Here is a 138,532-nt window from a genome sequence, read left to right as displayed (position 1 = left end):
AGGCATTACAAATTTTTTTGGTTGTATTTTCAGTTTTCCTAGTGTTTTAATGAGTACTATTACCTTGACTCCATGGTTAATATTAATAAGGCTAACAAAAATGTTTTACTGAAATAAAATTAATAGGCTTTATTTGATTATTAAATTATAATATATGGTAATTATAATTTTAAGAATGTTTTAATGTGAGTAATAACATTATTGCAGATCTTATTTGCCTCATTTCTTTGTCTCTCATTTAGCTATTTTTAATTAGAGTCATACTACAAGGAATTTTCACAGCATGATTTTTGCACTCTTAAAATATAGAAGTATAGGGACTTCACTGGTGGTGCCGTGGTTAAGAATCTGCCTGCCAATGCAGGGGACACGGGTTTGATCCCTGGTCCAGGAAGATCCCACATGCTGCGGAGCAACTAAGCCCCTGAGCCACAACTACTGAGCCTGCGCTCTAGAGCCCGCGAGCCACAACTACTGAGCCTGTGCGCCACAACTACTGAAGCCTGTGCACCTGGAGCCCATGTTCCACCACAAGAGAAGCCACCGCAAGAGAAGCCCGTGCACCACAACGAAGAGTAGTCCTCACTTGCTGCAACTAGAGAAAGCCCGCACGCAGCAACGAAGACCCAACACAGCCAAAAATAAATAAATTTATTAAAAAATATATATATAGAAGTACATGTACTACCTGTAGTTTGTTCTTCTATCTTTGGCCTTCTTAATGTAAATTTATTTGCGGTGAGGAGGATTAGGGGAAAAAAGCAGATATAACTGCAATATCACACCTCAGTAAAAAAAGGACTAATCTTCTGGGAGAGAATGGATACATGTATGTGTATGGCTGAGTGGCTTTGCTGTGCATCTGAAATTATCACAACATTGTTAATCGGATATACTCCAATATAAAATGAAAAGTTAAATAAAAAAGGATGAATCTCTCCCTTTAAACATCAGAATGTAAGTTCATTGAAGTGAGGTCATAGGGATGAATTTGAATATCACCTAATTAGTAGCAAACATAAATTATTTACAAGATTCTGGTTTGTGTTATTAATCACAAAGCACATTCCTTGTACAAATTATTTTTTATACTATTGTAGATAACATCTTCTGAAATATTATTTTTAAGTTGTGTGTTGTAGGAACTTAGACTATAATTAATATTTGTAAACTGTTTTTCATATCCAGCAAATGTGCTAAATTCTCCTACCAAAAGCTTTGGGTTTTCTATGCACACAATCATGTCATCTGTTAATCATGACCATCTCTCATTTTCTAATTCCTATGCCCCAGGAGTGGAATTAAAGATTCCCCTTGGTACTTTTTCAGGTTCTGAAGAGGCAGCAATGTTCCTGCATCTGTGGGAGCTTACATTCTAGTTGATGAAACAAGAGAGAAACACATGAGAAAGTGTCAGATGGGGCTGAACAGAAAACCTGGGAGAGTGCTGTGGTCGAGAGTGGCTACCTCCGATTGGGCCTCAGGGAAGACTGGCCAGAGGAGGTGACTTCGAGTAGCAATCTACTATACAGCAACTGTGGACCATGCTGAGTTCAGGAGGAAGGACATTCACGGCAGAGCACAGCCTGGGCAAAGGGTCTAAATATTGGTAATCAATTCTGAGTGTTCGTTGGACGGAACGAAATCCTGTGGCTGGAGTGTGGCTGGCAAGGGGCAAGTGGGATATGGTGAGGTCAGAGGGTTGGCTGGCCAGGGTGAGGAACTGGTTTTTACTCATGATGTTGTTGGAGGACAAATTGGATGTTTTTCTACAAAGAAGTGACACAATCTGTTTTATAATAAACAACTGAATAGGTAAATAAACAAGATACTTTCAGACCACGACACAAACTCTTTAACAAATAAATAAACAAGATACTTACAGAGGAGGATGACACAAACCTTTTAATGAGTAAATTTGTAAACGAACAAGATGCCTTTGGAGTATCACCCACTTCCAGTGCGTTAATAGACTACTCCCATAACATCTTGGGTGAGTCTTTCTCTCCCTCTTTTTTTTTTTACTTTATTGAAGTATAGTTGATTTACAATGTTGTCTTAATTTCTTCTGTACAGAAAAGTGACTCAGTTATCCATCTTGTTGTTTATCCATCCTATGCATAATAGTTTGCCTCTGCTAATCCCAACTCGAATTCCTTCCCTCCCCTAACCCCCCTTCCCCTTGGCAACCACAAGTCTGTTCTCTATATCTGTGAGTCTGTTTTTGTTTCAAAGATATGTTGATTTGTATCATATTTTAGATTCCACATATAAGTGATATCATATGGTGTTTGTCTTGCTCTTTCTGATTTACTTCGCTTAGTATGATCATCTCTAGGTCCATCCATGTTGCTGCGAATGGCATTATTTCATTCTTTTTGATGGCTAATAATCCATTTTATCAATATATATGTACCACATCTTCTTTATCCATTCATCTGTCAATGGACATTTAGGTTGTTTCCATGTCTTGGCTGTTGTAAATAGTGCTGCTATGAACATAAGAGTGCATGTATCTTTTCAAATTATAGTTTTGTCTCGGTATATGCCCAGGAGTGGGATTGCTGGATCATAAGGAAACTCTATTTTTAGTGTTTTTTTTTCTCTGCTTCTTCCCCGCCCCCGGCCCCCCCCTTAGCTTCCTTTCTCAGATCTCTGCTTTGTTTACAGATGTAACTTCTCAACACAGGGTGCCATCCTTCTGTCTTTCCTCCTATAGGACGACATTCTGTGCAAGATATATACTTTTAAAATAAGGACTCTTGCCATGACTCTCACTCATCAAATCCTTATGATACCTATGAGATTTTTATTTGTTTATCTATTTTACTGTGGAAAAATTTTCATTTCTCTTGCTTTACTAGCTACATTGTATTTAGCTAATAAAAGAAGGTAGAAAAGAGAGGAGGATGGGTGGGGTCATGATAGGGAAGGTTGAGTATTCCAGGAGAGCAAAGAGCTTAGTTTGAAGGCTTGGTTTGGTACATTTAGAGAAGGGGAGAGGCAGGGAGTTGGATGGGCAAGGAAAGTGGCCTAAGAAGAGATTGGAGAGGCAAGCAGGCACCAGAGCATAAGGGACCTAGCAGGTCATGGAAAGGGTTTGGATTTTGTTTCAAGAGAAAATGGATTTGTTGAGAGGGTAGGTGTACAAAAGACCACATATTCTTATTTGTGGAGAGTAAAATGAAGCAGTGTATTTAATCAAAGAAGAAATATGTAGCCCCAAATTTTCATCTAGAAAAAAAATACTTTTTTTCTATCCTGGTATTTAATCAGTTGGTCTCCAATTAATTACCTTACTTTAGAGTCATTATTTAAAGGAAAGTGGTGTTAAAACTTCGACTCAGGGTTTGCTATGCCATTCTCCAGCCAAAGGACATGCTGGGGAAAAAAGTTGTGAGTAAACTCAGGAAGAAACTGGAGGCCATTAAGACATATGCAGAGCTGCAACCCAGAAAGATGCTATGGGTGGAAAGAGGCTGGCAACCCAAACCCAAATTCCTAAGCAGGCACAGCCAGTATCCCACGGGTCTGAGGGAAGAGTCTCTGAAGTTTACAATTCAGTGCTGCATAGGAATAGGGTGGGTCGACTGAGCCTCAGCCAGGGTGAGAGAAACGAAGCAGCAGCCAGCCCTTAGGACAGCATTGTCCAATGTAAATATAACACAAGGCATATGTGTAATTAAAACTTTTCTAACAGCCACATTAAAAAATAAAAAGAAGAAATGGGAAATTAAATTTAGTAATGTATTTAATTTAACCCACTGTATCCAAAATAGGATCATCTCAACATACAATCAATACAATAAGATATTTTACACTTTTTCTCCTATGGAGTCTTCCAAATCCAGCGTATTTATTTCAATTTGCACTAGCCATGTTTCAAGTGCTCAATAGCTATGATATGGCCTGAAGAGCTAGGGGCTGTGTTGGGTTTTCCCCATCACATTGTGGTTTGCAACAGAGGTAGCTAGTCAGAAAAAAAAAAAAAGCCACTTCTAGACTATGTTCATCAGACAAATCTCCAGATCATGACTATTGTGGAGCTGTAGGCTACTTCAGCCATTAAACATCCCAGATAGGATGCAGATTTGACCTTGTTCTAGAAGCTTTGGTCTGATATCAGTCAAGTTGAGGGCAAATATGAAAGGACGACATCAAACCAAGCATCCCTGAGTCTTACTAGACTTCTAATCAAAATTCATTCCACTAATTTGATTACATTGAAAAATGTAAGCTTCAATGAGTAAAGACTCATATATTTATAATAATTCATTCCCATAATAAATGAGCACTCTCAATTTGTTTTTGTAGTATCTAACCTTTGCAAATTGCCTTTGAATTGAGTTCATCTGTATTACAAGAGAACCACACTATCATGAGCTGGGGAAAGGTCATTAGTAATACCTGCCAAATGCACATTATCTCTTGCCTTAGCTTTCTTTTTTCTTCATTTTCCTGTTTTAGTTATTTATAAGAATTTACAAACCTTTAGATTAAGTACTTAAGGACTTTAATCCCCTTCAGGGGTCAAACAGTAGGACAAAAACCCTTGAATGTGGGCCAGACACTTAGAGAAAATAGAGTTCCTGGTGTACCTGTCCACCTCACATCTCTCAACAGGCCACCTCTAATCTGATATCTTCAAGACAAACAGCCAAGCCCTCAAGTTATTATAATAAATCTCATTTTTAAATTCATTTACAAGCAAATATTTCAAACTTCCTTGTGGGAAATCACTAGAATTCTATTTGCACCTTCCTTCTTTCTCCTGAGCAAGTGTAACAGAGGACAAACCTGACTCCATACTGGATCTATTCCTTTAGCTCCTACCCTTGTGCTCTTCTGCCTGTGCTTAGTCATTCTGGCTCTGTACCTTTTGTAAGAGAATGTTGCCTATAGGCTGAAATATACACTTTAGCCCATTCTCAAGGCTCTAACCTTTAAAGGTATAACACTTTTCCATTCATATAGAGATAAGAATTTTCAGAATGGAGAGTAACATTTGTCTCGTTGGAAGTTTATAGAAACATTGTGACCAGACCTACCTGGACAGCTGCAAGAACAAAGGATTCTGGCACCATACAGAAGTCTGCAACGACCAGCCACACCCCTTCCCCTTTTAGTAAAAAAAAGCCTGAATTCTAAGTCAGGTAAGATGGTTCTTTGGGACACTAGTCCACCATCTTCTTGGTCTGCTGGCTTTCCAAATAAAGTCACTATTCCTTTACCCAACAACTTGTCTCTCAATTTATTGGCTTGTCATGCAGCAAGCAGTGAGAGCTTGGACTTGGTAACACAAGGAAACCAAAGAACTCAATGTAGCAATTCTTTTGTGCGCGAGGTTTATTCCAAAGCTCAGCTATTCCTTGGAGATGCTCATCTGAATTCAGCATTCCTTACCAATTGGAAGTGAAACAAACATGCAAATACTCTTCACAGGACTACTATCACATTAATCCTAAAAGTAATATCTTTCTGTGCTGGGAGGGTTTGACATCTGGATATATATTTTAGGAGGTATGGATTCAGTGCCAAGAGAACATGTCTGAAACTTCTAGCATAAGCACTATTCTTCCCTTTAATTAAAATAGTAACTAATGCTTATAGAAGGCTTACCATGCGCCAAGCCCTGTTCTAAGCCCTTTTGTATATATTAAGTCTAATTTTCAAGCAACTCTATGAGGTAGTGAGGAAAAAACAAAAAATATATATATATCGGTCTCTGCCCCAAATTCCTGGCACGGAGCTTCTAAAACCCGTGTAATTTCTTAAGTAATAAGAGCACTAGGAGAATCTTTTGTTCTAATGAGGCAACTCTGTGTGAGCTCCTAGATGACTCCTGGATGGGGACCAGTCACCAGAAAGACCAAACCATGAATGGAAGCTTGGACTTTTCAGCCCCCTTCCCTCCCACTTCTCTAGGGAGGGGAGAAGGGCTAGAAATAGACTTAATAATTGATGATGCCAGGCCTCCCTGGTAGCACAGTGGTTGAGACTCCGCCTGCCAGTGCAGGGGACACGGGTTCGATCCCTGGTCCAGGAAGATCCCACATGCCACAGAGCAGCTAAGCCCGTGAGCCACAACTACTGAGCCTGCGTTCTAGAGCCCACAAGCCACAACTACTGAGCCTGTGTGCCACAACTACTGAAGCCCATGCACCTAGAGCCTGTGCTCTGCAACAAGAGAAGCCACCACAATGAGAAGCCCACACACCGCATTGAAGAGTAGCCCTAGCTTGCCGCAACTAGAGAAAACCTGCGTGCAGCAGCAAAAACCCAGTGTAGCCGGAAATAATAAATAAAATAAATAACTTAAAAATATATAATTGATGATGTATATGGGAGGAAGCCTCTACAGTTGGAAAATATATCTATGTTCTGGGAGGGTAATGCACCCCAACTCCAGAGGGACAGAAGCGCCTACGCTCAGCGCCCTCCCAGACCTCACCCTATGTATCTCTTCATCTGATTGTTCATCTGTATCCTTTATCATATCCTTTCATAAATTGGTAAATGTGTTTTCCTGAGTTCTGTGAGCTGCTTTAGCAAATAATTGAATCCAAAGGGCAGGAAATCATGGGAACCTCTGATTTGTAGCCAAGTTGGACAGAAGTTGTGGGTAACCTGGGGACTTACTACTTGTGATTGGCATCTGAAGTAGGGCGGGAGCAATCTTCTGGCATTGAGCCCTTAACCTGTGGGATCTGACACTATCTCCAGGTAGCTGGTTCCAGAACTGAATTAAAGTGTAGGTCACCCAGCTGGTGTCACAGAATTTCCTGGTATGGGAAAAAAAAAACCCCACACATCTGGTGACCAGAAGTGTCAGAATTATTGTGAGTGTGATAGTAGTATGAGAAAGAAGGAGAAACACAGGAGGAAAGACTAAGTCTTTCAAACACAGAGAGATGTTATTATTTTCATTGTTCTGAGAAATAAAGTACAAAATGTATCCAACTGTTAAATCCAAGAGGCACACACATGGTTGTGTCTGTATGTCTATATATTTTAAATATTTCATAATCAAATAAAATTTAAAGTTTTTTAAAAGCTCAAAATGATATAAAATGCCTAGCACAAACCCTGGGCATTCAGAAAACATTCCCCATCCCTTCTACACCTCCCAGACCTCCACAGCACCTTCCACGAAACCTCAGGCTTATTCCATCCCCCATATGTCACCACCTGTCCTGATCATTATTTTTTTGCCATTTAAAATTTTTTTTAATTGAAATACATTTGATTTACAATGTTCTCTTAGTTTCAGATATACAGCAAAATGATTCACTTATACATGCATACATATATATATTCTTTTGTTACATTCTCTTCCATTATAGGTTATTACAAGATATTGACTATAGTTCCCTGTGCTATACTATTTCTACCTGTGACCAGACATGCCCCTTATTACTAAATGGTCAAGCATTGGCTGGAATTAGCCATCAGTAGGGTGCTGTGGTCTTTCCAGTATCTGTACCTTAAGTTCTTGAGGGTATTGGTTGGGGACATTTGGTGAAAGCCCAAATGCTATTATTTAAAAATCAGATAAGCACAGCCATGTTCATGACAGCATTATTCACAATAACCAAAGAATGAAAACAACCCATGTGTCCACCGACAGATGAATGGTAAACAAAACATGGTACATACAAACAATGGAATATTAGTCAGCCTTAAGAAAGAAGGAAATTCTGACACATGCTACAATATGGATGAAACTTGAGGCCATTAAGCTGAGTGAAACAAGCTGTTCACAAAAGGACAAACATTGCATGATTCCACTTATATGAGGTCCCCAGAGGAGTCAGATTCATAGAGACAGAGGGTAGATGGTGTTTACTGGGGGCTGGGAGGAGGAAATCGGTAGTTACTGTTTAATGGATACAGAGTTTCAGTTTTGCAAAATGAAGCGTGCTAGAGATGGAATGTGGTTGCCCAGCAATGTGAATATACTTAATGCCACTGAACTGCACACATAAAAATGGTCAAGATGATAAATTTTATGTTATGTGTATTTTGCCACAATTAAAAAGAAAAAACAATCAGATGAGCAAGCAAGCTGAAACCCAGAGATGGTTGCTACAAAAACCAGTTCTAATGTATTTCTTGGCTTATTTTTCTTGGCTTTGTTTCTTGTTATTATTCATGCTCACATTTGTGGTATTAATTTTTTAAAAAATTTTGTCATTAAAGGTAATTTCATCCATAATCCCACAGGCATCCCTAAAGCTCACCAGTTTTAAATTTTTCTGTGGGTTGTGGGTTTCTTTTGGTGCATTTTAATTTTTTGTTTAACATTGAAATATGATAGTTTGCATTCTGTTTCCAAAACAAGTTCTCCATATATTAATTTACAATGTTGACTTATGCTTTATATGTTAGTATTAATTTTTAGGGGCCTGAGGACATTTTATTGAACTAATATGCCATCCTTTGTTGATCTATTTATTTCTGGAGGAATAGTTTTAGTTGTTTCTTGTTTTATTTGCTCTTGTAATTCCAAATCATGACTATTATCATTTTATATGTTTTCATTAAATTTTAAAATGGAATGGGCTTTATAACTTAGAGATTATTCATTTTTGACCTCATCTGAACAGAATCAAGGTGGTCATGATCCTCAATTTATGACATATCCTAAGTCTATACACGGATATTTAACTTCTTAAAATTTGATTTCTTCTTTCATTTATGATACCCAGTCTCACTTCTCCTTCCTCTTCTCATGTATCTAACATACACACTTCCATCATTTTATTTACATGTATACAGAGTAGGTTTCGTGTTTTGAAAAACCTACTTAAGTAGCATTGTGCTTTTAACCTCATTTGGTTCCTTACTTTTTCACTCAACGTTGTATTTTTGAGATTTAACCATGTGGCTAAACACAAAGCCAGTTAATTCCTTCTAACCTTTGCATAGAATTCTATTTTATTGATAGTTCACGTTTAGATGGACGTCACTATGTCTAACTCCTTGCTACTGAAAGCTATGCTTTTCCCAGCTCACAGGTTTAGATCTCCCTTTGCACTTGTGAGGAAGTTTTTGTGGCAGGTACTTGCACGCAGGCCTGGGATTGCTAAATCCCAGGGCACCTGCAGCCACAGTTTCAAGAATACTGGAGGCTGTTCTCCAATGGTTCTGTGTGCAGGTGTCAGACACCAGCGGTGTCTGAGGGCTCTTACTCTCCAACATCCTCTTCAGAGCTTGGTGTTCTGAAGTCTCAAATTATTGACAAACTAAGGACTGTAAAATTCTATCTGGTTTTGTTTTAATTTGCTTTTCCCTGATAATTAGAGAAGTGAGGCATCTCTCTGATTAGTTCTTATGTGAATTACCTATTAATATTCTTCACCCTTTCAAAAAAATTTTAGGTGTCCTATTCCTTTCTTACTGACTTACAGGAACTTCTTCTATATTGTAGAAGTGCTGAGGCTGGCTTAATTCCTTTCCAGTCCTCTTAGAAATAGGCTAATTAGACCACAATCAGTCTATGTCCAGATATGTCGACCCAGAGGTTAGATATAGTTCCCAGAACACCAATTTGCTTTGACAACTCTGGTTGGATTCTGCATAACTCTCAAGGCTTGGTCTGTCTCTACAGTCACAATTCAAAGGTCCTACTAATGATGCCTGAGATGAGGAAAGCCTCTTTCTCAGTAGCTCCGGCAAAAATCTAGGGCCGAGCTCTCATTAACTTATGCTGTACTTTTAACTTTTCCTGACCAGGGACTAGAATATTCTGATTGACCAGGTTTTGAAAGAGATTCCTATGTGGCATGTCACTAAGTGGCGAAGAGACACTTCCTTCTTGTGTAGAATACAATTCTGCAGCAATACATAAATAAATAAGTACATGTATATTATGAAGATGTATATATTCTTATTCTAATATAAAGAGATTTCCTATCTATCCCCCATCCCATTAATTAAATATATATTAAATTTGATCCAAGGCCTTTTGGCATCTATAAGGATGATAATTTGATTTATATTCCCATCTTAATTTATTAAAATGCCAAATATATTCTTTTATTTCCTAAGATGAAGTTTACTGGTATTGCTCCTCTGAATTCTGCTTACTCCTCAGGTATTGTTATTTTAATGCGATGCTAAAGCCTATTTTTGAATACAGGTCATTTACTATTTTTGCTTTGAGGTTCATGAGTGAATGACTCCCTAATTTTCTTTTTTCTGAGTGTGCTCTTTCTGTCAGATGTTAGTATTATGGTTTATGACAAGAATTTGGAAGATTCTCACTTTCTCACTCCTCACCATTTGCTGGAGTAGTTTAAATAGCATTGGAGTTACTATTGCTTAACATTTTAATAGACTTCAGCTGTGAAATTACCTGGCACTCCTATAGTCAGGTTCATTTTTTAAAAATTTAGTTTTAGGATTTTTCCTCACCTGTATTAATTTAAGTTTGTTTTTTGGATTATACAAAACATTAACATAGAACAAAAATCAAAACTTCTTTTTTTGGCTACTCCACGTGGCATGCAAGATCTTAGTTCCCCAACCAGGGATCGAACCTGTACCCCCTGCATTGGGAGAGCAGAGTCTTAACCCACTGGACCACCAGGGAAGTCCCCAGGCTATTTAAACAGATATATTCTGAGGATGTTCATTCCCATCCACCTCTTCCCACCCACTCTCAGCAGCTTCTGGTTAATCCTTATGCAAAAGTAAGCACACATATATATAGTAGGTTCTTATTTCTCCTTTTTTCCTATGCAAATGGTGTATATTTTGTATCCTGTTTTTTTCTTTTTCAGTCTTAACAACGCATCATTAAAATTACTCCATATCAATTCATAGAGATTTCTCTTATCTTTTTTTTAAACATCAGCATATTTTTTTCATAGAGTGGATGACCATTAATTATTTATTCAGTCTCCTAGGTATGAGATTTAGGTTCTTTCCATTACTTTGCTATTACAAATAATACCACAATGAATAATATTGTGATTTTTTTCTCTGTGATATTGAAGGTATATATATTCAGGGTAAATTCCTATAAATAGGATGCCTGGTATTACAAGCCTTTGAAAAAAAAGGTGAATTCTTAGGTTTCAGTATTTAAGAGTTTGATACATGTTACTTCTACATCTAGATTGTTCTTAGGTGATTTAGGGCTTCTTTTTTGTTCGTTTGCTTACCTAATGTATCATGATCTGAAAGATGTTTTATTAGTCTCCTTTTGCTGATGTGCCTTTATTTCTCCTAGTGTTTCCTGTAGATTTTTCTCTGCATTTTGGACCCAATGTCATTTGGTGCACAGATAGGTATAACTGTAAGATCTGCCTTGAGGACTGTATCCCTCGTCATTGTAAAGCACTTTTCTTGACTCATTTAACGTGTTTGTGTCTGAATTCCACCTTGTCTGATGTTGTGACCATGACTCTTGCTTCCCATTGTCTGCATTTGTGTGTATGGACCTTTGTCCCTTCTTTGATTTTCAACTGTTCTTAGTTGAGTCTTCACTTACACACATCATTCTGTTGGACTCTGCTTAGAATTCCAGCTAAGGGCTTTTCTTTACATAGATAGATGTGTACCTTGTTACAAGTTTGATATGGCAAATACATTTTATCTTAGTTACAGTGTCATTCAATTGTTTAACACTTCCTTTGTTTTAGTGCATTTCACTAGGTGTAACTGTGTTTGTGTGGGGGGCACATTCATGTGCACACATATTCTAGAAATTTGGAATATTTGTACACAGTTTTTAGGAATTACTTTAACTATAATTTTTTGTAATATACTTAATAGTTTAAATCCTCATTTTTGACTAACTTCCCGTTATGATAAAGTTAGCTGATTCCACTTCCTCCTTTCTCCTCTTTCTTCCTTCTACCATCTGATTTTTTTTTTAAACTTTTTATTAGGAAAAAGTTGTTCCCCGTGTATGCATCACCCAGCTCCAAAAATAATAATTAAATCTCATTTCACCTATACCTCACTCATTTCTCCTCTCCTGTGTTAATTTAAAGCAAATTCAATTCATATCTTTTTTTCCTGCAAACACTTCAGTATGTATTTCTAAAAGACAAGAATTTAAAATATTTAAACAAGTATCATTGTTATACCTAAAATAAAAAGGCAGGAGTAAATGATGTAGCAGAACTAGAAGTGGCCTCACCCAAGAAGGGAAGGGATTAGGTTAAGATTGAGCTAACCATTTGGTCAGCATTAAATTTTCCAGTTATATCATAAATGATACAAAAATTTTAACTCAGGATTCAAATAAATCCACATATTTTTATGGGTTGCTGTATATTTTAAGTCTCTTTTAATCTATAGGCTCTCAGCTCCTTCATCTCTCTCTCTCTCTCTCTCTCTCTCTCTCTGTCTCCCCATCTCTCTTGCAATTTGATTTTTGAAGACCCTGGACCATTTGTCTTGTAGAGTGTTCCGCAGTTTGGATTTTGCAGATTGCTTCCTAGTGTCATAGTTCAACATGTTCCTCTGGTATCTATATTTCTATAGATAAAAAAAAATTGGTAGTTCACCTAGGATATTGATCATATTCAGATTCTTATTTTGGAGGAGATGTTGGTGGTGGCAAGACTACTTTATAGGTGGTAGCATGCATTGTCTTCCATGAAGAGATGTGTAATAGCTGAGTGTCTCTTTTTAAGATGGTCGAAGTTGGGGACTTCCCTGGTGGTCCAGTGGTTAAGAACCTGCCTTCCAATGCAGGGGACATGGATTCAATCCCTGGTCAGGGAGCTAAAATCCCACATGTCACCGGGCAACTACCGAGCCCACGTGCCACAACTAGAGAGAAGCCCATGCGCCACAACGAAAGATCCCGTGTGCCACAACTAAGACCTGACTAAGCCAAAAATAAAAATAAATAAATAAATACATAAATAAATATTAAAAAAAAAAGATGGTCAAAGTTGTTGATATCCAATGCTTAGACCTATTAATTCACTGGGGGTTGTAAAATAATATGCTAATTTTCTTCTGCATTTATTACCTGGAATACTTCTATAATAATTTATTGTTTGGTTACATAAAGATGGTGGCACAGTTTGTATCAGAAAGAGGATAAATGCTTGACTCATTCCCTTTATTTACTAAATCTTAAGGGAACACTGGGAATAATTGCTTTAGAATATTACATAATCACTCATTTGAATTGAAAGTACAGTAGTTTGACCTTATAGATTTTATCAGATTAATCCTAAGGATACATACACAGACAACTATAAAGAAACAAATGTTTCAATAATCATTTCATTAGTCTTACTATCGTGTATATATAATATATATTATTGGGATAGAGCAAATTAATATGTTAATGTTTTCAGGAAACAAAACTTTCAGAGAGAAAATAGCTACAAATATAAAATCAAACAAAAACTCTGAAATGGGAATATTAGCTTGAGCTTATGATATATTTTCTTCTATATTTTAAAAATAGAAACTATGCAAAGCTGTTACTGAGTCCAAGCTCGTACTGCTCACTGCATGAGAGGCCAATAAATCAAGAGACAAATTGTTGGGGCCAGGAATAGTGACTTTATATGGAAAGCCAGCAGACCAAGAAGGTGGTGGACTAGTGTCCCAAAGAACCATCTTACCTGAGTTAGAATTCAGGCTTCTTTTATACTAAAAGGGGAGGGGGTGTGGCTGGTTGTTGCAGACTTCTTGGTGCTGGAATCCTTTGTTCTTGCAGCTGTCCAGGTAGGTCTGGTCACAATGTTCCTATAAGCTTCCAACAAGACAAATGTTACTCTGTGTTCTGCAACTTTTATCCCTGTATGAATGGAAAAGTGTTATACTTTTAAAGGTTAGAGCCTTGAGACTGGGCTATTTCAAGGTGTAGGCAACATTCTCTTACAAAAGGTACAGAGCTCCATGACTAAGCACATTCAGCAGAGCACAGGGGTTAGAGCTAAGGGAGTAGATCCAATATGGAGTCAGGTTTGTTCTTCTCTGTTACAGAGCCTAGTACACATAAGCACCCTGACCTCCTAGATTATGATTTCTAATGTTATTTCTCACTAACAGGACTCAGGGGTCCTTAGAGATATGACTAATTCCAGATCTGGATTAGATGAACTTGGGCATCTTTTTATAATGAAAAGCAAGGAAGCTATCAAAGGTTATTGGGGATATGTCAGAAGAATTCAAAAGCCAGCTTGAAGGGGTTCTTACTTGCCAAAAATCAGATGATTTGAGTGTAAAAACAAAACAAAATAAAACAAAACATCCTGAAACGATTGAAACGCATCAAATATATGAGAATTCATGAGTTCATGATAATACTCCCCTCCTCACTAAAAAAAAACAAAAACAAACAAACAACAACAAAAAAAACAAACAAAAAACAACCCAGCTCATTGACATTGGTCTCCTTTGGAAGATGCTGAGGAATCAATTGATAATTCAAAAATCAAAATTCTAAATAAGTGAGAACAATCAAACTACTTCCTACATTTTCTTTATGAAATACACCTCAGATAAGCAAATATTTGATAATGAAAAGCTCTACGTTCTACATAATAGATAAAATTGATAAATAAACAAAGGAAATAAGGTGAAATTTAGAGTACTACAATTTTGCAGTTCCTTAAAAAAATTGGTTGTAAGCAAACAATGATCAGTGACTGCTAAAACAACTAATTTTAATCTGATTAATCTTAACAAAAAAAGAAATCATCAGACATTTTGTACCTTAATGTGATACAATAGGAAATTCACAACTTCACTTGTGAAGCATTCTTGCAAAAACAATGATTAAACCCCTAAAGATAACTACTAGTTTACAAAAAACATAAGAGGGAGAGAGATGTGTTAAATGACATCATGGGGATACTATCAGCAAAACTCAGACTATAAGAAATTCTACTGGACAAAAAAAAATGAAAGCCAGATGGACAGAAACAAAGAAAGAAGGAAGGAAGGAAAGAAGGAAGGGAGGAAGGAAAAGGGAGAACCTATAAAACTTTCTGAGATGATGAAAATATTCTCTATATCTGTGCTGTCCAGTTAGGTAACTACTAGACACATTAGAATCAAACACTTGAAGTACAGCTAATGAGACCGAGGAGCTGATTTTAAATATTGTTTAATTTATAAACAATTTATTAAATTTAAATGGCCACATGTGGCTAAGGGCTACCACATTGGACAGCCTAGCAAAAACTAAAGAATAAGAGATAAATCAACTAAATGCAATGTACGGAGTTTACTTGAATCCTGAAATAAACAAACCAATAAGATGTTCCAAGTATAAAAAACAATTAGGAACTATTTGGGAAATTTGAAACCTGAAAGGATATTTATATTAAGAAATTCTTGTTGGGCTTCCCTGGTGGCACAGTGGTTAAGAAACCATCTGCCAATGCAGGGGACACGGGTTTGAGCCCTGGTCTGGGAAGATCTCACATGCCGGAGAGCACCTAAGCCCGTGGGCCACAACTACTGAGCCTGCACTCTAGAGCCTGTGAGCCACAACTACTGAAGCCTGTGAGGCACAGCTACTGAACCTAGAACCCGTGCTCTGCAACAAGAGAAGCCACCGCAATGAGAAGCCAGCACACTGCAAGGAAGAGTAGCCCCCGCTCGCAGCAACTAGAGAAAGCCTGCATGAAGCAATGAAGACCCAACACTGCCAAAAATAAAAATAAATAAATTTTTAAAAAGTAGTTCCTTTACTAAATTCACCCCAAGTTACCCAGCTTGAAGGTATCATCTGTTTCCTGATGAAACCCTTCCCAACCCTGCGTGGAGCAATGAAGACCCAATGCAGCCAAAAATAAAAATAATAAATAAATAAATTCTTGTTAATTTTTAAAAATTAGGTTAAAATATTATGCTTATTTTTTGAGTCCATATCTTTTAGGGAAACAAAATGAAGTATTTATGGATAAACCATTATTATATATGTGATTTGCTTCAAGTGATCTAATGGTGATGGAAGGGACAGTGTGTGTGTGTGTGTGTGTGTGTGTGTGAATGAGGGGCCAAGATTTGATGTGTACTGATAATTGATGAAGCTGGTAGTATTTGTTTCCTATGGCTGCTGCAATAAGTTACCAGAAACTTGGCTTCAAGCAGCACACATTGATTCTTCTACACTGTAATTAGTTCCAGAAATCGGAAGTCCCAATAGTTTCACTGAGCTGAAATCAAGTGTTTGCAGGGCATGCTTCCTCTAGAGATTCTAGGGGAGAATCCCTTTCTTTCTTTGCCTTTTCCAGTGTTTTATTGTGCATTTTTTTTTTTTTTTTTTTTGCGGTACGCGGGCCTCTCACTGTCGTGGCCTCTCCCGTTGCGGAGCACAGGCTCCGGACGCGCAGGCTCAGCGGCCATGGCTCACGGGCCCAGCCGCTCCGCGGCACGTGGGATCTTCCCGGACCGGGGCACGAACCCGCGTCCCCTGCATCGGCAGGCGGACTCGCAACCACTGCGCCACCAGGGAAGCCCTTTTCCAGTGTTTTGAGTGGCATTTCTTTTATTCCTTGGTTCAGATCCTACTCCTCCATCTTCAAAGCCAGAAGCATAGCATCTGCTTCTCTCGGCTTCCATCCCAGGGTCTTCTTCTCCTTTGTCTGAAATCAAATCTCCCTCTTCCTCCCTATTCTAAGGATGTTTGTGATTATACAATAGGGCTTACCTGGATAATCCAGGATAGCCATTCCATCTCAATATCCTTAATTTAATCACATCTGAAAAGAGCCTTTTCTCATATAAAGAAACATTAATGGCTTCCATGGATTAAGGAGCTTGGTGTCTTTGGGGGCTATTATTCGGCCTACCAGACTGCATGATGGGATTTTTAAAAAGTATCTATCTATCTATCTATCTATCTATCTGTCTATCTATCGTCTATCTATCTATTTTGGCTTCGCTGGGTCTTAGTTGTGGCACATGGGATCTTCGTTGCTGCATGCAGGATCTTTAGTTGCGGCATGCAAACTCTTAATTGCGGCATGTGGGATCTAGTTCCCGAACAGGGATCGAACCCAGGCCCCCTGCATTGGGAGCATGGAGTCTTAGCCACTGGACCGCCAGGGAAGCCCCCACGTCGGAATTTGTTATCCTAGTCTCTGTACTGTAGTACAGGTTGGAAAAATCTCAAATAAAAAATCAAAAAAACCAATTTGTCCGATATGTATGCATAGCAGTTTGTACAACATCACTGATTTAGATGGGATCTCAGGACTCATAACCCAAATCTTTTTTTTTTTTTGTGGTACGCGGGCCTCTCACTGTTGTGGCCTTTCCCGTTGCAGAGCGCAGGCTCAGCGGCCATGGCTCACGGGCCCAGCCGCTCCGCGGCACGTGGGATCTTCCCGGGCCGGGGCACTAACCCGCGTCCCCTGCATCGGCCGGCGGACTCGCAACCACTGCGCCACCAGGGAAGCCCTAACCCAAATCTTTGTTCTGACAAATTGTGCTGCCACTCGCTTATGGAACCACAAACAAATCACAGGCCTTGGGGACTAAAAAGACAGGCCTAAAAGACTGTTTTCTTTTTGCAGAGCTATTTTGTTCATGGTAACTTCTATAAACCTGGAGCCCAATGTTTCTAATGACTGAAGAGGAGATCGTTGCCAGTATAGACATATTACTGACTGTTACCTGGGTTACATTTGCCAAGAGACTGGAGGCCCTCTGCTTACATGGATTTTATGTACACAGCCAACCAGTGGAGTAAGTTTTAGGGTTTCCTTTCTGTGATTGTTCGTGTTGCTGCTGTTATTCTCTCTCTCTTTCATGCAATTTAAACTCTTAATATGCTCATCTTTTAGGAAGCTGAATAGATGAAAATTCAAATTATAAAAGAGAAAAACTGTAGGTAGGGAATGGGGTTACGGTGGTTTTCTTTTTTTGTTTTTAATTAATTAATTAATTAATTAATTTTTTTGGCTGTGTTGGGTCTTCGTTTCTGTGCGAGGGCTTTCTCTAGTTGCGGCGAGTGGGGGCCACTCTTCATCGCGGTGCACGGGCCTCTCACTGTCCCGGCCTCTCTTGTTGTGGAGCACAGGCTCTAGACGCGCAGGCTCAGTAGTTGTAGCATGAGGTCTCAGTAGTTGTGGCTTGCGGGCTCTAGAGCGCAGGCTCAGTAGTTCTGGCGCACGGGCTTATTTGCTCCGCGGCATGTGGGATCTTCCCGGACCGGGGCTCGAACCTGTGTCCCCTGCGTCGGCAGGCGGATTCTCAACCACTGCGTCACCAGGGAAGCCCCCCTCGGGTGGTTTTGTTGATAAAAAGATTCACATGAAATTTCTTCTGAATAAAATGTACTCTCCATGTACTATAACTATCTGTTGAAATTTTAGATTTTCCTGAACACATTTAAGCAAAATGATATACCTGTTAATTTTTGTCCTCCTCCAATGGAGTTTTAAACTGTGAAAATTATTATCTCCATGGAAGCAAGGGTGACCCTTTTGTTAAAACAGCTCATCAGTGGTAACCAATGTCCCACAAGATTCAGCCTGCAGTGGCAGAGCAAGAAGCAAGAATATGAGGCCTATTTTTGCTCCCTGAGTTTTTGTTTTTGTCACTTGAAAGATATATCTTTAGCTTACTTGCTTATAATTATAAACTGTTCATTGCAAGAAGTCAAGCAAATAGAATGGAATTTTAAAAGTGCCTCCACAGGTAACGAAAAAATCCAATGTAGTGTCAAAGTCTTTTATTCCCATTTAAATAAGAAGTACGGATTGCTTTTTACAACCCTGAGAATGTGATTCGTGCCACTGAAGTGATAACTTTATTATATGAGGCATAATTCTTAGGACCATTTATCACAACAGACCAATAATTACTTAAGTTTCCACCAACCTCCTCCTAGCTGTGACTCAACAAAAGTGATATTGGATTCTAAGTCACTTAGCTTTGGGTGCTGAGGTAACATTCCAGTATAGGGGAGGAAAATGTTCTTTTTTCCTTCTACCCTCCTGGGTTCTGCAACTGGGTCCTGCAACATTAGACTGACAAAAGATAGATTAGTAAGAGAACAGTATAGAGAAGTTTATTAGCGTGTGCACTGTGCATACACATGGACATACCAAGAGATGAGTGACTCAAAGCAATTGTTAAAACTTAGGCGTATATAACATCTTAACACAAAAACAATACATTTTTAGAGACGTGACAAGAAAAAAAAAAGGACTCTGAGTTTCTAGAGTGACATGGTAACTCCACAGCTGTCTGGGACCCAGTCCACTTCCAGTTTTCTGATCTGACCAATAGCATGAGGACCTCATTTCATGATCTGGGATATAGCCCTGCCATCCATTTTCCAAGCCACACAAAAGGAGGGCAAATAGACTTGTATCAACTGTCTTTTAAGGACATTTCTTGGAAGCCTGCACACAGTATTTCCAGTTACAGTCTCTTAGCTTGACCGTAATCAGTAAGTCCACGTTTGCCTGCACGGGTGACTAGGATATGGATTGCATATTCTGGGCAGCTCTGTCCGCAGCTTAAATGTAGGGGTTTTATTACCTAAAGATGATAGAGAGCATGGATATTAGTGGAAAATTAACAAGTTCTGTGATGACTTCCCAGCAGTGAAATTCCTGAGCCAAGCTATATTTTTTGCCTTTTAAAGCCCTTGTTATATGAGGACAGATTGCTTCCAGAAAGGTCCTACCACTCAATACTTCCACATATGGCACAAGAGAAAGCCTGCTTTGTCACATCCATAGTTTTCTTTTGACTGAAGAAACTTAGATTCTAATACAGTTTTGTCTGATGTAGCAGGCAAATCAGAAAGAATGAAAGATAGCATCAAGTACCATTAATTTTGAGTTCTTAATTCCTCGGAAAGAGTTCAATCACTGATAATTTAGCCCTTTCAAAAATGGGCTATTCTCTGAGTCAGGGTGGTAATTTGATGGCTATGGTTCAGTTCAGCGTATGAGAAAATGTCACCATATGGATGAGACAGGCACTTGAAATCCTTCACAGTGGTGACAAGAGGAAGTGATATAATGAAAATGAGACTTCAAAAATGATACTGATTATTGCTAGTTCCTGCATTTATGTCTCGCTGTCATCCAGATTATCCTAATTAAATTTTCAAGTTGGGGCTGGTATCAACATGCTCTTAAAAATACGCATTTTTACTTTAGAATCAAGCTGATCTTAGGCAGCTTATTGGTCTGTTTTGTTTTCATAAACAGAGTGTGTTTGTTCTTTATTTCTAGAAATCTGAGCACTTCCAGCCTTTACTGCCTTAGCAGCAGGAAAACAGCAGCAGACATTGTCAATAGCCAAATGGTAGTAGCAGAGGACAGGAAACTCACCAACAATACCTGGGTGGCATTTGGCGGTTCTTTCCAGGTTCCTCTGCAGTGTGGTTGAGAATAAAACATCCCGACCTGTTTGCTGCAGCCTTGGACAGCAGCACACAGCTCCAAGCACAAGTTAATTTTTATAGTGGGTGTGCACTTAATAACTGTACAAAGTCTCTGGAAATGAGCAAATTACCTTAACAAGTGGACCCTTAACAAGGGTCACCACAACTTGAGTTGGGTTTATATCCATCCCCACAAGATGCGTTCCGCAGAGAATCCGGATCTAGTTGTTATCTGTACTTGCAGATATGATTAGTTATATATAGCTTCTTGATGGGGGGAAATCATAAGAAAAGTCTCAGCTGTTGATTGGATAGTGAAAGAACCCAAGATTTAGCTATTTCCAAAGAAAGAAAAGAAAAGCTCTTATTTTTGGAGGAACGAAAAGTCCTTTTTCAAAGTTGCCTTCCAACCCTCCTTTCAACATCTGACTTGGTGATAAACCATTTATAATTAACATCCTTAGGATTTTCCCATGTGGATAAATACTCTTGATTGGCCATTTGGGCCTCTCCATACATGTTCCTGTTAAAATGAGTAAGGTATAAAAATTCTACTCAATTAAGTTTTTCTTGCCAAACAAAGCCAGATGGAACAACAAAAACAAACAAACAAACAAGCAAACAAACCCAGAGATACATTCTAGGTAAAATTCACTCTAATGTTTGAACTTTTTCAAGGTAAGTATTCAGTCACCATTCCAGTTTGAGTTTCCATTACTTTGATATAATCTTATTTGGTCCAATAACTCTGAAGGCTGAGGTATTTCTCTTCCTGCTTCTTTTAGAGAGTAAAGCCATGTTCCAGTTGACTAATAGATCAGGATTTGCGGAAAATGGTGAAGAAGTCTTTGTTTGCTAGTGATTTCTTGGCATCATGGAAAAGTCATTTAGTTTACAGTTTCTTAGACTTGCCATATTTTAAAAAAGAGAAAATTGTAAGCTTCAAAGAATTACAACCTTTAGATTAATACAATTAAACCATACTAAATGCACTGGCTTATGTTGTTATTATCATTATTTTACATTCTTAGAGTACGTTGAAGAAGTTCAGAGGTCTCTGGCCACTCATAACAGCAGATACCCAAAAGCGGAGAAAGAGGCTTCAAATATCATAGTGGAGATGCTGAAATATCTGAAAAATTTTACAAAGCTCACTCAAATTTCACGTGAGTGGACTGGTTAATGTGTAAGAGGATCTGTGCTAAAATAGTCTAGTTCTTACTTGAATTTCACACCATTAATGTCCTTTCCTTAAGTTACGTCTACTTATCTGGGAAAAAGGAAGGTTTTGAACAGTTTGATTCCTTTGGGATATTATGTGACATATTTTTATATTACATAAGAAAGGAGACTGGAACCACTGCGGATGATTGTAAATCTGGTGGGAGTGGTTATCAGAGGAACAAACAGTGAGCACAGCACATACGGGCTCACAAAAGACAGGAAAAGGTGGGTGTCCTCATTGAGGTCCTTAGGCAGCCAGGGGACACTACAAAACACTTATCCTGGAGAAGAGGGATCCACCAAAGAGGAGGGAATCCTGAGAATGAAGCTGGCCTTTGCCGTGAAGCAAACAATGGTGAGGTTTTCCATAGGATTTGGACCACTAAGATGTGATGTGGTATTGGAACATTTCAAGAACTGAACAAAAGTGTATTTTTATTTGGCTCCCCCCGCTCCCTGCATTGAGTAAGGAAGTCTTTGTTGGTCCAGATCTAGACTAGAGATTTCCATGGTAGTGGTGGAAATTCGCTTTTGAAAGTGGGAGAGTTCTCTGAGAAGTGAATTAGGGAAAAAGTAGATAATCTATAAATGAAGGATAAGAAATGATGGCATTTGTGTTGACCTTGAAGAATGGAAGAATAGTTGTGGTGCGAGATTGGACTCTATGGGTATCACATGATTTTATTCTTACTCTTAAGTACTCTTGGTGCTTGGGTTAGAGAAAAGAAGGGAGGTGGAAACCTCCTAAAGATGAACCATTTACAGGCCAGTTACTAAAGAAGAGTGAGGTGAAGCTCTGGAACTGTCAGAGGGCCTGCTGGGAGGAGTCGCAATCTTGCATGAATATCTCGTATTAATCATACCCACATTTACACGAACATCTCCTATTAATCATTCCTTTGGCTCTCAGCTGTTACATTCTGGTGATGATAAAATGGAGCAGCAGGGGGTGCCATCCCCTCAAATTTCCTTTCCTGGACTTTAAAGGTCACCTCAAAGTCTTTGTGCCTCTGCAGACAAGCCTAGACTAATTGTAAGTTCATAAAATAATTGAATTCTCTTGGGCTTACATTGCCTAGATGGGGTATTATCCTCATGAGATGGAGGAACTAACTTTCATCCGCACCTGCTCTGTTTTGCACTACGAGGCTCTACCCCGGGCAACTGGCTCTCAAGTGTCCACATTTGGCCACAAGGGGACAGGAGACGATCATGGGAATGGGTTAATAGAAATCCAATACCTTTCATGGAAACCATCTCAACATACACAGTCTGCCAATGGAAAGTCAAGATTTGTTTCCTTTAAATTGAAGTCATTTCGATTTTTATTACGTTTATAGATTTTTAAATGCCATTGAAGGAAAACGGTTTTCAGACTTTAACCCATCAACCATACTTTACCTTCAGACTGCAGGATTAAGGCAAGGCATACTTGCTACAACATATTCTAATATTCAGTTAACCTATTAGCAGATAATTTTTTCAAGGCTTTTCAGTTTGCTTCACATTCCTGTTCATGTTCTTCAAGTTCATCAGTCCCCTGTAGACATCTCCCGGGAGTCTTGGCTGGTTTGTGCAGGCTGGTCCCGGCAGTGGTGGCTGCATGAGCCCAGTCTTGCAGGGAAGGCACCGTCTGCAGCAGTCTTGAGCTTTGGTCAGCATGACTGCTCACACTAGGGAAACAGCTGCCGTGGCCCCATCTGCTTCCCTGCTCAGGCACTGAGACTCACGACCTCGCAGGTTCGGCAGATTCCCCTGACTCAGTGGTCCACCTGTGACCCCGGCTCCAAGAGCAGACCAGCAGGAGGGACCAGAACCGTCTGGGCTTCCAGAGTCCAAGCTCCCAAGTTAGGACCAACTCCCTCCCAATCCCTCCCTCCTCTGACCACCACTGGAGCTGGAATCTGATTCAAGCTTGGTTTACCCTTCAAAGCCCTCTAGGTAAAAAAGCAGTGGACGAGGGTTCAGGAGAGCTGGGCTCCAGGCCTGGCTATGCTTGTGTGCCTTAAACAAGGTGCCGGCCCTGGCCTCACACAGACTGAAGCCCTTTATGTGTCTGAATCTTTCTAGGGGTCTAAGTGGAACCTTCTTAGCTTTTCTCCTTCCTGTTTGTTGTTTTCCTCCAATGTCATTTCTGTTCTCTCCTTTCCCTGCTTTCTATTCTGCCAGGCTTTTCTCCCTTTTGGCTATAAAATATTCAAGAAATTCTTGATATACAGTAACAGTTAATTCTCAGCCCTGGATGAGGTTAGACTCTAGGATACTTTAAGAAGCACAGAGCTCTACCTGCCCCCTCCCACCACAGACCTGCTAGATTAGATATTGGTATTTCTGGAAAGCACATCAGGCCATTTTGGTGCATAGCTGGGGCTGAGAACTAGTGAAGGGAAGGAGTAGGTTCAAGAGGAATGTGGTCCTTGGAAAAGGAAGGCTTAACTATTAAGTAAATATAAGAAAGGACAGGTAAATTCACGAAGGAAGTAAAAGCTGGTAACAGGGAGAATTAAACCTCTTCTCCCCACTGAAGAAGACTGTCAGAGATATGTCTTTTTCTTTGATATCATTTTTTCTTTGATGTTGTTCTTTCTTTTCTTCCCTTCTCCTTCTAGAGGGAGAGGAGGGGTGGAATGAACATCAGGCTGGAGAAGACGAGCTGGGGAGGGCTGGAGGGACTCAGTTAAGATAGGAAGCTGAGGATTGCAGGCTTAACGACAAGGCCTGACACCACAGCTTGGCCCCTGGCACCCCAGGCTGGCAGCACAGCGGAGATTTTCGGTGGCCCAGCATCTATTTCACACCCTAGGAAGTATCACCAACTCATAGAAGTGCTTCTCAGAAACTCTCACTCCTTCTGGTATTGCAAAATCCTTTCCCTTAAAAACCTGCTCTTTCCTAAGGTCCCATCCTTCCAAAATAATCCCTCTTTCTTCTATCTCTAAAGAAAAACTTATTCACTGAGACCTAATTACTGCCAAGACATAAGAACCTTGGTTTGACAGGTAGTGATTAGTTAGGCTTGCCATCTAGGAGGTACCATGGGTATTGGTATATATAAATACCCCCAAACTTTAGCATCTTACTAGATGTAGATAAATTAACCTATTTTAAAACCTTGATTATATATTTATCATAAGCTAATGTGATAAAAAGATAAATACATACACACACATACACATATGTTTATTAATAAAATTAGTGAGCTGACTTGAGGGCAGGGTAGTTAAACTTCCTCAAGATGTGATATTTGAACTGCCCTCTGAAAAATGGGATCTATATAAAGAGGAGGACAGGCAGGCAGAGAACATTCCAGAGAAAGCAGCAAGGGCAAAAGCCCTGTAATAAAAGGAACTGGATGGAAGAAGCCAATGTGACTGGTGAGCAGAGAGCAAGGGGCAGGGAGGCATGCAATTAGGAAGGTTGACCTGGGCTGGATGTGGAATGGGAAGCCGTTGGCTGGTTTTAAGCAAGGAGGTTGAGGTGTCCTAAATGTACTTTCACTTTGAAAAGATAACTGTCTGCAGGGCGGAAATGGATCAGAGAGGAGTTGGAATGGAGGAGGGCAGATCAATGAGTAGAGTTTCACAGAGATTATGGCAGCTTGGATTAGAGTTTGCTCTAGAAACGATGAGAGGAAAATAGATTTTAGAAAGATTTAGGGGGTGAATATCAGTGATGAATTGGTTCTAAGGCATGAGAAATTATTATATGTCAAGTATAACCCTTGGGTTTCTGGCTTATATATCTGGAATGAATTTGTCCAGTTTTAGAGAAGAGTGAAACTTAATGAAACTTAAATTGGCCTTTGCTACTCCAGAGCACCATAAAGATTACAATGATGAGTAAAACTATGATGCAAATCTAGTAAGGTCACCGTACCCTAAAAGAAGACAACATTTGGAAGACTATAGTAAGTATTCCCCTGGCATGTACATATTTTAGAAATTAAGCAGTTAATAGGACATTCCAATTTTAGGTAGTTATAAATCAAAAGTGGGTAGAGACAGAGTTAAGTTTTAGGACCTAAGTAAGACACTTGAATTTGTAATCCAATTCTGATCTTTGATGAGTAAATGTTCCAAGCAAAATCACAGACCAAATACAAATGCCCAAAGCAAATTTGACTTATGAGCTGGAGTGTTCGGTATTACGAAAGTTTGTTTTTAACTTAGACGTATGGAATTGCTAAAGTCCCTCCTTGTGTTATCGGGACAGTTAATTTAATTTTAATTATGCCTAGGAAATAAGATTCTATCCTGTTTCAACTTTATCTGGGGAGGGATTGATGAGTGACATACTTTCTCACAGTGGGCTATGGTTGCAGATTTTGGTGTATCTCAGGTACATGGCAAGGCCATTTTTTTGTCCACTGAGGCCTAGATGTTTTTATACACCTTTGATTGAGTCCAAGTGAAATCAATTTCTGATTAATAGATTTGCCTCTGCATCTACAGGCAAGCTGCTTTTCTAGCAAATCTGCAGGCTCATGGCCTTTCTTACTATTGTTCAACTTCCTTCCTTCCCATACTGAACAATATTATATTCCTTAAACTGCTTACGCAAAGTGAAAGACTAGACTTTTTCTCACCAAGGCCTCTGATATAGTTACTATATAGTGAATATGCTAAGTCATTAATTCCTTTGGGTCTCAGTTTTCTTATCTGTAAAATGAAGATGTGTTATCTAATGTAACTGCCAATGATTCCGGGATTTTATCTATGCTTTCCTTCTACTCCTCAACTATTCCAAACTCTGTCTCTAGAATATGCAGACTTGAGTTATTGAAAAAAAATTTAATTATCTTCCAACAATTTGTGTTAAAATGCGCTTCCATAGAATCACAGAATAGCTAGAGTGTTAGTGTTCTGAATACTAGGCATTACAATTTATTAGCATAGAGTACTCCCTAATTGATCAAAATACTCACATGTAATATGTTTTAACATAGAGATTCCTGGATTTCTCCATAGACCTACTGAATCAGAATCTCTAGAGGAGCAGGAGTAGGAATCTACATTCTTCCTGCAATTAAATACACACAATATTCATTATGTAAGACTGTACTTTCTTAGCGTAAGTTGGTAAAAGGCTTGATCGTTTCAGTAACGTTTATCTCTAAAATGTATCATCACTTCTGCCTCTGGGTTTGTTCTCACGGCCTCCCTGTTCAAAATCTCTCTTTATTCATATTAAAAATCCAATCCACCCATCAAAATCTTGACTGAGTCTTACTTCCTGAGTAAGTAATAGCTCTGTGCTATTATTTGTGCCAGGCACTGTGCTAAGTATCACTTCTTAGCTTCTTAGTGATAAGAAGTATCACTTCTTACCACTTTTTATCCCCTTTGTACAGCTGAGAACGTGGACGCTTAGAGAAGTGAGGCAGCCTAACCATCAATCTGCAGGTAAGTGACAGACATGGGGTCTGAGCACGCTGTCTCACCAGGATGACATTTATCTGTCGCTCACTACATAGACCATTTTCCTTGTTCACTGCACACAGTACAGCTCCCAAGTATCTTAATTCCCCCAAAACATGCAGTATGAACCCCACAAATGAGCCCTTATTTATCGGTTTTGCTATTCTTTCCCATGGGTCTCCTATCTGCCCAACTAGACCTCAAATCCAGCAAAGGCAAGGGCCCTTTTCCATAGGCCCACAGAGGAGGCTCAACTAGTATTTGTCAATCGATTAGACATGGAGAAAACATGAGAATTGTGAAAATGTGCAAAATTGTTTTAATGTTTAACAGTAAAATAATATCAAGGAACAAAAGGAAGTATCAAATTCAGCTTTAATCTTTGTTCTAGAAATGTTTTTTATTTTCTATGTGAATTTAGGGGTGGGAAGGAGTTGCAATGGCGGAAATCTCAACTGAAAGAGAACCATTTCCAAAAACCATATTTAGGTTCTTGGAGAACTTGGCCCATGCCTCTGGGACCACTATACTCTCTCTATGGGACTGTGCTGACCCAGAAAATATGAACAGTTTGGCCTCGTAAAATCTTTTTTGGCTCAAATCAATTCCATTTTAGCAGAGTATTACAAGCTTCCTTATAGAATTTACACCCTGAAATGGCATACCCCTAATCTTCTAACGGAGACTTTGGGTAGATGAATTGGGTGACCTGATGCAGTCACGATTTTGAATTAGGTCATTTTATAAAATGGAGGAAGTAGAGTGTGTTTTTCTTGTCTTAGGAACAAAAACTTTTTTTCCACTTACTGGCAGAGTAAACGTGTGCAGTGCATTATTGGAAGACTCCTGCTAATGGTAAAGTATGCTCATCTTAACTGTTCTCTTTTGTCCTCTCCCTTTTCTTAGTATATCTTGTAATTTCCTTCAGTATACACATAGATTTCCAAAAAAAATTGTAATGCATATTACCAATTTTTCCACCCAATCATTTTGGAAATTTAAAAGCATTCAGGAAACTCTTTGTTCACATTGAATATTGCCTAAGTAAGTTGGGAAGGCTAGGATACTATTATTTTTATTATGGATTTAAAAATTAACTGGTAAATTTCTTTGAATTTTTACAGTGACTTAAATTGACAAAGTATCTTTTCTCCAAAAGGTAAAAATAGATTGTGAACTAATGTGGGATTTGAATATTACTAATTTCACTGTAAAGAGTTACAACTAGTGGCAGTAAACATGTTGCAAAGACAATAGTCTAAATTTCTTAAGTTCTTACAGAACTTTGGTTTGGGGGTTAGAAGTCATATGAAGCTGGAGATCTGTTCAAAGGTGTTACTCCAAATATAATTGAGGAAGCTTGTCTTGTCTCTCAAGCGTGGAAAACATATATTTAGTTAGATCCCATTAATTTTTCAAAATGTCGATCAGAAATCACATTTAATTTCTCAAAAGGCCCATCACTATACTCTTGAATTTTTATGTTGTTGTTACCGTCTATTGCCAGATGCTCTCTGGGGTCCTACAAGAGGAATGTAAACTCAAGGACTGGCTCCAGTACTTATTTGCTGCTGCCCTGCTTTAAGATTAGAGATTATACTTATTCTTTGAGTGCCTGTTATGCATAGGCATTGTTCGTGTTAAAGACTCCAAAATATTTTGGAATCATGAATTCACAGAGAATTATTGGAAGGGCCCCCAATTTTAATTTTATGTATATTTGATTTGGTATAATAAGTGATTTAAAAATTACCTATGTTCTGTCAGCCCAGAGTATGTACTTGAGTAGTCACCCTAGCAGGAGACACACGTATTTTCAAGATATTGTCATTGTTGAAAAAAAATTTTTTTTTTTAGATCTTATTTGAAGTTGCCCTACAGTCAATTTGAGCTCAGGGGGATAGAACTCACTGCTTTATGTCTCACATCAAAGTGGAGTTCTACAGCTTGATTACCCACTTTATTCACCTGGCTTGGAGCTAAGTACATTTTCATTGTTTTCAAAAATCATCCAAAGGACAAATTTTGTCACTCTTAAGGGTAGTCAAAAGAACAAGCATGGGGACTTCCCTGGTGGTACAATGGTTAAGAATCTGCCTGCCAATGCAGGGGACATGGGTTCAATCCCTGGTCTGGGAAGATCCCACTTTCCACGGAGCAACTAAGCTCGTGTGTCACAACTACTGAGCCCACACGCTGCAACGACTGAAGTGTTGCACGCCTAGAACCTGTGCTCTGCAACAAGAGAAGCCACTGCAATGAGAAGCCCACACACTGCAACGAAGAGTAGCCCCTGCTTGCTGCAGCTAGAGAAAGCCCGCACACAGAAACAAAAACCCAATGCAGCCTAAATAAATACATAAATAACTTAAAAAAAAAAAAAAAAGAGCAAGCATGTCTCTAAAGGAAATTCAAGAAAGTAGTTTCCGAAAGTGGCTGAGCACAGGTCTCAGATCAAGGATTCATCTTCCAAGGGAATTCTTTGAAAGAGACCGTGACCACTTGGTACTTTTTTTTGGAAGGCTGACACATTACTTTTTACTCATATGTCATGCACGTAATTTACTTTCAGTCATTTCTTAATCTAGACATATTCCTGCGAATAACTTTGAGAGATCTGTTTGATTTTTAAAAGCATCATACTGTGCCAACATCCTATGCTCTACAACGTGAAACATGGACTTTAGCTTCTATCTTTCTTTGAAAGTCAAGTTTTTGAGGTAGGTTACAATCCTACAAGCAGAAAGTAATCAATCCAAAGGCCCTAGTGAAATACGAACTCAGGAAAGTGAGCCCTTGGTAGGTGTCAGAATCATACTTTAATATGTCAAAATTAAGCTTTGACAAACTAGACTGGAGATGCACCACACAATTTAATTAGTGCAAAGGCTCTTAGGGATCATCTAATTACCACTCTGTCTTCTTTTAGATTAAATAAAAACTTGATGCCTAAAGGTTTACATGACTTTTCCAAGACCACAAAAGTAATTTCCAGTCCTCAGAACTCCTCATGCCTCAACCCTTTGGTAGAACACATTTGTTCTATCTAATCCATCCCAATAGCTCGTTTGCTCAGAGTGAATGATCTTCAACACGGTGTATTCATGAACACATGTACATTTCCTTAGCTGTCTCCTTGTATATAATTTCTCATTGTTTATAAAAATTAATATGTCTCACATATTTTAAAATCTATAGATTCCTTGATTTCTATGTAATGTGTATCCTTGGCTTTGCATTTCTGATATTACCTGTTCTATTAGTCAACTCAATTTCCTTCTATATCATAGACGGAGTAAAAGTTTTGTTCAAGGGTTTTGTATATGTGCAAGAATTTTGTTTCTTCAATGTCATCTGTTTAAACCAGATGAATTCCTTTTCATCCTTCATATTTCAGAATAAGTATCTCTTCACTGGGGAAGTCTCCTCTGATCTCTCAGACCAGGTGAGATGTACCAATTATTAAACTTTGACATTGGATACCTGCACTCCTCCCTTATTACTCTCAATACATCACAATGAATTATTCATGCCAGCCTTCCTCAGTAGACTCTGAGCTCCATGAAGACGGACACCTCTTCTAGCTTAGACCCTGACATTTCTGCAGCACATACCACGCACGCGGCACACACTTCTTCTGGGTAGGACTCTGAGTTGCAAGCTAGAGAAATGCAATTCACACCAAGTTATTCAAGAAAAAGGAATTGATGTGTCAGGTAACTAGGAAGTCTAGAAATAGAAATGGGTGGTTTCATCCTACCTACTACGTCTCTGCACTCAAACTTTGTCCTTTGGTTTTCCTTTTGTTGCTTTCACTCTCAGTCATGTTCTGCCTTTGTAGGGGCCAAGATGGCTCTGGTTATTCCAGCCTTATCTGCTCCTCAGTACCCCATGTCTTAGAAAGAGATCATTTCAGCAAATATCACAACTAGGGTTTTCACTGGTCTGCTTCGGTCACGGGCAATCCATGAGTCCACAACCATAGCTGAGGAGTGTGGCACTCTGACTGCCTTAGTTGGGGTCAGGAGACCTTCAGGAACCTTAGGAGCAGAGGCCAACCCTATCCATTCCACATGGATTCAGAGTAGGAAGAGAGTGGTTTCCAAAAAGAGAAAAGGGATTCTTGAATTACAAAAGGGTGAATGGGTGCTGAGCAAGTTGAAACGTTGATAACAATAAGAATATTAATATCTAATGCTTTATGTGAATTTACTAATTTAAGATCTCCACTAAAATGACATGAAAATTGTTGTTGAGGGAATAAATGAATGGAAACAAGGTTTCATGTCTGGAGCTTATGTTTCATGCTGGTGACGTATTGGTAATATTATGATTATTACTATTATTATCATTATTGCAATCATTGACTGCTAGGAACTTTGCAAACTAAATTACTGTACAGTTATAAGTACTTAAGAGATTAAAGAAATCTTTTATTAAAAAGTAATTTGAAGGCCAGCATCCCTGTAATTGTCTTGTGCCTTACGTGTTTAAAAAACTTTGTACGAAAAAAACCCACAAAACTGTACAAGTCTTTGCTTGCGTCGTGCAATTTGCATCTCATTTCTGGCTTTCATTTTCTGATTTTAGCCCAATTACCTGCTATCTCCCTGTGTTCTCTTAGGTAAGCTGGCCAAGTTTCTTTTTTAAAAATTTTATTTATTTATTTGTTTTGGCTGCATTGGGTCTTCGTTGCTGCATGCGTGCTTTCTCTAGTTGTGGTGAGCAAGGCTACTCTTCGTTGGGGTGGGCGGGCTTCTCATTGCGGTGGCTTCTCTTGTTGCAGAGCACGGGCTCTACTCGCACGGGCTTCAGTAGTTGTGGCACATGGGCTCAGTACTTGTGGCTTGTGGGCTCTAGAGTGCAGGCTCAGTAGTTGTGGTGCACGGGCCTAGTTGCTCCCTGACATATGGGATCTTCCCAGACCAGGGCTCAAACCTGTGTCCCTGCATTGGCAGGCAGATTCTTTTTTTTTTTTTTTTTTTTTTTTTGTGGTACGCGGGCCTCTCACTGTTGTGGCCTCTCCCATTGCGGGGCACAGGCTCCGGGCACAGGCTCAGTGGCCATGGCTCACGGGCCCAGCCGCTCTGCGGCATGTGGGACCTTCCCAGACCGGGGCACGAACCCGTGTCCCCTGCATCGGCAGGCGGATTCTCAACCACTGCGCCACCAGGGAAGCCCTGGCCAAGTTTCTTTTTGTAATTTTAATTTGTAATTTGGGTGTTTGCAGTCAACTTGGCTTCTTCTTGCTCCTTCTCTATTTATTTCATATACGACAGCTTCCAACCCCCATCCCGACACTTGAGGTTTTTCTATTGTTCCTTTGAGGAAACATTCAGCTTTACTAAATGACTTTTCTGTTTAAAGTCTGATCCAAAGAGATTTTGCTATTTTACTGAGCCTATTAATCTTGGCTTTCATTTTGTTATTAGTTTTCCTATTTTCATTTCCCCCATATTTTTCTCAAGTATTCTAAGTTCCACGCTAAGAACTTCCTGTTTTTCCACTGAGTTTTAACCTTCTGCAAGGAAATACAGTTTTTTAAAATTCTTAAGCTGGGTTTTTGAAATCCCTGAGATTATGCAAACTTCTGTGTGAGGGTACATAGACACAGTCTTCAGGCAAAAGCATCTAGTGCTCATCAGAGTTCAAGCTTATGACTCATGAATGTTTTAGAACTGTGGTCCCCTCGCCACAATACTGCTGACAATTTGTGAACTGATCTTTGGCTTCTCCCACAGAAGAATCTCTTCATGATCTCTTCATGACACAATCTCTTCATGATCGTGTCATGACTTTTGGCTCAATTCTGTATGTAGGCTGGGAACGTTATCAGTAAAAGGGAGCTCGGACTGCCAACAAACTTATCTTTTGTCCTGAGTCAGTGGCCCCCAAAGAACCAACTTCTCAGCAGGACACAGTCTTTGAAGACTTCCTTGCTACTTGGAGGTCCCCTGCAACATGCAGCCCCTCTCCTTCCACCATGCCTTAACCTGCCAGGTAGCATCCGCTCTCCCCTTTGGGAGACCAGTGACACCTAATATATATTGTCTTCCCCTTTCCTTTGCTCATGGAGAACTCTAGCTCTCTCTTAATTCTTAGACTGAAATACGTACATGTGTATTGAACTTGGATGTACAAAAGCCACATCAGCAGTGACCTTCTGTTCCTTCTTTATGTTCTTAATTTTTTTTTTTTTACAGAAATGATGTCATTATGTTTGGGTGATGCTCTATGTAAGAACAAGCATTTTCAGTCCCTATTGCATGTTTGCCAGGCTGTCAGCACTGAGACCCCTCTTCCTCCTTGACTATTTACCCACCCTGCTAGGCATCATTTGCTCTGGCTACCACTCTCAGAACAGATGGGCTTAGGCTTGGGATCTTTTCCCAAGGCTGGACTGAAGGGGAAAAATTGCCACAAAGTTTCCTTGCCATAGGAGTAAAACAAGCTAAGGTTCAAGCACAACAGACTACTTGTAAACACAAAGTTTTTAGGATTAGAGGTTCAGAGGCAGACAGGGAGTCAAAATGTTAGGGACAGGATATAATGGACCAGTAGCATTGAGATGTATGTCTAGGTTAGGCTGGATTAAAAGGTAAGAGGAAAGAATGACAAGGACTGTGATTCTTCCCTGTAATCTAAGCTTTCCCCTGCATTATAATTGCAGGGTTAGTGATCTGCTGTGTGTGTGTGTGTGGGTGTGTGTGTGTGTGTGTGTGTGTGTGTGGTGATGTATCGATAGCTAGGAATGGGATTAATATATGCATATTGTTGGCCAACATGATTGGGGAGGGCATCAAACATAACCTAATCTTTATTGATTAAATATTATGGAAACATATTCCTTAGAAAATGCATTTTTGCAATCTCAGTCCTTCAGAGATAACTACTGATAACAGCATGGAGTCTATTCTTCCAGATTCTTTCTATGCATGTATTAAAATAAATGTAATGTGCCTGTACCCACGCACATGTATTTCATAGAGAAATGCGACTATCCATAATCCAGTTCTGTAGCTTGTTTATTCAGTTACCAAGCATCTTAAGTACCATCATTTTAAAAATAAATCTTGAAAATAGAATGTATGAATATTGCCTGCTAACTGTACTGAAGAGAACTGGATCTGATTAGAGCTCAAAAGAAATACCGGGGAGAAATTGAAAAGACACTAATGACAAGTCTGGGACCACTTATTAGAATCAATTATTTCATTTTTTAAAAAGTAAAACTAATGTTGGTGCAGGATTAGAGATAATATGAGTTTGATAATTGCAGTGATTGCCAGCTGACAACTGATGAATCATGAAGTTGCCTTGGAGTCCACCTGTGCCACAGTCCCAAGGGGATTCCATTTTTATATTATTTTCAAGTATCTAACAGGGTTTGATTAGAGCAGAAATTAGTAGAGAGGCTGGAATAAATATTAAACTAAGAGCTGAAATTCTATTGAGTTCAACTGTACATGCTTAAAATTTTGCTCTTGTTGCCCTTGAAATCTATTCTTTAAAACCAGTTGTGATTATGAAAATATTCACATTCTATGATATTAATTTAACCGATGATTAAACTGGGGCCATTGTGGTCAAAAGTTGAGGCCATGTGGGTAGTAGAAATTACAGAATTGAAATCTCTATCTCCTATCTCCCAGCTAAGCTCTCTTTTTGGTTAAACATTTATTATTTTGAAAAAATTACAAATTCACAAAAAAAGTTGCAAAAATATTACAGAGAGAAGCTGTGTACCCATCAGCTAGCTTCCTTCCATGGTAACTAAAATCTTACATGACAACAATACATTATCAAAACCAGGAAATTGGCATTAGAACAATACAACTAAGTAGACTACAGATGTTACTTGTATTTCACCAACTTTTTAATGTATTCATTATTTTCTTGGGGTGTGTGTGTATATGACATTTTATTCCATGTATAGATTTTTATAGCCACCACAGCAATCAGTTACAGAACTGCTCTGCCACACTAGGGAGCTCCTAGTATTACCTCTTTATAGTCACACATTTCCCTCCTTCTTGAAACCCTAGAAACCCTGATCTATTCTCCATTTCTATAATTTTGTCATCTCTATAATTTTCCCTTTACACCATCCTTCACTACCTTGCAATCAATATTTTGGGGGGCAGGTCTTCTCTGAAATGCCCATCAGGTCCTTTTCAGTCTTTCCCCTTTTGAGGTGTATAGTTCTTTGATCTAATCGACCATAAAGGTCCCCAATTTTCAGTGGCTGTTACTGCAAGGAATAAAGCAAGATGTGTGTAATCTAATGCCAACAAGAACCTGACTCAGCTTGTTTCGCCAATATATTTCTGGAGATGTGGCAATTAACTACCCCCAGGGGGCTTAAACAACAGAAAACAATAGAAATTTACTGTCTCCTTGCCTAACTTCTGGTAGTTCCTTGGCTTATGCACCATAACTCCCATCTTCATATGGTGTTCTCCCTGTGGGTGTCTTCATGTCATCTTCCCCCTGTATGTGTTTCTGTGTCCAAATTTCCCCTTTTTATAAGGACACCAGTCATTTTGTACTAGGGTCCACTCTAATGACCTCCTTTTAACTTGATTAGTTCTGTAATGAGTTTATCTCCAAATAAGGGCACATTCTGAGGTACTGAAGGTTAAGACTTTCTTTGTGGGGCCACAATTCAACACATTACAACCAACATTCAAGAAACGTTCTCAGGATATTCTAGCAAATAGAATACAAGGAAAATAAATTAGACATAATAGTAGAAAAGTGAGGGACTATGGAAGAGAATACCTCCTAACTTTTAAGGTTCGTGACTTCTGAACCTTCAGGATTTGACCTGAAAGGAGATGCTCCAGATGAGTCTGGGGGTTGACACAGTAGCTTTGACTTGGACCATTAACTGTCACCACCCCCCCTCCAGTGGTGACTCTATAACTCCAGGAAGCCAGTGCTCTATTGCTCAGGTCTCTGTCCCAAATCTCAATGTAGACAAAGTGAACTCAGAGCAGACTTTACATATACGAAGGAAAGAAGAAGAGAAATAAATCCAGAAGCTTACATGTAAAAGGTTAAATGCAGCATATTTTTAAAAGAGTAACTTTCAGATCCTACCCAGTGGTGTCTCTCATAGCAGAAACAAAAACTTAGGTAGAGCCCTAAGTGGGCTGTACACAGGGGATCTTTGTTACTTGGACATGACCATGAAGGTGTCATGATGTCTCAGTGATAGCTTCCAAGTGACCTGCTCTGCACACTCTCTTAGAATGTTATTATGGACTGAATGTTTGTGTCTCCCCTCCCCTAAATTCATATGTTGAAGCTCTAACTCCCAATATGGCTGTATTTGGAGACAATGTCTCTAAGGAAGTAATTAAGGTTAAATGAGGTCATAAGGATGGAGCCCTGATCCAATAGGATTAGTACCATTATAAGAAGACACACCAGAGAGCTCTCTCCCTCTACCTCTCTCTCCCCAAGTATATGCACAGAAGAAAGATCACGTGAAGACCCAGAGAGAAGGTGGCCATCTGCAAGCCAGGAAGAGAGCTCTCACCAGAAACTGAATCTGCTGACACCTTGATTATGGACTCTTGGCCTCCAGAACTGTGAGAAAACAAATGTTGTTTAAGCCCAAAATTGAATTGATTATGGTAGCCCTAGCAGACTAATATAGATGTATACTCCTCAGCTCCAAAGGATTGGCACAATTTCTCCCGTTCTCATCTCCCAGCCTCTCTCCATCTGGAGATGCCATCTTCACAGCCCTCACCTGGAAACTGCTGCCCACATGGTGATACCCGCAGGGCAACATCTAAAATAGATCCCCTTCCTGAAGCTCAATTGTGTTCTATCTAAGCTCTTGTTTCTGTTACAAGACAGACACCTCTCTCCAGTTAATTTTGGAACTGACGTCACCCTTCCAATGAGTGGCCCCCTCCCAAGAAGGGGTCCAAGAAAATGAGAGTTCTTTACCTCTACAGTAAACATAAGTTCTAGGCAGCAATGCTTGAATGCCTAAAATAAAAATGGAAGACCTGGTTTTCCAATAAGATGACTCAGTTTTTTGCTTCTTTGTTTAAGTTAATTTGTTCTAAGTTAGAATAATTGTTGAACTACAGACTAATAGACCATAGACTTATAAATAGATGCCACATCTTTTGGAACATTATCTACAGGCAGTAGGCAATGAAGGCTGGAGAACTTTTAAAATGCTTTCTTCTCAAAACCGGTTTTGAATATGGGAGATTGCTCTCATATTTTCTGTTTTCTAACTTTGCATGTTTCTCTTTCACTAGATTTAAAATAAAGCAAAATATTAAATAATACCAAAAGTAAAACTATAAGTCTAAGCTAAATAATTTTGTAAAAAGTCACACTTCTAAAAGGCATTAATGGACGAGATGGCAAATAAAACTTACTGATCGTATTATCTATAATTTACTAACTTCCCATTTTTTTTTTTTTTTTTTTTTTGCGGTATGCGGGCCTCTCACTGCCGTGGCCTCCCCCGTCGCGGAGCACAGGCTCCGGACGCACAGGCCCAGCGGCCACGGCTCACGGGCCCAGCCGCTCCGCGGCATGCGGGATCCTCCCGGACCAGGGCACGAACCCGCGTCGCCTGCATCGGCAGGCGGACTCTCAACCACTGCGCCACCAGGGAAGCCCTAACTTCCCATTTTGACACAGGAACTATTCTAAGCATTTTATATGAATATGCTTATTTCATCATATAATCAGGGAATCTTATAAACCAGAGGTGGTAATGGAGAAATTTATAGGATTTTAGGAGTTTTACAGAAAAGTGGGTTTTGTATGGCAAAGTAAGTGGCTGAAAATATCACACAGATATAAAATTGGGGAAGAATAAAGACCTATAGCACATTTAGAGAATAACGTAAACTGATTTGAACAACTCTGAGATGAAGGAAATTTAATAGAAAATGTGAATATAAAGGTAACATCTTTAGCTCTTTTGATGTACTGGGTCTTGGAATAGAAATGGTTTTGAAATGGAAAACTTGTGAACTTTGATACAACTAGAAAAAATAACAGCTCTTTTGGGAGATTAGGGAAATAAAGGCTTTTTGAGGAATGCCAGAGATTAAGGGGCATGTCCCTGAGACTGGGATCCTTAACGGAGACTGCCTCACCCCACAGGTCACACTGTTCTAACTTAGCCTGGTGACCTGCCAGAGAAAGTAAGTGCAAGGACAGCTGTCTGATAGGACAAGCAGATGAATGTATTTTACAACTTGTATTCCCTTTTTAGAAAGCTTTATATTTTGAACTAATTATGGACTCAACAAGAAGTTGCAAAAAACGTAGAGAAGTCCCATGTTTCCTTCATCCAGCTTTGGCCAACGTTAGCATCTTACATAGGATGGTATTGTAGCAAAACCAGGAAATTGACATTGGCAGAATACAGTGAACTAGACAACAGTTCTCACTTGGATTTAACCCGTTTTATATGCACTTTTTTTTTTTGGATTGACATTTGCATGTTGAAAATACTCAATATGAATTCCTCAAATCTTCATAGGCAATGTCTCCAATACTTGACCTCTCTCCCTCCTTCCTTCCCTCATTCTCTCTCTCTCTTTTCCTCCCTGGCTTCCATTCTTCCATACTGAGAACCAATTTAATACCAGGCACTGTGCTCTGTGTTGGAAAGATTGGTGAAAGCAGACAGTCCTGGCTGGCCTCTCCTCCATTGCCCCCTCCCCCATCCTCATTCAGACCCTTACTGGGCTTTCTGATGAGTTTTCCAGCCTTCTGTCTCCCCCAACCTGCTCATTTCTATTCACAGCTCCAGATTAATCCTCCTAAAACAGTTCTTATCTCACTGCTTCCCTTGCTAAAGTACTAAAACTCTTCATCACCAACAGAATTAACTAGTGCAGTATGTGTTTAGTCGCCATTATGGAACCTACCCTCTAGGATAATTCTATAAAGTGCTTTTCTGGATCCTCCTTGCCTGTTTTTACCTTCTGCTACTCTAACACCTCTGGGATGACACCTCCTCCATGAAATTTCTCCTGATTGTTCCAAGCAGATGCAACTTCTCGTTTCTTTAAGTTCCCCACCCCCACTCCCTCAAGGATTTTGTTTGCAGTTGTATTTTGTTTATTTTCTCTACCTTGTTTGGTGTCACATGGGTACATTCCTGCTGCTAGATCGAACCCTCCTCCTTCAGGACAGAGACTTGGCATCATCCTTTTTCACTTTTTCATTAATGTCTAGAGAAGGAACATGGGTTTGAGGTCAACATGTTACTGAGTCCAGGCTCGTACTGCTCACCCCGTGACAGGCCAGTAAATCGAGAGACAAGTTGTTGGGCCGAGGAAAATGAGAGACTTTATTCAGAAAGCCAGCAGACCAAGAAGATGGTGGTCTAGTGTTCCGAAGAAACATCTTGCCTGGGTTTGGATGTTCGTTTTTTTTTATAGAACATGAGAGGGGGGAGGTGAAGAGGTAAATTAAAAAGGGTGATCAATTCGGAGGGGATGTGTTAATTTCTTCTTTTCTGCATCCATTCATAGGTGAGCCGGATCAGGATGTTTCCTGTGAGCTGAACAAAGGTATTTTAGTTTAATGCTCATTACCTGGGAGACAGGGTTCCCAGAGATGGGCCATTATGATACTTTAAGCTGTAGGCAACATCCCTTCATTATTAACTTGTAGCAAAAGCAATAGAATACAAAGGTTAAAGTAAAAGAAACATCCAATATGGAGTCAGATTTGTTCTTCCCTATTACAAAGATAGATCTTCACAACCCCCCTTTTTCTCAGCTTCTGCCACTTGTTATCTTTGTGACTTGTAGCAGGATGTGCTATGAGGTGGACGTTAGGAGCTCCAAGTCTCTTGGGGCTGATGTGCCTACGTCGTGGGGCATGCAGTGAAATAATGTACACGGGTGCCTCATACAGGGCCTGGCACAGGACATATTTGTAAACGTAAATCTTTAAGTATGGGGAGAAAATTATCTTTCTAAAAAAGAGAAAATAGGTTTTATAAATATGGCTGTCTTCCAATGAATTAGAGGTGCCTGTTTAATGATCTCTCCAAAACCCCTAAAACCAGTGTCAAGTTCGGAATCCCTTGCCAGTTAGAATCATTCTGAGAAAATTGCTGCCACTCACTCTTGACAACACATGCTGGAAATAACAAGGGTCAGGTTGAGTAGCTGAAGCTCCCAACTCCTTCTCACCCTAGACATCATTTTTAATGGTCTGAAATAGCAGAATCACTCAGATCCACTTCCTGCCCCCTCTCTCCTCCAAACACCTGGATATTTTAGTTGTGTGGAACCAGATGATGGCTACACTTCCCTACCTAACCTCTTTGGAAGTAACTGGTGGAGCCAATTCTTAATTGTTTCTAGTTCAAAGAACGACTTGGCTTATGATTTGCATATCTGCCACCTAATTTGCATATCATGCATAAATCTTTTATTACCCTGAAAAATTTAGTTGAATCTATACACATTTTAATCCCTTTAAGGGTATACAAGGCCCCCATGTTCTCAGAATTGAATGGATTCTTGGGGACACAGGCATTTCTTTGTGTTTTAAACTGTAAGGGTTAACTTAATGCCCACCTTCTTACTCAAAGGGCCAGGACTTGCTTACTTTGTAAGGAGCGTGCCAGGTCTCCAATTCGGCTGGCGGGAGCTCTCTGCAAAGATGACAATCATTCCAGGACTTGGAAGCCAAATATTATGTGGCTGGCCTCCAACGATCTGGAAAACAGTTTAGAGGTTACTTCTGAGGCTGATAAAGTTGTTCTGCCAAAAGGCCAAGATCATGCAATTTGACCTTTTGCGAACTTATGGGACTTATACCAAAATAAGTTTGCCTATAAATGAACATTCAAGGGCCTTGATCTTTTCTGTATTGTTAATGAATAATAATGATAATAATGAGATAATGATAAGAATAACAACTATTGCAAACCAAGGGCTCATCTTGTTCCAGACCTTATACTAAGTAGTTTATATTCTTTCTCCTGGAAATTCTCACAGTATCTCTCTGTTAGTCCCATTTTTATAAATGAGGAGCCCAAGCCTAAAAATCTTCAAATAACAAGGTAACTAAGGGGCTGAGTTAGGATTTAAACCTGAGTTTCTCTAAAAGCCATGTCTTAAACTGTCCTGATCGCATATTTACATTTTTTCAAAAACTTAAAATAAGGCTCCAAACCAATTAAATTATTTTGTCCTTACTTGCTTTCCTTTCTTTCAAAAACTAAATGTTTTCATGCTATTATGGGGGAAATATCAAATTTACTGAGCATCTCCTCTGAGTCAGGTACTGTGTTAAATGCTTGCTGTCACTTTATCTCATTTACTCCAAATAATCACAATTGTAAGTGGGCGTTGTTATCTCCATGCTTAAAGATATGAAAACAGATGATCAGAGGGGCCAAGTAAGCTGCTGGTGGTGACACAGCTGATATGAGGTAGAGCCAAGATGTGGGCTCTTTCTGCAGATAACAGCACAGTGGTGCCTTCCTGGAGGAAGTTTTAAAGGGGGCCCATGTGTCCATTAGAGTTCATACCTTACTCTTAACACTCCAGATTCTTTTCCTCAGCATTGATTGGCTTGGTGATTTTAATAAATCATCTCCAATAATTTCTTGGGATGTGCCTTGGAGCCAGGAAGCATGATCAAGAATAGACATTTCTCACTGATGCCTGATTTATATTTTTAAGTTTCCAAGATTATTGTTATTTATAAGAGGCTTTATTATACCTTTTGCTTCATGACTAAAATTTCATAACATTCTTAGAAATATGTGGGTTGATAACTACAAATTTGAAATCTTTACAGCATGAAATTTTCTTAGGTAAAAAGAAATCTAACTTTTATTCTCAAAAGAGACCAAAAATAGTTTGGGGGGAATTTTTATGCACCTTAAAAAATGGCAAGTAGTATGGAGTTCACATGGCTTTCTCTTTCCTGAACTAACAGATAGCTCTAGTGTGAAATTTAGCACATCCTTTGAACAGCCTGGTAGAAGTGAGGATATTTGTTAATTCCCTGATACCTAATAAGATGTCATGTATACATCTGACACTTGGCAAACTATGGATATTTAGGCTTTTGCTCTCACTCAAGCCAACATTGCTAATCCATGCCTTATAGCAATGGGGCTTCCGCTATACCAAATTTCCCAAAATACTACCATATAGGCTACATGGTGGGAGATGGTTCCTTCCTTCAATACCAGCGGCTAAAGGGGTTCAGCTCTACCAGAATTTCTCGAAGTGTGGCTCAAGGACAATTTAAATCAAAGTTACCTGGAATGTGTATTAAAATGCAGACTCCTTGGCCTCACCTTAGAATCTTTGCTGTGAGAGGGTCCCTCGGGTGGTTTTTATGCAGAGGGAAGTTTGAGACCTTATCTTCTATACTAATTACTCATGTCCATCCTCACCCCTCACCTTAATCCCACAAAGAGGAAAACTTTATTGCATGTGAGAAAACAGATTCATAAAGGATAATTACCTATTGTTTTCATCACATTTAGTTTCTCTGTAATCCTTTATGTGTTAATAGTCAGCTTCTGATTTTTCTCTGCAAGGGTAGCATTAGTGATGCTAAATGCACAATTAAACAAGTATAATTTGAGAAGTATAATTCAACCAACACATTTGACCTTCACCCACACTAAAGCTTTTATAGTTTTTAATAGGTAGCAAATTTGAAATATTGATTTATCATCCCTTTAAGGACATTCTTCTAATGCTGATTATCAACAAAAGTGTAAAATTTAGGCATTCAGATGAGAGAGAAAAAACAGGATGCTTTATGCATGTGTGTGTGTGTCCTGCCACAATGGTTTCAGTTAGGAATATCGCATTGGATGTATTTAATCGGGGAGGAACACAGTCTGTGTTCCTCTGTCCAGGGTAATTTTTTTTTCCTATGCTTCAAGTGCAGGAGATTGCTCTGGAACACTTTGTAATTTCTGAGACTCTTTCCCCTGGAGATAATAGGTGTTGACCTGAACACTTTCCTGCTGGATGAATCCAAATGATGGGCGTAGAGAGAATTATTAAGCCTGAAAGAGATAGAGAGCCTTTCCCAGCCTCCGTAGGGTGTAGCTGGCTCTACTTTTTTGCATTTGCTGGTGGAAATAGGGTGTAGTGTGATTGGAAGGCCAAGCCTTACTCTGCAGTTAAGCCTGCAGTTAATGTGAGGGTGAGTGGTCAACTTCTTCCGAAAGGAGGAGAGCTGAACTGCCGTTGTCAGAGCCGGCCATCCCCACAGAGCCCTGATTTACTGCTCAGCTGAACAGACACTACACTGCTTCCTAATGAAAACCCCAGGAGCGCCTTACTGTCCAGTCACTTCCTCACTTTGCTTCCTGAAAAACCCCAAAGCAAACAGAACCCAACAACCACCACCCGCCCCAGAACTCCAGAAATAGGTATCTCAGCACGTCATAAGAATGGAATACCCTTGCTAAAAGGGGTGTTTGGAATAAACTGTTCCACTTCCTAAATGGTATGCGGTTGCCAAAACATATTTGTCTTTCTTTCTAAGAATAACTGAAAAGGGGCTTTCATGACTTTTAACAAGTGAGGTGAGAAAAGTAGTACTTTTCTGCCCAAATCTCTTCTCAGGTAGACGATAGCATTTCAGTTGGTTATTCTTTTATGAAAGGGTGTCTATAAGTCAATAAGTTGGTCAGTCACAGAGTGTTAGAATGTCTCTCACTCTTCTATAAATACACACCAACCCACTTCCTGGGTCCCCCCTTGACTATTTTTTTATTAAGTTACTCACCTGTTCAAAACCTTTGCTTCCTTATTATTTATTCTCCTCAAATTTACAGTATTCCATAATCTAGCCACATTCTACAGTCAATAGTTATTTCCATGTTTTTCTTGTTGGATACTTCTCTTGATTAAATAATAATGATAATAATACTAAATATAATAACCATGCTACCTTTTATTGCATGCCTTTTGTTCAAAACCCTACTCTAAGGGCTGATTTCATTTAATTTCACAACTACCTTATGAGTTATTCTGATTAGCTGATTCTTACTGTCTCCATTGAACACGGAAGCAAAGTTGGGCTCAGCATGGTTAAGCAGCATGCCCAAGGTCACACACAAGGCCTGTCAGACCCGGCCTCTTAAACACTGCACATGCCCTGACACCACTTCTTCAACTGTGTTGCTCCTCTTGCCTAAAATGCACTCTTTTTCATCTCTATTTAAAATCTTACACAACTTTCCAGGCCCACCTCAATGCCTCCCTCCTTCAAGAAGCCTTTCCTGATGATTCTAGCTCTCATTGACCTCCCTCCACTCAGAATCCCCAGAATGGCTCATCACTGTCTTCACATTGTATGTGTCTTGTCTTCTTCAACCAGAACTCATAAGTTTTTTACCTCCCAGATGTTCTATTACTGTCCTGGCAACACAGTAGGTGCTCAATTAAAGATTTCTGATTTGTAAACCCTTCAAAACCAATTACTTACCTGAATGCCCAAAAAGGCCCTGCTAAAACAAGTATTTTTATGAGTTTTGAGCCATGCACAAGGGCACCTCGTTTCTTATGGACGCCCAACCCATTCAGATGAATTGATAGTTTTCGTGCATTGATCTCCAGGCAAGTCAGCAAAAAAGACTTGCACCTTATTTTAATAAAAGTGATCACTATAAATGCTTAAAATAATTTTGGGGTCTGAATTCAGTTTGGAGCCAAAAGCCATCTTTTATATATTTTTTATTTTATCTTATTGAACATATGTATATTTTTTAAAGGATAATAGAAATCTCAGTTGTGCAAGGAATACTGGGGTTTTGAGGTGGACATTGATATTCCTTGTGGAGTGACTAATGCCTCACTGGGTTCAACGTGTGATAGGTATGCAAAAGTTGTAACTATAAGTCTCCAAAAGGATAATGTGTCTTGCTTTTCTGCAAGTTACAATCAGTCCTTGGAATTCTTGTGTGACTCTTGGGATCAGCAAAATTTGGGAGCAGTTAAAATGTCATCTGGCAAAAATTTGAATTTTCCTTTTGGGTTGAGACATGTGATCATAGAAAACCAACAACATTCATTAAACACTGAAAATTGTAAGCCTGCAGTAAGCATCACGAGGAACTACAAAAGAATCAGCAAGTTAGAGTTTTATACAAGGGCAGTGTCTTAGTCAGCTCGGGCTGCTGTAACAAATACCATAGACTGGGTGACTTAACAGACATTTATTTCTTACGGTCTGGAGTCTGGGAAGTCCAAGATGAAGGTGCCTGCAGATTCGGTTCCTGGTGAGACCCTTCTTTCTTGCTTGCAGATGGCCACTTTCTGTGTCCTCACATGGCAAGAAGAGAGAGATTGAGTTATCCTGCCTCTTTCTCTTCTTATAAGGGCACTAATCCCATCATGGAGGCACTACCCTCATGATTCTATCTAAATCAAATTACCCCCCAAGCTCCAAATACCAGCACGTTGGGAATTCGGGCTTCAACGTATGAATCTAGAGGGCGACACGTTCAGTCTATCACAGGCAGGAAGAGAGAGTGAATGAGTTGAGGAGCTGGCCATACGCAAATTAAATCACTTTAATAAGAGAGGCAGAAATACCAAATGCTCAGGGTCTCAAGAAGCAGAATAAAGATCCCCCCTTAGCATTTTTCAACATCAATCAAGCATCATTCACACTGAGAAAATGCTTCACCCCATCTCAAATTTTATATAGAGCAATTCTCAAACCTCGTTCACCCTAGAATGACCTAGAGATTGAAAAATTTTTTTTAATTTAAAAAACAATGCTTGGGGCTTCCCTGGTGGCGCAGTGGTTGAGAATCCGCCTGCCGATGCAGGGGACACGGGTTCGTGCCCCGGTCCGGGAAGATCCCACATGCCGCGGAGCGGCTGGGCCCGTGAGCCGTGGCTGTTGAGCCTGCGCGTCCGGAGCCTGTGCTCTGCAATGGAAGAGGCCACAACAGTGAGAGGCCCGCATACCACACACACACACACACAAAAAAAAACCATCAATGCTTGAAGTCAGTAAACTGCACATTAAAAAACCCCCATTCATGATTCTGATGCCTAGTGAGTATGGAGACTCTCTTCTCTATAATTATCAGAATTTGGATGCTTTAGGAAGGCTTCTTCCCTGCTAACTTCTGACCTGTGCCACCAGGGTACCACTTTTGAGGACTTGGGATTAAACCTACTTCTAATGGAAAAGCTCACACAGCTTTTGGGTGTAAAGAGGCTCTGTAGTAAAAATCATAAACAGGGTTTCATGCTAATAGTTTCTTGAAGTATTTTATTCAAAGACATAATCAGAAGGATGTGAGAATGGGGCATACCATGAAAAGGGTCCAGGACTTCAGGTCAGGAGTTTGGAAGTGAAAATTGGTGTCAGTAGAAAGGATCAGAGTTAGTGTAGATGCGTGGTTTAAGTTTTAAAAAGGCTTCTTGGGAGAAATGAGTTTATAGCCCTAAGTTTCTATTTATCTTCCCAATATTTTATAAGCTTGATGAGGATTCAGATAGTGTTCATTTGTCTTAATATCTCCAACACTTATGACAATTCCTGACACAGAATAGTCAGTAGATAAATGTTGGGTGAAGTGACTCAGCCCCTGAAAAAAGACTGAGGTTCAATTCTGGATACAGACTTCTTTGATTTGACCACTCATATATAGCACATGTTTCTTTCACAGTCAAGGGTAATTTGACCATTCCCAAAACAACAGACCCCTGTTATAATGCAATTTATACTTTCACAGAATAGGAAATACTACCAGGTGTGCAGCAAAAATGGAAATAAAAAAATTCTATTTGTCCATCTGTTTTGAATTTTAGACAAGTCAAGATTTCTTGGATATATGAAGCAAGACAGATCACCTTTAGTCAACTTTATTCTCATTGGTTCATAATCCTTTGTTCATGTTTACTGAGTTGGTAGAGCAAGATATATTTCCTGACCTCAAGGATTGTCTACTGTAAACAGAAGCTAATAAATATGAAGGACTTTAAAAGTATTCTACTTAAAATTAGAGGAGGAGGATTATTTGCGTGTGACTATGTGCATGTACAGGTATTTGTATATGAAGATGCAAAGATATAACATGTAAAAATACCTTGGAGAGTAAAATCATGACACTTTTAGACTTGAAACCCATAGTTGCTCTTATCAAAGTCCTCAAACGCTCAGATTTCCTAAGGAAGAATGTGGCTATGACTTAGTCAAAGTCAAGGATATTAACTGAGCCATATATATATATATATTTTGCGGTACACGGGCCTCTCACTGTTGTGGCCTCTCCCATTGAGGAGCTCAGGCTCCGGACGCGCAGGCTCAGCGGCCATGGCTCACGGGCCCAGCCGCTCCGCGGCATGTGGGATCTTCCCAGACCGGGGCACGAACCCGCATCGGCAGGCGGACTCTCAACCACTGCGCCACCAGGGAAGCCCCGAGTCATGTTTTTTTAATGTGGTGTCTATAGTGAAGGCACTTGTATCGGGGCAAACAGCTGCTGCAACTTCACTTCTTTCTGTGTTTCTTCTACCATACTGGGGAGAAGGCCCATCCACTTCTTTCATCCTTTGTTTCCTTTGGGTATATTTTGTTCCTAGAATACGGGAGGAGGAATCTCACTTTTTCTTTGGCTCCCTTCTTCAGTCTTTCTTTGGGTTCTCAGATCCTCAGGCTTAGACAAACCTGGAATTGGTAGACTTGAGTAGGCTTTCCCTGCATTGGAGGCAGTGTCACACACTTGTCCCTGTGCTTACTTCCTCCTTGAAGCGACCAGCATGCTCTGCTCTGAGCTTTCTTCCCACCACAGCATCAACAGTCAAGATGCAAGCATGGGCTCCAACGCAAAGACAAAGAATAGGCTTTTCTGCTTTTCTTATTTAAAGATGGCTTGTAGGCAACAGCACCTCATGGCATCCATAGCCTTCCTCATGAATGTTCTAGGTTTGGTTTAGGGGCCAAGCACTCAGCTAGGAAAGTACTTTTTCTGGCCACATTCCTCCATGCTTAACTAGTCACCAGAGGCTCTCATAGGAGGAGTAGCTGGGCTAGGATAGAATGTGGGTATTCCTGGGACCTCTGCCCAAAGCCCAAAGCCCATTGTAATATATTTCTAACGTTCTCCAATCCATGAGAAAATCTAAGTTTTGAAACAGATGAATACCTTGTATTTAAGCCTAATACAGGTAGACATTATAAGGAAATATTGTGGACATTAATACATTAATATGATACATATTTACAAACAAAACCAAAAGTTCAATTTTCCTTGCATGTAAAATTTATTATTCTACCTTAACTTTAAAATAAAAGTACAGCTTGTTATTTCATCTTGCAAACATCTGGTATTTTACTTCTCTTAAATAGCATTATCCTGTCCAGATAGCTGTGCTTAAAATATATATCAAATAAGCTGAAATTTCTGTTATCAGTAATATTGAGAGGTATTCTGGGAACAAATATTAGGCCTGTTTTAATTAATTAATTAATTAATTTTAATGACAGAACAAAGATGGAAAAATAAGAAACGGCTTGTGGAAAGAAGCCAAGGTCATTAATGCAACTCAAAGGAGATTGTAGTAGGCTTCTTCTTGTAGTCACAGCATCAAAAAATGGTCATTTTTGATTCAGAAAGGGATTTCTGTCTTCTCTGTACTTACTCCACATTCAGGATCTTGTTTGTGGTCATTGGAAGCTGATTCTAGAGAACATGCATGAAGCTGAATTAGGAAGTGTATTATGTACACAGACCAAATGAAGACGCTCTTTTGCTGCGTCAACCAAAACAATGTCTATGTCGAGGAAATGATGTCAGCATATCAGAGAGATTTGCATTATAATTAGTTTCTTAGAAAAAGCTGAAAGATTAACTTTTCAATAATTCCACTTTTGGACTGAAGAAATCCTTTGAGTTATTTTAAGTAGTACTGATTCTTAGGGGTGGGGGGAACAAAAACAAAACAACCACCACAATCTTTAAGTATCCTTCTTATACTCTACAACTCTGCTTTCCAGAACCTACACTTTTTTCACTTTATTATTATTTTTAGAACAGTTTTGGCTTTACAATAAAATTGAGAGAGAGGTACAGAGATTTTCCACATAACCCCTGCTCCCAACATGCATGGCCTCCCCCATTATCAACATCATTCACCAAAATGGTACATTTTTTTTACCAAGGATGAACCTACATTGGCACATCATAATCACCCAAAGTCCATAGTTTACCTTAGGGTCCACTCTTGGTGTTGTATATTCTATGGTTTAGATATATGTATAATGATATATATACCTGTCATTATAATAACATTTATTTATTTATTTATTGCGGTACGCGGGCCTCTCACTGTTGTGGCCTCTCCCATTGCGGAGCACAGGCTCCGGACGCACAGGCTCAGCGGCCATGGCTCACGGGCCCAGCCGCTCCGCGGCATGTGGGATCCTCCCGGACCCGGGCATGAACCCGCGTCCCCTGCATCAGCATGCGGACTCTCAACCACTGCGCCACCAGGGAAGCCCGATAACATTTATTATAATAGTATTTTCACTGCCCTAAAAATCCTCTGTGGTCTGCCTGTTCATCTCTACTACCCCCATCCCTAGAAACCACTAATCCTTTTACTCACTCCATAGTTTCTTTTCCAGAATGTCATATAGTTGGAATCATGCAGCCTTTTTCACATTGGCTTCTTTCAGTAGTAATATGCATTTGAGTTTCTGCCATTATTTTTCATGACTTGATAGCTCATTTCTTTTTAGTGCTGAATAATACTCTTTTGTCTGGATGTGCCACAGTTTATTTATTTATTCACCCACTGAAAGACATCTTAGTTGCCTCTAAGTTTTGATGATTATGAATAAAGCTACTATAAACATCCTTGTAGGTTTCTGTGTGGATATAAGTTTTCACCTCCTTTGGGTAAATACCAAGGAGTGTGATTGATAGATTGTATAGTAAGAGTATGTATGGTTTTGAGAAACTGCCAAACTGTCTTCCAAAGTGTTTGTATCACTATGCATTCCTACTAGCAATGTAGGAGAGTTCCTGTTGCCAGGGTTTTGTGTTGTCAGCGTTCTGGATTTTGGCCATTTTAATAGGTGTGTAACAATATCTCATTGTTGTTTTAATTTTCATTTCCCCGATGACATATGATATGGAGCATCTTTCATATGCTTAGCTGCCATGTGTATATATAACCTTTGGTGAGGTATCTTTTAAGGGCTTCGGCCTACTTTTTAATCAGTTTATTTGTTTTCTTATTCTTGAGTTTTAAGAGTGTTCCTTGTATATTTTAGATAACAGTCTTTTATCAGATGTATCTTCTGCAAATATTTTCTCCCAGACTGTGGCTTGTCTTCTAATCTCTTAATGATGTCCATTGCAGAGCAGAAGTTTTTAATTTTAATGTAGTGTGGCTTATCAATTATTCGTTTCATGGATCATGAGTTTGGTGGTGTATCTAAAAAGAGATCACTATACCCAAGTTCATCTAGTTTTTCTCCTATGTTATTTTCTAAAAATTTTATAGTTTTGTGTTTTACACTTAGGTTTGTGATCCATTTTGAGTTAATTTTTGTGAAGGGTGTAAGGTCTGTGTTTAGGTTCTTTTTCTGCATGTATATGTCTAGTTGTTCCAGCACCATTTGTAGAAGAGACTATCTTTGCTCCATTGTATTGCCTTTTCTTCTTTGTCAAAGAAGAGTTGACTATATTTGTGTGGGTCTATTTCTGGGTTCTCTACTCTGTTATTGATCTCTTATTTGCCAATAACACCCTGTCTTGGTTACTGTAGCTTTATAGTAAGACTTGAAGTTAGGTAGTGTCAGTCCGCCAACTTTATTCTTGTCTTTTAACCTTGTGCTGACTATTCTGCGTCTTTTGCCTCTCCATATAAACTTTAGAATGAGTTTGTCAATATCCACAAAATAACTTGCTGGGATTTTGATTGGTATTGTACTGAATCTATAGATAAATTTGGAAAAACTAACACCTTGACAATATTGAATCTTCCTATCCACGAACATGGAATATCTCTTCATTTATTCCATTTAATTCTTCATTGATTTCATTCATCAGAGTTTTTCAGTTTTCTTCCTATAGATCTTGTACATATTTTGTTAGATTTATGCTTAAGTATTTTATTTATTTGGGAGCTAATGTAAATGATATTGTGTTTTTTATTTCGAATTCCACTGGTTCATTGGTATATAGGAAAGCAGTTGACATTTGTATATTATGCTTGTATCCTGTAGCCTTGCTTTAGTCACTTATTAGTTCTAGAGATTTTTGCCAGTTCTTTCAGACTTTCTACATAGATGATTATGTCATCTGTGAACAAAGACAGTATTATGTCTTCCTTCTCAATCTGTATATCTTTTGTATCTCTTGCTTTATTGCATTAGCAAGGACTTCCAGTACAGGGTTGAAAAGGAGGGGTAAGAGAGGACATCTGTTCTTTGTACTTGATCTTAGTGTGAAAGCTTCAGGTTTCTCAACCTGATGTTAACTCTAGGGTTTTTGTAGATAGTCTTAATCAAGTTGAGAATGTCCTCCTCTATTCCTAGTTTACTGAAAGTTTTTATTATGAATGGGTGTTGGATTTTTCAAATACTTTTTCTGTATATATTGATATTATCATGTGATTTTTTTCTTTTTTAGTCTGATGATGGGATGGATTACATTAATTGATTTTTGAATATTGAACCAACCTTTGCACACTTGGGATAAATCCCACTTGGTTTTGGTATTTTATTATTTATTTATTTATTTATTTGATGGCAACTACAATTTTGTCTCATTTTTTTTTGCAGTTTTTTCTTCAGGCATGTCCAGATATATTTGGCCCCAAGTTCAGTGATATTTCAGTGGCTCAGGCTATTAAGGCCACCACTGAATTATTAATGAAGATTTGCCTGCTTTTTCATTGAAGGTAACACAGTTGTGACTAGTAAAGTTCCACAAAAATGATGAAAAACATCAAGATGTATTAATAAATTATGTTTGATATTGTTGTTGACAAGAAACAGAAAATACTTCTAAGCAGATGATCACTAGGCAATTTAGTTTTCTCTAGTAAGTATTTTATCATCATGCTTGCATCTGAAACACAATACCTTAAGAAGACACGCTTCAGCCCAGAAAAGAATGATGCATATAAAATGGACCATTTGTTTACTGTTGTTACATTGCTTTTCTTCCAAGAAGTTTATGTAGTTTTAGATAATCAAGTGATAGGAGGTCATTTTCTTTTGTGAATCTTCTTACTCTTTAAAAGAAATTATCTGTCTAAGAGGACTGAAAGCTAGTTAAATGATGTGTCCAACAGCACACCTGCTTACTTCTTAGAGCAGTGAACTCCCTTGGAACACAAGATTTTTCTCATATGATCCATTTTGTGTTGGGATTGCTAAAGTTGGTTTCAAGATAATCTCAATAATCTATTTTTAATACTGGATAAAATGTGTATTCCCATTGCAAAGTCAAAACCTTCTGCTTATTATGCTAATGTGATATTTACAAAAGCCATCACCATAGTTTCCAGTCCAAAGTCCCTCAAAGCCTTAAAACTTGGTCAATGAAAAGTCAAACTCATGCACATGCAACTTTTAATTTTTTTTTTTTAAGTTTTCTTAAATAATAGAAAAGAGGCTCAAGGAGAAACATTTTTGGCCATATACATGTAGCAAATGTATCAATTGCAAGAAGAGATTCAAATAATAACTATGATTGACTTCTAGATGTTTAGTAATGTGGTGAGTAACAGGGTCTTTTATCCAGAAAAGTATATTTTCTTAAAATAATCTTCATTTGATATTTCCTCCAGTATTCAATATTTTATAATTAACACGAAGTTGAGCAAAACCTTCCACTTTCTACCCAGAAAATCTTTCCTTTGTGATAATGTTAGTATTATATTATATTCTCAAACCTAAGTTTTGTTCAATAATATCTTAGACTGTCAACATTTGCAGCAATTTGGGGATCTTATATAGAACAATTAGTTCTGGACGACATACCCTTCCGTTCCTGAAGGCAGCATTGACTGAGCCACAGTGCCCACACGGAGCAGTGTGATACCATAACCAGATAATTTGCTTCATACATCCAGTCAGGTAACTGGAGACAACTCTATAGATCTGGCAAGATGGCAGAGACGTGGTCTGCATATTTCAGTCCTCTGACAGTCATTTTAGGGGTATGTATTAATTTGTTATTTATGCACTTATCTTAAAAGAATCACTCCAGTTCATACATTCTCAACTGGGCAACACTGCCCCCCAAAGGAACCATAATTTGTCCTTGCAGAGTGAAAAAAATTTACTTTTCCTTTTTTTAAAATTTACTTCTTCTATGTGTAAAGCACGGATATACTTGTAGTACATAAACAGATATATACAGAATATCTGTGGTATTAAAATTTACTGAGAGGGATAAGTAGAAGAAAAATGAACAAAATGGCTCCTAAGAGGACAATAATGAAAAAAAAAAGTTGAGTAAGGCCACTCTACTTGCATTCAGAAAGATTAATTTAAGGTATCTGTATTTGTACCTCTCAGAAAGATATGTAGCTGCAAAGTTGTCAATAATGTTTTAGTACTGCAGCTATTACTGTTATTGGGTTTTTAATTCTTTCTTTGTTCTCTATTCTATAGCTTGGCCTCTACAGTTTAGCTGTGATAGCAGTATGTCAAATTAATTTACTGTAAATTCATGTAACTATCGGTTGACTTCAAAAATTCTTTAATCACTCAGTTTTTTACTTAAATATTTTTAACTTTAAAACTCACTTAAAAAGATAATGTAGCATGTAGTATTATAGATATATATTTAAGAATATTCTCATATTCTCCCTATGCCATCTAGATGCTGGTTATTCATTAAACAAGTATTTATTAGGTAATTACTATGTGCTATAGTAGAAAGATTCAGCAGTAAAAGACAAAAGAAAACAATTTTTTCTGTCTTCATGAAGAGGAGAAATGAGCCTTAAAGTACTAATTTTATAATTAGTAATTTAAATACAGTTCTTATAATACTTAGAAGATCAAAGAGTAAAGACTTGAAGGCATTATATGAAAGAGCATTTTTCATAGAGAACTGGTCTTGTTGGGGGATAAGAACTTACTTCATGAAACGATTTCAGCTGAATCTAAAGGATGCAAAGGCAAAAGGAGAGACATGCAAAGACAGAGGGAATAAAATGCATGAGGATTCTAAGTATAAATGAGCCTGGCTCTGTGGAGGAACCAGAGAACCTGTGTGGCTGGAGAGAGAGGACCTAGGGGACGGCGGGCACAGTGAGGTTGGTGGACAGTGGGCCAGATAGTGTAGAGTCTGTGAGCTGTTTTAAGGATTCGGGGAAATACTCAAATAGATGGAAGTCAATTTTAGAGTTTTAAGTCACAAAGTAAATTAATGTGATGGTAATGTTGAGATAGATGCATTCTTTTTTTAATTGAAGTATAGTTGAATTACAACATTACATTAGTTTCAGGTGTACAAGGTAGTAATTCAATATTTATACAGATTACACTCCATACAAAGTTATTATAAATATTGACTATATTTTCTGTGCTGTACATTATATGCTTGTAACTTATTTATCTTTTAAAATTTTTATTGAAATACAGTTGATTTACAATACTGTGTTAGTTTCAGGTGTACAGCAGAGTGATTCAGTTATACATATATATATATCAATATATATATTCTTTTTTTTAACTTTCTCTTCCATTATAGGTTATTACAGGATATTGAGTATATGCTCACTCAATATCTTTTAACTTATTTATTTTATACAGAGTAGTTTGTACCTCTTAATCCCTTCACCTATTTTGCCCCTACCCCAACCCTATGCATTCTGAGGGTATTGCAGAATTTTAGTTAGAGGAGTGTGGGTGTGGCACACCCACTCATGAAAAGGCTTTTGCATGAGCCCACTTGGATTGTCGCCATAGAGATAAAATGATATTTAGAAACTGGTGATTGATTAGGTATTAACAAGTGAGGAAGAAAGAGATACAAAATAAGAGGCTTGGAGTTCTACTTGTACAGCTGGGTGAATCGTGGAACCATCCCCTAGACAGCATATGTGGGGTGGGGGAGAACCAGTATATGCTATTTCAGGAAAGCCAAGACTGGGGTGGACTGGGAAGAAAGGCATGGAGAGAGATTAGGAGCTCAATTCTGAATATACTGAGTTTGAAGAGCCTGTGAGATATTTAAGTGGAAAAACTGAGTAGGAAGTTGGATATACCACTCATCTGGACTTATTAGAAGAGAGATCTGTGCTGGAGACAAAATTTAGAGTGTATAATTCGACAACTGGAACTCCAGGCATGAATGAGATAACCTGGGAAAAGGAAATCAAGGAAGAAGACGATTGAGCCCAGTAGTGAACCTTGTGTTATGCCAACATTAAATGTTCAGCAGAAAAAAACTGAGGTGGGTAGGGAGGTTACTGGAAAGCCAAGAGTGTTGTATCACCAGGGAAGAAGATATTTCAAAATGGTAGAAGTCAGTTGGGTGACATGTTACTGGAATTCCCAGTAATATGAGAATAGCACAGCAGCCATTGGACTTGGTGACCTGGATCTCTCTCTGAGAACTATTCAGCCTTGGAGTTAGTGGGGTGAGATTAAAGTACACAGAGACAGAGCAAGTGAGAAAACAGAAGCAGCAAACACAGACAACTCAACCGTGAAAGGCAGAAGAAAGAAAGAAGAGCTGGAGAAGGAAGTAGTGACGAAGAGGAAGGCCACACTGTAAAGGACAGACTGGAGGAGAACAAGGTCAGTACGAACACGGAGGACTGGACTTCAGAGGTGGAGGGGCAGCTCTCTGTTCCACGGAAGAGAAGAAGTTAAGGATGAGGGAAAATGCAGTAAGTCTATAGGCTTGGCCACAGGAATTTGAGAAAGTTCCTGGGTAAAATATTTTCCTTCTTACAAATATCCAGCCCAAATCAGGAACACTCTCAAATTCCTGTTACATAGTCCTTAAACTTATCTGTATGTTCGCCCAGGACAATGCAAAAGACATCTAACCAGTATCCCTCATGCTTTCACTCCAGCTGCCCAGCAAGTTCTCTCACTCTGTCATATCATAAGTAAGAAGAAGTCATTTTTGGCTCCTAATGAAAACAGAAAGAGGAACTATGACTCTGGTATCTTCCAGAGATAAAGCCCTAACATAAATTCTTGGTGGGGAAGGTTATCGACTTATCCAAAGCTCATAATGGTTTTGCTCCTTTTGGCTCAAGGACTATAAGTTTGGTGCCAAGAAAATCTTATGTCCCTTCTGGCTTCTGCAAGGAGCATGCAACATAAATGTGACCGGACAGGGACAAAATTGACACTTTCTACTTTCCCTTTTCTTGCCTCTGCGTGGATGCCAAGGATTAGATCACGTTTTAATGGGAGATTATAATTCTTTTAGGGATTAATTCAGTTGAAATGTCAAAGAGCTGGGTGGGGAAGATTTTTTCAGCACCTCAACTCAAAGGAGAAGAAACTTTATTTAACTTCATATTTCATGTCTGAAGGGTAGGGAGCTCTAAGTTTTAAAGGGTCAGTGATGCTTCCAGGAAATGCCAGGCTTTAGAAGATTTTCTAATTTTCTGTTCTCTCTCCAGAAGGAATTCTTGCCCTTTTCCCACCAAGATGAATCAGATAATGTTTAGATCTGAATCACATTCCCAGGCACATACCCCTGGCTATGACATGACCACATTTGCTGTGACTGCCATTTCTTTCCCACTCCAGAGAGATTGTCATAGTTCAAGAGAGAGTGATGTGCATTAACTTAACAGAAACCTTAATGTAGGCTCTAAATAACACATATTATGTTTCACAAGTTATATATGTTATTCGTATATATATTCAAATTATATATATTTTTGTTTTGTTTCTATATGTTTCAGGTAAACAACATTATAATTCAACATCTCTATACACTCCAGAGTGATCAACACTTCAAGTTATCATCTGTCACTATACAGTTGACCCCCTTCACCCATTTCACCCACTCCAAACCCCTCCCCCTCTGGTAATCACTAATCTAATCACTGTTTTGTTTGTTGGCTTCTTTTGTTGTTGTTTTATTCCTAGTTTTATTTTTTTTAATTTCTAAAATTCTGTAGCGCTTTACAATTTTCAAAAGTTTCACACACAAGATTTCATATAATCCCATAATAACCCTTTCTTTTAATCCCCTACTCCTATATCGCCCCTCCGCACTCTCTTCTCTCCACTGGTAATTGTAGGACCATATTATTCAATAAGACAGCAAATCCTCTCTAAATGGTTTAATTCAGAAGAACAGACAAATGACTTGGGAGAGGCATCTATAATCTGCCAATAACGCGGCAGAATTTTTCTTATGCCAAGAATTATTTCACTGCCTGCACACACGCTTTTATATCCTATTTCTAAATCAGTATCCAACACTAAATTTTAAAATAATTCTACATATTTTTAATGGAAGTAATTTTGGGTCCAGGAGCCATTTATTCCAGGGTTATCCAATAAACGTATAATGTGAACTGCACATTTGAACAACATATGTACCTTTAAATTTACTAGCAGCGGGCTTCCCTGGTGGCGCAGTGGTTGAGAGTCCGCCTGCCGATTCTAGGGGACGCGGGTTCGTGCCCCGGTCCAGGAAGATCCCACATGCCGCGGAGCGGCTGGGCCCGTGAGCCGTGGCTGCTGAGCCTGCGCGTCCGGAGCCTGTGCTCCGCAATGGGAGAGGCCACAACAGTGAGAGGCCCGCGTACCGCAGAAAAATAGATAAATAAATAAATAAATTTACTAGTAGCTGCGAATTCCCTGGAGGTCCATTGGTTATGACTTGGCGCTTTCACTGCCTGGTCCTTGGTCAGGGAACTAAGATCCCACAAGCCTCGTGGCGTGGCCAAAAAAGAAAGAAATTAATTAATTAAACAAACTTTAAAAAAATAAATTTACTAGTAGCCACACACACACACACAATAGGTGAAGTTAACTTTAATAATATATTTAAATATTCTCATTTCAACATGCAATTAACATAAAAGGAATAGCAACAGGATGTTTACAGTGTTTTCTTCATACCAAGTATTCAAAATCTGGTGTGACTTTTACTCACAGCACATCTCGATTTGGAGGAGCCAGTTTCAAGTGCTCAGCACCCACAGGTGGTTCATGATTACTTTCTCAATAGTGCAGATTCACACGTTACATCTCATTAAATTCTCTTCACAGTCAAGGGTAGTTATTATTACTTTCCTCATTTTACGGATGTGGAAACTGAGTATATGGAGGTTAAGTCAACTGGCCTAAGGCTCACAGTGGAAGAAGTGGTAGGACAAGGACTCAAACTCGGAGGGTCTGACTTGAAACCCTGTTCCTTAACCACTGTGCCCTATACCTTGAAAGTTGCATGGAGACCTAGGTTCTGATGCTTTCAAAAAGATCTTGAAACACGATGCTAAGTGAAAAAAGCCAGTCATAAAAGGCCACATATTGTATGATTCCATTGATATGAAATGTCCAGAACAGGCAAATCCATAGAAACAGACAGTAGGTCAGTGGTTGTCAGGGGCCTGGGGTGCAAAAGGAATGGGGGTGAATGCTAACAGGAACTGAGTTTCTTTATGCGGAGATGAAAATGTTTTAGAATTAGATGGTAATAATGGTTATGCAACTTTGTTAACATACTGAAAACCAATGAATTGGACACTTCATAAGGATGAATTTTATGGCATGTGAATTATATCTCAATAAAGCTGTTACCCAAAACAGAAGATCTTGAAATCCCGAGAGAGAGCCATTGCAAATTCTTCTTTTCTTGCCTTCCTTGCCTCATCCTAACTTCTGGTGGTTTCTGGCCATCCTTGGGTTTCCGTGGCTTGCAGCTGCATCACTCCAGTCTCTGCCTCGGTCATCATGAGCCCTTCTTCCCTCTGTGCCTGTGCCTCTGTGTATTATCTCCTCTTCTTGAAAGGACAACAGTTATATTGGATTTAAGGCTCACCTAATTTGGTAGGGCCTCATCTTACATCATCTGCAAAGAACCTATTTCCAGATAATGTCACATTCTGAGATTCTGAGCGGACATGAACTTTGGGGGGACATTACTCAACACAGTACGAGTCTACTTATATCAGATGCTTTCTTGGGCACTAGGGATGTAATGGTGAATAAGGCGGACATAGTCCTGTCCTCTATGAACCACCAGTGACGCATGGAGAAAGAAGACAGACATCTGCCAAATAATTGCAGAGAAGCTTTCCTGGGTGATATGTGTCTAAACAGAACTGAGAGTCAGAAGGAGGGATTTAGGCTCACCCTTCAGGAAGCAAACTCCTTGAGAGCTGGGACCAGGTCCTACTAGTCTTTGAAGACTTTATGCCTGGTACATGGTTGATGTACAGAGACTGGATACTGAATGAAACATAGGACTCACTTCATTACAGAAGTGAGGTCAAAAGACTCTGGCAAGAAGGTCAAAGACTTATTTTGAGGTTATTCATAGTGACTGAAGGAAAGACCACGTATCTCTAACTAGAGAACATTTCAAACCTTGAACCAAACTATTGAGACAAATATATCTTTTTCACTTTACCTCCATTTTGGCATCTCTTTCTGGTACCATTTCTGATTGGTCTTGAATTTGGTTACTTTCTTTGTGATTACTGAGAATAGTTATATGGCTCATTATATTGATAATAATAAAATCAAGTTGTATAATAATCTGTTTTCTCTTTTATGAATTTATTATGTTCTCCTAGATATTCAAAATTTCAGTATATTTTGGAATTACTATGCTTTTGGGTTTTCAAACTTGACTATTGGCTAAGTATGTTACTGGAAGGCAATGAGGAAAATTCAAGGATTGAGAATCTTAATTTTTATCTAGGAGGCACGAGGAATAAAGTGCAGCTAGAGTTGCCATAACAGAGAAAGGGTAGTTACTCTTGTTAGCAAGGAGAGAAGGATATTTTGTTGCTTTTGTGGTTGCGTGGTGTCCTTGTTTATGTTCACACATGATTCCAGAATGGTCTTACTCAGGCTTGGTTCCATCATGGTCATGGTGTGACCTCATCTGAAGTTGAAATTCTGTGAAATTGTTTTTGTTTATAGGGAACATTGTGGGTTACTACCAGCTGTTAGTTGTCAGAGTTTTCATTTGGTTTTCATCACAGAGACATCTTGCCCCTGCTGCCCTGTTTGCCTCATACCCTATTAGGGAATCATTTTTATTAGGTTCTTGTTTATCCTTGCAGTATTTTTTTTTTTACGAATATAATCATGTATATCCTTATTTCTTCCTTTGCAAAAAAAGTGGCATATTAACATACTGTTCTACACCTTGCTGGCTTCTCTTAACAATGTACACAGGAAATCTTCCCATATCAGTACACAGAAGTCTCTTTCATTCTTTATTATGGGTGTAGAGTACTCCATTGTCTAAAGGTACGATAGTAATTACTGAATTTTAACAACAAATGCCTAGTACTCCTAAAATAATATTGTGTGGATGGCTGTTTATTTGTAAAATGCTGAGCTTACATTTCAAAGCATTTGCTGTATTAACCAGAATCAAGACAGTTGTGATAGACACTCTGGTGTAACTAGCTTCTATTCTGGGGTCCACCAGCAATTTTCTTGGCAAGTCACTTAAACTCTCTGAGCCTCAGTTTTCCTATCTGTTAAAACAAGGAGTTGACAAATATTTGAAGCCCAGTCAAATTCTATCCTTTGATCCTATTTTCTCATAGCTGAAGAGGTTTACAGGTTGATGTTTAACACCTCAGTTTCCAGAAGAAACAAAGCACGATTTGTAACACTTGCTGATTGCCATGGTGTAGATACTCCTACTAGGAACAATTTCAAGATACTAACAGCTTAACAACCAGCTAGCAAAATTTCTGAAAATTTTACAATAAGCTCTTGGAGCTGGTACAGTCTGATCTCAGCATATGATGGGGAAAACGTTCTAAAAAAAGGCACACTGAGATTCAGAGAGTATAACCTCCTCAGATAGAATGTATATCCTAAAAGCTTAAGATACATCACACTTAGATTGAAAAAAAAAAAAAAAAAAAAGAAAACGAAAACTAAAGAACAGTATTTTCCAAATCTACTACCTTTAGCATTTCCTGATGCTTTCATTAGTTTGTAATGCAGAAGGAATGTTAAAGAGCAAACAGAAACTCACTTTAATAAATATATATTTACCTAGTGTTTATGAAGAGGCTTACTTCATAGGTCAAAGTTTACTAAGTATACTATCTAATTCTGACTCAACTATGGATGTATCTCCTAATCAGAAGTTTTAAAATAAATTTATTTGTTTATTTATTTATTTTTTGGCTTCACTGGGTCTTGGTTGCTGTGCGTGGGCTTTCTCTAGTTGCGGCGAGCGGGGGCTACTCTTCGTTGCGGTGCGCGTGCTTCTCACTGCGGTGGTTTCTCTTATTGTGGAGCATGGGCTCTAGGTGCATGGGCTTCAGTAGTTGTGGCATGCAGGCTCAGTAGTTGTGGCTCGTGGGCTCCAGAGTGCAGGCTCAGTAGTTATGGTGCACGGGCTTAGTTGCTCTGTGACGTGTGGGATCTTCCCAGACCAGGGCTCGAACCCACGTCCCCTGCATTGGCAGGCAGATTCTTAACCATTGTGACACCACGGAAGCCCCTAATCAGAATTTTTGAAATTACTAGCACTCTGGCCCCACCCAAAACTAATTCAGTCAGAATTTCTGAAGGATGGGGCTCAGACACTTGTCTGTTTTAAAAGAGTTCCAGGTGCCAACGCCAACAGGGTTAAGTATAACCAGTCTTTTGTTACTTGGTATGTAGGTCTGACTTTTCTCTTTCTTGGTATGTAGGTCTTCTGACATTTCTCTTTCTCTTTTGAGGTGAAACACACTGTGCAGATAAGTACCCACAAACATGTATTGATTCAGCTGAACTAACTCAAGCAGGAAAAAAATCTTTGAGATCCTAAAACATGGCTAATGCAACAGATCTCTCTGAAAAATAAGCTCAACAGAACTCATAATCTGGCCGACCATTTTATTGCTCAAATGTAAAACCCACTGCAAAAGTGAAAATAGAGCTTACTTAAAGGTCTTATTTCTCTATGTGAGATTTGAGTTTGTTTTGTTTTAAAGAAAGGTCATCTTGCTGCTTCTTTTTTTCTGGCCTTGAGAAGCAGTGGACTATCCCAGCACACAAGAAATTAATTACCCTGGAGGACTAGATACAACCAGTTAGTTGTATCTAGTTGCCATGGAGACAAAAGCTATATCTCCCAGATTTTCCAGAATCATCTCTATTTCATGAAATTTTATTCTTTTCAATAAATATCACTGATAAAAATGCAAATATAAGTGGGATTTGATTACTTTTCTGTGTGCATTAATACATAAACGAAAAAAATACTTTGCCAAATAGTGAATCCCTGTCTTTATTAAGAAAATTTAAGGATTTGTATAATTTGAGCAATTTGTAAAAAAAAAATAAAAATAAAAATAGAGAGTAAATCCAAGGTATTTTGAAATCCTGTTGGAAACACTGGAAAACCAACTTTCCTAGAGTCCCTCTGGCACTTGCAGAAAGGTGGTGCTATGCCTATTATAAGTTAAAGTTAGTACCACACGAGAGGCACAACAGAACTCATGCAAGATTTCATTACAAATTCTGTCCAATCTGATATACTTTCGGTCTTCTGAAGAAAACCCAACGTAGAGCTACATCTCTAAAACTTAACCCGAGTATTATTGATTAGTCAACATGGTAGTATTTTTTCCTTAAAAAAGACATGTTTACCCTCATTATTTGAAGAATTTTTCAGTTATTCCACACAATCGGAGTTTAGTTAATAGCAACGTGCCAATGTTGGTTTTTTAGTTTTGACAATGTCAGTTCATGTAAAACGTTAACATTAAGAGAAACTATGTGTGTATACGTGGGGACGGAGTGTATATAGGAACTCTGTATTTTGTCTTTGCAATTTTTCTGTAATCCTACAATTAGTCCAAAATAGTTTATTAACAAGTAATTTGTTATTATTAATTGTAGTGGATTAATTAATTAATCATAATGGATATTGATACGTGTTGTACTGATTATGTTAGGTCAACAATGGAAATAATTTGGGGAAATTTGTGGTATCTCTGCCTTTACTCTGGGATTTCATAGTGAATGTTAAGCTTTTTCTAATGAATAATGCAAACATGCAATTTTAGGACTGTTTTTATCCTTTGTTGCATCATCTATAGCTTTAGAAATGTCATAACTTTCATTCTGGAACAATTCATTGTGGAGATTTAAGTGATAGCATTAGCTATCTTTGAAGTACTGAATTTCTTTTTTAAAAACATTTTTTATTGAAGTATAGCTGCTGTATAATATGTAAATTACAGGTGTACGACATGGTGATTCACAATTTTTAAAGGTTATACTCCACTTATAGTTATTATAAAATATTGGCTATATTTTCCATTTTGTATAATATATTCTTGTAGCTTATTTTTTACCTAATAGTTTTTACCTCTTACTCACCTATATCTATGTTGCCCTTCCCCGTTCCCTCTACCCACTGGTAGCCACTAGTTTGCTCTTTATCTGCTTACTGAATTTCCTTACTCAAATCTCTGATATGCTAATATTGTACATAATTTACTAGAGGTCTAATGTTTCCATTTTGTTATTTTTATTAAGCCAATTCCTTTTGATCTATGAGTGACAAATTTGCAATAAACTCTTATTTGTCCTCATTAAAAAAAAATCTGTTCTTGTTTTTCTTCAACTTCTCAGGGCAAACAGCACTTAAAAATCAACCTGTAATTTTGCCATTTGCAGCAACATGGATGGACTTGGATATTATGCTAAATGAAAGACAAATACTGTATGATATCACTTATATGTGGAATCTAAAAAATAGAACAAACTAGCGAATATAACAAAAAAGAAGCAGACTCACAGATATAGAGAACAAACTAGTGGTTACCAGTGGGGAGAGGGAAGTGGGGGGCAACATAGGGGTGGGGAATTAAGAGGTATAAACTATTAGGTATAAAATAAGCTACAAGGATATATTGTGCAACATGGAGAATATAACCAGTATTTTATAATAACTATAAATAGAACATAACCTTTAAAAATTGTAAATCACTATATTATATACCTGTAACTTATATAATATTGTATATCAACTATACTTCCATTTAAAAACATGTTGTTTCACTGGCTTAAAAAAAAAAGTCTGTGCTTCAAAGGGTTGAAATATCCCCTGGTACTTACTACCTCCTAAACTGGTACAGAAATTTGGGATGTGTTAGTGATTTACCTTCATTTCTGCATGGGCTAACTAAAGTTTTTTTATAATTCATATATAATATCAAATGATATTGGGTCTAGAAAAGCCCTAGGCACATAGTAAGTGCTTAATATGTTTGTTAGATGAAGAAACAAATTAAATAGTTAAAATTAATGTTTTTTCTATTTAGCTGCTTTTATTTTGTTCTTAATTTGCTTGAACATATAGATCTGGCCTATTTCCAGGAAAGTTTATTTCTAGGTGTACATTTATCAAAGTCTCCTTTACAGGGCAATCCAATTGAGTGTATGACATAGCACTATTATACAATTTCTCAATCAGAGAACCGATCTGGCTTATGTCTAGCTCAGAATTTAGGCTCATATGAGTTTTATGATTTTTTGGTTTTCTTCCTTTTGACCTGGGCTCCAGGCCTAGCTCTGCAACGACTGAGTTAAATATATCTTCAAGTTTGCAATAAATGAGAGATAAAATGTTGAGATTCTTAATATATAAGTAATTTAAAAATCAATTTTAAAAAGGTACTTCTGGGCAAAAAAAATTGGTCTTAACCCAGAAATAACCAGATGATAGAGTTGTTATGACCGTCTTCCACATGTTCAAGAAACTAGAGAAAAGATTGCACCTGGAAGATATGAAGACATAAGATATTAAAAAGATAAAACTCAAACTTCTAGACACGAAAACTACAATATCTGAGATGAAAAACATACTGATGGTATTAATAAAAGATTACCTATTGCCACCCCAAAAGTTTAGCGTCTTGTACTGAATTGTGTCCCCCAAAATTCATGGGTTGAAGCCCTAAACCCCAATGTGATGGTATTTGGAGATGGGGCCTTTGGGAGGTAATTAGGGTTAAGTGAGGTCACGAGGGTGGGGCTGTCATTACGGGATTACTGGCTTTATAAAAAGAGAAAGAGAGAGCGATTACGTTCTCTCCATCTTATAAGGACACAGCAAGAAGGTGGCTTTCTCGAGCCAGGAAGAGGGCTCTCTTACAACTCAGTATCAATAAAAACAAATAACTCAATTTTTAAAAATGAACAGGGGCTTCCCTGGTGGCGCAGTGGTTGAGAGTCCGCCTGCCGATGCAGGGGACGCGGGTTTGTGTCCCGGTCCGGGAAGATCCCACATGCCGCAGAGCGGCTGGGCCCGTGAGCCATGGCCGCTGAGCCTGCGCGTCCGGAGCCTGTGCTCCGCAACGGGAGAGACCACAGCAGTGAGAGGCTTGCGTACCGCTAAAAAAAAAAAAAAAAAAAAAATAGAAGACCTAAATAGACATTTCTCCAAAGAAGACACACAGATGGCCAAAAGGCACATGAAGAGATGCTCAATATCGCTAATTATGAGAGAAATGCAAATCAAAACCACAATGAGGTATCACCTCACTCCAGTCAGAATGGCCATCATTAAAAAGTCTACAAATAACAAATGCTGGAGAGGGTGTGGAGCAAAAGGAACCCTCTGACACAGTTGGTAGGAATGTATCAATAAATTGGTGCATTACCATATGATCCTGCAATCCCACTCCTGTGCAAATATCTGGAGAAAACTCTAATTCAAAAAGATACATGTACCCCTGTGTTCATAGCAGCATTATTGACAATAGCCAGAACATGGAAATAACCTAAACGTCCATCAACAGATGAATGGATAAAGAAGATGTGGTATGTATACACAATGGACTATTAGTCATAAAAAAGAATGAAATAATGTCATTTTCAGCAACATGGATGAACCTAGAGATTATTATATTAAGTGAAGTAAGTCAGACAGAGACAAATATATCACTTATATGTGTAATCTAAAAAAAATGATACAAATATTTACAAAGCAGAACTAGATCCACAAACGTAGAAAACAAACTTGTGGTTACCAAAGGGGAAGGGTGGAAGGGAGGGATAAATTAGGAGTTTGGAATTAACATATACACATACCACTATATATAAAATAGGTAAAAAACAGGGATTTACTGTATAGCACAGGAAACTATTTTCAATATCTTGTAATAAACTATAATGGAAAAGAATCTGAAAAAGAATATATATATATAAAACTTTGCTGTATGCTTGAATTAACTATACTTTGATAAAAAATAAAGTTAATGGAAATATAAAAAAGAAAAGAAAAAAGAGTGAGGAGATATATAAACCTATTTTATAATCAAGTCTATTTGGAGATCATGTCTACACCTCTGAGGTGTTGTTTTGTTTTGCTGTTTTTAATGTTCAGTCAGCAGTGCTGGTACAAACGGAGGTTCTAAGCTGACAATTTTAATAATGTGTTCTGATTTTTTAAAAATAATTATTGTAATGGAGTTTTATTTTCCAGAAGGAGAATCCAAAGAATAGAAGCATCAATCATAGAGAAAAGAGGGATTTTTTTTTTTTTAAGTCAGTGAAGGGTCAGTATATGTAAGAAGAAGCTCGAGAATGGAACCACATACATTATTTGAATAATGTTTGTCATTTATTTATAAGACATGTTTAATCCCAAACATCTGATTTAATTATTCCACTATGATAGAGATGATATGTGTATATCATTTATAAACTACTTATTGTTTTAAGCAGAATTCACAGCAGAGTTTTCTAATGGACCAAAGGGACCCACCCACTTTGTAGATGTTATCATCTCTAACATAATGCCCCAAACTTAGGAGACTAAATAAAGGTGATCATAGAAACCTTTCTGTAGAAGATCTTTGAATAGGAAAGTTCTAGTCGTCCCTATTATGTAGTTATTTGAATTCAAAGTATTTAAACATATTTCAATACTTATGCTTATATACAGTTATAAAATGCTTCTTTTGGCAATTTATTTTTTAAAAGTAACCTTTAGAACAATTAATGGTGCCAAGGAATGGTTTAAAGACTTGATATTGGGGCTTCCCTGGTGGCGCAGTGGTTGAGAATCCGCCTGCCGATGCAGGGGATACGGGATGCAGGGGACACGGGTTCGTGCCCCGGTCCGGGAGGATCCCACGTGCCGCGGAGCGGCTGGGCCCGTGAGCCATGGCCGCTGAGCCTGCGCGTCCGGAGCCTGTGCTCCGCAACGGGAGAGGCCCCAACAGTGAGAGGCCCGTGTACTGCAAAAAAAAAAAAAAAGACTTGATATTAATAGACGTAATAGGCAATTGATTAAAATAAAAGCAAAGCGGGATCATGAATCAACCCTTTTTAGTGCTTATAAAGGATTAGGTGCTCTTATAATTGCTTTATATGTATTAATTCATTTAATTCATGTGAAATGTGATGGAAGCTAAGGCACAAGAATACTAAAGAATCATCACCAAGATCACACAGCTAGGAAGAAATATATTTGTGATTAAACCCCCAAATATTGTTCCTTTGACTGCTTTTAAGCACTTCATTATGGCATCCAGGAATACATGTGTTCACTGTAAAAAAAAAAAAAGAGAAAGAAAACCAAAACAAAACAAAATGCTTTTACTTAGAGCCCATGCTTAGATGTCACAACAATATTAAATTGCTGTGTTTCTTGGTGCTTCGTCTTAGTTTCTGTATTAAGGTTGGTAGCAGATGGTTTGCTGATCACACCCTAATGTAGCACCATGGTAAGCAAGCATCATTGCACAGCGCACTATTCACTTAGCACTAATAACTTAGTCCTGAACAAGGTAGTGATCACTCAGCACTAAATTCAATGCAAGCTGAGTTGATAGAGGTTAGTAAGTGACAGCAAGCTTTAAAAAGCCATAAAGTAGAAACTTGAATGGGGACAAACCAACCACATTGTTAAGTCTCAGATGCTTGCAAATGCCACAGCCTGAAGCCTTCCGCCCTCACACAATGGCTCCACTTTTCTGTAATTTTCACTTTGGGCTTATGTATTTTTGTGTTAATATGAGTAACACAGCCAATTTAACTTACTTTAAATTTATGCTATAAAGAAGATGTGTTGCATTCTTGGGTTCAATTTTTATTTCCTTTTGGAAGTCATTTCTGGTTTGAAGCAGTAGAATGTATTTGTTCCATTTTGAGAAGAAAGTCAGTGGGAAAAAGTTTGCTATATAAAACCTTGCTTCACAGTTAACTTCCATATCTGTTCCACATATTGAGGATTTTTAAAAAATATATTCTCCTTTCAAGCCCTTTCTATAGGTTTGCAAAATGTTGAAGGTAGAAGAGAAAGAATGTGCATTCTCTCTGGTGAAGCAATTTAATGGTTCTGTTTTCAATTATTTTCATAGGATTTCCATAAAATAGTTGAATAAGAAATGTTTCTGCCAATTCTTGTGTCCAGTCTTACTAAGTAATAGCAACATAGTTGGGCTAAATCTTATTTTTCCAGGATATGTAGATAATTCTCATTGCTGTTTCTATTGGCAGATGTTTCCCTTCCTTAATCTGACTCTACATTTTATCTTCAAAGAGTGGACCATTTTCTGTCTATGCGACAGAAAAGTGGTCTTTAAAAAAATTTTCCTTTCCTTATAGTCAAAGCTAGAACCTTTCAGACTGGCAAAATAGTTTGTCTCTTTCCTAAATCAATTTTGTTAAAGAGTTTTACATTGGACTTGGAGTTGTTCTTTAAAGTTTGAATCGCTAATTTAGGATTCACAAATCAATCAAATATTAAGTGCTAGGAGTATTATAGGTAGCTAAAGGTGGAGCATGGTTTTGTAGCTGAAACTGAGGTCGAAGGAAAGATGCTGAAACTGCTTTTGGAAACAAGGTATTTCTGAACTTTTGCAAAGGCACCCCTCCTCCAATTTAATCTAGGAAAAACATATTTATAAATCAAGGTCAAGAGATATTTTGGTTTCTGAGGTTCAAACTGACAATGCTAGCCTGCTTTGCTATAGTGGATTATTGTGAAGATTTAAGTTGCCTAATTAAGATCAAGGATACAATTGTGTCTCTATTGTATCCTGGCATCGATTTAGGTCATCAAAGCCTTTTGCAGTTTTCTGGTGCCTAACTAGGCTCCTAAGACTTTTGCAATTAGTTTTTCATTACAAATTCCACATTTTCTTTTCATTACAAGATGTTTTATAAATTCCTGTTTAAATATTTTCCCTCCTTATCTTTTTCTTTCCTGCTTTCCCCAATCCTAGACTAAAACAGCTTAATAAGTGTTTCCTTTGTGTGCTCTCTATTTATTAATATTTTCCTCTGGTAAGATTCCTTCCAATGGTTACTCATGGAGTTGCTGACTAAAGACATTTTTACAAATAGTTTTTAGTGGTATTTGACTATGGTTTGGATGTGGAGAGCAATTATAAGATCTGGAATTTTCACTAACATTGACTTCCTTGCATGTGCACTCAAGGGAGTATCCTGATGTTCGAAAATGGAAAATTATTAAGTGTGGGGAGACGAGGAACTAGAGGAGGACAGAGATTGGAAAAGTAGTAGAAGCCTTGTTTCAATACTGTGTCCATGAGTTACAAGTACATTTCCTAACCCTAACTGCCTTCATTATAACTTAGCAAGTGAAGCCTAAAGATATAATAGTTAATCAGACCCCCTTTCTTCACACTCAGAGGCACTGCTGAATTCATCATTCTCTTGCCCTGTGGTCTTGCCTTGCAGCAAACCGTCTCCTTCCTGTTACCAGGAGGATTTTACTTGTGGCAAATTGGATCATTTCCATACCCCTGTAAAAAATTTCTTTAAGGACAGGTCTCACCTTCTACCCTCACTCATTGTGATAAAGACCAATCTATTTTAAAAGTTGTGGTAGCCAAGAAGTTGGGCATGCAGAAGATACGGCCACTTATAAAAGTAACTCATTACTTCTGATCACATGCCATCGGCTAGAACTTAATCACATGATCACACTTATTTGCCAAGGAGGCTGGGAAATGTAGTCTATTATGTGCCTGGGCAAAGAAGATGACAAATATTTTGGGTGGAGAGCTAGCTTTCTTCGCCACAGTACATTAGTTTTTAAAACTGTTAGCAATCACAGTAAGTATTCATTAATTCAGAATATCTCTCACTAGAAGAAAAAAGGGAACTGGCATTTACTGAAAGTTTACCACGTTTGGCGTGGTTATTCTAGGGGAGAGATTTGGTCTTATTCATTTTTCTTTCTACTGAATATAGCAGATCGTCTAGCACACAGAAAAATCTTTGCTGAACTGAATTTTATAAAAATATGGAAATTAAAAAATATACTCATTATAAAATCAAGCTTTCATAATCTTGTTCATTTTTTTCTGCTTCTTTCCCCATGCCTGTACTGTTATTTTTTTCTTTTTGTTCTTTCTAGTGTTAGCCTTGATACTCTTCTGCTCTGACATTAACTAAAACAAGCTGTTCAAGCTTACTTGAAGGTGAGGGTTACTATTCAGTGGCTGCCTCAGACTGACTTCTGGTTGGTTCTGTCCTTACCAGCAAGGCAATTCAGACAAGTTTATGATTTTCACACATTTCATTGCTGGTGACTAAGGATAGTTCTTCTGGGTTATTCCTTAAGGAGGGCATTTAGAAAGAAGAGGGGAACTAAAACCCAAGTCATCAGCCCTGTAGGTAAAAAAATTTTCTTTGAAATTTTAGAAAAGCCAGTGCCCACTCAATCCTCCTCCTTGTTGTCAAAATAAATCATAGCCATTCAGAGTTGAAATGTGGCTCAAAGGCCCTGGTTGATCTCAGTGCCATTTCTATAGAAGTGAGAGTAAGGAGGAGAGGAAGAATAGACTCATATCCTGGCAGGGTTAGACAAGAAGTTGTCTAGGAAGGGACCAAAGGGTTACAGAAGAGAGAAGGCTGATTGGGCTTGGCTCACCAGCCAGATAAGCCAGATCAACCCTGGCGACCAATGAAGAGAAAGCCGTTGAAGCCATATCAACCTCACATCCAGAAAGGAAGTGAGATTCTTCTGACTCAGACAATTAACAGTCACTGGCAGCTATAGGGGGCTAGCTTCAATTTTACATTAAAGATTGCCAAGATCTCATGCCTTGTTCCTTTTCCCACCTTCCCCTGCATCAGTGAAACATCGGTGCATTTGTAATCTTGCCCTGGGTTACCTAGGTTAGGTCAGGAGGGGGTCACTTCCCATGTTTACCAGGCTGAGGATCCCAAAGGTTCCCATAAGCCATCCCTAACAATTTTTTTTTTTTTTTTGTCGCACCACGTGGCATGCAAGGTCTTAGTTCCCCAACCAGGAATTGAACCCATGCCTCCTGCGGTGGGAGCACGGAGTCTCAACCACCGGACCATCAGGGAAGTCTCCCATAACTCATCCCTTAACCATCCCTGGATAGTGTGGCTTGCCCTCCTCATCCTCATGCTGGTGGCATTATGAATGGCACCTCCATGGACTGCTGAGGGCTCTCGAGTCCAGTCAGTGGGTGGGCTAGCCAGGATTTGCTTTTGACAAAGGTGGAATTCTAGAAGCTGGGATACATACACCAATAACTAACCACTACGGCCAGAGGTGCTGGTCTCTACCTCATGTTCTTCAGAGAGAAGCAGCCAAATTTCATGAGACTGAAAAAACTCTCATGATAGGAGTCTCCTGTCTCTCAAGTAGACTTTATCTATAGCAAATGTCATTTTCACAAGTCCTGGAACTATCTCTAATGTTGAACTTCAATATTGAATGCTTATATCCTTATCCTTTTCTAGGAATGATTTACCATTGTCTCAAGTGATTTATCAGCAAGACGCTAACATTTCTTTCTCATTTTTGAGGCAAGAATCTTATAGAAAAGCAGACCTGTGTAAAGCTGGGTTCAACTTTTTCTCTGTCTACAGCCCTACTGGGGAGGGGTTAGGGTGCTTCCTCTAGTTGAGAATCATCGAGAAAAGCCGGAACAGGGAAATGGGAAGGGCTGAACTCTGAACTCTATTCAGGGAACCATGTGAGAATTTTGGAGGTGTCAACTTTTGCAGCAATTATGAGCAGTTAGCGCCAAAGAACTCAGAGTAAGAATGAGCTGTCAATTCATTATTTCCCTTCACGTTTCCAGTCGCATATTTTTTTAGCCACTTTATAAATGTTCCTTATGACTTCACAACCAATTAGTTCTGTCTCCGAGCTTTGTAGTAAATGTTCATTAGGCAGACAGGTCACACGTTTCTCCAACTGTAGAATCTGGCCATGAAATTGAAAAGTTCCTGTCCTCACTATTTTGGACATTCACGGAGTGACCCTATCCACCTTGTAAAGCTGAATAAATTGTCTAGATTTGAAGTGGTTGGAGATAAAATTGGTCAAGGAATAACTAGGGTGATATCATGTCCAGAAAACCTCTTGGAAAGAAAAGTACTTAAAAAGGAAATTTTCAAATAGTATTGGACTAGTTCCACTCTGGGAAAACATTTTTTAAGCTAACAGGAAATGCATCTGAAAGTTGTTTACCCTAAGTGTCTGAGAATGCATGTGGGATGAATGAGTCCCACTGTTCCCTAGAATTACATCACCATGGATGCTGGCATGGGGTGTCCACAGCAGCAGAGCTCTGGGCATATGTCTAGTGGGTGGCTGTCCTTCCTCTCCCTCATGTTTGACCTGGGGCAAAGTTCTTTCTCAAATTTGTAAACCCTGGAGTCACTGCATTGTTTGTGTTTATCATTTCTGTTGGCTTTCCCCGCTGAGGACCAGTCTCTTTGTCTTCAGTTTCAGAAAGATCATTCCAGGGGAGACCCTGAACAAAACATCAGGCATTCATTCATGTGGCATTAAATAGGCTTTCTTTCTCTGCCTTTGAGGAAAAAAACCGCAGAGAACAAAAACCAGTTTGGTACTTTTAAAATTTTCAAACTACAGAGATGAGGTTCCCCAAGATGGAAGTGATGTGTTATAGTAGGAAAATCACAGCCACAAAAAAATGGGAACCTGGAGATGAGCGCTCAGTTCTTGGCTTTTGCTCTCACTGGTTGTGTGAATTGGGGCAAGTTGCTTGTCCTTCCAAGCCTCAGCTTCCCCACCTATAAAATCAGGGGCTGTTAATGCCTGTCCCACAATGTTACAGTGGAGATGAAAAGAAGCAATGAGCCTATCGCAGTGCCCAGTCTGTGTAGCTCTCGTGCCCCTTCACTCTAGACACTAAAGTGCACCTTGCATGGCTCTTGAGCCTATGTGAGTCCTCTTTCTTCCCCCAATATTTGTCTTGAGTCACAGAAAAAGGGAAGTAAATATCTGAGCAGGAAAATGATATACAGTTTTTAAATGAAGGGCTAAGCTTCTTGTATACATTCTCTTTTAACTGTGAGATGTGATTCCATGGAAAGCTACATTTTTGAACTCTAAATCTGGCTTATAATTACTAAAGTTTCTTGAACTGGCTTCAAAAATAGAATTTACTTTTCCTCTATACATCTAAGCATTACCAACTCACATAATTTTTCTCCTCCACATTTTTGACAATCTTTTCTTTCTCTACGTGATTGAAATCTTTGCTCAAGCAGATGCCAAATTGTCACAAGTCTAATAAATTTATTATCATGAATATATCTCACGTTTATCAAGGATTTGGTTCAATCTAACAGAGCAATCCCATCACCAGTCAACTACCAGGTTTTAGGGAAGTCATTATTAGGGAAGATTTGCACTCCCCCATCTTCTCCCAATAAAGAGTAAGTGTAAGTAGCTAAAACTGATGTTGAAACAGGGCTTAAACTCTTTTGACATCAATATTCCATTTTGGGTTCCAGTAAGATTCCCTGGGCTGCATAAGTAAGCAGTATGGAAAAACAGTATGTGAATATAGAGTTTTGCTTATAGAAAAGATGACTCAGTATGCCTCCTTGTGGTAAACTGATTGAGAAAATGCCTCAATTTTCCCACCCTCCCTGAATCTCTGCCCTTTGCAATGTGACTTTGCCATTTCTACTGTCAAGTGTGAAATCTATTTTCCTGTCCCTTGAATCTAAGCTTCCCTTTTATCTCACTCTCGCCAATAGAATGAGGCCTCACCCCCAAACCCAGGCCTTATGAGGTCTTGCACACTCTCTCTTGCGTGAACCATGAGAACAAGCTCGGGCTAGCTTCTTGGAGGATGAGAGACTCTGTGAAGCAAAGCCAGTCATCCCAGCCAAGACCACCCTATATTAACTAAAAATTAGTTGACTGCCAGATATATAAGCAACCCCCAGCCAAGATAAGAACTGCTTAGCCAAGCCCAGCCAAGATCAGCAGAGCTACTCAGCCAACTCACAGAGTCATGAGTGAAAATAAATGTTTAATTTCATGCCACTGAGGTTTTGTGGGTTTTTATATAGCATAATTGTAGGAATAGATAACTGATACATGCCAACTAAAAACTGGCACTTGCCATCTACTTTTACAAGGATTAAATTATGAGCCTCTGCAGCCGCTGACTTTCAACACCCCTTGAAAGGAGTTCAAGGTGGAGACCAGGAAGGAGGCACCCTGTGCTCTGGGAAAAACTGGCAGAACAGGCCTTCAGATACTTAGATATTTTCAGGAGAAGACTTTATAAACCTAATTCTTGCATCTCCTCATATCTAGAAAAGCAGTAAAATTATTCATGGTAACGTCTGCTCCCCGTGACTAGCAGCAACCTTCACAAGAATAGCAGCAACCTTCTGCAAAACATATGTGCTTGATTGCATGGACTCCCCCTTCACCAAAATCACATATATACCAACCTTCCCCCCTACCTCTTTAGAGCAGTTTCTCAGAGCTATCTGAAATGCTGTCTCCCAGGCTATAGTCCTCATTTTGCCCCAAATAAAATTTAAATCACAACTCTCATGCCATGCATGTTTTTTCAGTAAACATATATTAACTACCAAAAAGATGGTGGGAGCCCCTGGAGTGATCAGGGAGATTTGTAGAGAGGCTGCCTTGAGATGGGAAAGGAGAGATTCTGTTTTTGTCTGCCCTAAACGCTAGACTTTCATTTACTCATAGTATGCCTGGAGCGAGTCTGGTGACCAAGGCTTAGTGAAAGTGTGTCTCACTTTTTGTTCAGAGGGCTACTCTGTGCTATGAAAGGGCAATTAAGACTCTGTGGCCTGGGTTCTCAAACTGGGGCACAAATAATTCAGGTGTGGAACTGTGATGTCGGGGAGGTCAGCCAAAGCTACGCAACAACGGTGATATATCTTGTGGGGAGACATGTATTATCTTGAGGACTTGGGGGACAAAAGTAACATGGTTTTTCAATCAAAATAAAAAGAAATATACAAGAGAATGTAAAGTTCCAACTCATTTTTGTTGATAAAACACAACCATTCGTTTCTCTCTCCTCTTCTAGCCGAGGGTTCACTTTCCTAGATGTAAGACATATTTTTTGAACAGTTTAAAAAGCACTACTCTGGGCACTGTCTTCTCAATTTTTCTTTTGTGGTTTTTATTCTCCCATCATCAAAAGTTTTACTGTTCCCCTTGCCATGTCAAAAAACCATTTTATACCTTTTAAATGTAATCTGTGGTTTATGTTTATCAAACTTCACAAATGGATGTTATTTAGGATTAAATTTCTAATAACGTGTTGTGCATGCTTTCATAATCCTTCCATTGATATATTCCTTATGGTCTAATTTACTCCCAATCAGAAAAAAGAAAAGGTGACCACTCATCTAATGAGAAAACAGATGTTTCACTTTTGACATTAGAGGGATGATGGACCCAGTTACCTGTCCGACCCTGCAGCCTATTAATTTCCCACCTTGACCACAAGCAGAGCCCTGCTATTCCACTGTTGATGATTTCAACCACCATTACAAATGTCTCTTCGCCTATTACAGACTGGGTGTATTCCTCCAAAATTTGTGCATAGAAACCCTAACCCCCAGTATCCAGAATGTGATCATATTTGGACATAGGGCCTTCGAAGGGGTGAATAAGTTAAAATGAGGCCTTTAGAGTGGTCCCCAATCCAATCTGACTGGTAAGCAGAGGGAATGTGTACACACAGAGAGACAGCAGGGATGTGAGTACACTGTGGAAAGACCATGTGAGGACAGGGCAAGAAGGCAGCTGTCGGTAAGTCAGGGAGAGAGGCCTCAAGAGAAACAAGCCCTGCTGGCACCTTGGTCTTGGACTTCCAGCCTCCAGAAGTGTGAGAAAATAAATTTATATTTTTTAAGCCACTTACCCTTTGGTATTTTGCTATCGCATCCCTAGCAAACTAATATACTACTATAAAAAAACTAGCTTTAGTTCTTCAACTGTCTGTAATTTTTGGTTTTCTTAAGTGCTAAGAAACAGAATAGAGTCTCCTCTGTTGCTCATTGAAAACTTTCTCTTAGCTCTCCATCTCTTGGTTAGAGTCTCCAGAATGGCCCATTGTTGGCAAGTATTTGTGATCACCTTACTTATCAATGCATATTGCTATTGGGTAGAGGATCATCTTGTTCCAGGAGTTAATAATGATGTGTGTTTGTATTAAAAAAATACTATACCCTTGCTTGTTTCTTAATTATGTTAATTTATTTCAACTCTATATTTCATTATAGAATTTTCTTATGTTTCTATAAAGTAGAATAAGTATAAACATATATTTCTTATATTTCCACAGGATAGCTCCAAGTTTTTCTCACCAGTCCAATTTTTCTGAGCATACATATCTTTTCAATGCACTTCTTTCTCCTCCCCTGGGCTGGGAAGATATTTCATTTTAACTTTTACCAGTTAGAAGAAATTCATAACAATCACCGTAAAATTCCAACAGGAAGTGAAAATACAAGAGGTATTAAACTCTATGATTTGCAAAGTAACAGCAACTCTCATCTTTAGAGGAAAGGGGAAATTAAAAGCCCCAGTCAAAGCAAAGTTGAACAGGTCCTTTAGGCAAAAATTACAGGAAAGCCTACAGAATCAAAATCAAGATGAACCTTCGTAATACAGGAAGTCTGATGTGATCCATTCTGCATTCTTGTCTTGGGGCAGTTGACTGTAACCTTCAAATTATAGTGAATGAATTGCATCACAGAGGGAGTGGAGGGGGTGGACAGATTTAGGGGAAATGTCAGACTTGAGTGGGAGCTAAGAGCTTGTGATTGCAACCAAATGGAACTGGGATATACTGAAAGAAACGGAATTACATACTTTTTCTTAACTAAATACTTCTTGTGTTTTCCTTCCTGGGCTTTACTGGTATTTATTTCTCTCTACTTGTATCAAAGCAGCATGACATTCTCAATGGGGGGAAAAACAGAATTTCTTATGGTTATAATGGAAATATTTACTGGCCAACAGACAAGAATATGTTCCTCTAAGGGGAAGGCTGCATTTATCAAAGATTTGCTTGGATTTTGCCTTCCTTGCTGGGAACAGTTATTTACTCTTAATTAGCCCTAAATACAGTTGAGCAGTGGAAGGGCCTTATTTTAAAATCATCATTGCTGTTTTAAATCTGACTGCAGTAGAAAAAAATGACTGACAGCGATTAAAAGGGCAGCTGATGGGCACATATTAGAAATCATCGTCAATAACAAAATCTGACAACAGGAACAACATTTATTTTATGTTCCTATGAACATAGATTTAGTGCAAGTAAGCCCACATAACAGTACTTGTGGCATGGGCTGAATTGCTCTGAATTTAATTTAGAACAACATAAAATTTCCAGTATCAGCTGCAGGGTACTAGCCTCGGTTTCAGCTTGGGGGTGGCATCTGTTTTGAGAACTAAAGCAAATTCTGAGGTTGTACTGCATCTATTCCATTTAGAAGAACCTCATAAATATCTGGGATTCTCTGAAGGTGATTTCACCTTTCCAGAGTGTCAGATAGTGCAGTCAATCTTCTCAGATGCTCTATACGTCTCTCTTGATCACCCTCTCTCAGTCACACAGAGACAACCAGACACACACACACACACACACACACACACACACACACACACACACACACAAGCTCATGGCTAATTGAATTTCTTTTTTATTATTTCCTGCCTGTCAACCTAATACAAGTGGATTATCCTGAATATTCTTTGCCTTTGGACTAATTTGGGGAACAAGGAAAGAAACATTTGCAGTGGGGATGGGAGGAACTCAGTGATGGTGTTTCCATCTCTCTGCTCCTTTCTGAGTCCCTGGATCACCTAGCTGGGGTCTCTGGGGTGGGGTGGCAGAGGAAGTCTCTCCCTCATGGCTACATTCACCTACGATTGCTTCCTACCACCCTGAGCTGCGGCCAACATTGTAGCGTTTTACTTACATAACTTTTAAAAGCCTACATCACAGTTGACCACCATTTTCCCCAAGGCACAACCTCAACAGGTTGGGAGGGTTCTCTGATCACAGCCACATGTCAACACTATTACCTCATCCCCTGACCTCTTTCCCTGAGCTAATGAGCAGAGGAAGTTCCTCTACCTTTCAATCCCAAGGGATGCCCACATTTCCTGTTCCAGGATGAGTGACATTTCTTTTAGTGGAAACAACCACCACGACTCCCTCCCCCAGGTTTCTTATCAAGGCAAACCTCAGCCTTGCAGTTTCTGGCAGTCTCGATCCCGTGGGAGCAAATGAATCCCCTTTTATTTAAATCTGCCATCATTTAAATTAGATCTCTATTCAGGAAAGCTGATCTCTTTCCCCCCCTAAACCCTGCCTGCCTGGAGGAAGGGAGCAGAGTACTTTGGTACTCTTCAACAATTTGCCAGCCTGAGCCCCTCAGACCAGCTTCCCTGAGATGGCCCCTAGCATAAAGCCTCTGATCCCACCAGCGTAAAGACCGGCATTTTGCTGGGCTGCGTTTTCATACTCTGACAAGGTTTGAGTAGAAATAAAGTCATTCTTTTTCTTTTAGGAAGAATTAAAAGGTAAAATTTCTTTCTCAGAGACATTTTGCAAATACTGGTAATTTCCATAGGTGACTTTTGATGGTTGACTTTTAAGCCTTAGATTAAAAAAAAAAAAAAGGAGCTGACCAGCTGGGAGACACTAATGTATCCTAGTTAACCAGAATAACCAAAAAAAAAAAAAAAAAAAAAAAAAACCCAAAAACCAAAAAAACCCTCATATCCCCAATGTGAAAGTTTTTATCATAATAATTGTTGGAGACCTGCTCTTTTCTACTTGAGGCAGGAAATCCCTCTACCCACAGGAAGTGTATGTGGAGATTTCAGTCAGACCTGCAACTCCATGCAAAAATAACCCCAGGCCATGCTTTCCCAAGAAAATGCAGGAACGGCAAATAAAATACAATTGCTATTTTGTAGAACAGCTTCCATAAGTCTCTCTTGGCCCTGGGGAAATGAGCAAGATGTTCTTTGTGAAGTTCATACTGATTAAACCAAATTTGGCCAAAGGAAATCTTATGTCTCTTCCATCTTTCTGTGCCCAATCTCCAGTGGTTAAAACACGTCTGCAGATGGCCTAAAATATACAATCACTATAACTTCAGGAAGTGAAATGTCTGAAATGACCCTTTGGAGAAATTACAAGTTGAAATATATGACTTAAGTGAGAAACCAAGTCAGTAGAGGAAAGGGCTATTTGGCAGTTACTAATGGAAGAAATTTATAGAACTCAGCTACCTGGTCTCACTTTGCAAAGTGGTCTGCAGTGAGGTCCCACTGGACTTCCCAGGGCTGTAGTAGAAATAGGGCTGGCTGCTTATTCCTGATAAAGCAAATTGCTCTAACTTCCGGAGCTCTCCAAATTGTCAGTCTTGAAATCCAAGATGTTCAGTTCCCCAAAATTCCTGATAGTAATGTAAAGGAACAATTCTCTATATTAGAAAGTTCAATGCTCTGATTTGCAACACAATAGCATGTGATTTGGGGTGTTACCCATTCTTGCTAACAGCTGTAAGAGCTCCCCTGAAATTTCTTTTTCTTTTGTTTATTTAACAAATGTTAATTGGGCTTTTACTATGTACCAGGCACTGTTTTAGGTGCTGGAGTGATGTCAGTGAACTAAAGAAGAAAAGATTGTCTGCCCTTGTGGAGCTTACATTTTAGTTTCAGGAGAAAGACAAAGATGGAGTAAACATCTGGCACATCATCTGTTGATCGCTACCATGGAGGATAAATAAAGCAAGAAAAGGGGATACAGAGTGGTGGGGCTCAGATGAGCAGAGACATGAACCAAGCGAGGAAGACAGCAGTGGGCAAGTGGGTCTAGAAATACTCATAAAATTAATATTAACTGTGTCTCTAGAATACCTCTAATCTCCATGCTGTTCCAACAAACAGAGGGGCTTAGAAACTCCCTTATAATAATAATAAGCATTGTTTATTGAGCCCTTAACATGTTCTAAGCATTCTTCTAAACACTTCCCATACATTTTCTCCACCGATCCGTTTCATCAACACAATAACACAGGATAAGAAAGGTCCAAGAAAGTTAGGTGATTGGCTGGAAGTCACCCAGACAAGACAATAAGTGCTGGACTTAGGACTTGAACCCACTGCCTTTCCAATTGACACCAAACATGAGAGAAACAATAACAGCTATCTCTTATTGGGTACCTGCTACGTGCAGGCATTGTGCAAAGTGTGCCTTGCACGTACTGTATTGAATGGATGTTCAGGTTTATAAGGGAAAACTCCATCACACACACGCCCACAACCCCAGACCTTTGTTTCTGATAGCATGCACTCTCTACCTTTGACGTTGGCTTCTAACAAGACCGCCCCTTCTATCAAAATTCTCTCAGCCCCATTACACAATCTGTCCAACAAATCCTTCTATGTCATGCTCTACCTCTCTGGCCTCATCTCCTACCACCCTCCTTCAGCTCACACCACTCCAGCCTCAATGGCCTTTTCTCAGTTCCTGGAATATGCCAAACACACATGGGCCCCCAGGCCCTTGAACCTGCTGTTCCATCTGCCTAGAACCCTTTTCCTCAGATACACATACAGCAGCTTTTTCACATCATCATTCAGTTCTCTACTCAAACATCATAGGCCTTCCCTTAGCAATGGATAGAAAACAGCACAGGGCTCTGCAACTGGTCCACCACTTTCCATTTCCTTGATTCTGCCTCGTTTTTGTTCACCATTTTTATCACCTCCTTACATATTTTATGATTGTTTTTCATTATCTGTCTAGCTTTATTAGAAGCCCTGTTTTGTTTACTTGTCTCCTCAGCAACTAGAACAATGCCTGGCATCTGATAGAAATTCAGTACATATTTTTAATAAATTATTAAATCACAGGGGCTGAACCTTATTGACAAGACCTGTGCATCTTGAAGACTGTTGTTAGCTTAACAGATGAAAAAGGTGCAACACTTTCTATATCCATCATATTTTTCTAGATAAGGTTAATGTTCTTTACTGATAATACTATACAATTCCTTTGAGACCAGTAAAACAGAGAACCATTTCTTTGGGGTCCTGTCTTCAGAGTCCTTGCCAGGTAGAAGCTGGAGGTGTACCTAGGCCAGGAGCTTTCACTTCAGCATAGTCCCAGGCATTTTTTTAGTTGACATTTGAAGAAAGAGTGATTAAGGAAGGAAGAGTGGTATGAAAGACTTCAATGTCTGCAAAAGGAATTGTTCCTGATACCGTCTACAAGTTACGAAGTTACACAAAAATCCAGGGAAAAGATGTTAGTGTTTGGATTAAGGTGATTATGGAACAGATAAGGAAAAGCAGATGAATTTGAGGTGTATTTTGTAAAGGGAACCAACAAGACTTGCTGACAGACTCAAAGAGAAGAAATGAGGGAAATGGAAAACACAAGGATGATTCTTAGGATTTTGGCTTGATGACAATATTTATCTAAATGGGAAAGACTAGATAAGGATGGGGAAAATCAAGTTATGTTTTGAACTTGATATATTTGGAAAGCTTATAAGACATCCAAGTGGAGATGTCAAAGCTTAGGGTAAAGATGTGGGACTGGAATCAGTTTTGGAGCCATCAACACAAATATGATATTAAAACCCTATGAATGGAAATTCCCTGGTGGTCCAGTGGTTAGGACTCCAAGCTCTCACTGCCAAGGGCACAGGTTCAATCCCTGGTTGGGGAACTAAAATCCCACAAGCCACCCGGCACGGCCAAAAAATAAATAAATAAAATATTTTTTTTAAAAAAAAAAAAGCTATGAATGGATAGGTTTGTCCTGTGAGAGAGTTTAACATGAGAGAGAAATCCCAAGATAGACCCGTTATGTACAGTCTTCCAACGCTAGGTCATCAAATGCTTTAGCTTGGCTCAGTCTCAGTTTCTCTCTGTCTCTCTCTGTCTCACTCTTCTCTCTGAGGGTTGGCTCCTGGAACCCAACCATCATGTTCTGAAGAAACCCAGTCCTCTCAGTATCTTCTGCCAGAATTGTGAATAAGTGGGCCTTCAGATGATTCCAGCTCCCAGCTGATATCAAATAGAGCAGAGGTAGAAATGCTAGGCAGTGTTGAGTCCCCAGTGGAGGCAGACCCACTCAGCCATTCAGTGGGCAGTGTAGAAAAAGCCAATAAGGGGGTAAAACCAGGTTGTTCAGGGTTTCCCCCAGAAAGTACATCAGAGAGAGGGGCATGGAATCTAAGGGTGTATATAAGGTAGTGATTATAATAATGTATCTTGGCACAGACACTAAGAAGGGAAAACCAAACAGTGAAAAAGTGCTGAGGTCCCTGAGTCGGTGGTGTCGGTGAGGCTGAAAATATGCTACAGTTGAAGTTCCAGAAGTCTAGAAAAATCTGACACTCATAGTTTGATGTAAGATTTAGGCATCATGGGTTGGAAGAGTGGGGAGGGTTAGCTTAAGAGTTCTGGGTATTGTGTAAGGCAGCTACTGGGGATGGCAGCGTCCAGGGACTGTTGCTAAGGAGTCAACTAATTGGCATCAACAACCAGAGATGGAGACTTTTCATTCTATTTTGAGAACAGATTGTATTACTTCAAATGTAAAACTTTCCTAAAAGAAAAATGGACCTGAAAAATCCTTTGAAAAGTTCCTCCTGAGGATCTTCTTTCCCAAGTACTATGAAAAATGACTGCAGTGTTTCTTATATTAAGGTTGATAATGATGTTAAATGTAAAAATAAATGAAAACCTGTTGGAAGTCTCTGGAACAGAACTAATACACCTGTAGCTGGCTTACATCATGAATCTCGCTTTGTTTCTTGGTATTTGGCCTCAGATAAACTGCTGATCTCAGCCCGTGCTCTGTGGCCTTCTACTTGATGAGTTCTTGCCAGGACAGCTTGACAAATCTTGTAAAGACAAATACAGTGCCTGCTGCTACTAAAACTGAACTGGGGCTGGGAGTGCTAACTTCAGCACCAAATGTACTTCCTTGTTGGGTTTTTCTGTCATTCTCTTAGTTTCTTTGTTTTGGAGGAGTTGGAGGTCATGACTTTACAAGTATCCTAATTGATTCATTTCCTGCATTGGGGAGGTAAATTGAAATACAGTTTTCTATTGAGACACAATCTGGAAGAACCACTTATTCATTTGCTGGTAAATGTGATTGCTGAACTGTGTTCCTTAGAAGGTTTCTAAAAGCCTCAGCAAAATGAAAAAGACTAGCATACCAGGTGATAGCTTATAAATATTATTTATTTCCAAACCAGAGGAGGAAAGGGATTATAGAGCTCATCTTTACTTCTGCTTCCTCTCTCCTTCTCTTTCCATTTTCTCATCCCAACATTCATATAAATTCATAGAATTTACTTCTTCCAACCTCCAAAATTAATAAATTACTCAATCTCTGGAATCCTGAGTTAGCCACTGTCCAACAGAACTTTATGTGATGATGGAAATGGTCTGTATCTGTGCTGTTCAATATGGTGGCCACTAGTCATATGTGCTTATTGAGAACTTGAAATGAAATTTCATCTTATTTAATTCCAATTAATTTAAATTTAAATAGCCATATGTGGTTCACAGCTACCTTTTTGGCCAGTGCAGCTAGATAATCAGTTCCATTCACTGAGTACTTACTAGGAGCAAAAAATAGGGTGGGAGAAGATGCAAAAGAAATTGAGCTTCTCTGCTGAAGAAATGTCCTAGGCATTTGTTTATCAAACAGAATTCCTAAAGTAGACAAGCTCCCTGGAACAGTACAAGAAGGACAGCCTATTTGCCAGCTATCATACAAATGAAAAATCTGATCCTCATACTTTGATGTATGATTTAGGAAAAATGGATGGAAACGTTAACTAAGCCATAGCAACTTTGCTTGAAAAATGGGACACATATCAGAAATGTTGCTGAAAATGTTGTTTTTTAAATGTTGTAGCCAAGTTTTTTATGGCATAACAAACAACCCCCAAATCTGTATGATTTATAATAACATACATTTATTATTCTCATGCACAAGTGTGCAGATTAGCTGGGGTAGTTCTGCTTCCGCCTGCAGGTTGGGCTCAAGTCAGCTTCATGTGTCTCCCAGTGGGACCAGTGGCTTCTTGGAGGAAGCTGTTCTCATGGCAAATGGTACAAAAGGACAAATGATGCCCCTCAAGCACATTTAAAGCCCCTGCTCATGTTACAGGCACTAACGTTCCATTGGCCAAAGCAAATAATATGGTCAACCTCAAAGTTGGTGAGGCAAGAATTTTTACTCCACCTACCTTACTGGAAGGCACAGTGAAGTCACTTGGCAAAAAGTATGGATGTATAATTTTTTGCTGGGGGAGAGTGAAAAGTTTGGAACAATAATAAAATCTATCACAAATATTTAGAACTCCATGGATTTGGTGAGGGTCATATTTTCTCGGGGAGTGAGTTAATTCTTTCCTTCAATCGGTAGATTCTCCCTCCTCCTGTTCTAACTTCCTCAGGTGGATTCAACTCTCCTTGGTAACAGCAAACATCAGACAGAGCACCCAAGGTGTCAAATTGCTCCAGTTTCCTGTAACCCAAGCCGAATCACGAAGGCACCAGACAAGGGGAACCAGACTGGGGAAACCCGGGATCTACTTTCACGCAGCAATGACCATCACAGAGAGTAGGGGAGTCACCGTGGATTTGCCAAGACTCAGTTTAGTGATACTGACTATGATTATACAAGGAGGAGACACACAGGCTTGTTGTGTACAAGATATTGATAAGCTTACAGGCTCAATGCAATCTTTAAAATTTCAAATCCAAGTTCAATCCCTTGTCATCTCATTCTTTGTCAACTCCGCAGCCCCTCCTTAGACCTTCTCCCAAGACACAGTTAGTAGCCCATGCATAGCTCCTCTTATAATTAGTTTTCTTTGTTTGCATGAGAGGTTTCAAATCATTCACTCTTTCCTTTATCTATTCATTCAACAAATATTGAACAAGCATTGACTCTGCCTGGTGATGTTTTAAGATCTGGGGATACGACAGTGAACAAAACAGAAAAATGTGTCTGTTCTCCTAGAGTTTACATGCTGGTGGAGGAAAAAAAAAAAAAAACCCAGTAGACAACTGGACAAATAAATAAATAATACAATATTTTTTAAAAAATAAAGCAACATAAAGAGCTTGAGAATGACCAGAATGCTATCTCTTTCATATGGTGATGGGGAAGTTTGCTCTGAGGATACAACCTTTGAGAAAAGATATGAAGTAAGTGAGGAACTAAGAAAATGATAGAAAAAATATTACAGTTAAAGGAAGCATCAGCAGGACAGGGATGTGTGAGGCATGTTCAAGGAGCAGCTTGAAAAATAATGTGAATGGAACTGAGACAGTTGGGGAGAGTAGGAAGTAATTAGGCTGGAGAGGGGTTGAGAGCCAGATTACCTAGGACTCTGTAGGCTGGGAAATCCCTGGAACATTTTGAACAGAGGAACGATATGAATGTAAGTGTGTAGTGAGAAGACTTTGGAATATAACTCTGGGTGAACTCTGGAGGGCTGTGTTCGGTGTCTGCCTAATTCCACATCAAATCAACCTCTGTCCTCTGGGACCTGGATGCCAGGCGCACACTTGCTTCAGCTTCACTCATCAGTTCTTGTGCCTCCACAAACGTAAACATTCTGTGCTCTCCCCTTCTTAATCTCATATATCTTCCAATATCCCCCTTGAATTCACTACCCCCTTCTTTTTTTTCCTGTTAACTCAATCTAATGCATGTCCCACCTTCAATCCATTAAGATGGAAATCTGATCAAACCAGCAAACTTATACCCTTCATTGCACACATGTTTATTGTACACTTGCTGTGGGCAAGCTTCTGAACCAGGAACAAAGAAGGCTCAAATGTGAATTGAAATGGACCTGGCAGGTCAGGAATGTACAACCTAATATGGAGTTTCCCAATTTTTCAAGTATGCAGACCTCTATTACCATAAAAATTCTCAGTCTCCTGCTTAGTAATACCTTAGTATATTTAATAGACATTCATTGAGAAATGATGTAATGACAAGAAGCTATTAAACATTCAATAATACCTTTTATGCATTTCTTTTTTATTAATGTTATGACTTCTGCATAATATTACTACATAATAGGAAATGCATATCTGAAACACATTATCCCTTCAGTACAATAGAAGTTAGTATAGATTTGCCATCCCTTGCAATAATTCCACCTCCTTCTTACACCTCTGGATCTTAACAGAAGCACAGAATTGGAATAAAACCCAGCTGACCCCCAACTCCTTTGCTCTGACCATACGGACAAAGCCTAATGCACAGGAATATGTTTGTAACTTCTGTTACAAAATCTCAGACTTTAAAGATGTCCCAAAGTAAATGCAAACTACCCATATGAGTACACATGATAGTGGCCTACAGGTGCCTGGGCTCTTGAATTCATTCCAAAAAGTGGGGGCAGGACCAACTAGATAATTTGCAGGGCCCAGTGCAAAATGAAATGCAGGACCCCTTGTTCAAAATTTATTAAGCATTTCAAAATGGTGACAGCAGAGAATTAAACCAAGTGTGGGGAATTTCTGGACATGGGTCCTATTTGACCTATGAAGCCAGCCTTGACTGTGGGCCTGGTATACACCAAGACGTCTGCTGTACGCAGTGGACGTTTATGCTCATCCAACAAAATCTGTCACCATTTAGCAACAGCAGATGTAATAGTGGCACCTACTATGTGCCAGGCATTCCTCTAAGTGCCTTGTGTGTTATGTTGCATTTAACTGATGAAAGAGGTATTATCATTATCCCCATTTTGCAAATGCCAAGGCCCAGAGAGGTTTAGTAACTTAACAAGGTTGTGTGACTAGTAAAAGGGAGAACCAGGATTCCGTCCCATGTAGTCTGACTTCAGAAAGTAGGCCTTTAACTCCTAATGAGGTTCTCTTTCCCTAATGCTGTTTAGCTCGTTTTGAGAATTAAATAAGAAAATGTAGGCGAAATGCTTGTTAATTTCAGAGTACACTATACATATTGAACACCAATTATGTGCCACACATTGTTCTAAACATATGCTAGCTCCTTTCAACTTCAAAACCGTCCTGTGGATATGCGCTGTTATTAACTGCATTTTAACACTGATGAAGTTAAGGAAGAGTGACATTAGGTGACTATCCTAAGGGTGGAGCAAGTGAGAGATTGAGCCAGGATTTCAACTGAAGGAGGGAGTAGAAAGTAAGAAACCAAAAAAAGAGGCATTGGTTATTTTATTTATATACATATATAATTTAGTTATTATTAATATATAGTCATAAGAATATTTTGTGGTTCCTTGTAGGAAGGTCCTGAAGGCTTTATCTTTAAAATACTTCTTTTATCATGGAAAATGAATGAGAGATTATAGTTAGAGTCAGAAGCTGTAATACAAGTAGGCTCTTGCTTAAGTGGTATCCACATTTTATGGAAAAACAAGGAGCCCTTATCTTCTCTGGGTCTGCAATTTATGTCTTACTTTTTTATGATCTTGAAATTGATCCTCCAGTAGGATATAAATAAGGAAGCTGCTGTTTTTTCCCAGTATTCCTCAATTTTCACTCTAATTAAATTGCTGTAAGAGTAACCATTCATCTTCCTCGGTACCAGCCATCCTCTGCCCTTTGGCGTTGTGTGGAATTCCCACACTGTGCCAACACTATCTTGCAAAGCCAAACTCAGGGCCAAGAGGGGTTTGTGTGCAAAGAGATCAAGGCTAGTTCCTTGAGAAAAAGAACACCACAAATTCTTCCCATCTCCTGCCGTGAAGTGTGAGTCATTTAATTGACCAAGATGTGGGCTGGAAACGAAACCCCCGATGGATGTTTTCACTTGTATTGCCCATTAGAGAGTGTCGGTGAACTGTTGAACATCAGCTGTTAGAAGATAATGGAATTACCTTCCTCTAATACCTGGAGTGAGTATCACCCTGTTCCTTACACCACTTCCAGCTTTCCCTAAAACCCCACTAGAGTGTCTGTGTTCATTCACCAAACAGTGATTGAGAACCTCTTCATGCTTTGTGGGAGAAACAGGAATTAAACCTTCAGGGTCTTTGGAGTCTACTGATGGAGCAAAGACACACATCTCCAGGCTTCCGATGAATACGCCAGACGTACAAAGACAGTGCTATGGGTATCTAGGGGGGAGAGAAATCCCTTTTACCAGAGGTTTCAAAAAGGAAGAATCACAAGCTGATCCGTGCAGCGGCCAGGACATGAATACCTTCCATGTCTTCCTCACTTTTCTCAATTTTCCCAGCTCTTTCTCAATTTGAAGCTTAACTAAGCCTTTTCAAATCAGATTTCATCCATGCTCAAGAGTCACTCATAATATGGAGGTATTTTACCTAACTTCTCCATGAGTCAGCTAATAGGAAAAGGAGAAATCAAAGATTGTAGAGAGCTTTGGCGTATTTTATTCCCAGGTCTCATGGTGATGATGGTAGCTTGCCTCCAACATGGCTGCCACCAACGACTTTCCTCCCTGTGGCTCATACAATTTCCCCATTGAGAGGCTAAGACTATTTCTGCCCTTCCCACTGAATCTGGGCTTTAGTCAACTGAGCAATAAAATGAGGCAGAAGGTGTTCTGGGACTTTTGATGCTAATTCAGAAGAAGCCTTGTATCTCCTACTTGGGTCTCCGGGAACCCTCTGGGAATATGGAGGCACCATGTCAGAGGTCCAATTACAGGAGACCGCCATGCTGGAAAGCTCACTTCTGGGCACTTTGATGACTATTCACTTTGAGACCAGCCTCCCAGGCCTCTTAACCAGGGGACCACACGTGGGATTTCTATCTTGGTGCTTCCAGACCAGCCCAAATGCCAGCTGAATATGACCGAGTGACCTCAGTCAACACCACATGGAGAAGACGTGCACCAGGAAGCCTCGTTTGAGTTCCTGATTGGCAAACTTGTGAGATATAATAAAGTGGTGGTTGTTCTAAGTCCCTATACTTTGGGGTAAATGCGCACAAGACAGTAAAAACTGGAACAGTGATAAATCAGATCTCTTGAATATTTTTGATGTCATCTTATGTTTACAAAACAGAATAGACTTTATGTAACATGTAATTGATTCCCATATTTTACAGATGAGAAAACGGAAGTCTGAAGCATCACAGAGCCATCCAGTTCTCCCTTTCAGGCTTTCTCTTTCATTGCTCTCTTCTTTCATTACTCTTGGATGTTCTCAGAATAAGTTAGAAAATTTATCCATTTTCGTTTCAAATGTGAACAAATCTGAAATGTCTGGGGAGAGCAAATGTGGACGAGTAGAAAAGATCTGCTAATTTATTATGTAGCCCCGGTGCCTGATATAGTATTCTGCATGGTTTTAGGCACTCGATGAATTAGTGCTGAACAAAGGAATGAATGAATGAATGAATGAAACATCCTCTCTCTGTGCTAATGGAGAGTTCTGCAACAAGGCAACCCAATGTGTGTCTCACTTCATCACTTTATTTTTCATAAGTTCATCTGACTCACTGCCTTTTGACAGATTGACCCTCAGGGTGTTAACTAGAAAACTGGTGTTTGTGTCAGAATCTGTGACTCAATGGCGTGACTTTCTAGAGGTCAGAGGGTTTGTCCCTGACAGGATTCCAGATTCTGCACAGAAAATGGCTTTTCTTGGAGGTTACACCTTTCCATATCATGTGTCCCACTGGCTGTCTATGTTACCTCTTATTTGGAAGCCTGCTGGTAAGAATTCAGACAGTAGTCACTCATTTTTTTCCTGTGAGTGAATTCATTCTTCATGATTGTTCTGTATCATCTTGGAATCCAGTTAGTTGGGTTAAAAAGCTGATGGTGACTCAGTGAAGGAGGGGGCCCTCTTTGTGTGTGTAACAACACATAGGCCTAAAAATGACAAAGGTCCTGCTCATAGGGAACTTATTGAGAGGAACAAACTAATTTTGGATTCTGTTTCTCCTAGACAATCGGTCCTTTGGAAACTAAACCTCATGTACTGAAAGAAGCACACAATTGACTGGTCACTAAGCTTAGGAGGGCCTCTCTCCCAAGTCACCCTCAGAGACAAGAGAGCTCAAAGCTCATGTCCATTTATCCCACAAATCACACCACAGTGAAGCTTCGGAAACAGCAGTGCCCACAGCCTGGGGCAGGAAGTTGGGTTTAGGGATTGGGAAGGAGACAGTTCTTTGGCTAGACTTCATTAATTGGAGTCTCTTTCCACAAAAAGAGACCTTTGACTTTTTGACCTTTGTCACCCCTGGGAGCACTGAGTCTGCAGCTGTTGCATCTCCTGGGCTCTCCCCCAAGAACTGGAGCTCTGAAGGCCCCTTGTGAGCGGACAATGTGCTCTTATCCAAGCGGGATGGGATCGCCTCTTCACAGGGAAATGGTCCAGGGCCCTTGTCTTTCAGGGAAGTTACTGAACCACAGCCAAACCACAAAAATCAGCTGCTAAAATAGCCTCAGAAAAATTTTTTTAAGGAATAAGTAAATAAATTAAAGGGACTTTGGAGTTTTTAGAGCTTGGCTTCTATCCCAACCGGAATGTCCACCACCAAACCAATGGGAGGCTAGGAGAAGTGTCAGTCCTATGACCCTGAGGTGACATAGCTCACATTTGGGCCACGGCCTTGGCCAGCTGCTCCCCACCCCCCAAATGCCAGCCCGTGAAGACCACTTTTTTCCTTCATTAGGCAAGTATTTACTGAAATCAGGACTAAACACCAAACACAGCGCCTATGCTTTGGGAGATACAGTTTGCATTAAGAACCAACCTGGGGGCTTCCCTGGTGGTGCAGTGGTTGAGAGTCCGCCAGCAGATGCAGGGAACACGGGTTCGTGCCCCGGTCTGGGAAGATCCCACATGATGCGGAGCGGCTGGGTCCACGTACCACAAAAAAAAAGAAAAAAAAAAAAAAAAAAAAAAAAAAAGAACCAACCTGGTTGCTGACTTTATGGAACTTAATACTTTTGCGGAGGAAAGAGACATTAACCAAACAATCCCATGAACAATATAAAATTGTAACTGTGATAAGTGTTACAAAGAGATTCAATGCTCAACCACAGAAAGGGGATTAACCCAGTTAGGGAAGTCAGGGAAGTCTGTTTGGAGTAAGAGAAATTTGAGCTCAGCTTTCAGAAAAGCTGATTAAGATTTAGCTAGAAGATAAGGGAGGAAGTGTTATTCCAGCCAGAAAAAGCAGTATATGCAAAGGTCCTGTGACAGACAGAACATGGTACATTTAAGGGACGAAACTGGCCAGAGAGGGTGGAGTAGAGTGGCAGGTAAAGGGGTGACCACGTAGAAACCCTGTAAAGCACAATGGTAAGTTCTGTCTTCATGAATTGAATCTGGGGAAATGAGCATATGGGACATAATCAGATTATGGCTTGAAAAGATCAGGTGACCTGTTCATTGATATCAGCTGCTACTGTGCCCAGTGGAGCAGCTCCTGTCAGTTGCCCATGAGGTTTGACCATGGGCTTCATTTCCTGGCCACACTGAGCCTCGTTAGTCCCAAGTATACACTGCCCCTCCCCTATCTTCCATCACCTCCTGACCCTTCTCTCCTTTCTCTACTTCCAAACACTCTCATCTGAGCAAACGCGCTGGTCAGCCAACACCCTTCTAACCCCAACCTCTTCCTCAAATGTTCCCTTCAGCTCCTGGCCTGTAAATGAAACCCAGATGTCCTAGAAGGACACAGCTGTCAATGTGGCTGCCTCAAGCTGATGTTCTTTCATCTCAAGTCCAGGAAGTGGGGTGGAAATCTCCCTTCCCCCAAAACACTACTTGCGGGCAAATCATCTTTAGCACTCTCCCACTCTCCAGCCTTCAGGTCACTCTTTCCCCCTCACTAAGGATTTATTCCTGTCCATTCTTTCTCTTCTCTCCCACATTTTCTTGGAAGAATCACCCAACACATGTGTTCTCATCCACATCACTATTCCACCTCAGTCTCTCGCTCTGGGAAGGTACTTATTATCAACTGCCTCTTCTACACCCTGTGGACTGGATCACCAGCACGCCGTGCTCCCATTTTCAAAGTGGATCCTATCATCTTCCCAGAAACTGCTCCTGCAACAGTGCTTCTCATTTCAGTAGATGTCACCCCTGATAAACCCTTACAGTTCCTCTGGCAAAGCTATACTGCCAAGTGGATGCTGTCAGTGACACATCATTCCTTCCTCTCTCATCCTGCACGTCCAAATCACCACCAAGTCTTGTTTCTTTGACTTCTAAACGTAACACAAGTCCATCCACTTCTCCTCGTCTCTGTTGCTGCCAGCCTCATTCCAAAACACCATCATTTTTCACGTGACCCGTTGCCTGGCAGCCAGAATTCCATTTATAGGCACAAAATGTGTGATGACACCTTTTCCTTTGTCTTACAGCGGGGTGGGGATAGGAGGTGAGATAATGTCTCTAGCTATCCTTTGGAGAGAGGAGGTATTTGGGGTGCAAACTCATGGTTCTTCCAGCCAGATATTGTCTACAGGTAGACCCTTGATTCATAATATAGCCTACCACAAAGGTGTCTCTTGTTCTTGCCATACTCTATTTCTTTTTCTCTTCTGGATATAACCTTTACTTCTATTCCAGGGGCGAATACACACAGGATCCCTGGAAAAGCCAAAGCCATTCTTCACACAGGGAATTTAGTAATAAATCCGTATATAGTTGATGCTGGGGAAGGAAGTGTGCTGAGAATCCTGACTTACTCTCCTATTCCCAGCACCTCCCCACTGTTGCCCAATCAAAGAGCAAGGTCATGCTCCACCCAGACCTTGGATGTCACTCCAGGTACATGTTCTAACACTGTTCTTGTTCCTCTCCATCGGCCTCATTGCTTTTACCCTTCCCTCTTCCTGAAATCTGCACCTCTTGATCTTGCTGGGTTCACTGCCCTCACTCAGAAGCCCTACGTCCTTCCTTGGGTCTATTTTTAAAGATTTCCAGCGTCTGTGGTGAGTGAGTGTCATCGTCTTCTCTGCTCCCGGGTAGAGGGAAGGGTGAGCTTCAGATCCTCAGACCTGGGGAGGAAGAACATCTGGATTGCATTTCGTAACTTTCTCTATGAATTTGCAAAGCAGACAAACTAAAAACAAGCAAAAAAAAAAAAAAAAATCTCCATTTTCCCAATGAAGATTAACGTCCTCCCCCAAACCTTATTGACTCTTGCGTATTTCTACCTCTCCTCCATGCTCAAATTTGAACTTATTTTGCTGCAGAAGTTTTGCCTTCGTTATGATCCTGCAGGTAGAGGGTGGTCCTTCCTTATGACCAGGCCTGTCTCCTGCTGTCATACCTTTAATGTTTTCTCTTATGTGCCCCCAATTCCTCCTCATGGGTTCAGTCTTCTCCTTGGGGAAACTTCTCCCCCTTCTTCAAGCCTCAGCCTAAAATCTCTTCATTGGGGACATCTTCCCTATGTCCCCAGGGTTTCCTGACTGACCGTGTTCACAGCGCTCTGTAGGGCATTCTTTTTCCACAGGGCAAATGAAAAATTTAAGGAAATTATTACTGAGGGGCTGCTTATCATGTGTCTCCTCTGTTAGACTGTAAACCCCTTCAGAGCAGAACCTCTGTCTTCTTCTGTGCCATATTCCCACGTTAGTGCATAATAATCTGAGTTAACTACTGAACACTTATTGCGTACCAGGTATTTTATACAAAGTAGATCCTTTATTCCTCACAGCACTTCTGTAAGGTAACTTGCCTTATAGAGTAATGAAAGTGAGCTACAGAGAAATCAACTTGTCCAAGATTGTACAGCTGCTATGGTGGAGCCAGCACTGGAACTCAGGAAGCCTGGACAAAAAGATATAGATTGTGTGGTGAAATGCACATATATCTCACTTTTAAAATTTCCATTTCTTTATGTCAAAATAAAATCGATAGTAGGGAGACCTGAGAATTATGGAGTCCAATTATAGAGTTTTTAAATGGGTCGCTGAACGTGGAAATTTTCCCATCTATGTCTGATTTCTAGATGAATTGCAGTATTCTGAAACTGAAAACCAGTCTTCTTTTAAAATATAGTGCTCTCTCTCTCTCTCTCTCTCTCTCTCTCTCTCTCTCTCTCCTGCACGCACGCGCATCTTTGGTCCTTATTTACCAACGTGTCCCATTGTTTTGAAAACAAGCTACGTTAATAACTTGTTGAAGTAAAAACTTAGCTCCATATGGGATAAAGATGCGCTTTTCTCAGCGGTGATCTGGGCAATATTTTAAACTCTTGATTGTAACCAACATCTTCTTATAGCTCAGAGATACTCCTGAAAACACCTGTGTATGTGATTTTCCAAGAGGAGAAGATGATATGAGTCAGTATACTTGCTACCAGGAACTTAGGAATTTAAGACATGGCTGGGTCACTGGCCTCTGGGACATCCTTGGTCGGGTGACTTAGCCTCTACCAGCTCTGAGGGTGCAGTGGGAACCCAGCAGCCTCAGCCAGTTATTTTCACAATTAAAAAAAAAGATTTTTCAACTCACTCTCATAGGAGATGATAAGGACCTAGTGCTGGGTCAGATTGCCAAGGGGATTCCATGTCTGCTATTTAATAAGGGGCTCCAGGTCCCTTGGCCTCTTTAGACTAAGAAATGCATGTAAGTCATAAATATACGATTAATCATAGAAGTTCAATGTCACCACCGCATATTGTTTCCTTATTTCAGTGCAATAAGCCAAAAGTGAACATTAAATTCATCCTCACTGAATTTAAATCTCACAGAGAAATTCAGAGCATCCTTTGATGTCAGGAGGACATTGTTCTAGATAATTTTGTAAGAAAGCAGTGCTGGAGAGTTTTGTGAAAATGATACCTCAGGGGAGGAGGTCTTCGAGTTATGGCAGCCAGCCTTTACATGAAGTAAAATGACACATATTAAAGAAGAGACAGGAAAGTTAATGCTTTGAAGCAAGAACACATCATGTTCTTGGGACAGAACAGGAAAATGAATCAGGCCAATCACAGGGCAGGGTACTGAGGAGAGATTGTTTTTTTAGGAGCAAGACTTGTGGAGAGAGGGCTTCCATGGACCTTTTTTTGGCACTAGAAATAGAGGTAGAAAAAAATATATCTATTTTGGAAAATCAAGCAATCAGCTGCACTCCAGAGCCCCTAAGGTATTTTAGGGTCAAAAATACAGTGTTTGAGGGCCTGTCACTGCTCTTCTCCTCAACACCACCTTTTCTTTCCACACTGTCATCCTCTGATCATGTGTGTAAAAGCTAAATCTTTAGAATGGCCAATGGCTGTAAGCATAAAATAATCCAGTTTTATATGAATAATCTGGATGTCAGCCCCACTGTGGGACCTTTATGAAAGAATTAAATGTCTCTTGAAGTGTGGCTTCAGAGCCCCAGTCTCACCTCACTGTAACAGGCGTGGGGTGTGGATGCTTGTTTTGAATGCAGATTACCTGAAGCCACCTGAAATTTACTGGAGTAGAATTCCTAGGGGTGGAGCCCGGGAATCTGCATGTTAATCATTGAAATTCCTCAGGTGAGGCTTGTGCAGCCCTACTTTTGAGATAGGAAAGTGATGACAGGTACCTTCCTTAGTTAATAAAATCAGCTATTTGACTTACTGTCATCAAACCATGAGTTACCCCCTGTTTTTCATGATAAACATCCTCCTATTGGATTCGCATTGTCTCTAGTGGTTTCCATTTGCCATGCATGGAATACAGCTCCCACCCATGTACCCCTGAGCCTCTTTCATCCTCTATCCTAAACAACCAAGGTTCTTGGTCCCAGACAAATTTTTTCTATGCACAATGGGCTGAAATGCAGTTTACACAATGTAGTTTACATTATTGATGTCTGAATCCCATCAATGGTGAGTATGAAATCATTAAAGTCACCCCACACTTTGAATCTCATTATAACTCTTTAATAGTTTAATAACTAATAATAACATAATTCTATTCACTTTAAAATTATGAAGCTTAAAAATTCTTCTTTAATCTCTTTTTAACATGTTTGATATGCTTGGAGATTAAAATATATGACCTGCATAAAAGATAAAATAAACCCCAACATAAATGGTCATGAGCCTCCAGGAAATGAATTTGGATAAAAAGCACTAGTCTGGGCATTTATAACAGTTATTATAGATATGGACTTGGTCTTCTTTCAAAAATTTTTTCTTTCATTTCTGGCTCCCTCTGGCCTTTTTCCTTTACTGGGCAAATTTACTTCCTCACACTTTGGTATGAGATATGTACAAGTTTCCTTTCTTTGAACAATCAAAGCAATCTCTGCCATTTTAAAGCAGCCTCTCAGCTGGAAAGTCACTCTGGTTTCCAGGAAGACACTGTTAATTAGCGTACAAAGGTTACTTAGAATAAAACCAGGCATATTTGAGTCTGTATCTGGCTTCCTTGATTAGGCAGGAAATACCTAAAATCAGGTTGTCATAGAGTTTTAAAATTTATCTGATATACTCTGTCTATTACAACATTATGCAGATGTAGACTGGGAAATTACTAATAATGTTGACAGTTGAAGAATAGGGAATTCAAATACTTACTGCAATCAATCATGATAGGAGGAAATAAGTGTGTCACCTGGCTTCTTTGGGACCCATTTTGGCACCCAATAGAGCATCGATAAGCAGATAACATGATCACCTCTTTAGAGAAATCTCTCAAAGAGACACCAGGGGAAATCCACCCAGTACACATGGCAAAACTCCTGAAAAGCATCTCCATGTTTTCCTCACATCAGAGCAGCTGCCCAAATCTCCACTTTGCTCTCTCAAAACTCTCCAACTCCATCTCCCAAATCCCAAGCCATGTTGCCTTTTGCTTCTTGCCCCTTCCTCTCACTATTCCAGGTTCTTTCCTCTCATAAATAACTCTCTGCCTTTTCTGGTGGAACCCAAGGTATGAGCATGGTGGTGCAACTTTGGTAGAATTCAGTAGGTTGTATTTAGGTTCAAATGCTATGTTGAAATTTGAGTGGAACTAGAACTTTTAAAAACATCATATAAACAAATTTATGGGCTATTGTGAGAATAAGTCCTGGCTTTTGCAAGCCTGGTCTCTTTCGTTAAGAGATAAGAGGAGTTTTGGTTTTCCTTGACAAAGGTCAACAGAGGAGAGACGGTCATCAACTGTTGCAAGTACTGTTGTGGTTTTAGTACCAAAACTAAGAACTCCTCATTCCCAGCAAACCAAGTCAAGCGGTCACTATTGAAGGAAGCTTTTGCCTCTCTCTAGGACAGCCTGATATAATGCGACCCCAAGTAGCCCAAAGATGAAATTAGAACCTCCTCTTTCACTGGACAAGGCAAATTCATGCTCCTAGGAGACCCATGGGTTGCCCGGGCTAATTCCTTCGGCTTGCCCCCCCTGCCTTTGTTGTTTTAGCTGTCAATGTCACCTGCCTGGGGTAATGGCTAAGCCAGGGACTCTTGCCTTCCTCCCAGACAGGGTCTTGGGCAACAGAAGGAGTAATAAAATTTCATTTTGGGCTTCCCTGGTGGCGCAGTGGTTGAGAGTCCGCCTGACGATGCAGGGGACGTGGGTTCGTGCCCCGGTCCGGGAGGATCCCACGTGCCGCGGAGCGGCTGGGCCCGTGAGCCATGGCCGCTGAGCCTCGCGTCCGGAGCCTGTGCTCCGCAACGGGAGAGGCCACAGCAGTGAGAGGCCCGCGACTACAAAAAAAAAAAAAAAAAAATTTCATTTTGCCTTACTTGGGATCCGCCAAGTCTTACCCTAGTTCCAACAACTTGGCCTTATTTTCACCTAGGACTAGAAAATGTCACTAACAAGATTAAAACCGCCATCATTACATGGCTACTTCCCTGCATGGATTAAACGAATCATTTTAGCCCTGAAGTAATTAATTTTCCTGAAGTAAATGATCTATTCCTGTCCTTATGAGAGGTTGCCAACACAGAAATCGATATTGTCCTTTTTTTTTTTTTTTTTTGGTCATTCTAATGATGTTACAATGATAGCTATTTTCAATGTTAAAAATTACATTTCAGAGAAAGCCAGTTATGCCATACCCTTTCAAAATTCAAACTGATAGTATTGATGGATGGCCGGATTAATTTCTATTTCATCTTGCCTGACTGTGTTGGGTAGATGTGCTTAAGGGGTGGTCTGGCTCAGCTTTCACACACTCCCCCTGCTCCCAGCCCCCACTGATGGGCTCTATTCTGTGGCCTCTCTCTCTCTCTCTCTCTCTCTCTCTGAATGCATGACCTTAGGGAATTTCCCTCACTGGTAGCTTGTTATTGTTAATTAGGCCTCCCGAGGGCTGAGATCATTTGTCCTTTTGGTGGTCAGAAGGTTCCTGATTTAAGGGAGACTGGGTAAAGAAGAGATGTTAAAGTCTTACCAAAGCAAATCTTGTTGCTATTGTAAATGCATTTCTTAGCTTCAAAAGACAAAAACCATACAAGGATAACTTAAGGGATAACTTAACAAAGGCATCAATTTAAACCACATCTTTAATAGTTTTTTTTTTTTCAAAGAAAGTATAATGGATGGCATTACATTTCTTAATAATTAGTCTAATGTATTTTGCATAATACATTTGATATACACTATGAACTACATGAATCAGGATTTAACTGGAACCAAAATATAGGGATTATGTGATCATTGTTCTCTTTTCGATTCATTAGGAAAATGTCATCATAACCATAACCAATCCAAGTCTTCAAAACAAGTGGTCCAAAGACCACATGGCAGTAGAGATAGACTTCTGAGGATAGAAATTCCAAACTCAGGATTAAAGATGGTTGCTATCACCCTATAAAGCTTAAACAGAACAGCCTTGGGAGCGCTTAATGGAAAGCTAGTCAGCAACCTAAACCTCTTGGTCTCCTTGGTAATTAGACCAGGAGGTCTGAGAAAGATGCTTCGCTCTCCGTTACATGGCGTCCCATTCCTGGCCGTCTGCTAAGCAAGGTCAAGCTCTTTCGGGGCATCTCCTGTCTCTCCAGGCTCCCTTCTTTGCCCCTTTGCATCAGTCAAGACTCTTCAGGTCTGACTTGCACCCAGTTCACACTGGCTGAAGCAAAAAGGGAGTTCATTGCAAGATGTAGATAGAACTCCAAATGTAAAGAATTGCTGAGGACCTATGGAATACTGGGGGTCCTTGGGATTTGAATTCAGCACACACTACTTTATGGGACTTCCCTGGTGGTCCAGTGGTTAAGACACTGCACTCCCAAAGCAGGGGACACAGGTTTGATCCCTGGTCAGGGAACAAAGATCCCACATACCACATAGCATGGTGGAAAAAAACAAAACAAAAACACATACTACTTTATTCTGCTTGTTCTAAAGTTTTCATTTGTTCTACAAGGCTTCATCCTCCACAGTCACCAACAGGCCTTCTCCATGTGGGAGGGACATGGCAGCTGTCCACCCCAGGGATGCACTGGTCTAAGGTCCAAGAGGAGAGTTTGGTTGTAGTAGGAGAACCCAGAAAAGGACTCTAGGGGCCGTTTGTGTCATAGGTCCCTCCTTAAGCCAGTTACCAAGGTCAGAGGGATGGAGGTGATACCACAGGTAATCCTGTGGTCCTGTCCAACCCTCTTAAGGGTCTATTGCCAAGAAAGGGGGTGGGGGAGGGTGATGTGTAGACAAATGGTAATGGCTAATATGTACTATGTCCTGGGACTTCCCCTGGCAGTCCAGTGGTTAAGATTCTATGCTTCCAGTGCAGGGGGTGTGCGTTTGATCCCTGGTCAGGGAACTAAGATCCTGCATCCTGCATGGCTAGGCCAAAAAAAAAAACATAGCAGTTTACAATATATACTATGTCTATAAGTATGTTCCAAGCACTGTTATATTTGTTTTGAGTATATGACTTCCTTAGTCTTACAGCAAGGCTAAGCTGAAGGTTTGATTACTCTCACTATTATACAGAAGGGGGGAGAGTTAGAACAACGTTTTGGTAACTTGCCTGAGGTCACATCACTATTGAATAAAAAGATTTAAAACCAGACTGGCTGACCCCAGATCTAACCGCCCAACTACCATCATTCCTGCCAAATTTTCTCTCTTTTCTTTTCTCTTCCTCTCTCGTTTGTAGGATGACTGACAGATGGAAGGGCTTGGAAAGGGTTGGGAGCTGAGGTGAGGAGAATTCTCTGAAACCCCTTTTGCCCTGACTACAGCCCCAAATATTTGCTCTGGTCTTTCTCCACCTCATCTCGAAGTTTCTAGCGCTATTTTTTTCTGTTCAATTACCAGCTCCCAGCTGGAACCTAGAACTAGACTCAGATTTGTTAATCTGGACAGAGACAGTGTGTAATATTCTTCACTAAGGCAGAGAACAAAGGCCCAAGGAACGCCAGAAAGCAATTTTACATGAAAACGTGTGGGGGAGGAAGGAAAGAAGGAAAAAGCAATAATATACAGAAATCTATTCAAAATGATGAAGCACTCATGTTTTATCATATTACTGTCACACCTCAGGTCTAAATAACCACTAAAACATAATTTAAAGCTTGATTATAAACTGTCTTCTCTGCTTCTCTCTTGATTTCATATCTATGAAAGAGTCTTGAAGACCCAATCCAAACACCATCCCTTCGATGTGGCTCCCCCTTCCTGCTTCCGCTGAAGGCAGATAAGCTGGGGAGCTCCCTTCTCTGTGTTCTCCAAGTCTTGGTACAATCTGTCCTATTGTCTCAGCACTACTTGTTCCCTTATGCTTTCCCCCCATGAACAAGTGTTATTTTCTTAAGAATAGTAACTGTACCTTGTGGATCTATATTTTCCCATCCTGCCTAATAATGCCCGGAACAAAGTAGTTCAATAAATATTAATTCACTGATCCCACTGGTCTCCCTTCAGCTCTTCTGGTACATTCGGCATTTTCCTGCCTTAAGGCATATGGGTTTGATCTAACTGTCTGAGTGAATCTGGCAGATTCAGTTGGGTGCTTTCTACTGAAAACAAATCGACTCTACCCCTTTGCCTCTTCCAACCCACTGATCAGAGCCATTCTGAGCAACACCAAGATGAAATCTCAGGCAAGTCTTGCCATTTTTCTGTTTGCTGTCAGGTAATAGATGAACTGTGTCTTTCAGAGGCAAGAGAAGGTTAAATCACTTGGTAAGAATCACAGAGCTAGTAAGAGATGGAGCCGGAACCAGTGTGCAGCTGTCCAAGCTCCAGGTTACTTCTCCTTTTGGCTTCCATAGGGATTTGTTAAGAAAAGTCCCATGTTTGGGAGGGACATGCCTGAAAAGTCAGTGCTTTTAGAGAAGGCTTTCAATTCTAATCAGTCAAGAACCTGTCCTTTCGGACATTCCATCCAAAAACAGCAGATTACACTTTCTTCTCAAGTGCACACAGAACATTCTCCAAGATAGATCACATCTTGGGTCACAGATCAAGCCTCAGTAAATTTAAGAAAATTGAAATCATATCAAGCATCTTTTCTGACCACAATGCTATGAGATTAGAAATCAGTTATAGGCAAACAAACGTAAAAAACACAAACATGTGGAGGCTAAACAATATGTTACTATATAACCAAGAGATCACTGAAGAAATCAAAGAGGAAATCAAAAAAATACCTAGAGACAAATGACAATGAAAACACGATGATCCAAAACCTATGGGATGCAGCAAAAGCAGTTCTAAGAAGGAAGTTTATAGCAATACAATCCTACCTCAATAAACAAGAAAAATATCAAATAAAAACTTTAACCTTACACCTAAAGGAACTAGAGAAAGAATAACAAACAAAATCCAAAGCTAGTAGAATGAAAGAAATCATAAAGATCAGAGCAGAAACAAATGAAATAGAAACAAAGAAAACAATAGCAAAGATCAATAAAACTAAAAAGTGGTTCTTTGAGAAGATAAACAAAATTGATAAACCTTTAGCCAAACTCATCAAGAAAAAAGAGGGAGAGGACTCAAACAATAAAATTAGAAATGAAAAAGGAGAAGTTATAATGGACACTGTAGAAATACCAAGCACCGTAAGAGACTACTACAAGCAACACTATGCCAATAAAATGGACAACCTGGCAGAAGTAGACAAATTCTTAGAAAGGTATAACCTTCCAAGACTGAACCAGGAAGAAATAGAAAATATGAACAGACAAATCACAAGTAATGAAATTGAAACTGTGATTAAAATTCTTCCAACAAACAAAAGTCCAGGACCAGATGGCTTCACAGGTGAATTCTATCAAACATTTAGAGAAGAGTTAACACCCATCCTTCTCAAACTCTTCCAAAAAACTGCAGAGGAAGGAACACTCCCAAACTCATTCTATGAGAACACCATCACCCTGATACCAAAACTAGGCTAAGATACAACAAAAAAAGAAAATTACAGATAATGAATATCACTGATGAATATAGATGCAAAAATCCTCAACAAAATACTAGCAAACAGAATCCAACAACACATTAAAAGGATCATACACCATGATCAAGTGGGATTTATCCCAGGGATGCAAGGATTCTTCAATATACACAAATCAGTCAATGTGATACACCATATTAACAAACTGAAGAATAAAAACCATATGATCATCTCAACAGATGCAGAAAAAGCTTCTGACAAAATTCAACACCCATTTATGATAAAAACTCTCCAGAAAGTGGGCATAGAGGGAACCTACCTCAACATAATACAGACCATATCCGACAAATCCACAGCAAACATCATTCTCAATGGTGAAAAACTAAAACCATTTCCACTAAGATCAGGAACAAGACAAGGATGTCCACCCTTGCCACTATTATTCAACATATTATTGGAAGTCCTAGCCACAGCAATTAGAGAAGACAAAGAAATAAAAGGAATACAAATTGGGAAAGAAGAAGAAAGCTGTCATTGTTTGCAGATGACATATACTATACATACAGAATCCTAAAGATGCCACCAGAAAACTACTAGAGCTAATCAATGAATTTGGTAAAGTTGCAGGATAACAAAATTAATGCACAGAAATCTCTTGCATTCCTAAACACTAACAATGAAAGATCAGAAAGAGAAATTAAGGAAACAATCTCTTTCACCATTGCAACAAAAAGAATAAAATACCTAGGAATAAACAAACCTAAGGAGGTGAAAGACCTGTATGCAGAAAACTATAAGACACTGATGAAAGAAATCAAAGATGACACAAACAGATGGAGAGATATACCATGTTCTTGGATTGGAAGAATCAATATTGTGAAAATGACTATACTATCCAAAACAATCTACAGATTCAATGCAATCCTTATCAAATTACCATTGGCATTTTTTACAGAACTAGAACAAAGAAATCTTAAAATTTGTATGGAGACACAGAAGACCCCGAATAGCCAAAGCAATATTGAGGGGAAAAAACAGAGCTGGAGGAATCAGAATCCCTGACTTCAGAATATAGTACAAAAATACAGTCATCAAGAGAATATGGTACTGGCACAAAAACAGAAATATAGATCAATGGAACAGGATAGAAAGCCCAGAGATAAACCCATACACCTATGGTCAACTACTCTGTGAAAAAGGAAGCAAGGATATACAATGGAGAAAGCACAGTCTTGTCAATAAGTGGTGCTGGGAAAACTGGACAACTACATGTCAAAGAATAAAATTAGAACACTCCGTAACACCATATACAAAAATAAACTCAAAATGGATTAAAGACCTAAATGTAAGACCAGACACTATAAAACTCTTAGAGGAAAACATAGGGAGAACACTCTTTGACATAAATCACAGCAAGATATTTTTTGATCCACCTCCTAGAGCAAGAGAAATAAAAAAATAAATAAACAAATGGGACCTCATGAAACTTGAAAGCTTTTGCACAGCAAAGGAAACCATAAATAAGATGAAAAGACAGCCCTCAGAATGGGAGAAAATATTTGCAAATGAAGCAACTGATAAAGGATTAATCTCCAAAATATACAAGTAGCTCATACAGCTCAATATCAAAAAAACAAATAACCCAATCCAAAAATGGGCAGAAGACCTAAATAGACATTTCTCCAAAGAAGATATATAGATTGCCAACAAACACATGAAAGGATGCTCAACATACTAATCATTAGAGAAATGCAAATCAAAATTACAATGAGGTATCACCTCACACCAGTCAGAATGGCCATCATCAAAAAATCCACAAACAATAAATGCTGGAGAGGGTGTGGAGAAAAGGGAACCCTCTTGCACTGTTGGTGGGAATGTAAATTGATACAGCCACTATGGAGAACAGTATGGAGGTTCCTTAAAAAACTACAAATAGAACTACCGTATTACCCAGCAATCCCACTACTGGGCATATACCCACGGAAAACCATAATTCAAAAAGACACATGCACCCCAGTGTTCACTGCAGCAATATTTACAATAACCAGGTCATGGAAGCAACCTGAATGCCCATCAACAGACGAATGGATAAAGAAGATGTGGCACATCTATACAATGGAATATTACTCAGCCATAAAAAGAAATGAAACTGGGTCATTTGCAGAGATGTGGATGGACCTAGAGACTGTCATACAGAGTGAAGTAAGTCAGAAAGAGAAAAACAAATATCGTAAATTAATGAATATATGTGGAATCTAAAAAAATGGTGCAGATGAACGGTTTGCAAGGCAAAAATAGAGACACAGATGTAGAGAACAAATGTATGGACACCAAGGGGGGAAAGCAGGGGTGGGGGTGGTGGTGGTGGGACGAATTGGGAGATTGGGATTGACATATATACACCAATATGTATAAAATAGACAACTAATAAGAACCTGCTGTATAAAAAGTAAAATTTTAAAATTTCAAAAAAAAAAAGAACCTGCCCTGGAGAGCCCTCTGGGGCACATGTGTCCTTTGTCAGTTTCTGCTTCATTCTAGCAGGAAGTGAAATGTCGGCTGGGTTTGGTGTTGTCTGATCCTCAGTCACCCCTCAAACATACCATGCTGTTCCTTGCTTTTGTATTTGTGTACATGTTACTCCTTCTGCTGGAGATGCCCTAGGCGTGGGTTAGTGCCAACGTCTCTCCCTCTCTAAAGCTTTGCAATAAGGTTTGGGGGCTTTTTCCACAGTGCTTTCATTGCACCTCTGTTATCTTTACCCTACTGTGTGTGTGTGTGTGTGTGTGTGTGTGTGTTTCTGCATTAGATTCTGAGCTCCTGCAGAGCAAGGATCCTGCCTTCTTATCTGTATAGCCAGAGCACCTAATTCAGCGCCGGCCATTCAAATACAAATTTTATTCAGCACCTACAACATACCAGGTTCTGTAAGGGTAATAAGTAAAGTTCTCTGCCCTCAAAAACTTTCAGTAATGATAATAACTGTTGCAAGTTCCCCCAACCCATCCTCCCTGCCCCCACCATGATTACATCTAAGTTCTTGGGGTCTTATGTCGTGCTGAGATAGGGCTGCTGGGCAGGGGGTTCTCTTCTTCCGATATGGTCCACGTAGGACCCCAGCACATTGCTCCTGGGGGTCTTGTCCGTAAGTCCCCTTGGAGTCAAACTCTGTGTATCTTTAAAGCTAGGGCTTCACACAAAGACTCATTCCTCCCTCCCCACCTCACCCACCTGCACTGGCCACAGGGAGCTCTGAGAGACTGACCAAGACTTGTCTACTTCCAGCCTCTACAGGGCACCTAGTATCTGCTCTTAAGTCTCCCTAAATCTATTGAGAGTTCACGTCATGCACCAGACCCTCTGGATTGTCCCCTTCCTCCACCCCAAGGCACGAGGGTCCCCCTTTCTTAGGCTCCTAGAATGTCTTTGCCACCCCTTCCCCTCAGTGAAGGAAAAGTTTTATCTCAGAAGGTGGAAGGCTGTTCCAACTCACCATAAATTCTTTCTGCCTCTTCTTTTGCATCTGAATGTCAAAAGCCTTTTCTCACTTCCTCCTGCTGCAGCAAGTTTTCCCCAAAGTAGTGGTCTGTGGTGGTAATGGCCCAAATAAAAGAGGGAGAGTAGCAGAAAATACCAAGAAAATAAATTTCAAAAATATTACTGAAGAACAGTGATAGCAATAGCAGCTAATTACTTCTCAGCTCTTATAATGCTCCAGGAGCTACAAGAAGTAAATCATGTGCCTTACATAAATTCATTATCACAACAAATCATGAGGATAATAATAATAATAATAATAAATTATTCTCCTTGTGTTACAAATGAGGCACAGGCAAAGTTGCCTACAGCCAAGGAGGCTGGATGTGTTGGAGTCTGTTTGGAACCCAGGCGGCCTGGCCCCAGAATCTACTTTTTAATCACCACTCCTATTGCCTCCCTGTATCTTGTGGCTGGTCCTAGATCCAAAGTAGTTAATGACAATGTAGCAGGGTAGAATCAAATCACAAACCAGCACAGAGAGGCTACCCAATCAATATTTGCTGCAACAAGACAAACAAACAACTGCAGAAATATGATTAATAAAATCCCACACAGAGTCAACTCATCAGGGAAATTTGGGGGCAGGGGCTGCTCGCCATATTCTCCAGTCAAATAAAAATGTTATAAGTTGGACATTTTTGCATGTTCTAGAAGACACAATGACTGGAACACAGAGCTCTAAATCCTTCATGCTAAATCCTCCAGTCCAGACGCGCTGTGGACCAGAGCCAAAAGACAACGTGAATCTGAAAAGAACGGCCTAGAATGAATATATTTACATTTATTCTGTAAACTTACACTTCCTTTCCAAGCAATGACATCCATCAGCCACTCTTCAAAGTCACTCTTGCTGGGCTAAGAAAGTGGTCATGCTTGAGCTCTATTTTTAGTTGGCCTGTGGGTTGGGCTCGTAGACATTTACTTATCTGTTTTGGCCCTAATATTTTTCTTTCTCTTCCTGGAGTCTTAGAGCCCATGTTTACTTCATCAGCAGTTAGAACTGAAAATCTCCAGCAGGGAAAATCAGTTTCGAGTGTTTTTAAAGCTCAGTTCTTGATAGCATTGGTGCTGGTTCATCATGAGGAAAATTAAGGTAATAATAAAGATTTTCAAGAGACCTCAAAGAATGTTTTAATGGCATAAAAACTGGTTTTAAAGAGCAATGAGCCATGGAAGCTTAAGCTAGAAGAAATCCTTGGATTTTTTTTAAAAATCAATCTTCCTGCTTTAATATGGCAAGAGTATTCAAGGTACCCTAACTTTATAATATCTTTTTGATGTGCACTTAGCAATGCGCTGTCTGGGGGAGGGAGTGCTTTTAGTAAGCATATAGACTTCTTGAAGGGGCAAGATAGCCACACTTGTGTAAAGCAAAACACTTCAAGATCCAGATAAGACAGATATGACTGAGAGACAAGTGAATCTTCTAGACCAGGGGTCCCCAACCCCCAGGCCACTGACCAGTACCAGTCCGTGGCCTGTTAGGAACCCCGCCTCACAGCAAGAACTGAGCATATGGGCCAGCGAAGCTTCATCTGCTGCTCTGCATCGCTGGCCGTCACTGCCTGAAACATCCCCCCACCCCCATCCGTGGAAAAGTTGTTATGGGTTGAACTGTGTCCCCTCCTCCCCCGCAATTCATATGTTGCTGTCTCAAATCCATGTACTTAGAATGTGACTGTATTTGAGATACGGTCTTTTTTAAATTTTTTAACATCTTTATTGGAGTATAATTGCTTCACAATGGTGAGTTAGTTTCTGCTGTATAACAAAGTGAATCAGCTATACATATACATATATCCCCATATCTCCTCCTTCTTGCATCTCCCTCCCACCCTCCCTATCCCACCCTTCTAGGTGGTCACAAAGCACCGAGCTGATCTCCCTGTGCTATGCGGCTGCTTCCCACTAGCTATCCACCCTACATTTGGTAGTGTATATATGTCCATGCCACTCTCTCACTTCGTCCCAGCTTACCCCTCCCCCTCCCGTGTCCTGAAGTCCATTCTCTATGTCTGCATCTTTATTCCTGTCCTGCCCCTAGGTTCTTCAGAATCAATTTTTTTTTTTTTAGATTCCATATATATGTGTTAACATACAGTATTTGTTTTTCTCTTTCTGACTTACTTCACTCTGTATGACAGACTCTAGGTCCATCCACCTCACTACAGATAACTCAATTTCATTTCTTTTTATGGCTGAGTAATATTCCATTGTATATATGTGCCACATCTTCTTTATCCATTCATCTGTTGATGGACACTTAGGTTGCTTCCATGTCCTGGCTATTGTAAATAGAGCTGCAATGAACATTGTGGCACGTGATTCTTTTTGAATTATGGTTTTTTCAGGGTATATGCCCAGAAGTGGGATTGCTGGGTCATATGGTAGTTCTATTTGTAGTTTTTTAAGGAACCTCCATACTGTTCTCCATACTGGCTGTATCAATTTACGTTCCCACCAACAGTGCCAGAGGGTTCCCTTTTCTCCACACCCTCTCCAGCATTTACTGTTTATAGATTTTTTGATGATGGCCGTTCTGACTGGTGTGAGGTGATACCTCATTGTAGTTTTGATTTGCATTTGAGATACGGTCTTCAAAGGGGTGAATCAATTAAAATGAGGTTATTAAGGTGTGCCCTAATCCAACTGACTGTTCTTGTAAGAAGAGGAAATTAGGACACAGATACACCGGCGTAGAGAAAAGGCCATGTGAAGACACAGGGAGAAGACAGCCATCTACAAGCAAAGGAGAGAAGGAAGCCTCAGAAGAACCAACCCTGCCAATTCCTTGATCCCAGACTTCAAGCCTCCAGAACTGTGAGAAAACAGATGTGTACTGTTTAAGCAGCCCAGTCAGTGGTTCTCTGTTGTGGCAGACCTGACAAACGAATGCATCTCTGTGAGCCGACCTCACAGAAGATGGAGGAATAGAAATCGGCCTGAAGGACGGCTAGGATCTGTGGATGGGACAGGCATTCCTGGCAAAGGGCAGGAGTTATTTGTTTGAACCAAATGAAGTGGCTGATATACGACCTCTTTTGGCCTATCAAAATGGCAATTTTATATGATTCAACCCAATATAAGCAGAGGGGCTGGGACAAGAGAATAGCTGCCGGTCACATGGCTCAGTGGTGACTTTGCAGTAGCGTCTCATGGTTCCCAAGTGCCTGCTTCTTTCAGGGACGGGGGTGATTTTCCTCTCAGGCCCTCAGTTTCTTCTTCTGTAAAATGAGGACAAAAACTTGCACCTGGGGCTTCCCTGGCGGCGCAGTGGTTCAGAATCCGCCTGCCGATGATGCAGGGGTCACGGGTTCGTGCCCCGGTCCGGGAGGATCCCACGTGCCGCGGAGTGGCTGGGCCCGTGAGCCGTGGCCGCTGAGCCTGCGCGTCGGGAGCCTGTGCTCCGCAACGGGAGGGGCCACAACGGTGAGAGGCCCGCGTACCGCAAAAAATAAATAAATAAATAAATAAAAAATGAATGAATGAGGAAGCAGTGCTTCTCTGGTTTACCTTCTCATGCTTGTAAGTGTGTCCAATTTACTCATCTCAGTGAGGAGACCCCTTAGTTACTTTGATCCTAGCCTTTCATTGGTTTGTCTGGGGACCAAGGGACGTACCCAAGTGGGATTCTGAGATGATGGTGGCACCATGAGATAGGAACATAAGGCTTCTCCAAGGAAGTGAGCGTTACAGAGATTGAAGATGTAAGATTGAGAGAGAGGCTGGCATCTGAGTCGGAAAGTGTTCCTGGCAGAAGGGCTGTCATGACTGGAAGGACATGAGAAAGCCTGAGAACGAAAATACAAGGGCAGCTGAGACCAAGCAAGGGAGAGGCTGAACAATAGGGAAGAGGGCGTGAGATGGGACAAGAAGAGGAGGTGCAGGCTGGAAGAAGCGAGAAGGTGAGGCACGGAAGAAGCAGGAGGGCGAGTCACGGGATTTGAATTTATTTACTGGAGAAAAAGAGTACGGCAGATATTTGAAGAAGCGGTGAGGTGCGCAGAGACTCAGGGAAGAAATGTAATTTTAGCACCAGCGCCTGCAATGATGCAACGAGGGAACTAAGGGCCACCTGGTTGACACGTAGCTTAGAGAGTCCCCAGATGGGCTCTGAGCAGGGTTTGCAAGGTATTCGGAAGCATGGAGGAGCCTGCAAAATAGATCCCAGCATAGATTCGTCTGGGTGAATAATCTGCTACGTTAGAAATGGTTGCAAACGAACAACAATGATTTATGCGTTCTCTTTAGGCTAAAAAGTTCCACACTGAACACACTCTTACAAACGGAGCTAGAGAACTTGGTCCAGAGAAGCTTCTCCTTTAGGCTATCCTTAGAGACAAGGGGGTGGCTCAAATATCAAAATCTGCTAGCACATGGATTATGTTCTCCAAACAAAGGTCCCGGATGGCACACCAGGCTGGCAGTGGGCAATGCCTGCAAGGCTCATACCAAGTTCTGTCTTTAAGAGGGCTCATTCATTTTGCATGACAGCTCAAGTTTTAATGTAGCCGTATTTCAGTGTTATCCCTACAACATGATACCATTTAAAATAAAGCACTTGCATCTGCTTGCACTTGGAACATTTTACAACCTCATGTCAGAACTTTATTCTTAGTTGAATCATTATTCTCTTGGCCTCTGAATACATTGATTCTAACGTACCAGTTACCTTTTTACTCATTCTTTGAGGTTGTGTTGTATTGTGGTCTTTCTGTGTCCTTCTTGAAGCACTGGTATTTATGTAGTTAATACCCTTAAGAAAAGCCGGAGAGGTCCCTGACTTTTCTGAAAATTCACTCAACTGGGAACCTAGGATCAAATCCCAAATCACACATTTGCTGGGACTTTGGCCCAGTCAGGTTACCTCTCTGAACATCTGCCTCCCCGTCCATCAGATGATAAGAGGCAGTATGTCACCATGGGCAGAACATGAGTTTCAGGCTCCCACCTGAACGGCAAGCCTGGGGTCTGAACTTTGAGTCCACCATTTACTAGCATTTTGAACCCTAAGAAGCTACTCACCCTGAGTCCAAATTTTGTTGTGTGTAAAATACAAATAATGATGTCTTCCTCATAGGGTTATTGAGAGAAATAAAGGCAATTACAAATAGAGTTGCCAAATATCTTGTTTTTAAACTCACTGTTTGGTATTTGAGGTTTCCACTGGGAGGAGAGGGGCAGGGGAATTATTTTTAATGGAGCATTTATAGCTGTATATACGGTAATGATAAGCGTTAGAGTCATCTTGTCATGTCATGATTTAGGTGCAATTATTCCTGCTTACTCTCTAGGCTTATGCCTTACTACGCTGATTTGCAAATTAGATGTTAAGTATGGGACTTGATTCCTCATAAATTCTGGTGCACGAGGCAGAATGGTTCTACCCAGCAAAGCACAGTTCAGAACTGTGGGCACGCAGGCAGCAGTTATGAGATAATGCTGAACGCTTTTTTTTTTTGCGGTACGCGGGCCTCTCCCTGTTGTGGCCTCTCCTGTTGCGGAGCACAGGCTCCGGACGCGCAGGCTCAGCGGCCATGGGATCTTCCTGGACCGGGGCACGAACCCGTGTCCCCTGCATCGGCAGGCGGACTCTCAACCACTGCGCCACCAGGGAAGCCCCTGAACGCTTTTATTTTATAAACTTACAGAGCAAGTCAGTCTTGGATCTACTTTCATCTTTTTCATTTATTCAGTACTTTTGTTTGCTTGATTCTTTGTTCTTAAACATCATTTCTTATTATAAAAACAGGGGCTTCCCTGGGGCTTCCCTGGTGGCGCAGTGGTTGCGAGTCCGCCTGCCAATGCAGCGGACAAGAGTTCGTGCCCCGGTCCGGGAAAATCCCACATGCCGCGGAGCGGCTGGGCCCGTGAGCCATGGCCGCTGAGCCTGCGCGTCCGGAGCCTGTGCTCCGCAACGGGAGAGGCCACAGCAATGAGAGGCCCGCGTACCGCAAAAAAATATATAATAATAATACATATTTATTTTTAAAAATTAAGAAAACATAAGTGGTTTAAAAAAACACCTGTCATACGGAATGAAGTCAGAAAGAGAAAAACAAATACCATATGTTAACACAAATATATGGAATCTAAAAAAAGAAGAAAAATAGTTCTGATGAACCTAGGGGCAGGACAGGAATAAAGACACAGGCATAGAGAATGGACTTGAGGACACGGGGAGGGGGAAGGGTAAGCTGGGATGAAGTGAGAGAGTGGCATGGACGTATATACACTACCACATGTAAAACAGGTAGCTAGTGGGAAGCAGCCGCATAGCACAGGGAGATCGGCTCGGTGCTTTGTGTCCACCTAGAGGGGTGGGATAGGGAGGGTGGGAGGGAGACACAAGAGGGAGGAGATATGGGGACATATGTATACGTATAGCTCATTCACTTTGTTATACAGCAGAAACTAACACAACATTGTAAAGCAACTATACTCTAATAAAGATGTTAAAAACAAAACCTGTGATATCATACTTAGAAATCACCACCACTAATATTTTGATGTATACATTCCAGCATGTGTGTGTATAGATATAGATGACTGTAAATACAATTATACTGTAAACACAATCTTGCAATTTATTTTTTAAGTAACATTTTTATGATAGTAATATATATATCCATATATATATAAAACATGAAATTTGCCATTTTAACATTTTAAAGTGTACAATTCAGTGACATGAAGCACACTCACAATGTTTTGTAACCATTACCACTATCTGGTTCCAGAACTTTTTTAAAACCCCAAAAGGAAACCCCATACCCTTCAAGCAGTCACTCCCCATTCTTCATTCTTTCCAGTCTATGGCAACCATTAATCGGTTTTCTCTCTCTGGGGATTTATCTATTCTGGATGTTTCATATAAATGAAATCACATATATGTGATTCTATATCTGGCATCTTTCACTGAGCACAATGTTTTCAAGGTTCGTCCACATTGCAGCAATGTGTCAGTACTTCATTCTTTTTAGGGCTGAATAATATTCCATTTATGTATATATCACATACAGACCTGAATTCTTACAACAATCCTGAAAAATGTATAATGTTATTCCCATTTTAAGATGAAAAAACTGAAACAGAAAGGGCTATATAAGTGCACATGGTACTAATGCTGGAGCTGGGGTCAGAACCCAGTTTTGTCTATTTCCAAAGCCTGCACACTTTCTATTTAAGTTTGATTTATAGGACTTATTTCCTTAGGATAAAGTTCTACAAGTGGGAATTGTAAATCATAGTACATGCAAAATATTAAATTATTTATTGCACACCTTTTTAAAGGCAAGATACTTTTGGTAGCTTCATCCAGCTTGCATCAAGAATCTTAAAGATTTAATTTAGTTCCAAAGAGCCTTTCAAAAATTGATGCTACAATGTTTTGGCCTCAAGGACATATTCAAATTGCAGAAAAAATGAGTTTCTTGTTTATGCAGATCATAAATTGACTGCCAAGGCACAAATGTGAATTTAAGGAGTCTCAAATTCTAGAAAGAGTAGTTGGAATTCATGATATTATGCATTTGTCTAATGATGATCAATCTTTTGATGAGTAATTCAAATCTGGAGGTTGTCAACATGAAAAAAGGGGCTCCCTCCAAATTCTCTTCAGGAAGAGAGTTGGTATGGGAGACATAATGTTCAAATCTTTCGAGAAAACGTCATTTTTGATAAGTGGAAATACGTTTTCCACAGTGAACCTGCCGCTCTATGTAAAAAGTAGTTTGAGGGCTTCCCTGGTGGCGCAGTGGTTGAGAATCCACCTGCCGATGCAGGAGACACGGGTTCGTGCCCTGGTCCGGGAAGATCCCACATGCCGCGGAGCAACTAAGCCCGTGAGCCATGGCCGCTGAGCCTGTGTGTCCGGAGCCTGTGCTCCGCAACGGGAGAGGCCACAACAGTGAGAGGCCCGCATACCGAAAAAAAAAAAAAAAAAAAAAAAAAAAAAAGTAGTTTGATAATTGCTCTAACTTCTGTACCAAACAGCAGGTTGAAAATAATTTTTGTACTATGAGTAATCTTGCTTTAATGGCTATAACACAGCCATTCTTGAATCAGTAAAAACCAGACTTTGTGGTTTGTTGAAGGTTTTTTAAATACTTTTACTTACTTGGTAAGAAAAAGAATGTAACGCAGAATGTCATCATTAAACGTTCCACAATATAAATGATCATTTACCTGATAATAAAAATAAATAATATTTACCTGGTAAATCATTTCCATCTAACATTTTGGGTAGAATAATCCAACAAACCTATTCCAATGTCAAACGCAATGCCTGGCCTCTTCAAAATTATTGATTTCATTACTTGCATGATTTCAAAATGTAGTGTTAAGATTAAAATGTACTGACTTCCAGATGCGTGAGCACGTTTACATAAAGTGTAATATTCAGATCATTTGTCCTGCAAGGGCAGGATATTTAGGATTTTTGTTTCAAAAAGTTATTAGTCTTTGTATCCTTAAGAGCATCTATTACAGTGACTAAAATGTGACAGGCACTGTCATAAAAACCTGTAGAAAATGAAAAAATAAATAAAATGTATTTACTTATGCAACATATTTATCAAGCACCTACTCTATTCAATCACTAGGGACACGTCGACGAACAAAACCTATAACCCTCTACCCTTATGGAGGAAGACCGGGCAGGGGGATGGTTGGAAGATACAAACCAGACAAACAAAACGCCATGTGTCCATTGGTGACGATAAGCAAAGGAAAAGCAAGGTGAGGAATAGAATGTGAGGAGGGGGGTAACTTTTGAGCAAAGACCTGAAGTTAGAGACCCAATTAGGCAGGGAGATGAGCAGGATTAAAGATCCTGGAGAAAGTTCTCGGCTGAAGGATCTGGAAGCAGCACAAGGGCCAGTAAGACTGGAACAGAGTGAACTGGGGAGAGAGAGGCCCGGCAGTGAGGTTACAGAGGTCTAGACCATGGAGACCTTTGCAAGGATTGGGGCTTTTCCTCTGAGTGGAAAGCTACCACAGGCCTTGAGTAGATGTGATGTACTTAGGAAAAGGCTAACTCTGCTTACTCTGCGGGAAGAAGAGCATAGAGAGACAACAGTAGAAGCAGGAAGAATTTTAGAAGTCAGGTGCAGTAATCCAGGCGACGGTGGTGGCGGCTTGGGTCCAGGGGGAGAAATAGTCAGATTCTGGATATATTCTGAAGGTAGAACTGATAGGACTTGCTTATGGATTGAATATGGGGAGTGAAAGAAGAAAGAACTCAGGGGTGATTTTGAGGTTTTTAGCCTTAAAAACTGAAGTTGTCATTTCTTGAAAGAGGAACATTTCAAGAAGAACAGGTTCTTTTAGCTGTTTTCGTTATAGGCTTTTGTCATGGGGTGATGTATGAGTTTGGTTTGGGACATGTTAGTTCAAGATAGCAACTGTAGTCCAATTAGAAGTGTCAGCTATGTCCAAGAGCTATGTACAAACACAAGCAAGAGATATACAGAAAGAGGCCAGCTGGCCACTGACTTATGGGAGATTCCTGATGGCTCCCACCTTTCGGTGAAATAAGAAGCAAGGACACCAGCCCCAAGTGGGAGCACTGGGAGTATAGTAATCACCTAGGAGGGAGGCTAAGTGGACAGACCAGGGTAGTCTGTGGGCTGGCTTGTGTCTTATGACGTTAGTGGTTAGGAATTTAAAAGGCAGCCTTCAACACAGACATGTGTTTTTCTCTAGCCACATCCAGCTCTATGGTGCAGGCTTTCAAAATTCAGGAAGTTGCATTTAACCAAATTGGAAGTTTTCAGACAAGTACAACAGCTCAGGGGATAGAACCGCCACCACTGAAGAGAGCTGCAGCGAAAACAGTGCCCTCGGGGGTGGATCCCGGATTCAGAAAGGGTGAGAGGGTGAGAGAATATTCTGGTAAAAGGATACAGGAAATTTTGCTGATGACTAAGGTCGAGAGGGTCCCATGGAAAGGTTTTGCTTTGGCGGCAGAGTGGTGGTGAGGCCACGATAGGCGATATACAGTGCTGTATGGGGGTGGAGTCTGGAAGATGGGCTACCGGGGGGCCGCTGGGGAGGTCCTAGTTTCCTAATGGTGGCTGATGAGCAGATTCAGCCCAGTGGCCTCCTGGCAGATGGTGGTAAAGAGTTTGTGAGGATTGGGATGTGGGTGGGGTCATCATCTAATAGGCATCCAAGAAAGCTCTTCATGCTTTCACCCTCTTCACGCCAACTCACGGCAGCAGCGCGGGAGGGTTGCTGAATGTAAACGTACTTTGAGAAGGACAAAGCATGATATAAAGGGAAAAGTTTTGATTACAAGTTAATCTGATACAAAGCAATGCGTGAGGGACTCCCCTGGTGGTCCAGTGGTAAAGAATCCGCCTTCCAATGCAGGGGACGCGGGTTCCATCCCTGGTCAGGGAACTAAGATCCCACATGCGGCAGCGCAACTAAGCCCACGTGCCACAACTAGTGAGCTCATGTGCCTCAACTAGAGCCCACGTGCTGCAAAATACAGAGCCCACGTGCTCTGGAACCTGCATGCCACAACTAGAGAGAAGCCTGTGCACCACAACGAAGAGCCCGCACGCTGCAACAAAAGATCCCGCCTGCCTTAACAAAGATCCCGCGTGCCGCAACTAAGACCCAACACAGACAAAAATAAATTAAATAAATAAATAATAAATACAGCTAAAAAACCCCCCAAAACAAAAAATAGTGCAAGAGGGAAAATACCTCTTGCCCTAGTTCATTTTCACAGCACCACCACCCCAGGACCCTACAAAGGCTGTCAGGCCTCCAGCAACTCCTACTGCAGTCTGGGCCCTGACCCAAAGACAAGTTAATACATTGTCTTTCAAAACCCACATCTCTGTCTGGCCAACATCAAGAAGGTCCAAGAATAGACTGAGCTCCTGTCTTATGATCGGGGAGTTAAAGTCTATAGGTTTGGTGCTTTGGGGCCATTTTCAATATGCTCCTTAATAACAGCTTTATTATAAACACAGAATCCCAATAAAACTGTGGTCCATGGCAGGGGAAAATCTAGGACCTCATGATTTATAGAAATGTTTGGATTGAAAATAAAAACCTGCCCGGGAGGGCCAACCTTTCAAAGAAAGAGTGTCACAGCGAGTACATGTTGGCAGTGAAAGTTGAGTTAGGGAGGAAATGTGTTGCCAGAGGACCTTGAGCTATTATATGATGTCCAAGATATAATAGCCAAGTAGAAAAAGAGGTTGTGAACATACAGAGATTGGAGAGCCCAGCTGGCAAAAATTGAAAGAGCATCTTACTGTTGCTTAATATTCACAGAGGTCTTACCCAACAGTGTGTAGGAACTTGTTGTGACTCCTGCAGTTGTCTCTCTTTTAGCAGGATGAGTATTCCGGGGAAATTTACTTGGCCTTTCTCACCATCTAGGGTGGTGTATATTAAACAAAGAATGACTGTGGTAAACAACTGGTCCCCTGAGATCTGAATACATTTTCCATAAATGAAGGATTGAACATCTTCTGTCGAGAATACCAGTAGGATCCTTGGCCATAAGAAATTGATTCCATTTTGCTGATTATTGAAGGGCTTGGGGAAAAAACTCTGGAGGACACCCAGTATCAGCTCTTCTCCATTTGTTTTGAAAATGATTAACCTTTCTCCCCAGACCTCAATGCATAGCAATCATCGGAGCTACCTTTTTCTCCTGTGAGCTGGCAGGAGTGCTCAGAGATGGCAAATAAATTTTGCTATCAGCCAAAGAAAGATACACTCTGAAAAGTCTCTTCTGCATCTAACCTTCTGTGATCATAAAGCAAACCTCCTGATACCCCTAAACATAGTGTGCATCCTTAAATTAAGTAGAGTTTGACTTTGAATGACCCATCTCACAGCTCCCTTTCTGAATAGGAATAAGCAGGAATGAATTTGCCCATCTTTCCACCATCCTCGAATGCACACGTATTAACAAATGACTGCCACGTTGCTTGAACAGAGCATGCTATGCAATTATTTTATTCAAAAATACTTTAAGGCAATGGATTCAGATTGACACTGAAAAACTGGCTTGTTGTCTAGTCTACACTTTCATCTTTGGTCACCAATAGCTAGACTTCAAAAATACCAAACTTCCTGTGTTATAGTTGTTTCAATTCTTGATTCTCCTCAAGGGAATTATTGATTTTCTTAGCATATGGCCTCTTCCTAAGATCGTACAACCAACCCTATAAGGAAATAGAAAGGGTGAAGGAAAGGTCAAGAAATATGGTACCCTCCAAGGAAGTATGAAGTCACCAGTACCTCAAAGGGCATCCACTTATTAGCTTGCTTTGAGAATGACTACTCTCTTGGCCTAAGCAAACATGAGGATGTTTGAGTTTGAGGTGAATCGAGGGGTGAAGAAGGTAGAGAGAAGAGGAAGATGCATTGCCTGTAAAGCACAAGGTTGGGAAAAGGTGCAGGAATCTGTGTTCAGAGCATCTGTGGGACCGAATTAGAGTCCTGGGCACCTGTTCAAAGGAAAGCAAAGAAGAAAACAGACTAAGGCAAACTTCACCTACTTTTCTATGTTTTCCGAAGTCATCATGGTTTTTAAGGATACCCAGGATGCATTTTAAGGAATGCTTGGTTTCCAGATCTGTTGAAATAATTAAATTTTCATAGTCAGCCACCAAACAGGATGGGGTTTCTCTCGACCTATTCCATTGGCTTTCCACAGGAGTGGTGTTTTTTTTGGGGGGGGTCATAAAGGATTTACACACACTGGAGGCCTTTGCATCTTAGAAGGAGGTGTCTGAGGCTTCTCCCTACTTTAATCCGTTCCTAGCCTCAGCCTGGTCTGCACCTCACACTCACCAAACCATCAGAATAGAGTCTCCTGGGCTTGGAGTCTGAATTCATATTTTCAAAATTTCCCTAAGCAGCCAGATTTGGAAAGCACTGAAAATTCCCAAGAATGACAGAAAAAGTGAACGGGGAAGAGGTGAGAGACCAGAGAACAGAGGTCAAGTGGGTGGAAGGGCCTGGCTGTCTCTCTGTGTCTTTCTGCAGCAAGAAACTGGCACTTCTCAGCCTCTACTTTTTCTCATCTTTCCACTAATTACTGGAAACAGTGGGGGGGAGCTGGATGGACATCTGTATTTTAGACTCAGACCCAGTGGGGTCAGACTACTTGGCTATTTGTGACCAGTGTGAATTACCTAAAATCAGTGATCTTCAATTTCCTTATCAATAGCACTCACTAAATGGCTGCCACCCTCAAAGGCCCAGGCCAACTCAGACTAGGCCACGATTTACAGCCTCTGGACAAGTCCTGACATGGCAGCTCTGGCATTCCCAGGCATCGAAGAAGTGCCAGGACAGCATGGAGGTGATTTCCAGTGCACAGTGGCCCTGATGGAGCCCTGAGCCAAACTGGGAAGTGGACCAAGTTCTTTCCCAGCCTTTCTCCTACTGCTCTCCTTCCAGCCTGGCAGATGCTAAAGCACCAAGTCCCATCCAAGCCTGTCTTCTCCCAAATGAACCACCATCTTTTTCTCTTCACCATTGCCATCATGCAAACTCCATTCCTTTGAAGCTGCAAATGATTGGTGCGATTAAAGCAATTATCACTAAAGTATGGATGACTTATGCATTGGCAACTTTCAAAGGGTGTTTGTTAATTCAAGTCCCCCTCCGTGTCTTAAAATGGATTCAGGAGGTGGGTCTTTATGGTCTGGGGGGCCTTCTGGGCTTCTCAACTATTCTAGGAAACTCCTCACCCCCAAACTGATCTGTCAACCTCAGAATTGCCATCCCACCCCTGTCATGAGTCAGTTTTGACTGTAGCTCTACACCACACAAGACTGAGTTAAATACACAGACATCCCTAGGAGGAGCTTGAAGACCCCCTCAGAATGACCCCCATCAGAAGCCATGAGAACATTCGTGAGCATTATTTTTCCTCAAAATGCCAAAGAATGTTCCTGTGGAATTCATCTGCAGCCGTCGTCTATTCGTAAGCTCACTCTGCCTATATAGATGTCTCCTCTTCCACAAATCTTGAATGAGTGAAAGCTGTATGCCTTCAAGTCCAGCGATATGGTGAGGTCGTCAGACATGAATCCAAGATGGCAGCCTAGTCCCAATCCGTGTGTCCACATTCCTGCTGGCAGAAAGGAGAAGTGAAGAGCACATGCTCCATTTAAGGACACTTTATGTGCATTTAACACACAATTTCCACTGGAGTCACGCTGACCAGAATCTAGTCACGTGACCAGATTTTTCTGCAAGGAAGGCTGTAAAGTGCAGGTTTTTATCCAGGTGTGTTTTCACTTCTAGGTTACTGTGGGTTCTCCTCAGCCCTCCCAGCTTCGTTGTACCTTAGCCCCGGCAGCATCCATGTGCGTGTCACTGCCTGGAGATGCCACCTCCTGAGGCATAATGCTTCTTTCCTGCCTCTGCTGTTGTTATAGCACCTGTGAGATCATGTCCCGTGTGGTCCTGGGTGCTGATCTGGGATTGAGTCCTTGAGAACATTCATTTTTTTATCAATTCTCCAAAGGCATCACAGAGGACATTTTACATTCTGACACTGGAATGGAAAGTGAGAAAAAGCCTCTCAGGCAGTTCATTTCATTAATCAACAAAAATGTTAATGAAGCCTCTGATATTCCAAGTACTGGGGGAGGAGTTGAGGATACAGTGACACGAGGCACAGTCTCTGCCTTTAGGGAGCTGAGAGGCCTCTGAAGAGATGGGGTGAGTGCATTGTCAGGGACAAGTGGAAGGTTATCAGGGCACTCTGGGTGAGGGTGTCTGGACTGTCAGGGCAGGTGGAGGTGGTCGGGTAAGTCAACTTGCAAGAGGTTAGCCTGAGATGAACTTGAGAGGAGGAGCCTGGATTAGTCAGGCAAAATGGAAATGTGTATTCCACAAAGAAGGTTTAGCATTTCCAAAAGCAAGGAGAAAGAAAAGAGGGCGTTGTATGCATGCAAGCATGTGCTATGCAGCATTACTGGAAATGCAAGAAGATGAAATAAAAGAGGCAGCAACAAGGCTCTAACTCCCAGACCATCGTGTATGCAATGTGATGCAAGTTTTACTTTAGATTGAAGGCAATGGGGAAGCCATGGTTTCAGTCCATGACACAGTCAAATTTGTATTTGTAGACAGAGCACTCTGGCAACTCTGTGAAAGAAAGTTCTAAGGAGGTGTAAAGAGAAGAGGGGAGACCAGAGAGGAGCCTACTAAAGTAATCAAGAGACAACTAATGATAGCCTGAACTAGGGTAGGGTAAGGGAAATGGAGAGAAAAAGATCACTAAATAACAAAGAAGTCAAACCAGCAGGTCCGATGTTTGATTGAATGGAAGGATGAGGATAAGAAAGCCATCAAGCATGATACCTTGCTTCCCAGTATGGGCCAGGGTAGGTGGTGATGCTAACCGATGAGAGCAAGTGTGTATGAGAAGCAGATGTAGGGAGGAGGGTGATGTGTTATATTGTAGACAGTTGACGGTGCTGTGTCTGGGGATATCCAGGTGGAGAAGACAGATAGACTGTTGACTATAAAAATCTGAATCTCCCAGGAAAGGTCTGACCCAGGAGATCTAGGTGGCCATGATAGGCATATACGTCACAGTTTAAATCATGAGAGTGGATCAGTCACATGGAGATTGTAGGAGAAAGAAGCAGTAAACCAAAAGCAAAACATTAGGGTCTTTCAGAAGGAGCAGTTAGAGGAAGGAGGAGAGCCAGGATGGAGGGAATGTCAAGAAAGCCAAAGGCTGAGAGAGCCGAGTAAAGAAAGTATGGTCCATGGTGTCCTTGTTGGGTGTAACAGAGAGGCCCTAGATGATCAGGGTTGCAAACAGCTATTGTAGTGAAATATGGATGTCTTGACCCTACTTAGTGACCTGGGAGTTGTATCAAAATAGCAGGAAATGAACTAGATTTTAGAGTCAATGGGATGTAAAGAAAGAGAAATGATGGTTTGGACTTCTGTGTGGAGTTTGCATGACAAAGGGAGTAAAGATGTTGGACAGTTCCTAGCTGTTTTAGAATGTAAATGAAGGTTTTATTGTTTTGTTTAGTATCGGAGAGATTTGCATGCTTCTCTTGGCTGTAGAAAGGAGCCAGTAAAGAAAGAACATTGATGTCAAATTTCTCAATAAAGGAGGAGGTAAGGAATCTTCTGCGACTCAGGAAATGGAAATGAACGGTGACCTGTGGAACCATTTTTGAGGGGAACAGAATGGAGGATGACCAAGAGCCAGTAAAGGACCCAGTGAAACTCTTCCAGGATCAGAGTCCTGTGTTGATACCTTAAGTATGGATCTGGAGCCCGATACTCCATTATAGACTTTCTGGATTTCCATGTCTTTCTGCCTTAATCTTCAAACATACTCTGCTCATGGATCCCCATCACTGGGCCCTATCCACTTTTTGGCACCCTTTTGTACATCGTGGGGCCTCCTCCGTGTCTTCTCAACAATTTTCTACAACTGATACTATTACCTATTATCATTTTCCCCAGATACTTTGTTCCACCTGCCAAACTGGAATTTTCTCTGCATTCTGCACACAGGTTTACTCCACCCTCAACCCAACAGTCAGTGGTTAAGTTCCTAGTTTTTGTGTCCCCTGGTCTGCTTCAACCTAATCCTTCACAGCAAAGCAGTTCTACAGAAGAAAAAAACTCCAAGCAATGTAGGCGTGAAAAAAGTTGTGGTAGGTAGTTTCCAAGAAGCCCCCCAATAATCCTTACTTCTTGGTATTCACACCTTTGTGTAGTTCCCTCCCATATTATACCTGGGTTGGAATGTGTGACCACAGAATAGGGCAGAAGTGATGCTATGTCGCTTTCAAGACTAGGTCATGAAAGACTACAGCTTCTGCCTTTCTCTCTGTATCATATGCTCAAGGGCAGCCAGCTGCCATGTTGTTAAAACACTTATATAGCCCTATGGCAAGGTCTGTGTGGGGAAGAACTGAGGCCCCTGGCCAACAGCATTGTGAGCGAGCCTTCCTGGAAGCAGACTGTCCAGATCCTTTCAGCCTTTACATGGCTGCCGCTCCAGCTGACATCCTGACTGCAACCTCATGAGAGACCCAGAACAAGAACCATCCAGCTGAGCCAGTTCTGAATTCTTGACCACCAAAACTGAGACAATCAATGATCATTTGTTTATGCCATTATTTGGGGGCATAATTCGCTATGCAGCAATAAGTAACTAATACGTCTTCCTCGCTTGTCTCCTAGAAGAAGTAATGCTGATCTGACTGGCCAGGTTTCAAGACACGGATTGGATTATGTTTACTGGTGAATGGGGTCTCTGGCAACCGGTCAACCAGTACTTGCTGAGTTTATACCATGAGCCAAGTGCTGTTTCAGGTGCTGGAGATATGACAGTGAGCAAGACAGTACCCCTGACCTTCTAAGGGAGGGAGGCAAGCAATGACCACACACACTTTGTCAGTAAGTGCCATCAAGAGTATGAAACAGGCTCACATGTGCAGAGGGCCAGGATGATTCTTGGCTAGGATGGGTGAGGAAGACTTCCCAGAGGAGGTGACATCTGAGTCAGGACCGGACATTGAGGAGGAAGTGACTTTCTCAGGGAAGAGCATTACTAACAAATGCAAGAGAGAAAAAAGAGCCTGGTGTATTTCAAGGATGGAAAGAAGGCCAGTACTGAAAAAGCAGGAGGTTAGGGGGAGACATATCATAAAACTGTGCACCCCCATTTCCTTTATTCTTGCGGCTGGCTGGATCGGTCGAGGCAGAGCCTGAGCCCTTGAACAAACCATGGCATTGTGTCCTCTGGCTCTCTCCTCTCTTCCACACAGGCACACTCAGGTCTGAGATGTGAAGGGGACAGCTTCGGAGCTTTTTCAGAGTGCTTCACTATGGGCAAATTGAGCCCTGGGACAATTTGTAGTAAAATGGTAGATGGGTTCTCATCTTTCTTGTTCCCTTGAGAACCCCATGGAACAAAGCATGCTTGAGGACCAGAAAGAATCAGCTATTTCTTAACTCTTCAAACTCTGTCAGATACCAGTGTCGGCTATGTGAAGCTAGCAAATGGCTGAGAAAATGTCTGTGTCAAAATGAAGGCCATAAGCTTAGAACAAGGGGCATAAAGGGGCAACAGAAGAAGAGTATGACCTAATTCCTATCTCAAGTGTGTCATGAAGAAACTCCCTGGGCTTGCATTCTGCACTTATACATGGGCATTAAATTCTTTTTTTTTTTTTTTTTTGTGGTACGGGGCCTCTCACTGCTGTGGCCTCTCCCATTGTGGAGCACAGGCTCCGGATGCGCAGGCTCAGCGGCCATGGTTCACGGGCCCAGCCGCTCCGCGGCATGTGGGATCCTCCCGGACCAGGGCGTGAACCCGCGTCCCCTGCATCAGCAGGCGGACTCTAAACCACTGCGCCACTAGGGAAGCCCTGGCATTAAATTCTTAACAGCTTGCTTTTCATGTTTTCAAATATAAAAATTTCCAGAATGCTCCTTCATAAAATGTACAGTGAGAGGTTATTGATAAGACATGATGTGACCATCCCCATTCATAACTCTTCAGATTTTCATGGGGAAGGTGGAGGTGGGGAGGGTATTAAAGATCCAATCATCTATTAATTTGCTTTTAGGAGAGAAGGGCCAAAATTCTCCTGTTCAAGGAATAGGCAAATATCAGGACACAAGTCAGGAATTCCAAACTGAATAACTTTGTGAAGATGCAAGAAATGACAGGAAATAACAGGAAGTGAATACAAAAGTAACTTAGCAGATGCTCCTGAGAGCTTCAGTAATGGGACTGGAGCATTGTTCTTTGGCATTAACCAGATAGGACAAAAATAGCCTTAAATTCCTGCAAAGGCTCTGGGTGGGTGGCAGAGCTTCAGGATAAAATGAACTGAGAAGAGGCTTCTGTGATCCCTGTCTACCAAATCACTTTGAAGTCAGAAAGTCAGAAAACTCTGTAGATTAGAAATAGAATAAGAATTACTTAAGGGAGAGTGAAAGAAGAAATAGGTGGCTCTCAGAAGATTTCCAAGTCACATGAAAATGGATGGGATTTTTAAAGTTCAGTGATTTTTTTCAAAACCAAAAATGAATCAGCCTGGTCAAATGAGCAGGAATCCACTGCTTAAAGAAAATAAAGAACTTGCTTAAGAAAGATTTCATATTTCTGTGGTCTTCTTCCTGTTTTCTTTACAGTACTTTGATTTGCATGGGAATCTGATCTCAAGATGGGAGTTTGATTATATTTGTTGCCAAAATGTGAATCCCTTTAGTCTGCTGATAAGAGAGTGGTCGGGCCTGGGAGAGGGCAGAAAAGCATGAAGGGAGGAACGTTAGGGTTTGACTCAAGCCCCTATGAGAAGCTGCAGACATTTATGTAAGACCAAGTGAATACTAATGGAATTAGTCATCTAAAAATCTAGAGTGTGCAAAAGAGAAAGCCCTAATGATTAAAATCAGTGAACAATTTTATCTTTCCCTTTTACTTCAACCTCCCATTCCCCACCCCCAGTCAAACCTAACGTCCCTTTATCAGTTCATCCACAGCTAACGTAAGAGAAGCCCCATTCTGGCATGGAACTCCCCTGCTTGCTTGCTGTGGTCCTCAGGACAGGCACCCAGTGCAAGCCTTCTGCCTGGGTCAGGAAGAGAGTCACTTCCAATGCTTACCAGGACTATCCTTGAAGCTCCTGTGGCAGCAGGATTCTAAGAATGACCCCTAAAGACCCTGTCCTTGTATTGTCCGCTTCCCTTTGAGTGTAGGTAGACCTATAATTATGATGGATATCACCCCATGACTTACATTATATTGCCAAGGAAGATTGTCCAGTGAGACTGACCCAATCACATGAGCCCCGTAAAAGCAGAGCTTTCTCCATCTGGTCACCAAAGGGAAAGTTAGAGGTTTGAAGCATAAAAAGAATTTGATGTACCATTGCTGGCTTGAAGATGGAGGGGGCCATGTGGTAAGAAATATGGTGGCTTCTAGGAGCTAAGAGTAGCCCCTGGCTCAGAACCAGCAAGGAAAAAGGGACCTCAATTCCCAAAGAACTGAATCCAGCCAACAACTTGAATGAACTTGGAAGTGACCCTTCCCTAGAGCTTCCGGACAAAAGCTCAGCCTGGGCAGCACCTTGATTTCAGCTTTGTGCAATCCTAAGCAAAGAACCAGGACCGCGAGATAATAAATGGGTGTTGTTTTTGGCTGCCATGTGCGTGGCTATTTGTTACGCAGCAGTTGTAAATGAATATACCTCTCTGCCTGAAATTCAAGATGAGTCTCACTGGGATACAGTCAAGGTGTCCATAGGGCAGCATCCCTTCTGCAGGCTCTAGTTAAGAATTTGTTTCCTGCCTTTTCCAGCTTCCAGAGGCTGCCCACATTTCTTGGCTCACAGCATCCTTCCAGAAATCACATTGTTTTGACCTCTGCTTCCATCATCACATCTCTTCTCTGACTTTGACCCTCCTGCCTCCCTGTCTTACTTATAAGGACTCATATGATTATATCATGCCCACCCTGATAATGTAGGATAATCTCCTCATATCAAGATCCTTAATCTAAAGAAAAAGTCAAACTCACAGAAACAGAGGAGAAAGCGCTGGGTGTGGGGGAAATAGAGAGAGGTTAGTAAAGGGTACAAACTTTCAACTGTAAGATGAATAAGGCCTGATGTCCTAAAGAAAACATGATGATTATAGCTGATAACACTGTATCATGTAATTGAAATTTACTAAGAGAGTAGAATTTAAATATTCTCATATATATACACACACACACACACACACACACATATATGTGAGGTGATAGATGTGTTAATTAAATAGATGGCGGGAATCTTTCACAATGTATATGTATATCAAATGACTATCACGTACTCTTAAATATCTTGCAATTTTATATGTCAATTATACCTCAATAAATTTGAAACTTAAAAAAATCTTTATAGGGCTTCCCTGGTGGCGCAGTGGTTGAGAATCCGCCTGCCGATGCAGGCGACACGGGTTCGTGTCCCCGTCCGGGAAGATCCCACATGCCACGGAGCGGCTGGGCCCGCGAGCCATGGCCGCTGAGCCTGCGCGTCCGGAGCCTGTGCTCCGCAACGGGAGAGGCCACAACGGTGAGAGGCCTGCATACCGCAAAAAACAAACAAACAAAAAAACCCTTTATATCTGTTCCTTTTGCCATGTAAGGCATGCACAGTTTCCTGTATTGGGATGTGAACTTTTTTTTTTTTTTTGGGCCACACTGCACAGGGATTTTAGTTCCCCCACCAGGTTTTGAACCCAGGCCTGGCATTGAAAGTGCCGAGTCCTAACCACTGGATCACTAGGGAACTCTCCCAGATATGAACAGATATGTGGTCCATTCTTCAGCCTATCATAAGAGGTTTCCCTAATTTTGGTCTGTTTTTATTTTAATATTTTATCTTATTTTATTTTTCGCTGCATTGGGTCTTGGTTGAGGTACATGGGCTTCTCTCTAGTTGTAGCATGCGGGTTTTCCCTCTCTAGCTGTGGCGTGGGCTCCAGAGCACGTGGGCTCTGTAGTTTGTAGCACTCAGGCTCTCCAGTTGAGGTGCTCGGGCTTAGTTGCCTGCAGCATGTGGAATCTTAGTTCCCCGACCAGGGATCGAACCTGAGTCCCCTGCATTGGAAGGTGGATTATTTACCAATGGACCACCAGGGAAGTCCCTGGTCTGTTTTTTTTGTTGTTTTTTTTTGTGTGTGGTACTCGGGCCTCTCACTGTTGTGGCCTCTCCCGTTGCGGAGCACAGGCTCCGGACGCGCAGGCTCAGTGACCATGGCTCACGGGCCCAGCCACTCCACGGCATGTGGGATCTTCCTGGACCTGGGCATGAACCCGTGTCCCCTGCATCGGCAGGCGGACTCTCAACCACTGCGCCTCCAGGGAAACCCCCCTAGTCTGTTTTTAATCATTAATATTCATTGCTACTTGAGAGGGAGAGTAAGAGCTCTAGAAAAACGTTCTTTCCCAATTATTTGTTACTCACTATTTATTAAATTCTTATTTGACCACCACATTGCACAAATCAATAATCTCTGGTAAATTACGTTCCCCCTGACACTGTTCGGTCTGTACAGCTGTACTAGACCGCTCCACTGATGCAGGTTAGGCACTGAGATATCATGGCAAACAAGATGACAAATCCTTGCCCTTGTTTATTGAACACCTGCAGGAGGCCTAGGCTGGTGTCTGGGCATGTGTTCTCTAAAACTCCCCAAGTTCTTTTGATGTGCACTGAAACATAAGGACCACTGAAGGCCTCACACCTGGCACCACTCTGGACTAACTACTGAATTAGAACTCGTGTGGGTGGGATAGAGACAACTGTCTGTCGAAAATCCTCCTTGTATGATCCTGATGTACATAAAACCTTGGGTTTGCCTGCTTGCAGCTTCATAGTCCACAGATTGGTACCTGGAGGGGATGGGATACAGGAAGTTATGTTTGACATGCTAGAAAAGAGAAAGGTCAGAGTGTGGGTTCACAGGAAGCCAGAGAGAGGTTCCTATCCTACAAGACCTGGGGATGGTAAGGAGGGGTAGCACAGAGAAAATAACTCCTCGTCTCCACTAGGAAGTGGGGTGTCTAGGGGCATAAGGCCAAACTTTTGAGAAGTATGTATCACTGGTGAACGCGGACTCTTCAGCTTTCAGTTTAAGGACCATCCATGAGGTATTTCAAGGCCAGATGGAATTTACCTTCAGAAGGTTAAAGAGAGATGTATCAGGTGAGGCTGTCCAGATGGGCTGTTTATAACTGTCAAGGTTGTAAAGACCTAGGAAAGGATTTTTAGAAAACTATTGTGACAGAAAATAAGAAGATGGAGAGTCTATTTACTGCCAGGAAGAATAAAACCACCTCCCAGAAGCACATTAGGGTAAGAGGCGGAGTAAGAGGGAGAAGGTAAGAATTACTGCAAAGGCCAAGTTGGGAGGACACCCTCCCTGGGAGAGAGGCAACAGTGGGTGAGGCTTGATCAAATGCAAAATCCATTCGAGGCCACCAATGGAAAGAGACTTGATTCCAGGTACCAAGAGGAAGCCAAAGGCCAGAGCACTGTCCTGGAAGGGAGGGCAATCTATGCTTTGGCCCAAATCCACTGGGCCAGGCAGGAAAATCTGGAGGTCTGGTGGATGTCTTCTCAATGGCTGCATGGTGAATGCCATGTTGTTTGTCAAGACAACTTTACAGCAACATTAAACAAATTTTTTTTCATCGGAGTATAGTCGCTTTACAATGCTGTGTTAGTTTCTGCTGTACAATGAAGTGAATCAGATATATGTATACCTATATGCCCTCCCTCTTGGACCCCCCTTCCCCCGCCAAGCCCACCTATCTAGGTAACCACAGAGTACCGAGCTGAGCTCCCTGCGCTTTACAGCAGGCTCCCACTAGCTATCTGTTTTACTCATGGTAGCGTATATGCGTCAGTCCCAATCTCCCAATTCATCCCGCCCCTCCTCCCCCTCCACAGTGTCCACACGTCTGTTCTCTACATCTACGTCTCTATTCCTGCCCTGAAAATAGGTTCATCTGTACCAATTTTTAAAGGAAATATTCACCCATAACACCATTTACCTATCTAACAGCTCAATGAAGTCTTCAAGAATAACTCTTTTTCAGGAACAACTTTCATGCTTATGACATCAAACTCTTACTCTGATCCAGAAATTAGTTATTTCTTTAAAATATCTCACTTTCCACTTTGAATGTTAAATTGCCAGCAAATAAATGAGTATTCGATCATGGAGAAAAATGCAAAAAAAGCTGAATCAAATAATACAAAGAAACACAGTTTCATTTTCAAATATCCTTAACTATTTTCTTTTCTCTTTATAAAGTAACACATGTCTCTTAGGGGAAAAATTAAATTTGGAGAGATGAAAAAGAGAAAATAAAAATAACTCGTAATTTCACCTCTGAAATTACATTAATATTTTGTGTCTATGCATATATTTACACTTACCTTCCCTCATAATGAGATCACACTGTGCATATTATCTGTATACACACACATACACACACACATCACTTTATACAGCTGGAACATCTTTCTATGTCATTATGTGTTATTTTCCTGCCACATTACTTGTATATTTTTTATTGAAATATAGTTGAATTACGATGTTGTGTTACTGCTGTAGAGCAAAGTGACTCAGTTATAGATATATATATATATTCTGTTTCATATTCTTCTGCATTATGGTTTATCATAGGATATTGAATATAGTTCCCTGTGCTATACAGTAGGACCTAGTTGTTTATCCATTCTGTATATACCAGTTTGCATCTGCTAATCCCAAACTCCCACTCCATCCCTCCCCCACCCCCCTTCCTTGGCAGCCAGCAGTGTGTTCTCTATGTCCCTGACTTTATTTCTGTGTCATAGATAGGTTCATTTGTGTCATATTTTAGATTCCACATATAAGTGATATCATGTGGTATTTGTCTTTCTCTTTCTGACTTACTTCGCTTAGTATGATAATCTCCAGGTCTATCCATGTTCCTGCAAAAGGCATTATTTTATGGCTGAGTAATATTCCATTGTATATATGTACCACATCTTCTTTATCCATTCATCTGTCAATGGACATTTAGGTTTTTTCCATGTCCTGGCTATTGTGAATAGTGTTGCTGTGAACATAGGGGTGCGTGTAGCTTTTTGAATTATAGTTTTGTCTGGATATATGCCCAGTAGTGGGATTGCTGGATCATATGGTAATCTATTTTTAGTTTTCTGAGAAACCTCCACACTGTTTTCCACAGTGACTGCACCAACTTACAATCCCACCAACAGTGTAAGAGGGTTCCCGTTTCTCCACACCCTCTCCAGCATTCTTTACTTGGAGACTTTTTAATGATGGCCATTCTGACTGGTGTGAGGTGATACCTCATTGTAGTTTTGATTTGTATTTCTCTAATAATTAGTGTTGTTGAGCATCTTTTCATGTGCCTGTTGACCATCTGTATTTCTTCTTTGGAGAAATGTCTCTTTAGGTCTTCTGCTCATTGTTCAACTGGGTTGTTTGTGTTTTTGTTGTCAAGTTATATGAGCTGTTTGTATATTTTGGAAATTAAGCCCTTGTCGGTCACATGGTTTGCAAATATTTTCTCCCAAACTGTAGGTTGTCTTTTCGTTTTGTTTATGGTTTCCTTTGCCATGCAAAAGCTTGTAAGTTTGATTAGGTCCCATTTGTTTTTATTTTTATTTCTATTGCCTTGGGAGACTGACCTAAGAAAACATTGGTACGATTTATGTCAGAGAATGTTTTGTCTATGTTCTCTTCTAGGAGTTTTATGGTGTCATGTCTTATGTTTAAGTCTTTAAGTCATTTTGAGTTTATTTTTGTGTATGGTGAGAGGGTGCCTGCCACATTATTTGAATGCCGATATAGTAATATATTCAATGGCTACTGTATTTCTCCAGTTCTCCATAAGGAGGCGATGCATTTCAGAGCAGCCCCCGGGGGGCCTTAGTCAACTAACCTCCCTTGATAACTGTGAGGTTCGTTCTCAAGGTCACCAAAGATGTACTCACATTTATTTAACCAAGAGTGGGTTACAAGATATTACGGTGGTCCAATTGTTTGCTATTTTTAAAAATGCTGCAAAAATATGTTTGCAGTTAAATGTATTTTCTTTTCACATTTCAGAATATCTTTTAAAATTACATTCCTAGAAGTATAAAAACTAGGTCAAAGGTTATATACATTAGATAGGTATTAAAAATTTGCTCTACAGAGAAGTCAAGTCAATTTACACTTCTGACAGAAGGATGGGAGAGAGCCTGTTTCCTGCAGACTCACCAATACTGGATATGGTCATTTAAACAGCACTGCCAATTTGAGAAGTGAAAAATGCTGTTTCATTTTAGATTGTATACCTTTGATTACCCATTAAATTCATCATCTTTTTATGTTTTTTGTCCATTTATAGTTTTTCTTTATGAATTACATAACATCTTATGTCTATTTTTCTGGCAGAGGTGTTAAACGTTATTGATTGATTTATATTTATCGACATATATGAGATTTTTTTACTGTATAATAAGAGTATAGAGAGAATCATATACTCTTTATACAGGGAATACATTACCCTTGGTCTGCCTTAGATGTTGCAAATATTTTTTCCTTAGTTTATCATTTATCTTCTAATTTCGCTTAGGGTGGATTGGTTTTGTTTTGCTTTGCTTAGAAGCCCGGAGGTTTTCAATTTTAATATAATCAAATCTATCCATTCTCCTTTTCCTTCCAGCTTTCTCCCACTTTTTTAGAAAGACCCTCTCTACCACAAGAATATTTAAATATTCACATATATGTTCTTCTAGCTTCGTTATGTTCCTTAATTCAGCTGGACTTTATTTTAGAGTAGAATATAAAGAAAGAATTGAATGTTTATTCTCATATCTAGCTGGTTGTCACAACACTTTTTGTCAAATAAATCATAATGTTCTCTTGTTTAAAATTATACTTTTCCCATGCAGTAATGATAACAAACCCCTATTGAATGAGAACTGTATTCCAGGAACTATGCTAAGTGCGTTCATGTATTAACCCATTCCATCCTCACCCCATGAGTTGCTACTATTATCTTCTTTTTACTGAGGAGAGCCACAGAGGGTCTGGTGATCACACAGTTAAGAAGTGACAAGCCAGGAATCAGACTCAATCAGGCTAGCTCCAGAGCCCAAATTCTTTAAGTACTACCTCAAGCTGCCTGTCTAATTTTGAAATACACACTTCAGTTGACTTTGGGATTTTATATTGTTTGTTTTTTCCTTACCATGTCACATCGCTTTTACAATTTTACCATATATCTTGCTTTCCAGCTGGGTGAGTTCCTATGAATCAGAGCCTGTGCTTGGCGCTCCTTAGCTTGCTCTGGACACCAAAATGTGATCCACAGGCACAGCATGGCCACATTTCCAGTCCTGAAACCCCTTCTCTTGTCCTACTTTAGATACTTGACATTGGAAGCGTTAGGGTTAGGGGTATTCTGCTACTTCCTAGAAGGGATTTGAAAGTCAGTTTCTCAAGGAAGGCTTGCTCAGTCAGGGTCCTGCTCTGCTGTATCTGCATAAAATTCCTCGACCTTTTGGGGAATGCAGATGCCTTCTTCCCTGGTTCTGATAGTCATTTTAATGGTAATTTGGGAAGTAAACGCACTGATTCAAAACAGTCTTGAGTTGGACCACAGTTATAACTGTTAAGCCTAAAAATATATTTAAATGTTACCTATAGCTCCTCCATTCTGAAACCTCTCTTTTTTAAGGACGGCCTCTTTCAACTTCCCCTCAGTCACCTCTTGGTGCCCTCTTCGCTCCAACCCAGCTCATTCTGGCTGTGGTCAATACTTCTCTCTTCCACCCACTCCCACTGGCTTTCCAGAATTCCATCCTACCCTTCACGGAGACCTCGACTCGCCCATTCTCCCTCATATCTTTGACACTCGCCCACAGAGCTCTAATACAGCCTCTTGTAATTCTCTGAAGATCAAAATGAAAGAGCATATTCCAATAAAGAGCAAGTGAATTTCTGGCCAAACCAAGTTCTCATTGGCTACGTGCTTTTGAAAACATCCTACCATGTTAACCAAAGCAGGATGTGATTCATTCCCAAGGAGGAGACCTCTCAGTTATACACCCCAATAAAGAAGAGCTTGGGCCAGATACAATAAAACTGCAAGCAACCACACAAAGAGAATACTTTCCATGGAATGTGCCCTATGATGTCAGGCAGAGATGTTGCCATCTACGTTCATATGGTTACGTCTACGATGCAATTAGCTTCTACCTCTTGAATTCACATGAGGTTGCAATGTTACGGGTGCTTGGGGGTAAGCTGGGTGGGGATGGAGATGTTGATCTGGGACTTTTTTCTTTTTTTTTTTTAAATTTAATTTAATTTTTTTTTTTTTATACAGCAGGTTCTTATTAGTTATCTATTTTATACATATTAATGTATAGATGTCAATCCCAGTCTCCCAGTTCATCCCATCATCACCCCCACCTCCTCTGCTTTCCCCCCTTGGTGTCCATGTTTGTTCTCTACATCTGTGTGGGACTTTACATTTCTTACAACATGCTAGTCACCCCTACAAGGTGACTATTCAAAAAGAAAATTGGTGATTAAAGTAGAAAATTGCCAGAATTCAAGAGGAGGGCTTTCCGGGGAATTGTCAACTCTGTCAAACAAAAACCCCATACCATTTACCATAGTGCCTGGAGCGCAGTGGGTCTTGGGGAAGGTGTTCCTGCCCCCATCCAAGGGCTTTAGGGCAGGGGGTAGCACGGCATGGGCTGGAAGGAACCCTCAAACCTGTGCCCGGTGCCTCCAACCCTACGTTTCCACAGGACCTTCTCAGGCCTGCCCCTCCCTGTGCCTAGAGCACCCCTAGCCCTGAGACGCCCCCCCTGTTCCTAACCTACCCCAACCCTGCCCTTCGCCAGGAGCTTTTATCTTTTAAAATCTCCCTTCTGAAGGACAAAATCTGCTTTACTGCTATACACTGGCCCAAGGGCTCATCTGTGTCACTGTCACTTTAGCAGAAATACAATGTCAAATAGTATTAAAAACAGGAATTAAGTGTTTCTTTAATATGGAGAGAGAATATAGTTTATAAATACAAAGGAAGTCATATGGGCCTTGTAAAGTTAATTGTTAAAGACCTAACATCTCGGGCCTGATGACTTTGAAAAAAAGAAAATCAGCTTTTAATGAAACTCACTGAAAAACTTGGGGCTTCCTTGGGCTTTGTACTATATTTTAGGGAAGAAATTAAATAAAAAGAGAATTCCGAGTGCTCATCTGGAGATTTATGTAATTTGTCAATTACATAATCACTTTTTAAAAACCACGTCATTGTGTCTTGCAAGATCTTAAAGGCTCTGTTCCTATGTACGTGTTCTCATCTTTCTATGTGATAAGAAGTTATTTTAGATAATGCAGATTGTTTGAATGGGGCTGCTTGTCCTGTACCTCACTTTCTTCTGACATTACTCTACCCCGAAAAACACACGCACACCTAAGCACACACAACTGATGTACCAATGTCAATAGCGGGGCATTTTTATAAAAATATTTCGTTGGATTCAACCGTATTTTCTCCCTTTTACAACTCAGTTTTGAGAGTTTAGATACAGCCAAGCTCAAATCCACTCTCATTTGCATGTATGCCTTATTACCTGATTTAGTAGATAATGATTGTCCACCATTGTAATGCCAGTGAGAACTGGTGTCACTGCAGCATAAATAAATTGGGGGGAAAGCACAACATTCTCCAGTGAAGTTCATTCAATATCACATTTGCAATTGAATTTATTCCTAGGTTTTAGAAAGTTTTCTCTTTTATTTTTTTAAATTGATAATCTTCAGAGAGAGGTAGTATCATCCATACAGACAGTATCCCAATGGCTTTAACCATTCATTTTCAATGGACTCTTGTTGGCAAGTGTCTTTCAAAGGAAGATCTGTTCTATTTAAACTTATTCTGGTTACAAGAGTCTTGATGTAATACCCCAAATTTGTTTTTTCTGCAAAGTGTATGCCTTTTAAACATTGTTTAACATCAGTAGTCAAGAACAAGACTCATCTTCTTTTTTGTTCACTCTGTAGAATTGTAGAAGGTTCCTGATAATTTCTGATGTTTTCCACTTTTTTATTAGGAGTGTCTCCTACAAAGCAATTAATCAAAGCCTTGGCTCTGGCTCTTTCTCATATGCTCCATCTGAATTTACTTCCAAGGAGCAGCCCTCTTTCAAGGCAATAAGCAAGGCATTCAGTAATTCCTTGAACTTAACCTCTAAAAATTTCATCACTGGGGCTCTTACAATGGAGTTGCTTTGCCACAATCTCACTACCTTCAGAATATTTTGTTAAGATTTTCATGTTTTCTAATTCAGAGCCATAAAATCTCAAAATAATTGTGGCAATATGTTCTAACACAAACCTTATTCAGCAGGATATTCTTAACACATTTCTTATCTGAAATGTACATCAGTCTTTGTTGAACTCCCCACCCCACCCCAAGTGCTATCATCCTGGTCTGGTCACAAGACTGGGGATTAGTGCTAAGACACACCATTGCCTATTTGGAGGACTCTTTAAATGCTGGGTAGTTCCAGAAACATCCACGTGAGGCTGTCCTCAGAAGAAATGGAAGTTATATGTGGTATGGTTTCTAGGCTGGTGATTCCTAGGATGGCTTAAGGAACAGCAGTACAAGACTGTATTTCTAGGCAGTTTGGCTTCATTTATTGACAATGTTTTGGCTTTGGTTTTGGTTCCATTGGTTAAGTTGTTCACTGGCATCGATAATCCCCAAAGTTAGTCTTAAAAGGAGCACAGAAAGGGGACCTTGATGGGAGAGTACCAGTGTGATGCCCAAATAAAGTACAAATATGTATGAAGATATTCTGGGATTCATATGATCCAATTTTCTTGATATTTAGAAAGGAATACATTTCTTTGTCTTCGTCTGCCACAGAAGAAAAACAGGTTTACTTCTGTCAAGATTATTACATGTTTTCCCTTCATGTGTACATATAGCAGACGAGAGAGGAGAAAATGAACTCCTTAAGTTACAGAAATTTTTCATCTGATTCAGTGAAACAGTTTCGTTTCAATTTTTCTTTTAAAGCCCAAATAAATTTACGATTGCTTTCACACCTTTGTTACTCTCCAGATGTTATTTAGTCTTGAATTTTCTGTCACCAACTACTGGCCAGAAGAGGGCTCAAAAGGTTTGGGATTTCAATAGACAACCCCTGTTATTTTCTTTTGCTTGAACTGATTTGTATATATCAAGAATTGCTTTGGTAAATTATTTCCTGGGATCTTGGGTCTCATTTTAGCTAAAGTTTTTCCTCTCTTTTATACACTTCCCAAGATAACAGTATTTGCTTTTAGGCGACACAGATTTTTATGGTTCAGCAATATTTTTTTCTAATTACAAAACCCTTGTCTCTTTTACACATGAGTTAATGACACATCTGGAGTAATTTGATTAACATGACACTTTTAAAAACAGTCAACAAAATTCCAACCATGTCCCATAACTTCAATTCAACAGAAACAATTTACATGCTTCGACTATTATGACAACCTTAATTTAACTCATATTTGAAGTATTTTAGTACATTTGTCTCCATAGTCAATGCCTAACTTTATTACTTCCCTTCCTTTGTTTGGCTTGCCATTCCCCCCCCCCCCCCCCCTATTACTTTTGGACCATTTATAAGAACAGTTTCTATGTCAAATTTAGTACCTTGAGGTTAGAGGTTACATTGTTCAAGATGACTCATATGAGGAAAAGTAGATCCAGAAATAATCAGCCCTGTTGCCCTGGGCAAGTCACTTAATCTTTGTGAAACCCAGAAAAACAAAGTTGAGGATCTCTGAGGTTGATTCAAAAACATAAGCTGTGTAATCCTCTTGCCAGAAAGGCACGTCCTCAGGGAAGGACGTGTAGTCTCCAATAGTCTTGGAGCCCAGAATTGGCCTTTCTTATAGTTATTTAAAATCCTTGAATGCGCGCTACTGTAGTACAGGAGGCTTCTCTGAGCTACACGCACTCAGCAGCCTCACTCACTCTGCAGTCTTAGTGGCTGGGCAATTAGCTATGCTCTGTGGACAACTTGGCCAGGCAGGTATGTTTCCTAGTCCGTAAGTTTCTCCTTAAAATTAAGAAGGAGCCTTAGAAGCGTTCTTTCCAATCGGCCAATGATTACCGTCTGTAGTAGCGGATATACGTTTTGAACAATGAGATTTCTTTCCGCAGTCCAGTTGTTTTTGAATGCCAAGAAATTGGTTCATCTTCAACAGAGGATTTAGGTATAGAACCTCATCAGTCTCATCTGACAAATCAGAGCTCCATTTTCCCTTTGTGGACCAGGGAAGCCAACAAGATATAATATAACTGAAACACTACTTCAAATCCTATTATCCTTTCAGCCTCTAGACCACTGCTTTTCAAACTTTGATGTGCATACCAAGCATTTGGGGATTTTGTTAAGATGCAAATTGTTGTTTAGTTTGGGGTGTGGGCCAGATACTATGTTTATAACAAGATTCGGGGAGATGCTGCTGCAGCTGGACTGTGACCACTCAGAGTAGCAAGGCTAACCAGAGCATTCACTGGGCAACACCTCACCCATTCAGGGAGGACAAGACACCAGTCATTCCAGTAAGGCATGAGATACAGTCAAATCACTTAGG

General features: G+C 40.2%; 1 long non-coding RNA gene across 1 annotated transcript; it reads left to right on the top strand.

The window, feature by feature from the left end:
• Positions 1-39,350: 39,350 nt before the first annotated feature.
• LOC136793630 (uncharacterized) lies at positions 39,351-114,973 on the top strand. Its single transcript, XR_010839230.1, has 3 exons — positions 39,351-39,401; positions 39,513-39,551; positions 114,913-114,973. It is a non-coding gene; the product is annotated as an uncharacterized lncRNA (long non-coding RNA).
• Positions 114,974-138,532: the final 23,559 nt, after the last annotated feature.

This window comes from Kogia breviceps, chromosome 2 (genome assembly GCF_026419965.1).
Source record: "Kogia breviceps isolate mKogBre1 chromosome 2, mKogBre1 haplotype 1, whole genome shotgun sequence".
Lineage (NCBI taxonomy): Eukaryota > Metazoa > Chordata > Mammalia > Artiodactyla > Physeteridae > Kogia > Kogia breviceps.
This window is presented reverse-complemented; position numbering and strand designations above follow the sequence as displayed.